Source organism: Ranitomeya variabilis, chromosome 1, assembly GCF_051348905.1.
Source record: "Ranitomeya variabilis isolate aRanVar5 chromosome 1, aRanVar5.hap1, whole genome shotgun sequence".
Lineage (NCBI taxonomy): Eukaryota > Metazoa > Chordata > Amphibia > Anura > Dendrobatidae > Ranitomeya > Ranitomeya variabilis.
In genome coordinates this window covers 390782948-390927126 of record NC_135232.1, presented here as the reverse complement: position 1 = coordinate 390927126, position 144179 = coordinate 390782948, and the positions used below count along the sequence as shown (strand labels likewise).

The 144179-nt window shown below is 44.3% G+C and overlaps 1 protein-coding gene across 1 annotated transcript; it reads left to right on the top strand.

Annotated features, from left to right (window-relative positions):
* Positions 1-71690: 71690 nt before the first annotated feature.
* On the top strand, positions 71691-143961 carry LOC143761175 (tight junction protein 2-like). Its single transcript, XM_077249085.1, has 9 exons — positions 71691-72081; positions 96604-96657; positions 111423-111547; positions 113419-113521; positions 119369-120056; positions 120144-120247; positions 136811-136964; positions 137795-137859; positions 143737-143961. Exons 1-8 carry the CDS (start codon positions 72058-72060, stop codon positions 137845-137847), a joined length of 1305 nt encoding a protein of 434 aa, XP_077105200.1. The 5' UTR covers positions 71691-72057; the 3' UTR covers positions 137848-137859; positions 143737-143961.
* Positions 143962-144179: the final 218 nt, after the last annotated feature.

Below are 144179 nucleotides of genomic sequence, written 5' to 3'. Positions count from 1 at the left end.
CTGACGAGGAGAAAGACATCTAGCGGATCTAAGGAACTCCAAATTGCGATGGTCAGTTAGCACTATGATCTGTTTTGCAGCTCCTTGCAGATGATGCCTTCATTCTTTGAAAGCCGCAATAAAAGCCAGCAATTCCTTGTCTCCCACATCGTAATTCTTCTCTGCTGAGGTTAGTCTACGGGAAAAGAAAGCACAAGGATGTAGCAGACCCTTCTCTCCAGTTCTTTGGGAGAGAATAGCCCCCAAAGCATTATCAGAAGCGTCCACCTCCACACAATGAAAGAAAGTGTTGGATCTGGGTGTATCAACAGCGGTGCTGAGGTGAAACAGATCTTAAGCCGATCAAAAGCTTCTTGAGCCTGTGATGACCACTTAAAGGGCTTTTCCTTCTTTGTCAAGGAAGTAATGGGACCGACAATATCAGAAAAATTTCGAATGAAGCGTCTGTAGAAATTTGCAAAACCAATGAAACGTTGGACCTCCTTAAAGTTCTTGGGTACCGGTGTTATGATCATAGTGGCAAGGATCGCAGGTAGGACTAGCTAAGTAACTGAACAGACGACTAGCTCTGGGGAGGTGGTGACTAGATTGACCGCAACCTGATCCTATCCGCAAACAACTATAGGTAGCCGTGGAACGTTACCTGAAAATCCTAGACGTCTCTTCACGGCCTGAGAAACTGACTATTCCTGGAGGGAAAGAAAGTCCTCTCTTGCCTCAGTGGAATGACCCCAAAGATATAGAATAGCCCCCCACAAATATTAACGGTGAGTTAAGGGGAAAGCACAAACACAGAGATGAAATTAGATTTAGCAAATGAGGCCCGCTAATACTAGATAGCAGAAAATAGGAAGGGAACTGTGCGGTCAATAAAAAAACCCTATTCAAAATATCCACACAGAGATTGCTCGAGCCCCCGCACCAACTAACGGTGCGGGGGAAGCAACTCCGTACCCCAAAGCTTACCAGCAACAAGAAATCACATATTAGCAAGCTGGACTAGACTCATCATACACAGAAATCATATTGCAGGCAGATGAGCAAAAAATATTCAAACAGAACTTAGCTTATCCTGAAGAGGCAGAAAACGAGATAATCAGGAGTAATCAGAATTGCACTGAATACATTGACAGCCGGCAACAAGTGCAAGTGAAGCAGAGCTAAATAGGAACCTCCCTGGTGAATAACGAGGCAGCTGATCCAGCCAGACCCGCAGGATAATAAACCAAACCACCAGGGGGAGCCAAAAAACAAAGTCACACAATACCATCTGTGACCACAAGAGGGAGCCTGAAAACGGAGTTCACAACATACTGGCCAGTCAAGGATAGCCTGAATCTTACCAGATTCCATGTTCAGCCCCTGGGAAGAGATGATATATCCTAAGAACTGTATCTCAGAACGATGGAACTCGCATTTCTCCGGCTTAATATACAGATGGTTCTCTTTCAGACGTCTTAAAACAGTTTTGACATGTTCTTCATGTTCCTGTAGAGAGTCAGAAACGATTAGTATATCGTCCAAATAGATCACCACAAACTGGTCCAACAAATCTCTGAAAATGTCATTAGCAAGGTGTTGAAATGTTGCAGGGGCGTTACAAAGCCAGAAGGGCATAACAAGATATTCAAAGTGTCCATACCGGCATCTGAATGCTGTCCTCCACTCATCCCCTGGACGAATACGCACCAAATTATAAGCACCACGAAGATCCAGTTTAGAGAACACCTTAGCATGGCGGACTCTTTTCAGTAATTCGGGAATCAGAGGCAAAGGGTAACGGTTTCGTATGGTTACCTTATTAAGTTCCCGATAGTCAACACAGGGTCTCAGGGTCCCATCCTTCTTTTTTACAAAAAATATAGGTGCCCCTGCTGGTGAGGTAGAAGGACGTATGAAGCCTTTGGCCAGATTTTCATCAATATACTCCTTTAAGGCTTGAAGCTCAGGTGCCGCCAAAGGGTATACGTTACCAAAAGGAATAGCTGCCCCAGGAAGCAGCTCAATGGGACAGTCATAATGCTTGTGTGGAGGAAGCTGATCTGCATTCTTCTTGTCACAGATGTCAGAGAACTCTTTATATGCTGAAGGTAAAGTAAATACCTGTACATGTGGTTCTGTAGCCGTGGACTCAGGGACAGCTTCTGTTAAAGCTGAGTTGCTCCTTGTTGGAAAGATAATCTCCTTGGTCTCATAGTTGATAATTGGGTTCTGAGAAGGCAACCCAACCAAGGAATGCCTAAAATCACAGGAAAATGAGAAGAAATTAGCAAGAAAGAAAGTTGCTCCTGATGATTAGGCTCCAACAAAATTTCAAGGGGTACGGCCTCCTGATCCACAGGCCCAGAGATTAAAGGTGACCCATCCACTGTTTCCATGGTAATTGGAGAGGCTCTTTGCTGAATTTCAATACCATGTTCCTTGGCAAATGCGATATCCATGAAATTGCCACCTGCACCAGAGTCAATCATAGCTGCACTGGAAATCCACTGTCCTGAACACAGGATCTTAATAGGGAGAGAACAGTGAGAGTTCTTTTCCTTCAGCTCCTTGGGGGTGAAGTCATAGAAAGTGAATGGAATACAGCGTTTAAAGGCAGGCTACATTCAGAGATGTCAGATTCATCATCACAGTTGTCATACTCCCCTACTGCTGCTAGCACCTTGTTAGGCCGTGTGGGACACTTAGGACAATTGATCAGAAAGTGGTCAGACTGGCCATATTAGAAACATAGACTTTCACGAAGGTGATGCTCCCGGCGCTCATTAATCTCGCACCTCTGAACGGAATCAATTTGCATGGGCACCTCCTCCACCTCCTGAGAGGTTTTACCTGCAGGCTCTTTGGAAGGAAGGGAAAAGTTAGAAATACGGTTATATGCAGCAAACTTCTCCTGCCTACGCTCAGTAAGGCGAATGTCTATGCGCACACAATGCTGTATAAATGTCTCTAGCTCTTGTGGTGACTCAGAGCGAGCTAGTTCATCTTTTACAATACTAGACAGACCCCTTTTAAAAGTAGGCAATTGTGCATAACTGTCCCAATTGGTATCTACCGCTAATCTCCTGAATTCAGTGGCATACTCAATAACAGAACGTTTAGCCTGGCGTAAAGACAATAAAGCAGATTCAGCGGTTGCATGGCGATTAGGATCATCAAACATTAATGCCATAGCGGCCAAGAAATCATCCAAGTTATTTAACTGTGGGTCACGAGACTCAATCATCAGATTCGCCCAGGCGAGCGCTCGTGAGGTCAGCAGCATTATTACACACAATACTTTGGATCTATCAGTAGGAAAACGGTCAGCATGTACATCAAAATATAGCATACATTGATTCACAAAGCCACGAAATTTGTCGCGATCACCATTAAATCTGAATGGGGGCAACTTAGGTGGGCTAGCTGGTGGCGGTTGCCTAGAAGGTAAAGTCGCTTGTGCAGCTATTTGCGTGCTTATGTCCTGAAAAGCCCATCCATGCTAGGACTCTATGCCAGCAAGTTTGATTTCCTGGGCTGCCATGCGGGTGCTTAAGTCCTGCAAAGTCTGTCCAAACACTTGTTGATTGTGTTCAAAGCTTCCAAACTTCTTTTGCAAACCTTCCACATCTTTCTGCAGTGATCTAATTATGGAAAACACCTGCTCTAATCTGCTCTCTGCAGTCATTGTTCCAGCAGTCTCCTCTTTTGTGGCTAGAGTATCCTGTAATAATTATAGGGGATAACTCAGGAGACTCTTTGCATGGAACAAGACAACTACAGGACACAGTTTTATAAGTGGTAAAGTCTATATTATCACATGGTGATTCAAACAGGTGCAGAGAGAAACTCAAGTCCACAACACTTGGTGTAAATATTAAACGCAGCTTAAACAGTCTATAGGGAACTTCAGAGGAAAATGCAATCACACAGAATGTCTATGAAGCACAGTTATTCTTGAGGATACTTGACACGAATAAGTCCTTGTTTTAGTCCAAACATAGATAGATATGCTTATAAGGCAGTTCAAGCAATGTCTTATCTCAACCAGGAAGGCCTGGGTGATTGTTGTGATTTTGCTTTTTGCTCCCTCTAGTGGTCATTAGTGATTTGACTCTGGAGCGTCTGTCTTTTCCTATATCCTCACCTGGGCCGTTAGTTCAGGGGCGTTGCTATATTAGCTCCCTGGACCTTCAGTTCAATGCCTGGCATCGTTGAAATCAGAGCTAATCTGTTGTGCTCTTGTCCTCTGATCCTGGTTCCTGTTTTTCAAGCTAAGTCTGCTTCTTTGCTTTTTGCTTTTGTTTTGTTTGGTATTTTTGTCCAGCTTGTTCCTATCTGTATCCTGACCTTTGCTGGAAGCTCTAGGGGGCTGGTGTTCTCCCCCCGGACCGTTAGACGGTTCGGGGGTTCTTGAATCTCCAGCGTGGATTTTTATAGGGTTTTTGTTGACCAGATAAGTTATCTTGCTATATTCTGCTATTAGTAAGCTGGCCTCTCTTTGCTGAACCTGGTTCATTTCTGTGTTTGTCATTTCCTCTTACCTCACCGTTATTATTTGTGGGGGGCTTGTATCTTGCTTTGGGGTCCCTTTCTCTGGAGGCAAGAGAGGTCTTTGTTTTCTTCTCCTAGGGGTAGTTAGATTCTCCGGCTGGCGCGAGTCATCTAGCGATCACCGTAGGCATGATCCCCGGCTACTTCTAGTGTTGGCGTTAGGAGTAGCTATTTGGTCAACCCAGTTACCACAGCCCTATGAGCTGGATTTTTGTATCTTGCAGACTTACACGTTCCTCTGAGACCCTGTCCACTGGGGTCATAACAGTATGCCAGGCCAGTATTAAATGTTTAATGCATTGCAGAAGTGGGATTATAAGAAAGAAAATTTTGAGTTTTTTTTTTTTCCCTCTCTCATTTTTTTTTTTTCTTTTCCCCTTTACCTCAGAGTGGCTTAAGCTTGCTGCAGACATGAATGTCCAGACCTTGATTACAAGTGTGGACCAGCTTGCCGCTCGTGTGCAGGGTATACAAGATTATGTTACCAGAAATCCTAGGTCTGAACCCAAGATTCCGATTCCTGAACTGTTTTCAGGAGACCGATTTAAGTTTAGGAATTTCAGGAATAATTGTAAATTATTTTTGTCCCTGAAACCTTGTTCGTCTGGAGACTCTGCTCAACAAGTAAAAATTGTTATTTCATTCTTACGGGGTGACCCTCAGGATTGGGCTTTTTCGTTGGCGCCAGGAGATCCGGCATTGGCTGATATTGATGCGTTTTTTCTGGCGCTCGGTTTACTTTATGAGGAACCCAATCTTGAGATTCAGGCAGAGAAAGCCTTGCTGGCTATGTCTCAGGGCCAGGACGAGGCTGAGGTGTATTGCCAAAAATTTCGGAAATGGTCCGTGCTGACACATTGGAACGAGTGTGCACTGGCCGCTAATTTTAGAAATGGCCTTTCTGAGGCCATTAAGAATGTTATGGTGGGTTTTCCCATTCCCACAGGTCTGAATGATACCATGTCCCTGGCTATTCAAATTGACCGGCGGTTGCGGGAGCGCAAAACCGCAAATTCCCTCATGTTGTTGTCTGAACAGACACCTGATGTGATGCAATGTGATAGAAAAACCGCAAATTCCCTCATGGTGTTGTCTGAACGGACACCTGATTTGATGCAATGTGATAGAATCCTGACTAGAAATGAGAGGAAAATTCATAGACGCCGGAATGGCTTGTGCTACTACTGTGGTGATTCTACACATGTTATCTCAGCATGCTCTAAACGTATATCTAAGGTTGTTAGTCCTGTCACCGTTGGTAATTTGCATCCTAAGTTTATTCTGTCTGTAACTTTGATTTGCTCACTGTCATCTTATCCTGTCATGGCGTTTGTAGATTCGGGTGCTGCCCTGAGTCTTATGGATCTCTCATTTGCTAAGCGCTGTGGTTTTATTCTTGAACCATTAGAAAATCCTATCCCTCTTAGGGGTATTGATGCTACGCCATTGGCAGAAAATAAGCCGCAGTATTGGACACAGGTTACCATGTGCATGACTCCTGAACACCGCGAGGTGATACGTTTTCTCGTTCTACATAAAATGCATGATTTGGTTGTTTTGGGGCTGCCATGGTTACAGACCCATAATCCAGTCCTTGACTGGAAGGCTATGTCAGTGTCTAGTTGGGGCTGTCGTGGTATTCATGAGGATTCCCTGCCTGTGTCTATTGCTTCTTCTACGCCTTCGGAAGTTCCGGAGTACTTGTCTGATTATCAGGATGTCTTTAGCGAGTCCAGGTCCAGTGCATTGCCTCCTCATAGGGAATGTGACTGTGCAATAGATTTGATTCCAGGCAGTAAATTTCCTAAGGGAAGACTGTTTAATCTGTCGATACCTGAACATACCGCTATGCGTTCATATATCAAGGAGTCTCTGGAGAAAGGACACATCCATCCGTCTTCTTCCCCTCTTGGTGCGGGATTCTTTTTTGTGGCTAAAAAGGACGGATCTTTGAGGCCTTGTATTGACTATCGGCCTTTAAATAAGATCACTGTCAAATTTCAGTATCCTTTGCCGCTGTTGTCTGACTTGTTTGCCCGGATTAAAGGTGCCAAGTGGTTTACCAAGATAGACCTTCGTGGTGCGTACAACCTTGTGCGCATTAAGCAAGGGGATGAATGGAAAACCGCATTCAATACGCCCGAAGGTCATTTTGAGTACTTGGTGATGCCTTTTGGGCTCTCTAATGCCCCTTCAGTTTTTCAGTCCTTTATGCATGACATTTTCCGGAACTATCTGGATAAATTTCTGATCGTTTATCTGGATGATATTCTGGTTTTTTCTGATAATTGGGACTCGCATGTGGAGCAGGTCAGGATGGTCTTTAAAATTTTGCGTGAAAATTCTTTGTTTGTCAAGGGCTCAAAGTGTCTTTTTGGTGTACAGAAGGTTCCCTTTTTGGGGTTCATTTTTTCCCCTTCTGCTGTGGAGATGGACCCAGTCAAGGTCCGAGCTATTCTTGATTGGACTCAGCCCTCGTCAGTTAAGAGTCTTCAGAAGTTCTTGGGTTTCGCTAACTTCTACCGTCGTTTTATCGCTAACTTTTCTAGCATTGTGAAACCTTTGACGGATATGACCAAGAAGGGCTCCGATGTGGTTAATTGGGCTCCTGCTGCCGTGGAGGCTTTCCAGGAGTTGAAACGTCGGTTTACTTCGGCGCCTGTTTTGTGCCAGCCTGATGTCTCGCTTCCCTTTCAAGTTGAGGTGGATGCTTCAGAGATTGGAGCAGGGGCCGTTTTGTCGCAGAGAGGCCCTGGTTGCTCTGTTATGAGACCTTGCGCCTTTTTCTCTAGGAAGTTTTCGCCTGCGGAGCGAAATTATGATGTGGGCAATCGGGAGTTGTTGGCCATGAAATGGGCATTTGAGGAGTGGCGTCATTGGCTCGAGGGTGCTAAGCATCGTGTGGTGGTCTTGACTGATCACAAAAATCTGATGTATCTCGAGTCTGCTAAACGCCTGAATCCTAGACAGGCCCGCTGGTCATTGTTTTTCTCCCGATTTGACTTTGTTGTCTCGTATTTACCAGGTTCAAAGAATGTGAAGGCCGATGCTCTTTCCAGGAGCTTTGTGCCTGATGCTCCTGGAGTCGCTGAACCTGTTGGTATTCTTAAGGATGGTATTATCTTGTCAGCTATTTCTCCTGATCTGCGACGTGTGTTGCAGAGATTTCAGGCTGATAGGCCTGATTCTTGTCCACCTGACAGACTGTTTGTGCCTGATAAGTGGACCAGCAGAGTCATTTCCGAGGTGCATTCCTCGGTGTTGGCAGGTCACCCAGGAATTTTTGGCACCAGAGATCTGGTGGCCAGATCCTTTTGGTGGCCTTCCTTGTCTAGGGATGTGCGGTCATTTGTACAGTCCTGTGGGACTTGTGCTCGAGCTAAGCCTTGCTGTTCTCGTGCCAGCGGGTTGCTCTTGCCCTTGCCTGTCCCTAAGAGACCTTGGACACATATCTCCATGGATTTCATTTCTGATCTTCCGGTGTCTCAGGGCATGTCTGTTATCTGGGTGATATGTGATCGCTTCTCCAAGATGGTCCATTTGGTTCCTTTGCCTAAACTGCCTTCCTCTTCCGATCTGGTTCCTGTGTTTTTCCAGAACGTGGTTCGTTTGCACGGCATCCCTGAGAATATTGTGTCAGACAGAGGATCCCAGTTCGTTTCCAGATTCTGGCGATCCTTTTGTAGTAGGATGGGCATTGACTTGTCGTTTTCGTCTGCTTTCCATCCTCAGACTAATGGACAGACGGAGCGAACTAATCAGACTTTGGAGGCTTATTTGAGGTGTTTTGTCTCTGCTGATCAGGACGATTGGGTGACCTTCTTGCCGTTAGCTGAGTTTGCCCTTAATAATCGGGCTAGTTCCGCCACCTTGGTTTCGCCGTTTTTCTGCAACTCTGGTTTCCACCCTCGTTTTTCTTCGGGTCATGTGGAACCTTCTGACTGCCCTGGGGTGGATTCTGTGGTGGATAGGTTGCAGCGGATCTGGAATCTTGTGGTGGACAACTTGAAGTTGTCACAGGAGAGGGCTCAGCGCTTTGCCAACCGCCGCCGCGGTGTGGGTCCCCGACTACGTGTTGGGGATTTGGTGTGGCTTTCTTCCCGCTTTGTTCCTATGAAGGTTTCCTCTCCCAAATTTAAACCTCATTTTATTGGTCCTTACAAGATATTGGAAATTCTTAATCCTGTATCCTTTCGCCTGGATCTACCTGTGTCGTTTGCTATCCACAACGTGTTTCATAGGTCCTTGTTGCGGCGGTACGTTGTGCCTGTGGTTCCTTCTGCTGAGCCTCCTGCTCCGGTGTTGGTTGAGGGCGAGTTGGAGTACGTGGTGGAGAAGATCTTGGATTCTCGTCTCTCCAGGCGGAGGCTTCAGTACCTGGTCAAGTGGAAGGGCTATGGTCAGGAAGATAATTCCTGGGTGGTCGCCTCTGATGTTCATGCGGCCGATTTAGTTCGTGCCTTTCACGCCGCTCATCCTGATCGCCCTGGTGGTCGTGGTGAGGGTTCGGTGACCCCTCACTAAGGGGGGGGTACTGTTGTGATTTTGCTTTTTGCTCCCTCTAGTGGTCATTAGTGATTTGACTCTGGAGCGTCTGTCTTTTCCTATATCCTCACCTGGGCCGTTAGTTCAGGGGCGTTGCTATATTAGCTCCCTGGACCTTCAGTTCAATGCCTGGCATCGTTGAAATCAGAGCTAATCTGTTGTGCTCTTGTCCTCTGATCCTGGTTCCTGTTTTTCAAGCTAAGTCTGCTTCTTTGCTTTTTGCTTTTGTTTTGTTTGGTATTTTTGTCCAGCTTGTTCCTATCTGTATCCTGACCTTTGCTGGAAGCTCTAGGGGGCTGGTGTTCTCCCCCCGGACCGTTAGACGGTTCGGGGGTTCTTGAATCTCCAGCGTGGATTTTTATAGGGTTTTTGTTGACCAGATAAGTTATCTTGCTATATTCTGCTATTAGTAAGCTGGCCTCTCTTTGCTGAACCTGGTTCATTTCTGTGTTTGTCATTTCCTCTTACCTCACCGTTATTATTTGTGGGGGGCTTGTATCTTGCTTTGGTGTCCCTTTCTCTGGAGGCAAGAGAGGTCTTTGTTTTCTTCTCCTAGGGGTAGTTAGATTCTCCGGCTGGCGCGAGTCATCTAGCGATCACCGTAGGCATGATCCCCGGCTACTTCTAGTGTTGGCGTTAGGAGTAGCTATTTGGTCAACCCAGTTACCACAGCCCTATGAGCTGGATTTTTGTATCTTGCAGACTTACACGTTCCTCTGAGACCCTGTCCACTGGGGTCATAACAGTGATAATCTCAGGTTTAAGCAGAGCAGCAACAGCTTACATGTCCAGCAAATGCAGATGGAGTAAACACGAGCAGCAGATGAAGGAGGATTACTGGAAACTGGTGTATGCAGCAGGAACTCAGAGCAGAGTAGCATGATCTCCACACAGGTTCACAGGAGCAGGTATATAGCCAGGGAGTCATCAGAGTCAGGAGCTGGATGCAAGGCAGAATATTCTAGCACAGACTGAAGGCTGGGGTGGAGTTTTATAGCAGGAAGACACAGTGCACATGCGTTCAAAGACGCCATCTTGGAAAAGGGCAGTAATGCACAAAAGGTAATAAAAATATTCAGAGTCCTGACAGAAATTATATTCGATTTGACATTTTTTCTTTGTTCTTTTGTGTTGTTCTAATACACAAAAAGGAAATAAACATGTGTATAACAACATATATACAATACAGACCAAAAGTTTGGACACACCTTCTCATTTAAAGATTTTTCTGTATTTTCATGACTATGAAAATTGTAAATTCACACTGAAGGCATTAAAACTATGAACTAACACATGTGGAATTATATACTTAGCAAAAAAAAGTGTGAAACAACTGAAATTATGTCTTATATTCTAGGTTCTTCAAAGCAGCCACCTTTTGCTTTGATGACTGCTATGCACACTCTTGGCATTGTCTTGATGAGCTTCAAGAGGTAGTCACGGGGAATGGTTTTCAATTCACAGGTGTGCCCTGTCAGGTTTAATAAGTGGGATTTCTTGCCTTATAAATGGGGTTGGGTCCATCAGTTTTGTTGTGCAGAAGTCTGGTGGATACACAGCTGATAGTCCTACTGAATAGACTGTTAGAATTTGTATTATGGCAAGAAAAAAGCAGCTTATTAAAGAAAAACGAGTGGCCATCATTACTTTAATTAAGAAATGTAGGTCAGTCAGTCTGAAAAACTGGGCAAACTTTGAAAGTGTCCCCAAGTGCAGTGGCAAAAACCATCAAGTGCTACAAAGAAACTGGCTCACACGAGGACCGCCCCAGGAAAGAAAGACCGAGAATCACCTCTGCTTCTAAGGTCGGGGTCACACATGCGTGTTTTACGGACGTAAGAGCGCAGAAACTACGTCCGTAAAACTCGCATTACATACGGCACAATTATTCTCAATGGGGCTGCTCCTATCAGCGGTATATTACGGATCCGTAATATACGGCTTTCTACGGCCGTACAAAATCGCAGCATGCTGCGTTTGTCAGCGTATTGCGCAAAAAAATCGCCAATGAAAGTCTATGGGGGCGAGAAAAATACGGATTCCACACGGGCCAGCAGTGTGACTTGCGAGAAATACGCAGCGGTGTTAGTGAAAAGTCGGTAATTCAATTGCCGGCTTTTCATTTCTCCTGCACAAACCCGACAGGATATGAGACATGGTTTACATACAGTAAACCATCTCATATCCCATTTTTTTTTTGCATATTCCACACTACTAATGTTAGTAGTGTGTATGTGCAAAATTTCAGCGCTGTAGCTGCTAAAATAAAGGGTTAAATGGCGGAAAAAATTGGCGTGGGCTCCCGCACAATTTTCTCCGCCAGAATGGTAAAGCCAGTGACTGAGGGCAGATATTAATAGCCAGAAGAGGGTCCATGGTTATTGGCCCCCCCGTGGCTACAAACATCTGCCCCCAGCCACCCCAGAAAAGGCACATCTGGAAGATGCGCCTATTCCGGCACTTGGCCACTCTTTTCCCACTCCCTGTAGCGGTGGGATATGGGGTAATGAAGGGTTAATGTCACCTTGCTATTGTAAGGTGACATTAAGCCAGGTTAATAATGGAGAGGCGTCAATTATGGCACCTATCCATTATTAATCCAATTGTATGAAAGGGTTAAAAAACACACACACACATGATTTAAAAGTATTTTAATGAAATAAACACAGCGGTTGTTGTAATAATTTATTGCTCTCTCAATCCATTTGCAGGCCCTCGCTTGGCAAAATAATAAACGCACAAGATACATACCCTCAGCTGAACCGTCACGTCCCACGAGGAAATCCATCTTAAGGGGTTAAAATATTTTACAGGCAGGAGCCCTGCAAATGCAGCTGTGCTCCGTGCCTGTAATCCCCGGCGAATGAAGGAAATGTAGGTCATTGACCTACATTTCCTTCAGTCGCGGTGATGCGCCCCCTGGTGGATGTCCTCATATGACCTGGAGCGTGGGAAAAAGTTCCCAGGCTGCAGTTCCTGAGAACATCCAGCAGGGGCGCATCACCGCGACTGAATGTAAGTATAGATCACTCTGCTTTCCTTTCAGCACCCGGGGATTACAGGCACGAGCGAGTGGTTTATCGCAGCTTGTGCCTGTAATATTAGTTAACCCCTTCAGATGGATTACCTCGTTGGACGTGATAGGACATCAGAAGGAATGTATCTTGTGCGTTTATTATTTTGCCAAGCGAGGGTGTTGCTGATGGATTGAGAGAGCAATAAATTATTAAAACAACCGCTGTGTTTATTTCATTAAAATACTTTTAAATCATGTGTGTGTGTGTTTTTTAACCCTTTCATACAATTGGATTAATAATGGATAGGTGTCATAATTGACCATGGACCCTCTCCTGGCTATTAATATCTGCCCTCAGTCACTGGCTTTACTACTCTGGCGGAGAAAATTGCGTGGGAGCCGATGCCAATTTTTTCCGCCATTTAACCCTTTATTTTAGTAGCTACAGCGCTGAAATTTTGCACATACACACTACTAACATTAGTAGTGTGGAATATGCAAAAAAAATGGGGATATGAGATGGTTTACTATATGTAAACCATGTCTCATATCCTGTCGGGTTTGTGCAGGAGAAATGAAAAGCCGGCAATTGAATTACCGGCTGTTCACAGATATCGCGCTGAATGAAATCTAAATACAGAATATATATATATGTGTCTCAATGACATATATATATATATACTGTATATATGTTTTAATGAACATTTGAGCACATAAATCCATTAGATGTCGGTTTTGCAAGCCTGCGCGAAAATCTCGCAGTACGGATGCCATACGGATTACATACGGAGGATGCCATGCGCAAAATACGCTGACACACTGTTACATCCTCCGCTACGCTCCAGCGTCCTCGTTCCATCGCTCCAGCGTCCCGGTCTGCACGCTCCTCTGCAGGTGTTCTTTCTCTGCGCAGGCGCTCTAGCTTCCCTGTAGCTCGCAGGCCCAGCGTCTCTGTTACCTCCTCCTAAAGTCACATGTTCTTTCCACCCAATCCTGTTCCTGCTCCTCCTATAAAAGGTAGTTCTTCCTGCTTCCTGGTGCCTGATTGTTTTAGCACGTTTGCTATTACGTTTGGCCCTTCGTATTCCCTGCTCAAGTACCTGCACTCTGTGCCTTACCGTGCTACCTCCCGGTTCTCTCTGGTTCACTCCGTTTCCTCCTTGTTGTTACCTGCAGTCCCCGTTCTTCTTTTCCTGTAGTTTACCTATGGTCTTTGTTTTGTTTTCCTTCCCTCAGCTCAGCTCCATTCCTGCCTCCCAGCCCTCCGGGCTCTCTAGCTGCTTCCCGTATTCTTCCTCAGTATCCTGCCTTCGTTTATCTCTCTTCCTGGAGCCGTCCCTACTGGTATCTCACCGTGGGTAAGTGACCTCTGGGCTTGCTCCTTGCGGTCCCTGTATAGGGGTCGTTATCTCCTAGGTCGCTCGCCCAGGGGTAGGGCTCCCCACGGTCCAGAGGGTCCACTCTTGTCTCTCCTAGTTCGCTATAGTACAATCAGGCCATGGACCCCGCGGGTACCCCTTTCTCGGCCCAGAAAGAGCTAGCCCATTTGCGTGAAAACCAACGGTGCATAATGGCTTTTATGAAGTCTATGGAGTCCCGCCTTACCTCGATACAGACTTCAGACCCAGTTAACGCTGCCCAGTTAGCTAGTCTCCAACAAGAGCTTGCCCAGCAACGCGATACCCAATCCCGCATGCTGAGTTATATGGCCTCTATTGATGACCGTTTGTTTAATCTCCAGTCTGCCCCAGCTGTGGTCACACAAGCCTCTTCCCTTGACTCCAGTTCTCCGTCTACCGCTCACCCTCCCCCTCATTTGGGTAAACCTCCCAGGTACTCTGGCGATCCAAAACTTTGCAGGGGTTTTTTAAATCAATGCCGCCTCCACTTTGAGCTTCTCCCACTTCAGTATCCATCAGATCGGGCGAGAGTGGCGTTCATAGTGTCTCATCTTGAGGGGGAGGCATTAGCTTGGGTGAACCCCTTATGGGAGCGTGACGATCCCGTTGTCAGCCACCTGGAGGACTTTCTTGAGACGTTTCGGAAAGTTTTCGATGAGCCCGGACGTTTAGCCTCTACGACCGAGTCTCTCTTTAATCTGCGTCAGGGTTCTTCTTCCGTTGGACAATATGCCATCCGCTTTCGTACTTTGGCCTCGGAGTTAGGGTGGAACAATGAGGCTCTTGTGGGTGCTTTCTGGCGAGGCCTGTCCAGCCGTATTAAAGACGAGCTCGCCGGTCGTGACACTCCAACTACCCTGGAGGACCTTATCTCTCTCGCCACTCGGATCGACCTCCGCTTCCAGGAGCGTTCGCGGGAGTCTGCTAGAGAGAGGAGATCTATGCCTGTCTCCGCTACCTTCCGTCAGTCTAGTATTTCTCGTGATCCCGTTTCTGTTCCCTCTACTGTTCCAACCTCTGAACCTATGCAAGTGGATCGAGTTAAAATGGCGGAACAACGCCGCAAAGAGAGACGCACCCAGGGCCTCTGCTTCTATTGTGGTAGTGCAACCCATTTACTCCGCAGTTGCCCTGACAGACCGGAAAACTCTTCCGCCTAGGACAGGTAAGAGAGGCCTCCCTAGGTGCCCGCGTTTCCTCTCAACCTTTGACTCTTTCCATTCTTTTTTTCTCTAACCAGCATCAATCTTCCGAGGTGGCGTATGTGGATTCTGGAGCGGCAGGCAATTTTATCAGTCTTGAGGCGGTTCGGAGGCTTCGCGTACCAGTAATCTCTTTGGACACCCCCCGTCTAATCGCCTCTGTGGATGGAAGACCTTTACAGGATGCAATTTCCCTCGTCACTGAAGAGGTGGAGATACAAATTGGGGCCCTTCATCGCGAGAAGATCGCTTTTTATGTTCTGCCTAACCTTTCCTACGCCTTCCTGCTGGGTCTCCCTTGGCTTCGACTACATGAGCCCACACTGAATTGGCGCACTGGAGATGTACTTCGGTGGGGTCCTTCGTGCCATGATCGTTGCCTTCGGTCTGTATGTCCGGTTTCTCGTACCCAGCCTGCTGAAGTTCCTGACGGGTTACCTTCTCCTTACTGGTCCTACGCTGACGTCTTCAACAAGCGAGAGGCTGAGAATCTTCCTCCCCATCGTTCTTACGATTGTCCTGTGGAGCTTCTTCCCGGCCGTTCTCCACGTCCTAGGGGAAGGATTTACCCGCTTTCTGCAGCTGAGACCAAATCTATGTCTGAGTACATACAAGAGAACCTAGCTAAAGGATTCATCCGGAAATCCTCCTCCCCTGCTGGAGCAGGGTTCTTCTTTGTGAAGAAGAAGGACGGTTCCTTAAGACCTTGTATAGACTATCGGGGTTTGAACAGCATCTCGATTAAGAATCGGTATCCTCTGCCCCTTATACCGGAGCTCTTCGATCGCCTCCGTGGCGCTCGTATTTTTACTAAGTTGGATTTACGAGGCGCTTACAATTTGGTCCGGATCCGCTCTGGTGATGAGTGGAAAACAGCTTTTAACACCCGGGATGGACACTACGAGTATTTAGTCATGCCTTTCGGTCTCTGCAACGCTCCTGCGGTTTTCCAAGAGTTCGTTAACGATGTGTTCCGGGATCTTCTGTACTCTTGTGTTTTGGTTTATTTGGATGATATCCTTATTTTTTCTTCTGATCTTCCGTCACATCGCAGGAGTGTCCGCGAGGTCTTACAACGCCTAAGAGAAAACCACTTGTATGCCAAGATAGAGAAGTGCTTGTTTGAGCAAACCTCACTACCTTTCCTTGGTTACATTGTCTCTGACTCCGGCCTTAAGATGGACCCTGAAAAGGTGAATGCCATTATTAACTGGCCACGGCCCTGCGGAGTGAAAGCCATTCAACGCTTCATCGGATTCGCTAATTACTACAGGCAATTCATCCCACATTTCTCCTCCATGATTCGTCCTCTCTCTTCTCTCACTCGCAAAGGTTCCTGCTCCAAGGATTGGTCTCCTGAGGCCGAGAAGTCCTTTGTCCTTCTCAAGAGATCTTTTTCTTCTGCCCCAGTCTTGCATCACCCGGAGGTGAACAAGCCTTTTATTCTGGAAGTTGACGCCTCCTCTACCGGAGCTGGAGCTGTGCTCTCACAAAAGACTCCTGAGGGTCTAACGGCACCGTGCGGCTTCTTCTCAAAAGCCTTTTCACCCTCTGAACGAAATTACACAATTGGAGATCGAGAATTGCTGGCCATCAAATTGGCTCTAGGCGAGTGGAGATATCTACTGGAGGGCTCGGTGCACCCGTTTGTAATCTTCTCCGATCACAAGAATCTTACTTACCTACAGACTGCGCAAAGATTGAATCCACGTCAAGCTAGATGGTCCTTGTTCTTTGCTCGCTTTGAGTTCGAACTTCGTTTTCGGCCCGGCAACAAAAACATAAGAGCTGACGCCCTGTCCAGGTCCTTCCAATCGTCAGATACCGTAGAGGAGCCAGCTTACATCATTGACCCTACTAAGATGGTCACCGTAGCCCCTTTACGGATGTTCCAACCTCCTCCGGGCAAAACTCTTGTCTTGGATGAAGACACTAAGAGGGTCTTATCTTGGGGCCATTCTTCCAAATTGGCTGGTCATGCCGGTATTAGAAAGACTTTTCTTCTCATTTCGCGTTACTATTGGTGGCCTACTTTACGTCAAGACGTAAAGGACTTCGTAGCCTCTTGTCCTTCTTGTGCCAGAAACAAGGTACCCAGGCGACTACCGCATGGAAATCTCCTTCCTCTTCCTGTTCCATCCGCACCTTGGCAACACATCGCAATGGACTTCATCACCGATCTACCTTGCTCTTCCGCCTGCACGGTCATCCTCGTCGTTGTGGACAGATTCTCTAAGATGGCTCACTTCATTCCATTAACCGGTTTACCTTCAGCTCCTGAGTTGGCTAACATTTTTATTCTTAACATCTTCAAATTCCATGGTCTTCCTCAGCACATCGTGTCAGACAGAGGGGTTCAATTTACTTCCCGCTTTTGGAGAGCTTTGTGCAAACTTTTAAAGGTGAATCTGGACTTCTCTTCCTCGTATCACCCTCAAACTAACGGTCAAGCAGAACGTACCAACCAAACCTTGGCTGCTTATCTTCGGCATTTTTCTAATGCTCACCATAATGACTGGGTCGAACTACTTCCTTGGGCGGAGTTTGCCTATAACAACCATTCCAGCGAATCCTCCGCAAAGTCTCCATTTTTTGTTGTTTTTGGACGGCATCCAAGTGTTCCCCTACCGGTTTCTCCTGCCTCTGGTGTTCCAGCTGCTGACTCTACGGCTCTCAACTTTTCTTCCATCTGGAGCAAGGTCAAAGGGACCTTAAATCTAGCTTCTTCTAGAATGAAGAGACAAGCAGACAAGAGGCGTTTAGATTCTCCTCCTTTTTCTCCTGGTGACAAAGTTTGGCTTTCTTCAAAATTCATCAGACTCAAGATTCCTTCCTACAAGCTTGGTCCACGGTTCATCGGTCCTTTTGAGATTCTACGTCGAGTCAACGATGTCGCCTACAAGCTGAAATTGCCTGCTTCGCTCCGTATACCCAATACGTTTCATGTCTCTCTTCTCAAACCAGCCGTCTTTAACCGTTTTCATTCTCCCTCTTGTTCCTCTTCTCAACCTGCCAGCACGGACAACATTTTTGAGGTTAAGGACATTTTGGCTGTTAAAAAGGTTCGGGGAAAAGAGTTTTTTCTGGTGGACTGGAAGGGTTTTGGTCCGGAGGAGAGGTCCTGGGAGCCCTTGGAGAACATTGATGCTCCTCGTATTCTCAATAGGTTTTTTGCTACTCTTCGTAAAGGGGGGTATAAGAAGGGGGGTACTGTTACATCCTCCGCTACGCTCCAGCGTCCTCGTTCCATCGCTCCAGCGTCCCGGTCTGCACGCTCCTCTGCAGGTGTTCTTTCTCTGCGCAGGCGCTCTAGCTTCCCTGTAGCTCGCAGGCCCAGCGTCTCTGTTACCTCCTCCTAAAGTCACATGTTCTTTCCACCCAATCCTGTTCCTGCTCCTCCTATAAAAGGTAGTTCTTCCTGCTTCCTGGTGCCTGATTGTTTTAGCACGTTTGCTATTACGTTTGGCCCTTCGTATTCCCTGCTCAAGTACCTGCACTCTGTGCCTTACCGTGCTACCTCCCGGTTCTCTCTGGTTCACTCCGTTTCCTCCTTGTTGTTACCTGCAGTCCCCGTTCTTCTTTTCCTGTAGTTTACCTATGGTCTTTGTTTTGTTTTCCTTCCCTCAGCTCAGCTCCATTCCTGCCTCCCAGCCCTCCGGGCTCTCTAGCTGCTTCCCGTATTCTTCCTCAGTATCCTGCCTTCGTTTATCTCTCTTCCTGGAGCCGTCCCTACTGGTATCTCACCGTGGGTAAGTGACCTCTGGGCTTGCTCCTTGCGGTCCCTGTATAGGGGTCGTTATCTCCTAGGTCGCTCGCCCAGGGGTAGGGCTCCCCACGGTCCAGAGGGTCCACTCTTGTCTCTCCTAGTTCGCTATACACACCCTGACTGCGGATCACTATTTTGGGAACATTTCTCCGTATTACGGCCGTAGTACGGACGTATAATACGTGGCGTATTGTCTTACGCCAAGTGTGACCCCAGCCTTAGGATAAGTTTATCTGAGTCACCAGCCTCAGAAATCGTAGGTTAACAGCAGCTCATATTAGAGACCAGGTCAATGCCACACAGAGTTCTAGCAGCAGACACATCTCTACAACAACTGTTAAGAGGAGACTTTGTGCAGCAGGCCTTCATGGTAAAATAGCTGCTAGGAAACCACTGCTAAGGACAGGCAACAAGCAGAAGAGACTTGTTTGGGCTAAAGAACACAAGGAATGGACATTAGACCAGTGGAAATCTGTGCTTTGGCCTGATTACTCCAAATTTGAGATCTTTGGTTCCAACTACCGTGTCTTTGTGCGACACAGAAAAGGTGAAAGGATGGACTCTACATGCCTGGTTCCCACCGTGAAGCATGGAGGAGGAGGTGTGATGGTGTGGGGGTGCTTTGCTGTGACACTGTTGGGGATTTATTCAAAATTGAAGGCATACTGAACCAGCATGGCTACCACAGCATCTTGCAGTGGCATGCTATTCCATCTGGTTTTGCAATGACCCGCCTGTAGTCCATCCGGTATTGCAATGACCCGCCTGTAGTCTGCAGCGTGACCAAGCAAATACATGTAGAAAAAAGGGGGCTATGGATTGCTTTCTAATAAAATGAGCAGGTATAAGCTGAAAAAGAAAGAAAAAAAAAGTGCCACGGAGACCTGCAGCTATGTACAGGTCCTTCTCAAAAAATTAGCATATAGTGTAAAATTTCATTATTTACCATAATGTAATGATTACAATTAAACTTTCATATATTATAGATTCATTATCCACCAACTGAAATTTGTCAGGTCTTTTATTGTTTTAATACTGATGATTTTGGCCTACAACTCCTGAAAACCCAAAAAACCTGTCTCAATAAATTAGCATATTTCACCCGTCCAATCAAATAAAAGTGTTTTTTAATAACAAACAAAAAAACCATCAAATAATAATGTTCAGTTATGCACTCAATACTTGGTCGGGAATCCTTTGGCAGAAATGACTGCTTCAATGCGGCGTGGCATGGAGGCAATCAGCCTGTGACACTGCTGAGATGTTATGGAGGCCCAGGATGCTTCAATAGCGGCCTTAAGCTCATCCAGAGTGTTGGGTCTTGCGTCTCTCAACTTTCTCTTCACAATATCCCACAGATTCTCTATGGGGTTCAGGTCAGGAGAGTTGGCAGGCCAATTGAGCACAGTAATACCATGGTCAGTAAACCATTTACCAGTGGTTTTGGCACTGTGAGCAGGTGCCAGGTCGTGCTGAAAAATGAAATCTTCATCTCCATAAAGCATTTCAGCCGATGGAAGCATGAAGTGCTCCAAAATCTCCTGATAGCTAGCTGCATTGACCCTGCCCTTGATGAAACACAGTGGACCAACACCAGCAGCTGACATGGCACCCCACACCATCACTGACTGTGGGTACTTGACACTGGACTTCAGGCATTTTGGCATTTCCTTCTCCCCAGTCTTCCTCCAGACTCTGGCACCTTGATTTCCGAATGACATGCAAAATTTGCTTTCATCAGAAAAAAGTACTTGGGACCACTTAGCAACAGTCCAGTGCTGCTTCTCTGTAGCCCAGGTCAGGCGCTTCTGCCGCTGTTTACCTGGGGAATGCGGCACCTGTAGCCCATTTCCTGCACACGCCTGTGCACGGTGGCTCTGGATGTTTCCACACCAGACTCAGTCCACTGCTTCCTCAGGTTCCCCAAGGTCTGGAATCGGTCCTTCTCCACAATCTTCCTCAGGGTCCGGTCACCTCTTCTCGTTGTACAGCGTTTTCTGCCACATTGTTTCCTTCCAACAGACTTACCATTGAGGTGCCTTGATACAGCACTCTGGGAACAGCCTATTTGTTGAGAAATTTCTTTCTGGGTCTTACCCTCTTGCTTGAGGGTGTCAATGATGGCCTTCTTGACATCTGTCAGGTCGCTAGTCTTACCCATGATGGGGGTTTTGAGTATTGAACCAGGCAGGGAGTTTTTAAAAGCCTCAGGTATCTTTTGCATGTGTTTAGAGTTAATTAGTTGATTCAGAAGATTAGGGTAATAGGTCGTTTAGAGAACCTTTTCTTGATATGCTAATTTATTGAGACAGGTTTTTTGGGTTATCAGGAGTTGTAGGCCAAAATCATCAGTATTAAAACAATAAAAGACCTGACAAATTTCAGTTGGTGGATAATGAATCTATAATATATGAAAGTTTAATTGTAATCATTACATTATGGTAAATAATGAAATTTAACACTATATGCTAATTTTTTGAGAAGGACCTGTATATATAAAATACAAAGCAGCAGACAGGAATGGAGCTTTTTGAGGTATGCAGTGAGATCTATATACTCACATACAATGCCAGCAGGCCTTGCACTGATGTGTATGTGTGCACATAGACTCCCCAGCCTACCTAGCGCTGCAAACTATGTACCCTCAAATTAACTCTAAAAAGGACTGTTAGTTTATCAGGATTTGTGGATTCTGCGATGATAGACCCACACTAATAAATGTCAGAATCTGACCCTATCTCAGCAGAAGCTCTCCCTACACTAGTTGAGTCCGGAGCAGAATGCGGCGAGCAGGGCGGCGCCAGGTCTCTTATAGACCTGATGAAGCTGTGCATTCAGCCAATCACTGTAATACCACAACAAAGATAGCTGCGGTATTACAGTGCATGACAGACAATCCCTGCATTCTGATTGGCACTCTAAAAAGCGCCAAAACTATAAGGAGGAGACCCGAGCTCCCGCCGAATAATCCCGGAAATACTCGGTGCTAACCGAGTACACGGGGCACAGTGATACTCGGGCGAGTACCGAGTAGTGGCGATCATTACTAGTCACCTACAATCCAAACCTGGAGGTGATAAGGGTAGAGATGAGCAAACTTGGTAGGAAAATGCTCTCCAATCTCAAATTTGGCACAAATGTTGCACATTCGGATTTGTGTTCAGATTCCTGAGCGTTATCCCTAAAAATTGGCAACAGTCAGCCAAAGTTCGGTAAATGATCAAGTACACTAAGGGCTCTTTCAGACATCAGTGTGACACATACTGACGCCTGGGAATCAGCAGAACTGCTCACACTGTTCACTGGCGCCGAGTATAGCTCACATTACTGTCCCCTACTCATGCTACAATCAGCGCTAGCAGGGGCAATGTTGACTGCAATGTTGACTGTTTAATGTCACTTGTCTTATCTATTGCATTATTCCTGTGTCCTCTTGTGCATAAATATGTGACCCTTCAGATTTTGGGTTATTCTATGCCTGATGAAGAGATCTGAGTAGTCTCATAATGCTTACAGTCTTTCCAGTTAGCCATTAAATGGTATCAACCACTGTGGACTCTCAAATTTTTATATTTTTCAACTAGAGATGTCACTGGTGAGTCAGTATGTTTCCTGTGCACTTATGCTATACACTGACACTATATAAAAAGATCATGTGTATAATCTCACTGGTGAGTCAGTGTGTTACCTGTACATTTACACTATACACTGACACTATATACAGAGATCATGTGTATAATGTCACTGGTGAGTATCAAGAGCTCTGCAGCAGACTTGCAGCAGGAGTCTGTGCACGTGTTACAGAAGGACAGAGAGAGAGAAGGAGCGCTGCAGTGAGCTTACCTGCCGCAGCACAGGACCTGAAACACGTGACCTCCAGGGAAGTGGACAGAGGTGTTGCCAGATGGCGAGTGGCGGCAGTGACTGGCGGAAAGTAGTCTGAACGTGCCAAAGTCAAGCCGGGAGGTCGATGAAGTGCCCAAAGGGTGAGACGTAAGTGTGGTCAGGATGTAGCAAAAAGGTCAGGGAGCTGAAGATAGCGGTGCAGTACAAACGGGGCAGACAAGAGGGAAGTTAGAGTACCAAGCCGAAAGTCAGAGCCAGAAACAGACAATTAACACAGGCAAAGCACAGAATGAGAAAAAAGACTGAGTCATAAACAAGAAAGCAAACGGACTAAACAGTATGCAAGCACACTAGGGGGTCAGACACACAGCCAAGACAGATGTATCACTGACAAGGATCCCCAGATGAAGATGGGTAAATATAGCCCTCCCCAAACCAGAAGGAGGACATACAAAATTAACCCCGAGAGGACAGGGATGGAACCCTGTCCACAACCAAGAAAGTCAGTGTGTTACCTGTACACTTACACTATACACTGACACTATATGCAGAGCTCCTGTGTATAATGTCACTAGTGAGTCACTGTAATACACTGTATACTATGTAGAGAGCTCCTGTTTACAATAGCATTTATGGTAATATTAGTATTATGTTTTTATATTAATGATCAGTATTGTAGTATTCAGTCTCCAATTGGTGGTAATATGTGATCTGGTCATGCTGTGTTGGTATTTGTCAATGTATGTGGTATTATTTGGTCACTATGTGGTGGTAATATGGGATCTGGTCATGGTGTGGCAGTATTTGTTCCTTCTATGTGGTATTATTCGGTCACTATGTGGTGGTAATATGTGGTCTGGTCATGGTGTGATGGTATTTGTCCCTTGTATGTAGTATTATCCATCATTTAAAATAATGTTGAGCCTACTATCAGTGTCAGGGGGTGTGGTTACAGCCACAGCTCACTAAACACAGAGCGATGACTGAACCATCCCTGGCACTGCCCCCATGACTGAAATCTGAACACTGAGAAATAAAGTTTATTACCTTCCAGCAGCAGGGGTCTAAGTGAGAGATTCAGAATGCTATTAACCTGCAGATTAACCCCATATCTGCAGGTTAATAGCGTTTTCATGTGATAGGTTCCTTTTAAACTCAACAAGTGCATAAAAAATGAATATCATGCAGACAACATCTGTATGGCGTCTGTTATTACCGTTCCATTGCAATTCTTACATGTAGTAGAGGAAACACTCAGACAGCATTTTTCGCGAGGCTAGAGATCGTAATCAGTGGCGTAACTACAAAGTTATGGGCCCCGGTGCGAACTTCCAAATGGGGCCCCCCCCCCTACCTCCGTGACGCCCCCCCACCCCCTTCCCCTAGATACGCCTCGGACTGTTGCAGGAATCTCCTGCACTGCAACATGGTGTTGGGTGCCAGCACAGCCCGCACAGTGGTATATCCAGCACAGCCCGCACAGTGGTATATCCAGCACAGCCCGCACAGTGGTATATACAGCACAGCCCGCACAGGGGTATATACAGCAGAGCCCGCACAGGGGTATATACAGCACAGCCCGCACAGGGGTATATACAGCACAGCCCGCACAGGGGTATATACAGCAGAGCCCGCACAGGGGTATATACAGCACAGCCCGCACAGGGGTATATACAGCACAGCCCGCACAGGGGTATATACAGCACAGCCCGCACAGGGGTATATACAGCACAGCCCGCACAGGGATATATACAGCACAGCCCGCACAGGGGTATATACAGCACAGCCCGCACAGGGGTATATACAGCAGAGCCCGCACAGGGATATATACAGCACAGCCCGCACAGGGGTATATAGAGCACAGCCCGCACAGGGGTATATACAGCAGAGCCCACACAGGGGTATATACAGCAGAGCCCGCACAGGGGTATATACAGCACAGCCCGCACAGGGGTATATGCAGCACAGCCAGCACAGGGGTATATAGAGCACAGCCAGCACAGGGGTATATAGAGCACAGCCAGCACAGGGGTATATAGAGCACAGCCAGCACAGGGGTATATAGAGCACAGCCCGCATCTCATCCCCCCCCCCCCCCGATAATGGCCCCACAGTCCGGTGAAAAAGAAAAAAAAAAAACTCTCCTCACCTTTCCTTTTGCCCGCGCTGCTCCTGGTGGCTGCAGTCTGCCCAGGACACTGCAGGTGCGCGATGATATGACATCATCGCGCACCCGCAGTGTACTGTCAGAGGCAGAGCGGGGAATGATGGGAGAGGGAGCGTCAGGTGACGCTCTCCTCCATCATTGCATTGAACTATACCGGTGTCATAGACGCCGGTATAGTTAAATGCGGCGGCGGCGGCGGCGGCGGGGGGGGAGGAACAGTGCAGCGGCCCACTACTGGCATCGGCTCTTCTGGCATTTGCCAGAAGTGCCCGATGTCCAGCCCGGCCCTGCCCTGACCTGCCGGCCCGGGGCCCCTGACCTGCGGGGCCCGGTCGCAATGGCGACCGCTGCGACCGCGGTCGTTACGCCCCTGATCGTAATCACTAACACACTTGCTAGATGATGTGTAAAAAATGTAGGGAAATGTTACTACACAACTTGTAGAGTCTTTTTATTAGGCATGATAAAATATCATCTTAATATATTTACCTTGTAATGTCTTCACATGCTGTTCCATCCGGATCCCAGAATTCCAGGCAGCGGTTCACTGACCGCCATATTGAGACACCCAAGTGATGGGTGTCTCAATATGGAAACTGCTGGTGGTACCAGCCTCTTGCGCAGTACCATCAGCGGAACACCTTCACACTCACACACACACATACACATATACACTGTATACACCGTATGCACCATACACATATACACAAACAAACACACTGTGTATGCCATAAGCACCACACACACACACACACACACACAATGTATAAGCCATACGCAACACACACACACACTGTATAAGCCATATGCAACACACAAACAACATATGCCGTAAGCAGCTTCTTGCGCGGTACAACCAGAGGAACACCGTTGCAAACACGCTGCCGCCGGGATCAGCCAAATGATTCACTGACCGCTGCCATCTTTGTACAGGAGGAGCCAATGCGCAGTTTTAAGGTGTTTAAAGATGGCAGCAGTCTGATTTACTGCGCATGTGCAAATTCCGCGCAGGCGCAGTGAATCCTTCGGCTGATCCCGTCGGCAGATGCACGACGTGCCTACAGGCAGAGGAAGACGGTCACATTAAAGGGGTTTTCCCACAAACGAAAGTTATTTTTAAAAATTGTCTGTGTCTGACCATGCACAAGAGCACATGGGGTACACAGGTCAAAGAAGAGATGACATGAGAGGAGAAGACAGCAGATGGGGGAGAGAGAAAGCGCACAGGGGTGAGAGAGACAGAGCACAGGGGGGAGACAGCTCAAACGGGACAGCACATGAGGGGAGAACACAGCTGTCATGTCGGACGCTGTTCAGACCAGGTCGTTAGACAGACAGCGGTAATTCCGCTTTTGACCACTATTTGCTCATTGGCGTCGGCTAGGTTTTGTCCAGCTGTTCCAGGGTTAATTTACCTGATCCTCGGATTGGAAGCTGGGCCATGCCCATGGCCTTTAAATAGTTCTCCGGATCATTGGGCGTCGCCGATTATAGCTTCTGTCTTGTGCGTTGTTATCTCGGTCCGGAGTGGAGAGCTGGTTGTTGGAGATTCGTTGCTGGTGGTGTATTTTCCTTAGTCTTATTTGCTCCTTCCTATATTTGTATTTATTTTGCCCTGCACATTTATAGTGTATTCCTAAGTGACCGCGGCGTGGTGTATATTTTCCTTTATCCTTGTCTGTGCTAACTGTGGGTATTGGTGTATTACCTCTTCACTGGGTGGTGGGCGGTTGGTGTCAGCCTAGGGTTGAAACAGGAGACAGGGCGAGGGTCGAGGCCTAGACATGCACACCATCAGTGTAAACTCTAGGTAGAGGGTCAGTCAGGATTTCCCTAGTCTGAGGGAAATTGCAGGGGCCTGGGTTATTAGCTCTTGCTCCCCTAGTCTCCCCGTGACATTATAATCAGCCCAATAACAACAAAAAAAAGGGTTTCTCTTTTTTTTTTCTCTTGTCATGGATCCCATGACTTCCATAGCCTGTTGTGAACTGTGTTTCTGGGCTCCCTCTGGTGGTCACTAACGGTATTGTGTTAGGCATGTCTTGTTGCAGGCCTGAGCTCCAGCTGTGTCGTTAAGCAGCGGGTGTTCCCTATTTAAGTCTCCTCCGGACTCAGTCGCTTGCCTGGCATCGTTGTATCCAGACCTATATGGTCTCCTCCGGATTCCTTTCAGTCTGTCTCATGCAAGAAAAGCTAAGTCCGTTTTGTATATTTTGGATCGTTTGCATTTTTCAGTGTCTTTGTCCAGCTTGCTTAATATTTGATTTTCTGGCTCGCTGGAAGCTCTAGGGGGCTGATATTCTCCCTCCGCACCGTCAGTCGGTGTGGGGGTTCTTGAATGTTCAGCGTGGATGTTTTTGTAGGGTTTTCTGCTGACCGCATAGTCCACTGTCTATTTTCTGTCTATCTAGACTAGTGGGCCTCACTTTGCTGAATCTAGTTCATCTCTATGTTTGTGTTTTCCTCTTGCCTCACCGTTATTATTTGTTGGGGGCTTTCTATATCTTTGGGGTTCAATTTCTCTGGAGGCAAGTGAGGTCTTATTTTCCTTCTAGGGGTAGTCAGTTCTCCGGCTGGCTCGAGACGTCTAGAACCAACGTAGGCACGTTCACCGGCTGCTTCTAGTTGTGTGTGTTAGGATCAGGTATGCGGTTAGCCCAGTTTCCACCTCCCTAGAGCAGTATTTATGTTTTTGCTATCTTGCCGGAATATCAGAGATCCTCTACCACTGGGATCATAACAGTATGCCAGGCCAAAAGAAAATGTTTATTGCATCGCAGAAGCGGGATTAAAAAGAAGTTCTGAGTTTTTTGGTTTTTTTTGTTGTTGCTGCAGTTTGCCTAGCTTCTTCCATCCCCTTTTTCTCTGAGTGGCTGGAACTCTGCTGCAGATATGAATGTCCAGACTCTGACTTCTAGTGTGGATCAGCTTGCTGCTAGGGTGCAAAGCATTCAGGATTTTGTTATCCATAGCCCTATGTCTGAACCAAAAATACCTATTCCTGAGCCGTTTTTTGGAGATCTAAGTTCCTGAATTTTAGGAATAATTGCAAATTGTTTCTGTCTCTGAAACCTCGTTCCTCTGGTGATTCCGCTCAGCAAGTTAAGATTGTTATTTCCTTCTTGCGCGGCGACCCTCAAGATTGGGCCTTCTCTCTGGCGCCAGGAGATCCTGCATTGGTGAATGTTGATGCGTTTTTCCTGGCACTTGGTTTGCTTTATGAGGAGCCTAATCTTGAAAATCAGGCTGAAAAGATGTTGCTGGCTATCTCTCAGGGTCAGGACGAAGCTGAGGTATATTGTCAAAAATTTCGGAAATGGTCCGTGCTTACTCAATGGAATGAGTGTGCACTGGCCGCAAATTTCAGAAATGGACTTTCTGAAGCCATTAAAGATGTGATGGTGGGGTTTCCTATCCCTACAGGTCTGAATGATTCAATGGCTCTGGCCATTCAAATTGATCAACGTTTGTGGGAGCGCAAATCTGTTAATCCTTTGGCGGTGCTGTCTGAACGGTCACCTGATTCTATGCAATGTGACAGAATTTTGACCAGAGCCGAGCGACAAAATCATAGACGTCAAAATGGGTTGTGTTTCTACTGTGGTGATTCAACACATGTTATCTCAGCATGCTCTAAACGCTTAAAAAAAATTGTTAATCCTGTCGCCATTGGTACTTTTCAGCCTAAGTTTATTTTGTCTGTGACTTTAATTTGTTCATTATCTTCTTACTCAGTTATGGCTTTTGTGGATTCTGGTGCTGCTTTAAGTCTGATGGATTTGTCGTTTGCCAAGCGCTGCGGTTTTGTCCTGGAGCCTTTGGAAAATCCTATTCCTCTTAGAGGAATTGATTCTACGCCATTGGCAGAGAATAAACCTCAGTATTGGACGCAAGTGACCATGTGCATGACTCCTGTACATCAGGAGGTGATTCGTTTTCTGGTACTGCATAAAATGCATGATGTTGTCGTTTTGGGTCTGCCATGGTTACAGGCCCATAATCCAATTTTAGATTGGAAAGCTATGACTGTGTCTAGTTGGGGGTGTCAGGGGATTCATGGCGATTCTCCATTGGTGTCTATTGCTTCTTCTACTCCTTCTGAGATCCCTGAGTTTTTGTCAGACTTTCAGGATGTATTTAATGAGGCCAGGTCCAGTGCCCTTCCTCCTCATAGGGACTGTGATTGTGCTATAGATTTGATTCCTGGTAGTAAGTTTCCTAAGGGACGACTCTTTAATTTATCTGTGCCAGAGCATGCCGCGATGCGGAGTTATATAAAGGAGTCTTTGGAGAAGGGACATATTCGCCCATCCTCTTCTCCTCTTGGTGCAGGATTCTTTTTTGTGGGCAAGAAAGACGGGTCTTTGAGACCTTGTATAGATTATCGTCTTCTGAATAAGATCACGGTTAAATTTCAGTATCCTTTGCCATTGTTGTCTGATTTGTTTGCTCGGATTAAGGGATCCAGTTGGTTCACCAAGATAGATCTTCGTGGTGCGTATAACCTGGTGCGCATAAAGCAGGGAGATGAATGGAAAACGGCATTTAATACGCCCGAGGGTCATTTTGAGTACCTGGTGATGCCTTTTGGATTATCGAATGCCCCTTCTGTGTTTCAGTCCTTCATGCATGACATCTTCCGGAAATATCTGGATAAATTTATGATTATTTATCTGGATGATATTTTGTTTTTTTCTGATGATTGGGAGTCCCATGTGAACCAGGTCAGGATGGTGTTTCAGGTTCTGCGGGAGAATGCTCTATTTGTGAAGGGCTCAAAATGTATCTTTGGGGTACAGAAGGTTTCTTTTTTGGGTTTTATTTTTTCCCCTTCTACTGTGGAGATGGACCCAGTCAAGGTCCGTGCCATTCATGACTGGACTCAGCCCACGTCTGTTAAGAGCCTGCAGAAGTTCTTGGGCTTTGCTAATTTTTACCGTCGTTTTATCGCTAATTTTTCCAGCGTGGTTAAACCTTTGACGGATATGACCAAGAAGGGTTCTGATGTTGCTAATTGGTCTCCTGCGGCCGTGGAGGCCTTTCGGGAGCTGAAGCGTCGGTTTACTTCAGCGCCAGTCTTGTGCCAGCCGGATGTTGAAGTTGATGCTTCTGAGATTGGTGCAGGGGCTGTTTTGTCGCAAAAAAGTTCTGATGGCTCCGTGATGAAGCCATGCGCCTTCTTTTCAAGAAAATTTTCGCCTGCTGAGCGGAACTATGATGTTGGTAATCGGAAGTTGTTGGCTATGAAGTGGGCATTTGAGGAGTGGCGACATTGGCTCGAGGGAGCTAAGCATCGTGTGGTGGTCTTGACTGATCATAAAAATCTGATTTACCTCGAGTCTGCCAAGCGCCTGAATCCTAGACAGGCTCGTTGGTCGTTGTTTTTCTCCCGTTTTGACTTTGTGGTCTCGTACCTGCCTGGTTCGAAGAACGTGAAGGCTGATGCACTTTCTAGGAGTTTTGTGCCTGACTCTCCGGGAATCTCGGAGCCGGCTGGTATTGTCAGAGAGGGAGTGATTTTGTCTGCCATTTCCCCAGATTTGCGACGAGTGCTGCAGAAATTTCAGGCTGAGTTATTTCTGAGGTTCATTCTTCAGTGTTGGCGGGACATCCTGGGATTTTCGGTACCAGAGATTTGGTGGCTAGGTCCTTTTGGTGGCCTTCCTTGTCGCGGGATGTGCGTTCTTTTGTGCAGTCCTGTGGGATTTGTGCTCGGGCTAAGCCTTGCTGTTCTCGTGCCAGCGGGTTGCTTTTGCCCTTGCCTATCCCGAAGAGGCCTTGGACGCACATTTCCATGGATTTCATTTCGGATCTTCCGGTATCTCGGAAGATGTCTGTCATCTGGGTGGTGTGCGATCGTTTTTCTAAAATGGTCCATTTGGTGCCCTTGCCTAAGTTGCCTTCCTCCTCTGATTTGGTCCCTTTGTTCTTCCAGAATGTGGTTCGTTTGTACGGCATCCCTGAGAATATTGTGTCTGACAGAGGATCCCAGTTTGTGTCCAGATTCTGGCGATCCTTTTGTGCTAAGATGGGTATTGATTTGTCTTTTTTGTCGGCTTTTCATCCTCAGACTAATGGCCAGACCGAGCGAACTAATCAGACGTTGGAGACTTATTTGAGATGTTTTGTTTCTGCTGATCAGGACGACTGGGTTACCTTTTTGCCACTGGCCGAGTTTGCCCTTAATAATCGGGCTAGTTCTGCCACTTTGGTTTCACCCTTTTTCTGCAACTCTGGTTTTCATCCTCGTTTCTCCTCGGGCCAGGTTGAACCTTCTGACTGTCCTGGGGTTGATTCTGTGGTGGATAGGTTGCAGCGGATTTGGAACCATGTGGTGGGCAATTTGAAATTGTCACAAGACAAGGCCCAGCGTTTTGCCAACCGCCGCGCGGTGTGGGTCCCCGACTTCGTGTTGGGGATTTGGTTTGGTTGTCTTCTCGGCATGTTCCTTTGAAAGTCTCCTCTCCTAAGTTCAAGCCTCGCTTTATCGGACCTTCCAGCGTCATTTGCTATTCATAATGTGTTCCATAGGTCCTTGTTGCAGCGGTACGTGGTGCCTATGGTTCCTGCTGTTGAGCCTCCTGCCCCGGTTTTGGTTGAGGGCGAGTTGGAGTACGTGGTGGAGAAGATTCTGGATTCTGGTATCTCTAGACGGAAACTCCAGTATTTAGTTAAGTGGAAAGGCTATGGTCAGGAGGATAATTCCTGGGTTGTCGCCTCTGATGTTCATGCGGCTGATTTGGTTCATGCATTTCACGCTGCTCATCCTGATCGCCCTGGGGGTCTTGGTGAGGGTTCGGTGACCCCTCCTCAAGGGGGGGGTACTGTTGTGAACTGTGTTTCTGGGCTCCCTCTGGTGGTCACTAACGGTATTGTGTTAGGCATGTCTTGTTGCAGGCCTGAGCTCCAGCTGTGTCGTTAAGCAGCGGGTGTTCCCTATTTAAGTCTCCTCCGGACTCAGTCTCTTGCCTGGCATCGTTGTATCCAGACCTATATGGTTTCCTCCGGATTCCTTTCAGTCTTTCTCATGCAAGAAAAGCTAAGTCCGTTTTGTATAATTTGGATCGTTTGCATTTTTCAGTGTCTTTGTCCAGCTTGCTTAATATTTGATTTTCTGGCTCGCTGGAAGCTCTAGGGGGCTGATATTCTCCCTCCGCACCGTCAGTCGGTGTGGGGGTTCTTGAATGTTCAGCGTGGATGTTTTTGTAGGGTTTTCTGCTGACCGCATAGTCCACTGTCTATTTTCTGTCTATCTAGACTAGTGGGCCTCACTTTGCTGAATCTAGTTCATCTCTACGTTTGTGTTTTCCTCTTGCCTCACCGTTATTATTTGTTGGGGGCTTGCTATATCTTTGGGGTTCAATTTCTCTGGAGGCAAGTGAGGTCTTATTTTCCCTCTAGGGGTAGTCAGTTCTCCGGCTGGCTCGAGACATCTAGAACCAACGTAGGCACGTTCACCGGCTGCTTCTAGTTGTGTGTGTTAGGATCAGGTATGCGGTTAGCCCAGTTTCCACCTCCCTAGAGCAGTATTTATGTTTTTGCTATCTTGCCGGAATATCAGAGATCCTCTACCACTGGGATCATAACAATAGCCCACCAGTTGGAGGCGCTGTCCCTACAGGTCACTGAGTTGAGGGGGGCAGTTCAGCAACAGGGACTAGCAGTATCTAATGTGCAAGCTGGAGCGACAGGAAGAGTTGCTGAGCCTAAATTCCCTTTGCCTGAAAAATGTGCTGGGGAACGCAGTAAATTTGTTTCTTTTCGTGAAGCTTGCAAACTATATTTCCGTATGCGCCCGATCTCCTCGGGTAATGAGGCTCAGCGTGTGGGCCTGGTGTTGTCATTGTTAAGCGGGGATCCCCAAGCATGGGCTTTTCTTTGCCATCTGATTCTGCTGCATTTGACTCTGTGGAGTGTTTTTTTTCTTCTCTTGGGAAGATCTACGATGAACCTGACAGAATGGCTCTAGCAGAATCTAAGATATGCACTATTCGCCAGGGGGAGCGAGTTGCAAAGGATTACTGTTCTGAGTTTCGTCGCTGGGCGATCGATACACAATGGAATGATCCAGCATTGCGGAGTCAGTTTATTCATGGGGTTCCTGGAAGGATTAAAAAAGCCCTTCTGATGTACGAGATTCCTGCTTCTCTGGATTCCGCTATGAGTCTGGTTGTCCGCATTGATCGCCGTTTGCGTCAGGGGGAGCACGAGACACCACCTATGGGACAGGGTTTGGGTTCACGTGAGGTTGCTGCAGGTGAGCCCACGGAACCTATGCAAATCGCAGGGGTATCACATGTTAAGAATCGAGCCCCTGAGCTCAGGAAGCAGGGAGCCTGTTTTTACTGTGGTAAAACTGGTCGTTTTATTAACATCTGTCCTCTGCTGTCTAAGAAAAACGCAACGGCGGAAACTTCTAAGCTCAGATGGTGTGGAGGAGACCAATCTGAGCTTATGTATATCCTCCATGGTGGTTTCTCAATGCATGCTCCCTGCAGGTTTTTATCGCTGGCAGTGAGCTGCCAATTACTGTTTTTGTGGATAGTGGTTCAGCCACAAATCTCATTGATGAGGAGTTTGCGCGCACAGCAGGTTTTAGGATTGAAAAACTGTCTCATCCTATCCGTGTGGTCACCATCAATGCTGCTCCTCTCTCTCAGGGGAAGATTACTGAATTTGTGGCTGAGGTGAAACTCCACATTGGGGTTCTACATTCTGAGCGGGTTACATGTAAGGTGCTCAGGAATCTTCCTGCTCAGGTGGTTTTGGGTTTTCCTTGGTTGTCCATGCACAACCCGGTAATTGACTGGAAAACTCAGGACATAATTCAGTGGAGCGAGTTCTGCCAGGAGAATTGCCTGGCCACACGTGTGGCTGCGGTGACTTCAAGCGTTCCGGAGTCACTTCTGGATTTTGTGGATGTGTTCTCTGAAAAGGGTTGCTCAGAGTTGCCGCCACATCGTCCCTATGACTGTTCTATCAGGTTTAAACCAGGGGCCAAGTTGCCTAAAGCAAGGATGTTTAACATCTCCGGTCCGGAGAGACAAGCGTTAAAAGATTATATTGCTGAAAGCTTGACCAAAGGGCACATCAGGCCATCATCCTCGCCGGTGGCAGCAGGGTTCTTCTTCGTGAAGAAGAAAGATGGCGGATTACGCCCGTGTTTGGATTTCAGGTAGTTGAACCAGATTACGGTTCGTGATCCATACCCGATGCCACTGATACCAGATTTGTTCAACCAGGTGGTGGGTGCTAAGTGGTTTACCAAGCTTGACCTCAGGGGGGCGTACAACCTCATAAGAGTCCGTCAAGGTGATGAGTGGAAGACGGCTTTGAATACCCCTGAGGGTCATTTTGAAAATTTGGTGATGCCTTTTGGGTTGACTAACGCACCTGCAGTGTTCCAACATTTCATCAATGATGTGTTCTCGCATGTTTTGGGGAAATTCGTTATCGTGTACCTAGATGACATCCTCATATATTCTTGCGACCGTGATGCTCATTTAGATCATGTCAGGCAGGTGTTACAGCTTCTCAGAGAGAATAAGCTGTATGCTAAACTTGAGAAATGTGTATTTTCTGTTCAAGAGTTGCCTTTCTTGGGTTATATTGTGTCTGCTTCTGGTTTTAAAATGGACGCCGCTAAGGTGCAAGCGGTGCTGCATTGGGAACGTCCTGATAACCTGAAAGCACTTCAGCGGTTCCTTGGGTTTTCTAACTACTATAGGAAATTTATCAAGGATTTTTCCATCATTGCTAAACCGCTAATTGACATGACTAAAAAGGGTACCAATTTCTCCATTTGGCCTGAGGCTGCTGTGCGCGCATTTGAATTTCTTAAGAACAGTTTTGTTTCAGCCCCCATTCTTGTGCAGCCAGACGTATCAAAACCTTTTGTTGTGGAAGTCGATGCGTGAGGTTGGTGTGGGGGCGGTACTATCTCAAGGCTCATCTTTGAGTGGTTTGCGTCCGTGCGCCTATTTCTCCAAGAAACTGTCGTCCGCCGAACGTAACTACGATATCGGCAACAGGGAGTTGTTGGCAATTAAGTTGGCCTTTGAGGAATGGCGACACTTCTTGGAGGGGTCGGTACATCAGGTTACTGTTATTACCGATCATAAGAATCTGCTGTATTTGGAGTCAGCCAAGCGTCTGTCCCCCAGGCAGGCTCGCTGGGCATTGTTTTTCACACGGTTCAATTTTGTGGTCACTTACAGACCGGGGTCTAAAAACACTAAGGCGGATGCTCTGCCCAGGTGTTTTCCGGGGGGTGAACCACGGGAGGATCCAGTACCCATCCTCCAAAAGGGTGTTGTGGTTTCGGCTCTCACTACCGAGGTTGAGGCTGAGATTGCCGAGGCTCAGGAGGAGGTACCATCTGAGCTTCCCATCAACAAATCTTTTGTACCGCTTCATCTCCGCCTAAAGGTTTTGGCGGAGCATCATGATGCTGTCCTGGCTGGCCACCCAGGGGTTAGAGGTACCTTGGAGTTGGTGTCACGTCGGTTTTGGTGGCCCAAGATCCGACAGGATGTGGTCTCATACGTGTCAGCTTGTACCACGTGCGCTAGGGCTAAGACGCCCCGCTCCCGTCCTGTTGGCACACTACTTCCTCTTGAAGTAGCTTGTAAGCCATGGACAGAAATCTCCATGGATTTCATCACTGATTTGCCCTCATCAGCCGGGAACACGGTCATCTTGGTGATTGTTGATCGGTTTTCAAAAATGTCGCACTTTGTGCCTTTGCCTTCGTTGCCTAACGCTAAGACTCTGGCTCAGGTATTTGTGCAGGAGGTGGTCAGACTTCATGGGGTTCCGTCTGACATCGTGTCTGATAGGGGGTATCAGTTTGTGGCAAAATTTTGGAGAGCATTTTGCTCACGGCTGGGGATCAAGTTGTCTCATTCTTCGGCGTTCCATCCTCAGTCAAATGGTCAGACTGAGCGTATGAACCAAAATTTGGAACAGTACTTACGCTGCTTTGTCTCTGATAACCAGGAGGAGTGGTCTACCTTTCTTCCTTTGGCTGAGTTTGCCCTCAATAATCACCGTCAGGAGTCGTCTGGGGAGTCTCCGTTTTTTTGTGTTTACGGGCTACATCCTCAATTTTGTACCTTGAGTCAGAGGGGCTCTTCCGGCGTTCCGGAGGAGGATCAGTTAGGAGCACAATTATCATCAGTGTGGAGGAAAGTTAAACAGCGCCTGTTGAGTGTGGGTGCTAGGTACAAACGTGTGGCTGACAGTAGGCGTGTGCCAGGTCCGGACCTGAGTGTGGATGACTGGGTGTGGTTATCCACAAAAAACATAAGACTCAAAATACCATCCCTTAAATTGGGTCCACGGTTTATTGGTCCATTTAGGGTCACCGCCGTCATTAACCCAGTAGCGTACCGATTGGAGCTCCCTACAGTGTATAAGATACACAACGTGTTCCACAGGTCTCTTCTAAAGAAGGTGGTGGGTTCTGTGGATGCGGCGCCTATGCCACCTCCAGTCTTGGTGGATGGTAATTTGGAGTTTGAAGTCTCCAAGGTGGTTGACTCTCGTGTAGTGCGTCGTACTTTACAGTACTTGGTACACTGGGGTGGTTATGGGCCTGAGGAGAGGTCCTGGGTACCAGCCTCGGATATTCATGCGGATCGGCTGGTCAGGTTTTTTCATCGTCGCCATCCAGACAAGCCGGGTCCTATAAGCCGTGAGGGCCCTGGGGTCCCTCGTAGAAAGCGGGGTACTGTCATGTCGGACGCTGTTCAGACCAGGTCGTTCGACAGACAGCGGTAATTCCGCTTTTGACCACTATTTGCTCATTGGCGTCGGCTAGGTTTTGTCCAGCTGTTCCAGGGTTAATTTACCTGATCCTCGGATTGGAAGCTGGGCCATGCCCATGGCCTTTAAATAGTTCTCCGGATCATTGGGCGTCGCCGATTATAGCTTCTGCCTTGTGCGTTGTTATCTCGGTCCGGAGTGGAGAGCTGGTTGTTGGAGATTCGTTGCTGGTGGTGTATTTTCCTTAGTCTTATTTACTCCTTCCTATATTTGTATTTATTTTGCCCTGCACATTTATAGTGTATTCCTGAGTGACTGCGGCGTGGTGTATATTTTCCTTTATCCTTGTCTGTGCTAACTGTGGGTATTGGTGTATTACCTCTTCACTGGGTGGTGGGCGGTTGGTGTCAGCCTAGGGTTGAAACAGGAGACAGGGCGAGGGTCGAGGCCTAGACATGCACACCATCAGTGTAAACTCTAGGTAGAGGGTCAGTCAGGATTTCCCTAGTCTGAGGGAAATTGCAGGGGCCCGGGTTATTAGCTCTTGCTCACCTAGTCTCCCCGTGACAACAGCACAGGAAGGAGAAAGACAGCAGACAATGGGGATAGCACATAAGGTAGACAGGTCAAAGAAGAGAGCAGAGACAGGAGAAGTCAGCACATGGGGAAAGAGAGAGTGGATAGGTGGGTGAGCACATGGGGGAGAGATTCTTAACGCTATAAAGCCCGCCCCCCTCCTTAACATTACCGCCCACCTCCTTCTAGTCATTAATAATTTCCAAATGACAGAAAAGGGAACACAACTTAATTTGAAACTGCCACCAAATTTACAACATGATAATATGAAAAATTCTTGTTTTTCATACAGAATAAAATTGGACGGTGTTTTTGTGTAATTGTTTTCCACTATTTTATGTCCAACTTCTAACATTTGTAGGACCTCTGACTTAGCCATGAACAAAATACAAATAATAATAGGCCAAATACTGTTTCCTATGTAATCATTGCAATGGAGCAATTAAAACAGATGACATGAGGATGGTGTACTTATGACAACTGATTTTTTTGCACCCATTGGGTTTAATGAGAAAGCCTGAAGTGAAAAAAGGGATTAAATTAGAGCATGCTGCAGTTTTTACAAAAAACGCTCATGTGATCAATAATATCACTGTAAGTCCACTTGTGATATTTATATTACAGGAGGCATGCCTTAAATGAAAGAGAAGAGGCAAACAGGAAATCACAGCTATAGATGAAGTACTCCCACAGAAGTGAGTAATATGGAAAAATTCATACAGAAAGATTACCATGTCAAAAGTCAGTTCTGTGGGAAAAAGTTCATCCTCCGAATCTGTTTATGAATGATATTAAAAGTCAGGCAGAACACAAGAATATAATTCTAATTAAGTCTGTGACTTCCGTAGAGCCGGTAGAGCAAGTCTACTAGCTGTTCTTGCTCATGTGATTTAAATCATGCCATATGAGGGATGTGTGCATATGCAATACGTCTAGTATTGCCCAGTTCTGGAGATTTATTGGATACATGTCATGTCTCTTTAGTATTGTAAAACATCATTATTAAAGTAACTGTGATGTATAAAAAGCCATACTTAAACGAAGCATATATAATGTTTGCCGGCCTACTTAGATGTTAAAATGAGCAAGTCCCTTGCTTATGAAAAATGTATTCTGCCTTCAAATTGAGAGCGTATGATGGCTGTTTCCAACACAATTAGAATTTAACTCCTTCATCTCTCAAATGAGAATAAGTGCACAGATGGGCAGATATATCAAAGATGTACATTTTATCATAAAATAATAATTACCGCTTAAATGAACACATGATCAGTAGGTTCAGTAGAGGCAGTAACATTGCGTCTGTCTCTATTCAATATATACGTAGTGATACATAGGATGAAAAAAAGAAGGAAGAAACCGTTGTAAAACACAGATATCTTCTCTTCAAGGTGTACGAGTATCACTGATGTTTAAATGGGTGAAAAATGTATGATGATCATACTGATAGAAAGCAGGTCTGAAAAAATTAAACAATAGAGGAATTAGCCAATAGTATAGAGCAACCTGAATCTTTCACAATTTACATATACACTGATGAGAAACAGGGTAACATATCTCACCATCCACTAGTGCTTCGAAAATGAGTTATTAGGTTGATTCCCAAGCGATACACCACTGGTTCGAATCGAGGAACAGCCATGAAAAAGATTTCCCAAGAAAAGAGAAACAACATCATCCAGGTCATCGATAGCGGTCTATCGGCCAAGAAAATTGACAAACTACATCATGTGAGTGCCATTATAGTTGGAAAAATATAAAATAAATTCTGTCCATCCTCTCAAAAGTCAAGAGGTGGACGTCCAGGCTAAATATCGGAGTCAACAAGTCAGCTCATGACAAGGTCTATCAGTTCTGGTGCAACAAACACGGCAGTAGAGGTGGCTCATATGTTTCGCAATAGTGAGATCACAAATGTCCATTCACATTAAAAACGTCTGGAATGGTGGCCCAAAAAAAGGTGAAGAAGCCTCGACTTCAATATCGTCATAAGAAGCGTTGGCTCAATTCTAACTTGTGGTTAGAATTGAAGAAAAAACTGTATACATATCTGAGTTGACCAGTATGCACCAACTTTGGGAACGTGTTGAAGAGACTTGGGATCAGATTTCGGTCGAGACATGCTTAAATCTGATTGAAAGAATGCCCAGAAGGATTCAGGCAGCGTTGAGTTGAAAGCCAAAGGTGGATTTACACTATACTAACAAAATACCGTATATACTCGAGTATAAGCTGAGATTTTCAGCCCATTTTTTTGGGTTGAAAGTCCCCCTCTGGGCTTATACTCGAGTCATACCCAGGGGTCGGCAGGGGAGGGGGAGCAGGGGCTGTCTAATTATACTCACCTGCTCCTTGCGTGGTCCCTGCAGGTCCCTGGTTCCCCGGCGCCTCAGCTTCTTCCAGTACTGAGCAGTCACATGGTACTTCTCATTACAGTAATAAATATGCGGCTCCACCTCGCATAGGGGTGGAGCCACATATTCATTACTGTAATGAGCGGTAACGGTGACCGCTCAATACAGGAAGAAGCTGCGGCGCTGGGGAAGCAGGGACTGCACCGCGCCAGGAGCAGGTGAGTATAACGGGGAGGGGAGCGCTGCGCGATATTCACCTGCTCTTTGTTCCGGCACCGCTCCATCTTCAGCGTCTTCTGCAGTGACGCTCAGGTCATAGAGCGCGATGACGTGGTTAGTGTGCGGCCTCTAACTGAACGTCTATGCAGAAGACACTGAAAACGGAGCGGCGCTGGAACGAAGGTGAATATTGAAAGTGCCGGGAGCCTGAGCAACGAGAGACGTTTGCGGAGCATTATATGGGGCAAGTGTCTGTATGGAGTATCTTATGGGGCCATACTCAAGGTTTGTGGAGCACTATATGGGGCAAGTGTCTGTATGGAGCATCTTATGGGGCCATAATGAAGGTTTGTGCAGCACTATATGGGGCAAGTGTCTGTATGGAGCATCTTATGGGGCCCATCATAAACTTTATGGATCATCTTATGGGGCCATAATCAACGTTTGTGCAGCACTATATGGCACAAATATCTTTATGGAGCATCTTATGGGGCCATAATCAACGTTTTTGCAGCACTATATGGCGCAAATATCTTTATGAAGCATCTTATGGGGCCATAATTAACATTTGTGGAGCATTATATGGGGCAAGTGTCTGTATGGAGAATCTTATGGGGCCATATTCAAGGTTTGTGTAGTACTATATAGGGCAAATATCTTTATGGAGCATCTTATGGGGACATAATCAACATTTGTGCAGCATTATATTGGGCAAATGTGTCTATGGAGCATCTTATGGGGCCATTATTAAACTTTATGCAGGATTATATGGGGCATATTTTAATATGGAGCATCTTATGGGGCCATCATAAACTTTATGGAGCATTATATGGGGCTCCTGATTCAATATGGATATTCAAAAACACTTAACCTACTGATGTATCAATTAATTTTACTTTTATTGGTATCTATTTTTACTTTTGACATTTACCAATAGCTGCTGCATTTTCCACTCTAGGCTTATACTCGAGTCATTAAGTTTTCCTAGTTTTTTGTGGCAAAATTAGGGGGGTCAGCTTATATTCGGGTCGGCTTATACTCGAGTATATACGGTAATAAAAAAATAAAATTTAGATGTTTAGGAGCAAAACAGTATCAATGCAGTGACGTGACAAGAATCTGCATAACTAATAATATGCAAAATAGTTGCAAGTCAAATTTATGTATTAGATAGCCAAGATGATTGTCTATAAAATGATGGAAGTCTCACATTCGAAGAAGTAGTGTCATGGGGTTACAGCGACAGTGTGGAGCCAGAAGACCGCAGCGTCGGATTGCTCCTACTCCAACACTGACAAGAAGCACTTCTCATTCATTTTAACCCCTTCATGACCGGAGGTATTTTTGTTTTTGTGCTTTCGTTTTTTGCTACCCTTCTTCCCAGAGCCATAACTTTTTTATTTATTGTCAATATGTCCATGTGAGGGCTTGTTTTTTGCAGGACAAGTTCTACTTTTGAACAGCATCATTAATTTTAACATATCGTGTACTAGAAAACAGGAAAAAAATTCCCAGTGCGGTGAAATTGCAAAAAAAGTGCAATCCCACAGTGGTTTTTTGTTTTCCTTTTTAACTATGTTCACTAAATGCTAATACTGACCTGCCATTATGATCCTCCAGGTTATTACGAGTTCATAGACACCAAACATGTCTAGGTTATTTTTTATCTAAGTAGTGAAAAAAAATTCCAAACTATTTTTTTAAAAAAGCGCCATTTTCCAATACCCATAGTGTTTCCAGTATTTGTGATTGCAGGGTGGGTGAAGGCTTAATTTTTGCGTGCCGAGCTGACGTTTTTAATGATACCATTTTGGTGCAGATACGATCTTTTGATTGCCAGTTATTGCATTTTAATTCAATGTCGTTGCGACCAAAAAAACGTAATTTTGTCATTTTTACTTTTTTTCTCACTACACCGTATAGCGATCAGGTTAATCCTTTTTTTATTGATAGATCCGGTGATTGTAAATGCAGCGATACCAAATATGCGTTTGTTTGATTTTTTATTGTTTTATTTTGAATGGGGCAAAAGAGGGGTGATTTGAACTTTTATATATATATATTTTTTTTTTATATTTTTAAAAACATTTTTTTTACTTTTGGCATGCTTTAATAGTCTCCATGGGAGACTAGGAGCTGCCATAAACCACTCGGCACTGCTACTTACAGGTGATGATCACCTGTATGTAGCAGAATTACTCATTTGCTGTGAGTGCCGACCACCAGGCGGCGAACATAGCAATCCGGCAGTGACAACCATGAAGATCTGCAGGAGACCTCTGGTTTTTCATACCAATCCATCGGTGACCCGTAATCATGTGACGGGGGTCACCGATGGGCAGATTTCAGGCACACTTGCGGGAAGCGTGTGTTAAATGCCGCTGTCAGAGTTTAACAGCGGCATTTAATAGGTTAACAGCTGTGGGAGGATCGCGATTCCTCCCACGGCTGTTAGCAGCACATGTCAGCTGTTCAAAACAGCTGACATGTGCCGGAAAAGATGTGGGCTCACTGCTGGAGCCCACATCAAAGGGAGGGTGTCTGACAACGGCGTATTATTACCCTGATGTCGGAGAGGGGTTAAATGTTTTTATTTCTTCTGGCAGAACAGGGGTTATTTGGCCATGTTGGAAATCCCTGTGTGCACAGCTGAGCTCAGTTAGCCACTCCCTTCCAGTATTTAATCTGGGCTTCAGTACTAACCCTTGTCAATGCAAGCAATTGCTGCATGGCTAACTGTGTGAAAGGAGTTCATATGAGGAGAGTTGAAGGAGTAGTTAGTGACTGCTGCTTGGTTTGTATGAGTGGTAGTTCTTTTTCCTTCTCTGTTTTGTTTATTCCTCTACCTCTACCTGTGTTGCCTTGTTTGTCAGGTTGCTGTACTATGGTGCACAGTAGCGCCCCCCTTTCCCTGGGTGGGGGAAGAGAACAGATAGAGGGCTAACTCAGGAGATAAGGCAAGGTGGGGGCCAAGGCATCTTCGCCATCTGAAGTATCTCGAGGAGCAGGGCGAGCTAGGGTGCCCCCTAGTGTTAGGGACAGGGAAGGAGACCCTGGTCCCGGGTCACCCGACAGCTGTGTCGTGACAAGTAGTGGATGGAGAAATATGGTGCCTGAAAGTGAAACCTTTAAAACATTGTTACTGCCATGACTCAGGACGGGGTGGTTCTGGCTCCATTCTGGTCAGGTCAGGGTTAAGTCTGTCCGCCTCTCTTTTTGGTTCTGGGGTGGCTATATTATGCTGGGAGTTCCTGGGTCCAGTGTCGGTAATACTTCCATTTACTCGGTTTGAGGTCGCTGACCCAGGTTACTCTCTGTAATCATTAATCCTCTGCGCGTGTGAGTTTTGCTGTGTATGATCCAGTTTGTCCCTTGACTATTCTCTCTATTTTTCTACTCGGTACTGATTCATCTATTCTGGTATTCTGACCCCTTGGCTTGTCTCTGTTTACTCGTCTGTCTCTTCCCTGGTTATTTAATTCCCGTCTGGCTTCGGACCCTCAACTTTGCTCTCTGACTACGTTATAGGTTTTGTCCTTTGTATCCCGTGCTCTCGGCCAGCTCCCGGTCCTCATGTGTGGTAGCTCCACCCCCTGTGATCACGTGACTGTCTAGCTCCACCCCAGTGATCACGTGACTAGCTAATCTCAGGTCCTGTACGCTCTCCGCTCCTCGGTCTCCGCACACCCTGTTTACTTGCACACGTCCCCTGTTAGCGCCCCCAGGCTTAACCCCGGTGACACTGTCCCCGTGTCACTACATTATCACAGACCAGACATTTTTTCAGGGGCTGTGGGATTCACTGTTTGCCATGGACCCGCTCTGTGCTTTGTCAGATCGGGTGGATAACCTGACTAAAATGATGCAGAACCTGTCTGTTGAGCAAAGAGCTTTGATTACTTCCCACCTGCAGGTGCAAAGGGAGTTAGCTGATACTGTTAGCTCTATTCAGGGTGCCCCTTCCCTGTCGGGCAATGTGGGGGCAGTGGTGTCAGATGTCTCTCTGTCTTCTCCTGAACCCTCTGTGAAACTTCCGGATACTTTCATTGGGGATAAAAAAAATTCCGAGTATTTAGAAAAAGTTGTAAATTATTGTTTTCCCTGCGCCCTCGGGTGATGCGAGTCAAAGGGTGGGAATAGTGATATCTCTGTTACTAGAGGGGCTGCAGGCTTGGGCTTTCTCCCTATCTCCCACCTCCCCTGACAGACTGTCTGTGGATTGGTTCTTTGAGGCCTTGGGTCTGATTTACGATGAACCCGATCAAGTGAGTTTGACGGAGGACATGATTTTGGGTCTCTCCCAGGGAAAGCGCTCTGCTGAGTGGTATTGTTTGGACTTTAGGCGGTGGACATCAGAAGTGTATTGGAACGACTCTGCGCTCAGAGGACTTTTCTGAAGGGGTCTGTCCGAGCATTTAAAGGATGCATTGGCTCTGCATCCTCCGCCAGACTCTCTGGAGGACTCTATGACACAGGCCGTCCGTATGAACCGTAGACTGCGTGAAATGTGAGGCTCCGTTATTGCTGGTTAAACCTGAATGTCAGGACTCTGAACATTTTTTACCTTTTGTGCATTACTGCCCTTTTCCAACATGGCGTCTTTGGTCTCATGTGCACTTGTCTTCCTGCTATAAAACTCCACCCCAGCCTTCAGTCTGTGCTAGATTATTCTGCTTTGCATCCAGCTCCTGATTACTCCCTGGCCTTGCACCTGCACCTGCTCCTGTGAACCTGTGTTGGAGATCCTGCCACTCTGCTCTGAGTTCCTGCTGCATACACCAGTGTTCAGTAATCCTCCTTCATCTGCTGCTCGTGTTTCTTCCATCTGCATTTGCTGGACATGTAAGCTGTTTTCTGCTCTGCAAAACCTGAGACTATTAACCAGGCCTCCCTGGTTGAGCTAAGATATGATTTGAACTGCCTTATAGCATATCTATCTGTGTCTGGACTAAGTCAAGGATCTATTCGTGTCAAGTTTCCTCAAGAATAACTGTGCTTCGTAGACTTTCTGTTTGTTTGCATCTACCTCTGAAGTTTCCTATTGACTGCTAAGCTGCGTTTATTATTTGCACCAAGTGTTGTGGACTTGAGTTTCTCTCTGCACCTGTTTGAATCACCGTGTGATAATATAAACTTTACCACTTATAAAACTGTGTCCTGTTGTCTTGTTCCACGCAAAGAGTCTCCTGAATTATCCTGTAATAATTATACGGGATAATTCAGGAGACTTTTCGTCCAAAATCCAAAAATGTAAAGGCCGATGCCTTGTCCCTAAGTCTGGATCCGGTTTCTCCTCCTGAACCTCCATTCTTCAACCTGGGGTGGTTGTGGCTGATGTCTCATCGGGGTTGGAACGGGAGATTCGAGAAGCTCAATCCCAAGCTCCCTCATCCAAACCGGCAGATAAACTGTTTGTTCCTATTCAGTTTCACCTCAGGATGCTTCGGGAGTTCCATGATCCATCGCAAGGGTTTTTTGGTGGTCCTCGCTTTTGTCTGATGTTAAGAAGTTTGTGTCTGCTTGTATATTTGTGCCCACGCTAAGAGCTCACATAAAAGGCAGGCCGGGGAATTAGTGCCTTTGCCAGTTCGTGATAGACCATGGACACATTTGTTCATGGATTTTATCACCAATCTTCCCTCTTCCAAGGGTTACACTGTCATATGGGTTGTGTTGGACAGATTTTCTAAACAAGCGCACTTCATACCCTTGGTGGCTTTGCCTTCTGCGGAAACTTTGTCCAGGTTGTTTGTACAGCATGTGGTTCGTTTGCATGGTGTGCCCTTGAATGTGGTGTCTGATCGTGGAGTGCAGTTTGTGTCCAGGTTTTGGAGGGTGGTTTGCAAAAGGCTGGGTGTTGAGTTGTCTTTTTCATCTGCATACCATCCGGAGACCAACGGTCAGACTGAGCAGACCAATCAGTCATTGGAGCAAATGTCTGTCTGCGCTGTCTTTTCACTTCCACAGCTCTGCCTAGTCCTGGCCGTTGGCCCTGATCCTCTTTGGAATGGTTACTTCTTTAGATGTGACTGCATGCACGCTGCTTAGCCTGGCATCCCACATTGCCTCAGCAAGCTCAAGCCTCAGGGCTATATGCTTTCCCTCTCTTGTCACTACACCACTAGTCCTCTGCTCACAAAACCAGGAAGTCTCACCCTATACCTCACTGCTCTGTGCTACACCCATCTCTAACTCCTCCCAACTTGAAAACCACTTTTACTAACTAGGCTTATTCTGGCACTCTCACTTCTTATCTCTTTTGTGCCCCAATAACCTATTCCCACATTGTCCTATCCTAACTTCTATGTCTTTCCCTAATCTTATACAAAGTAGATGTAAAACACATACATATTATAATAACATTAAGCGGATACAATAATGTTCGTAAAACTCTATGAAACAACACATATTTAATACTAACACTGTTTAAGAAGGGAGATGCACATGGCGACCTCTGTCACCACCTTACATTCTCATGCCCCGTAGGGACAGGAAAAATACTGGAGAGAAGAAGTGGGGTGGGCTATTTGACCTCTTTGTGCTTCCTGTCCCTATTAGGGCGGGGAGTTAACCTACTGTGGTGCTGTCGTGGAGGGTGACTTGAGAAAATAAGTCATCACCTACCCATAGAACTAGTCGATGGGAGTCCAACCACTGGGACCCACAGTGATCGAAATGACAGATAACTTTTATCCTCATTAGAAAATAGAGTGGCAAGTTAAAAATCAATCCATTCATTCTCTATGGGGATGCTGTTAAAAAACTGAGGGCAGTGCTTGGCAACACCATTGGAAATGAAGTGGTGATCTAGCATGCGCTCTGCCAGACCATTCTAAAGCTTGTTAATGTGTTACGCCTGCAGGTGGCATACAAGGTTTATGGACCCACTGTGCCACATGGCCTGACCAGCCTAGGAAGGGGAGTAGCTAAGTGGCTACTTGATGTTTGCTGGAGCTCCTGATGGTGGAGTCAGACTTGGCTGCAGGTAGCCACCAGGTACCACTCCTAGGTACTGGTACTGCAACTGCCGGTCCCAGGGGTCGAGTCTGCTGAAAAGGGTGAAATATGACCGGGGTCACTGATATGCAGGTAATGGAGATTGACAGACTGTACGGAAAACTTGGATGTTACAGAAACTGGGGAAACTGCCTTTACGGGGTTCACCAACTTGCCTGGCCGGCACACATCAGTCAGTCCAGAGCCACCGAAGGACGATAGCTTCCCCAACACAGACCTTCCAGAACCATAGTCTTACTGTGTGCTATTCAGGACGTCCATCCCACATGGGACCGTCCAACACACTGGCATACGCTCCTCAGGACTCCTACTCCCAGGAAATCCAATGCAGGTTGCCCAGTGTGCTTTTCAGGATTCCTACTCCCAGGAAATCCAACACACTGACATCTGCTCCTCAGGACTCCTACTCCCAGGAAATCCAACACAGGAACCACACAAGAATCCCTGTGACCCACACCCTGGTCACATTATATAGCCTTAACCACTCCCCTGGGTGGGAGTGTGGATGTGTGGCTAGTTTGTCCCACCCATCTCACATAACTAGCCTAGTAAGTCTCCCTTACTAACTATACACACTCTTGAGGGACTACAGGTCCCAGAACAACAACATTGCATCAGACTTACCACGTAGACTCCCTCTGCGACACATATGGGCCATTCACAACACTGCCAGTCACTGTTTCACCACCATTATAACAACAAATATGCCTGCATGCATATCCCAAGGAGCACACACAGCGCCCCTTTGCCGCCACAGGGGTCACTGTATCACACAAACTATACTAGGCTTTCGGTAACACAATATATTCACATTAACTAAATGCCTCCCAGCTGTCAGCTGGGGGCATTTTACCATGTGCATGTGCTGCCCTTAAGTGCAGGGGAGAGCATGCACATGCACACTAGGCACGCTGCTGGAGCACAGTGCAGCATGCACAGGAAAGGAGGAGACAGCTCAGTAGAATGCTGCTGCAGCCGGGGCGGTGAGTAAGCTTGCATCCCCGCATGGTGGGAGTAGGGAAACCATGTGGATGTGCCATCTGTCACGGACGAGGTTTGTGGAACCACTGTGCCACGAGCCGCATAGAGTCTGGAGGGGCATGACTAAATGAGCACCGAACTGTTCACTAGAGCCTCTGATGGTGAGATTAGACTTGTCTTCCGATGAACGCCAGGTGCCACTCCGGGACAGACCAACGGGGGCGCAGCAGCTGGACGCAGTAGGACAGATGGGATGCTGCAGCAGACAGAGTTGGTATCAGAGTGCAGCAGGCAGAGCTTGAATCAGAGTGCAGCAGGCAGAGTTCGTATCAGAGTGCAGCAGGCAGGATCTGCACCGAACTGCAGCTGGCAGCATCTGCATCAAAGCAGCAGACAGGATCTGCAAAAGAGTGCAGCAGGCAGGATCTGTACCAGAGTGCAGCGGGCAGGATCTGCACCAGAGTGCAGCGGGCAGGATCTGCACCAGAGTGCAGTGGGCAGGATCTGCACCAGAGTGCAGCGAGCACAATTTGCAGCAGGAAGTGGTACGCAACCTTATGCAACTTAGACTGCAGAACAGGAAGGTTGCTCAGGCACCTCCCCAGTGAGGAGGAAGCAGTATACACATAATTCCCCACAGCCATTGGCTGGGGAGGAAATAGACAGTGCACGTGCTGGCCCTTTAAGAGCATGGGGAAGGAAGTAACCGACCTCAGTGCGGGTGAGTGATGTGACATGCCAGAGACCCTGCCTGTCAGAGCAGGAATTCGGCGTGGTGCTAACAGTACCCCCCTTTACGCCCCCTCCTCTTGAAGCCATCAAGGAAGTTCCAGAGGAGAATCGGAGAGTGAATATTCTCCTTAGGCTCCCAGGATCTCTCTTCGAGACCGAATCCCTTCCAGTTGACAAGGAAGAAGGTCTTACCTCTCACTTTCTTCATGGCTAAGATGTTCTCCACCTCAAACACATCATTCAATGCAGTTGGTAAGGGCGTGGTACTGGGATCCTTGAAGAAGGAGCTTAATATGACCGACTTCAGCAGAGATACGTGGAAAGAATTCAGAATCCGTTATGAAGGAGGCAACGTCAGTTTATAGGAGACCTCGTTGATCCACTTCAGCATTTCGAAAGGCTCAATAAAACAAGGACCCAACTTGTAAGAGGGAACTTTCAGCAAGACGTACCTTGACAAGAGCGATACCTTGTCGCCGGGGTGGAAGCACGGAGGGTCCAGGCACCTTTTGTCTACATGTTTCTTCATACAGGCGGAGGATGCTTCTAAAGTGGCTTTGGTGTCTTCGCACAATTTCACCAAGTCCTTGGAGAGGACATCTGCTGCAGGGACATCGGAAGGAACTGTAACTGGGAGGGGAACCTCGGGTTGCCGACTGAACACAATTTAGAAAGGAGACTCTCCCGAGGCTTCACCAATGTGATTGTTGTACGAGAACTCAGCCCAGGAAAGTAATTTCACCCAATCATTGTGGTAAGCATTGAGGAAGTGTCAGGTAGTTGCCCAGGACCTGGCTGACACGCTCCACTTGCCCATTTGACGAAATCCATGACGATATCCAGATGTTTACAGAGAGCTCTCCAGAATCTCAAAGTAAACTGTGAACCTTGATCGGACACATTGTGACAAGGAAATCCTCAGATACTGGCAAATCTGTAATGAAGTCCATTGCTATGTGCTGCCATGGACTAGATGGCATGGGTAATGGCAGGAGAGAAGCAGTAGGAAGTCGTCTGGGGATTTTATTGCGGGCACAAATCAGACAGGCAGCCGCATAAGCATAGATCACCATCCTCATGAATGGCCACCAGTAGTGGAAAGAAATCAATTGTAGTGTCTTCCTTTGTCCCGCGTGACCAGCCACCCTGGACGAGTGGCCTCATGACAAAACTCGCTCCCTCTCGGATTCAGCCACAAGGGTTTTTCCTGGGAGGATTCACGACAGGCTGACTGGAGCGACAGTAGCCATCTTGGATGGTTCGATAATAATTTGAGAGTCCTCCTCTGGGTCCGAAATGAGTGAGAGAGGGCATCATCTCTGACAATCTTGTCACCGGACCTGATATGTAATAGAAAGTTAAAGAGGGCAAAAAACAAAGACCACATAGTCTGGCATGGATTAAGTCTCTGGGCGGACTGGAGATACGCCAGGTTCTTATGGTCCGTGTAGATGACCAATGGATAGACTGCACCCAACAGCAGGTATTGCCACTCCTCCAAAGCCATCTTAATAGCGAGTAACTCCTGTTCCCCGTTGGAGTAGTTACACTCTGGAGCTTAGAAGGCCTTAGAGAAGAAACCGCGGGACACGTGGCGACCCAAGAATGATTTCTGAGTGAGCACAGCTCCAGCCCCTAACGAGGGTGCGTCCACCTCTAGGAAGAACTGTTTGTTAAAATATGGACGATGCAGAATGGGAGCGGTGGAGAAGGACCATTTAAGAGAGTGTAAGGCCTTTTCAGCCTCAGAGAACCAGTTCTTTGGAACGGCTCCCTTTCGGGTCATAGCAGAGATGGGAGTGGTCAGAGTGGAGAAGTGAAGAATGAATTGTCGATAATAGTTAGCAAAGCCAAGGAATCACTGTATTGCTTTGACTCCCACGGGCAGTGGCCACTTAAGGATTACATAGACTTTCTCAGGATCCATCCTGAGTCCGGTGTCTGAGATGATGTGATCCAAAAAGGGAACGGCAGACCATTGAAAAATGCATTTTGCATAGAGTCGATTCTCCGAAAGACACTAAAGAACTTGCCGAACTGCTCATCTGTGGGAGGCAAGATCCGGGGAAAATAACAAAATATCATCCAGATATACAATAAAGCAGGAATAAAGCAGGTCCCAGAGATATCATTGATAAACTCTTGAAAAGCTGCTGGTGCATTACTGCACCAAAGGGCATCACTCGGTATTCATAATGTCCGTCCCTAGTGTTGAAAGCCATCTTCCATTTGACTCCCCGGGGAATGCGGATTAGATTGTAGGCGCCTCTTAAATCTAATTTGGTGAAGATTCTGGCACCTCTTAATCGGTCAAACAACTCAGGGATCAGTGAGATAGGGCATTTATTTTTCACCATGATCTGGTTGAGACCCCAATAGTCTATACAGGGTCGGAGTGATCTATCTTTCTTTTTAATGAAGAAAAATTCAGCCCCAGCAGGAGAGGAGGACTTCTGAATGAACCCCCTGGCCAAATTCTCCTGAATGTAGTCCGACATAGCTTGAGTCTCAGCTGGGGACAGGGGGTAAATTCGGCCTCTAGGACGTGTAGATCCAGGCAGTCATATGGCTTGTGGGGCAACAAAGTGTCTGCTTCCTTTTTGTCAAATACATCGGCAAAGGACCAATAGGCAGATGGCAACCCGGGCAGCTATACCGGAGAAGACAGGGCTCTAGCCAGACGTATTGGAGCCAGACACTTCTCATGACAGGAATGTCCCCAGCAGAGCACCTCTCCAGTTCTCCAGTCCAACACAGGTTTGTGCTGCCGTAGCCATGGAAGGCCTAAAAGAAAGGCATGAGACATGTGGGAAAGAACATAGAAGACTATCCTCAGTATGAAGCATTCCAATACGGACCTCAAGTGGCCAGACAAACCGTCACCCGAAGAATTCTCCCCTCGACAGATGTTATTGCCATGGGGTTCTGGAGTGGATGAACTGGGATTTGGAACCGATCCACTACGGCCTGGAGGATAAAATTTCCGGCTGCCCTGGAATCCAAATATGCTGACTCAATAAACTGGGATTCACCGGTTGTCATGGCCACAGTAAGGGTCAAGGGTAGAGAGATGTCTTTTCCATCTAGGGAGTCCTCTCCAACCAAGCCTAGATGCTGGAGCTGCTTCGGTTTCACTCGAATGGAGTGACCCATGTCTCCACAATACAGGCACTGAGCTTTAGCATGGTGATCCGTCTGTCGCTGTCAAGCAAGGAGGTCGATCTGCATGGGTTCAGGTGAGTCCTCCACAGGCAAGGGCAAAGGACAAGTGGCCTTTGAAAAGATGGAGTCAGGTGCCATGGTCCTCTTTCTTGTGCCACCTCACAGGCACGCTCATGGAAACGAAGGTCACACAGACAGCTCTCCAGCGACCAACTATGCCGAAGTCCCCGGGTAACCAGGGTAAACATCGGGTTGCTAAGCGCAGGGCCGCGCTTAGTAACCCGATGTTTACCCTGGTTACCAGTGTAAATGTAAAAAAACAAACACTACATACTTACATTCGCGTCCCCCGGCGTCCGCTTCCCTGCACTGTGTAAGCGTCGGCAGTAGCAGGGCACAGCGGTGACGTCACCGCTGTGCTTTGCTTTCCGGCCGGCACTGACACATTCAGTGCAGGAAGCTCTGAGCAGCAGCGCGGACGCCGGGGGACGTGACAGACATCAGAGGGTGAGTATGTAGTGTTTTTTTTTTTACTTTTACAATGGTAACCAGGGTAAATATCGGGTTACTAAGCACGGCCCTGCGCTTAGTAACCTGATATTTACCTTGGTTAACATTGTAAAACATTGCTGGAATCGTTGCTTTTGCTGTCAAACACAACGATACACGCCGATCTGACGACCAAATAAAGTTCTGAACTTTCAGCAACGACCAGCGATATCACAGCAGGATCCTGATCGCTGCTGCGTGTCAAACTCAACGATATCACTATCCAGGACGCTGCAACGTCACGGATCGCTGTCGTTATCGCTGCAAAGTCGTTTAGTGTGAAGGTACCTTTATGAGAGAAGGCTCCTGGACTTTATCCTGACAAACACACACACTTAATCTACTCGTTTAATGTGGTGTGAACATAACCAAAATTTGTTCATGATGTAAACATTATCTGCTAATGAAGAATAAACACTATAACAAAATGTTACTTTTCTCACTTCTAAAAGCTGTCATTTATTCATGTGTTTTCTAGTGCCGAACACTGAAGTAGGTTAAATCAAACACATTCACGCATAATAAATATGTATGTTCCATCATATAAAATATATATGTGGCACTATAAATAGTTTAGACGTTTACTGCTTTGCTACATTTCAAACGTGGTATAACATCAGTAAAAGCCAGAAATACTGTCGAGAATTGATACAGGAAAGATATATATCTTGGTCCACAATTGGACACTTATGCCTGGAATAATTCACTTAGATATATACTATTGTTTGAATTGGCAAAAAAATATAGCTAGGAAGAAATGTTAGCTGAAGAATTCAGTTTTACTGATAGATATCAATAGTCCTTAATTTCCAGATTCATATCTAGTAAATATTTTCCAAAAATTACTGTCTGTAATTTCAGTGTTGCCCAAATGAAAATGTAATCCGTATTTAGTTGTGTTTCTACAAGGCTTTTCTTGTTTCCATTTTTTCACCAAGCTTAAATTCACAGGTCACAACATAGGTCTGCAGGGTGTGTGGAATCTATTACAAATATCAGCAGTGAGCTCTGTTGCAAATCTGCAGCACAATCTACATGCAAAACAAGTGAATTTTGCTATTGTAGATTTATGACATGTAATAAAGGACCAATAAGAAATGCTGGGTAGGTAGCACACAGAAAGCAAAATGTGGTAGCAGGCCACAACATAGGTGTAGCATATATGGTTGTCACTTTGGACTAGTAAAATAGGTGTGCAAAAACAAACATACATAGTTAATAATCATATACTGTACTGTAACTCGAACATAATATGCGAGCACTCCCAGATGCTCGGATAACACGATAGTACTCGGCTAAGATGCTATCCGAGCACGTTGGTTTATCATTAATACCAAGTTAAACCCAAGCTCAATTCTTTTTTGTTTTTTCTTTATATTTTTGCATTTCGTGCAAGCCATGGCATGGCCTCCCTTCCTTGAGCTGGATATTACATTTAAATAGCTTTCCATGGCTTGATGTCCACAGTTTGGGACTCTGTGCATTGTCTGCCCTTATACACATTGAGGTAAATTATGACACATGGTAAGGTTTTTAATATTAGACAGGATAGGACCATCCCGATCAGGGTCAACATGCCAACGGTGGGATGGTTTTTATGCTTTTTTTTTTCAGAAACAGTATTACTAAGAACCCTGTGCTGTTTAAATGCACTTTTGCTTTTTTACTTAGTTACAGCAGGGTTTATGATCATTTTGCTTCTTTTAGGTTTGATCTATTTAATAGCCAGTGTGAACATGCATGTATGTGCTGCATGTACACCAACTTAAACCCAAGCTCAATTTTTTTGTGCTTTTTCTTTGTATTTTTGCATTTTGAGCAAGCCAGGGCATGGCCTCCCTTCCTTGAGCTGGATATTACATTTAAATAGCTTCTCATGGCTGGTGTCCACAGTTTGGGACCCAGTCCTATGACTGCCCTTATACATATTGAGGTCAACTCTGACACGTGAGCAAAACGTAAAACACCTTAAAACTCACAATTTTATTAGATACATTAAGAAAATGACAAACAACACACAAATTTAATAAAAATTATCCACCTTGTAATATTGTTATCATTTTATTCACCTCTAAGTCTTTGCTTCGGTCTGATCATCCGATATTTGTAGCTGTTCTTGTGGCATGGCAGAAATTTCTCAAGATTAAAAGTGGTTCCACTAGGATGGAACTTATGCTGAGACTTCCCCTCTCTTTTTTGGCTACTGTTTTCTCGTTTGATCTGCATTCAAGTTGGGCTGACTGGGGAATCTTTAAACTACATGACATCTTTGATGGTAACAAGTTTGTTTCATTTACCCACCTTAAAGATAGGTTTGGTGTTCCCTCATCGGCTTTTATGCAGTTTACTATTTTAAAGGATTTTTTTAGGCCACTGGTGACTGGTCACCCTCCTTTATCGGAGCCGGCGATTAATATTTTATGCAACTCCGGTCATAGCATATTTTGATCTACTCAACCAGTGGTTTAATAACGATTTCAAAATTATAAAATCCCCATACATGAGCAAACGGGAATCTACTTTGAATCTTTCTGTAGCTCTAGATGATTGGCAACTGGCCATGTCCTTGACTTATTCTGCCACCATGTCCATAGCTCTTCATGAGTCTTATTTTAAGCTTATCTCTAGGTTGTATTATTCACCATCTCGCTTAGCATTTATTAATCCTTCCAATTCCCCTCTCTGCTGGAGGGATTGTGGACATTATGGTAGCCTTTCCCATTTGTTTTGGATTTGTCCACGTATTAGACCTTTTTGGGATGAAATCTCTTCTCTTATTTCTATTATATTAAAACGTTCGGATTTTTCTCTGTCTCCTCAGTTGGCCCTGCTTTCGTTGAATGCAGATCAATTGACTCCACCTTTTAGGAAACTTGTTATACATCTGCTTTTAGTTTCTAAGAATGCTATTGCTTTTTTTGGAAATCTTCTAAAATACGGTACCCTGTTCACAAGAAATTATTGACACACTGGCTTTGCATAAATCCTATGAACAAAAATTGGTGTTACTGATGGCGTTACTGAATGGCTGCTTTCCTTCCTTTTTGAAAAAATGGTCTCGCTGGCTGGAAATATTTCCATAAGAATTTACTGTATTTATTGTTTTGTTATTTTATTCTATTTTTACTTTTATGCTTCATGAATGTTTCATGCCATTGCATTTATGTTAACCTTGCTCTCTCTATGTCTTGTTTTGATTGAAAATGTTAATAAAATTGTTTGGAAAAACAAACAACACACACATACAAATCTAAACCCTATTTAGGTCCTAGTCTCCCCTATCCTTAAATCTGCCTAACAGCGGAGATTGGCACCGTAATTATAAACGTGAAGTGGTGCCCCTGCTTCATGGAAGCTGTCCCTACGTAGTCCTAAAAAATCTTTGTGATAAACCTAAGGATAAATAGGGAAAAACACTCATTCAATTCATAACCTGCTTATCAGATAAACTAGACAGCGGAAGGCAAAAGAAAAAAGGGGGGAGGCAGACATAAATAAGAGTCGGGTCCTGACACAGTGATCACCTTTGCTGCTGAAAATAAAAAGGAGAAATTCCTATGATGGTACTCTTCATATACTGTTAGAAAGATGAAAAACCTAATAAAAGTATATCTCATGCTTCTTTGAAAAAAGTTTTTGATGTTTAACAATCAAAAAAGTACAGATTAAATCAAGGGACTACTTTTGTTCCTAGTAGATAAGAGCCTCTAGAAATGCTATCATGGCATGTTAGACAAAACATCATAGGCATATAATCATACAAATGAGTGGCACTTTAGTCAATTGCAGAAAAAAGTGCTAGTGCTTAATGCAAAGGTGCAGTAGTTATGATGTTCATATAAACAGTGGTAACTGATAGCTTGGAACACTCCCTGTTCATATATATGAACAATAACAGTTTAAACGTGGTTCGTCAGGAGGCTAGATAGATGTTATATACGGTCATGAAACAGATCTACGATATATAAAAAGCCTATGTTATTTAAATACACTTTTGCTTTTTTACTTATTTAGTTACAGAAGGGTATAGAATCATTTTGTTTCTTGTAAGTTTTGTCTGTTTAATGGCCAATGTGAACATGCATGTTATGTGCTGCATGTATACCAACTTAAACCCAAGCTCAATTTTTTGGTGTTTTTTTTTTATATGTAGTTAAATATCTAGAATTTATTTTTCAACAAAATTGGACTCTTTTACCAAAAATGACAAAATAAGAAGTGATAGGTACGTACAAGGTCAAATATTCATCACTCGCAATAGCGTGCTGTTTTACTATGGCATGAAATAAACAGCACTATAATAATAATGTACAAATGTAAAATTTGACTAATAAAACAGATATCCAAAAAAATTGTTTGCGACAAGTACACTTTGTGGGGTAGATGGTTGCAGTTAAATGTATATCTTTAACGAAGTTTCTTTTGTATTTCAAAAAACTATTATTTCCCTACTAACAAACACGATTGCACAAGAAATGTAAAAACTCAGAACAGTCACTTGTGACAAGAAAGCACACCGACTGACATTGATTTCAGATTTTTGACTGTAGCCTTATTTGCAAACTACAATTCCCGTCTACTTTATTACTGCTGTTATTTAACATACTGTATTAGTGACTAGTGTATTTGTCCAATGTTTAAGGGCTTTGTCTAACTATCTCAATTGCTGAGCTGGGAGCTCTGACATACTGTCAATATCCTAAGATCACTCAATAATGGCTGTTGCATTCCATGCCTCGGCTTTTATACAGGTTATTACAGTCCCTCCTGATTCTGTCATGCATACTGTGGGAAGACTAAGTGCAATACGAGGGGAAGAGGGGAAGGAAGCCCAAACGCTAGGGAAAGGGGGAGTGGAGACCCTTATGCAGATCTATTAGCATTCTGCCTCACCTACCATCCCTATATAGGTTCCACACCAATCGTGGAGCAGGAACGTAAACCCTGTATATCCCTAGATTTAGGCCCTGAATAGGGAATGGGGGATGAGCACTGGCCACTTCCCACTGTACACTAAAGAAAAGAAAGGAGACACACTATGGGGAAGCAACTTAGCTTGAGCAGACTCAGAGAGGTAACACCAAACATCCTCCAACAGCACCAGAGAGGAAGTAAGCCAACTGCCATAGCTCCAAGCCTTCACAGGGGAAAATGTGAATATCACCGTCAACTCCCTGAATCAGACTGGGAGTCTATAAAAACTCAGGTCCAGGTGTATCAATTAGAGCCACAGGTAAGTTGCCACTGGGTCCAAAAGTCAGAAGGATTAAGAATACTTCTGCAATGCAAAACGCAGAGACCTTCTGCAGCCAGTTGCAGAGTGACTGTCTGTAGCATCTGACACACCCATGACAGATTGACTGCACTTTATCATGTGACGTGAGTAGTGTTGAGCATTCCGATACCGCAAGTATCGGGTATCGGCCGATACTTGCGGGTATCGGAATTCCGATACCGAGATCCAATACTTTTGTGATATCGGGAATCGGTATCGGGATTAATAGCAATGTGTAAAATAAAGAATTAAAATAAAAAATATTGCTATACTCACCTCTCCGACGCAGCCTGCACCTCACCGAGGGAACCGGCAGCCTTCTTTGCTTAAAATGCGCGCGTTTACTGCCTTCCGTGACGTCACGGCTTGTGATTGGTCGCGTGCCGCCCATGTGACCGCGACGCGACCAATCACAACAAGCTGTGACGTAATTTCAGGTCCTGAATGCCTAATTCTAGGCATTCAGGATTTGAAAATTACGTCACGGCTTGTGATTGGTCGCGTGCCGCCCATGTGACCGCGACGCGACCAATCACAAGCCGTGACGTAATTTTCAAATCCTGAATGCCTAGAATTAGGCATTCAGGACCTGAAATTACGTCACGGCTTGTTGTGATTGGTCGCGTCGCGGTCACATGGGCGGCACGCGACCAATCAGAAGCCGTGACGTCACGGAGAGCAGTAAACGCGTGCATTTTAAGCAAAGAAGGCTGCCGGTTCCCTCGGTAAGGTGCAGGCTGCGTCGGAGAGGTGAGTATAGCAATATTTTTTATTTTAATTCTTTATTTTACACAGTAATATGGATCCCAGGGCCTGAAGGAGAGTTTCCTCTCCTTCAGACCCTGGGAACCATCAGGGATATCGTCCGATACTTGAGTCCCATTGACTTGTATTGGTATCGGGTATCGGATTAGATCTGATACTTTGCCGGTATCGGCCGATACTTTCCGATACCGATACTTTCAAGTATTGGATGGTATCGCTCAACACTAGACGTGAGGCATTATTAGGAAGCTCATGCAATTGCGCCTGAGGTCAAATCAGCTTTGGTGACTGATGCAATCTTCTGCAATGTGTAAAATGGTGGAAGGCAAATCAAATCAAATTGTTTGAATACACTGGAAGATGTTAATTTCATAATATTGGACTCAGATTTAACTTGCATAGAATTGATTTGATCATTTGTAATTATTCAGTGAACATATATACAAAATAGTCTGCCATGAAGTATTCTATATATACCAAGTAAAGAAACTGACAAGCTTTCTATATGTATATAAATAACTAGATGGTGGCCCGATTCTAACGTATCGGGTATTCTAGAATATGTAGGTAGTATATAGCACAGGCTACGTACTATATTGCACAGTGACATAGTATATAACACAACCGACGTAGTATATAACATAGCTACGTAGTATGTAACACAGTGTACGTAGTATATAGCAGAGCAACGTAGTATATAACACAGCCACGTAGTATATAACATAGCCACGTAGTGTATTGCACAGGTATGTAGTATATTGGTCAGCCACGTAGTATATAGCAGAGCCATGTAGTATATAACATAGCCACGTAGTATATTGTAGAGCCACGTAGTATATAACACAGTCACGTAGTATGTAACACAGCCACGTAGTGTATTGCACAGCTACATAGTGTATTGCACAGCTATGTAGTATATTGGTCAGCGACGTAGTATATTGGTCAGCGACGTAGTATATAGCAGAGCCACGTAGTATATAACATAGCCACGTAGTATATTGTAGAGGCACGTAGTATATAACAGAGCCACGTAGTATATTGCACAGTCGACGTAGTATATAACAGAACCTGACACAGCCACATAGTATATTGCACAGCTACGTAGTATATTGGACAGTCAAGTTGTATATTGCCCAGCTACATAGTATATAGCACAGAGATGTAGAATATAACAGAGCCCACGCAGTATGTAACACAGCCCACGTAGTATATAGCAATGTGGGCACTATATGCGTGGTTAAAAAAGACTTAAAATAAAAAATAAACATATACTCACCTTCCGAAGGCCCCTTGAAGTCCTGGCGCCTGTGTGCGGTGCACGCGGCAGCTTCCGGTCCCAGGTTTGGTATGAACGCAGGACCTGTGATGACGTCGCGGTCACATGACCGTGACGTCATGGCAGGTCCTTCTCGCATAGCATCCTTGGCACCAGAACCTGCCACTTGCACTGCCGAGGACAGCGCGCGACGTCGGAAGGTGAGAATAACCTTTTTTATTATTATTATTTGTAACATTAGATCTTTTTACTATTGATGCTGCATACGCATTATACCTTGTGAGGGGGGTTGCATTATATTCCATGAGGGAGGCTACATTATATTCTATGAGGGGGGCTACTTTATATTCTATGAGGGGCTGCATTATACCATATGAGAGCTGGATTATATTCTATGAGGAAGGCTACATTATATTCTATGATGGGGCTACATTATATTCTATGAGGGGGGCTACTTTATATTCTATGAGGGGGCTGCATTATACCATATGAGGGCTGGATTATATTCTATGAGGGAGGCTACATTATATTCTATGAGGGGGCTACATTATATTCTATGAGGGGGGCTACTTTATATCCTATGAGGGGGCTACATTATGTTCTATGAGGGGGCTACATTATATTATATGAGGGGGGCTGTGAAGAAACCAGATTGTATCTTAATTTCCCAGACAACCATGTTTTTGCAAATCCAAAAGAACTGGCTTTTTATCTGTATATTGGCTTGGGAATTTAAGTGTTTATGTCTGGTGGGTCAAGAAGACAGACTTGCCAACTGAAATACTATCTAACATACTGTGTAAAGGTACCGTCTCACAGTGGCACTTTGGTCGCTACGACGGCACGATCCGTGACACTCCAGTGTCGCACCATTATCGCTCCAGCGTCGTAGACTGCGGTCACACTTCACAATGCACGGCGCTGGAGCGATAATTTCATGCGATGTAGAAGTCGTACGGGACAGTCGTACGGGCATGTCATATCGTGCACACCTTTGTTACACGATGCGATCATGCCGCCACAGCGGGACACTTGACGACGAAAGAAAGTTTCAAACGATCTGCTATGACGTACGATTCTCAGCGGGGTCCCTGATCGCAGTAGCGTGTCAGACACAGCGAGATCGTAAGTATATCGCTGGAACGTCACGGATCGTGCCGTCGTAGCGACCAAAGTGCCACTGTGAGACGGTACCGAGTCTGTAATAGTGACTGTACATTGAGTGTGTTAAGCTTTGTTTATTGATGTGTGCTTATATGCTAATAGTGCTACTTAATCCCATCACCATTGTTTACCTTATCTTGATGTTGGACTGAAAGACCCTGGGTAATTCTAAAAATAGCTTACATGTCTTGGGTATAAAGAGACTCAGAGTTCATATCCTGGGAGTCTGAAGTAATACAGAGCTACCAGCTGGACATTCTGCAAACCACACTACAGACAGGAGAAAGGACTGCAGCCAATTCATCATGGCACCATCACGAGGGACACTGATCTATGATTCTATAGGAAACAACCCAGGGGCTTTCGGCTCCGGTTGGAAGGACACAGATCTGATCCAGTGACCATCTCTGAACCATGGATATGTTTGGAGAAAGCCAGGTATGGGACCCGCTGGTCGTCTGGTTCCATGGAGATGGTCAGATAAGCCAGGTGGTGACTCTTGTGTCAAATGGCTTTGGACCTTGTATGGACTCTATGGACAGTTCTTGGTCATCTCCCTATGCTTGTCATTACCCCTTCTCTGTGCGTTCATCCACAGATGGAGTAGCGACCCTGGGAGCTCTGACATCGTGTCACACTGGAAATACATGGGGAAGCAGTGATATTTTATATGCGCCCATGTAACACAGGCCAACAAAAAACAACTTTTTTTATGTTTCTTTGATGAAAATAGGCAAATATTACTAATTTTGGGTCGAGAAACTCAAATATACCCACAGAATTGTTTAATTAGCTCTCGTTTTTTAGATACACGCCATGGAAGTATGTGCTGTAGGTAGCGATAAGAATTCATTACAAGAGTATAAATTGCACAGTACAGTACACATATTTAGTATCGCCGCGTCCGTAACGACCCAACCTATAAAACTGTCCCACTAGTTAACCCCTTCAGTAAACACCGTAAGAAAAAAAACAAAAAAACGAGGCAAAAAACAACGCTTTATTACCATACCGCCGAACAAAAAGTGGAATAACACGCGATCAAAAAGATGGATATAAATAACCATGGTACCGCTGAAAACGTCATCTTGTCCCGCAAAAAACGAGCCGCCATACAGCATCATCAGCAAAAAAATAAAAAAGTTATAGTCCTCAGAATAAAGCGATGCCAAAATAATTATTTTTTCTATAAAATAGTTTTTATCGTATAAAAGCGCCAAAACATTAAAAAATGATATAAATGAGGTATCGCTGTAATCGTACTGACCCGACGAATAAAACTGCTTTATCAATTTTACCAAACGCAGAACGGTATAAAGAAATTCATGAATAGCTGGTTTTTGGTTATTCTGCCTCACAAAAATCGGAATAAAAAGTGATAAAAAATGGTCACGTGTCCGAAAATGTTACCAATAAAAACGTCAACTCGTCCCGCAAAAAACAAGACCTCACATGACTCTGTGGACCAAAATGTGGAAAAATTATAGGTCTCAAAATGCAACGTATATAAGTGCCACGTATTTAAGTGCCACGTATAAGTGCCACGTATTTAAGTGCCACGTATAAGCAAAGTAATGATGGTAAGCAGTCTTCACAAGTGGAGTAATTGGTCTTCTTTGGTTGGCAAATGTCACATAACCACACACGTAACAAAAATTGTTAACAATATTTGCACATTTACGAGGCATTTTCAAAGTGTAAATTCTCTCCACAAAATTACTGCAACAAGAGAAAGAGACTTCAATTAGTACAAACTATGCAGACACAATTTATAAAATGGCTGACATTGGTTCAACAGGTCTGTAATCAGGTTTACCAATACACATTTGTTGAAAATTCAAAATTTCCCTATTTTCCTGCATAATAATCTTAAATGACCTGTATCTCAGCAACAAGAGCTAATAATGATTTTTAAGTAACATATTCGTTTTTAGGATGCTAAAATTATTACAAACCAGCTATTTTCATTTCAGAAACATTTTCACTGTTGGCCAGTGAATCAAGGAATTCCAGCCAGCGTCCTTCATTCAGACTCCAGCTAAAGAAGAGTGGACCTCCTGAAACACGGGGTGGTACTAAAGAGGTACTCCAGCACGGTAGACCCCGTTACAGGGGCTACTTTATATTCTATGAGGGAGGCTACTTTATATCCTATGAGGGGCCTGCATTATTCCATATGAGGGCTGGATTATATTCTATGAGAGGTCTACATTATATTCTATGAGGGGGCTACTTTATATCCTATGAGGGGGCTACATTATGTTCTATGAGGGGGCTACTTTATATTCTATGAGGGGGCTACCCCAACCCCTGCTACATAATTAAGATGTGTACTACATTACATTATATTATACCCTGATATTAGCATGTTTTACCACACAATTGGTGGTCTTGTATTTATTTCTATGTAGCTACATAATGGGCCCCAAGAATGATTTTCTCTGGTGGGCCCAAGGTGCTCCTGTCCGACGCTGGTGAGAAGTGACTTGTATATTAATAGGATATAGTGCTTTCCAGTGTGGACAGTGCACGTGACGGCATGTACGAAGTGTGCACAAGTCACTTGTGCACACCACACACAGCATACACCTGTTTCCATGACGACTTATATACAAATAAGAAGTATGCATAGTGAAACAACCATCTAGAGACAAATATATAAGGACATTATAGATAAGTGTAAGCCAAAGAAAAGTGCTATTGGTTATTTGCAATTAATATAGAAATGCATAAATTCTACAATAAATACATACCTAAAGTCAGTGACCTCACCAATGCTGAAGATCTGGGGCACGGGTCCCTGGCTTCTTGCTTGGTGCTCCAAATCACCGGTGAATGACCCTTTGAACTCTATCAGCATCAGCATGACACCGATATAGTTTGATCCTGTGGTACAGGAGGGAGGGCTCCCTACCCTACCACTATGTCTTGTAGACAGCTGGCTGCTGTAGGCCTGCGGCCTAAAAAATGTCAGGGTCTCGGTGCAATGATGTGATTGCATTGCACCATCTGCACCAGCCTGCTCTTGAGTGTAGGGCAGACGAAGACTTGGATCAGGTGAGTATAAACTTTACATTTTTTTTAAGAAAGTGTCACATACAGGGGGAATTAATACTGAAGGCAGCATTATGTGGGGAGTTAATATTGAAAGGAGATTTTTGGGGGCTCATTTCTGAAGGAGACGTTATTACTTTAAGTGCAATGTCAGGATACATTATTAGTAGAATGGGGCATTATTGCCGGAGGGAGACTCAAGAGGAATTACTACTTGAGCTATATAACTAGGGGTAGCAGAACGATGGGGGACTTTGTGTAAGTTGGGAATGGGCAGGAATGCTTTATATGATAAAATAAAAATTATACACTACCAGTCAAAAGTTTCGACACACATCTTCAAAAAACAGTTTTTCTTGTTCTTATTGGAATGTGCACACTGTAGCTTTAAATTAAAAGCAACAAAATCACAAAGGAACACATATGAAAACAAGGAGTAAACAATTATGTGTAACAAACCAGAATGTGTGCATTTATGTGATATTTTGTCTTCACTCTGCAGAACAACTCATATAACCATCTCAATTTGGGTGAAGTCAAGCAATTGTGAAGGCCATATCATCTGATACAGCTCTCCATCCCTCTCCTTCTTGGTCACATAGCCCTTACATAGTCTTGAGGTGTGTTTTGGGTCATTGTCCTGTTGCAACACAAATGAAAGTCTCACTAAACGCAAACTAAGGCTACTTTCACACTAGCGTCGGGCCGAGGTTACCGACGCTAGCGTTGTATACGCCGCACAACGGGGGCAGCGGATGCATTTTTCCAGCGCATCCGCTGCCCCATTGTGAGGTGTGGGGAAGTGCGGGGAGGTGGGGGCGAAGTTCCGGCCGCGCATGCGCGGTCGGAAAAAGCGGACCGTCGGCGGCAAAAAACGTTACATGTAGCGTTTTTTTGTGCCGACGGTCCGCCACAACACGGCGCAACCGTCGCACGACGGTTGTGACGTGTGTCAATCCGTCGCAATACGTCGCTTAATGTTAGTCTATGGGGAAAAAACGCATCCTGCAAGCACTTTTGCAGGATGCGTTTTTTCGGCCAAACGACGCATTGCGACGGATTGCAAAAAACGCTAGTGTGAAAGTAGCCTAAGTGTGTTGAAATGTTGCAGAATGCTATGATGGCCATGTTGGGTAGGTGTGGCTTGAATTTTTAATAAACCACCAACAGTGTCACCGGACTACAGAACCCCACACCTTCAAACTTTCCCCTTCATGCTTCATGGTCGGTACAACATATGCAGAAACTGTATGCTCACTTTTTCTCCATCTCACAAAGAACATCAGACCATAGTATAGATTTCCATTGACCCAATGTCCAGTTCTTGTGTGGCTTGGCCAAAACAAGTCTCTTGTTGTTTGCAGTCCTTATTATTAGTGATTTATTTACAGCAATTTGACAATAAAGGCCTGCTTCTTATTCTTCTGTGAACAGCTGATGTTGAGAATTCTGTTACTTAAAGCGAACCTGTCAACACGTTTGGCCGATTTAAGATACAGCCACCGCCTTTCAGGGCTTATCTACAACATTCTATAATGCTGTAGATAAGCCCCCGATCCGACCTGAAAGATAAGAAAAATAAGTTTTATTATACTCACCCGGGGGCAGTCTGGTCCGATGGGTGTCACAGGTCTGGGTCCGGCGCCTCCCATATTCTTATGATCGTCACCCTCCTGCTTGCTTCATGGCTCCCCAGCACCGCGCTTTGTGCAGGCGTACTTATCTGCCCTGTTGAGGGCAGAGCAAAGTACTGCAGTGCGCCAGCGCTGGGCCTCTCTGACCTTTCCCGGTGCCTGCGCACTGCAGTACTTTCCTCTGCCCTCAACAGGGCAGATAAGTACGCCTGCGCAGAAACATGATGCTGGGGAGCCATGCAGCAAGCAGGAGGGTGGCGATCATAAGAAGATGGGAGGCACCGGACCTGCGACATCCATCGGACTGGACCGACCTCCAGGTGAGTATAATAAAACTTATTTTTCTTATCTTTCAGGTCGGATCGGGGGGGGGGGGGGGCTTATCTACAGCATTATAGAATGTTTCCCCCTTTGCTCTGTGTGGGATGTGGAAACTTGTGGGCTGTTTCCCCCTTTGCTCTGTGAGGTGTGGACACTTGTGGGCTGATTCCCCCTTTGCTCTGTGTAAGCTGTGGACACTTGTGGGCTGTTTCCCCCTTTGCTCTGTGTGAGATGCGGACACTTGTGGGCTGATTCCCCCTTTGCTCTGTGTAAGCTGTGGACACTTGTGGGCTGTTTCCCCCTTTGCTCTGTGTGAGCTGTGGAGACTTGTGGGCTGTTTCGCCTTTGCTCTGTGTGAGGTGTGGACACTTGTGGGCTGTTTCCCCCTTTGCTTTGTGTGAGGTGTGGAGACATGTGGGCTGTTTCCCCCTTGCTTTGTGTGAGGTGTGGAGACTTCTGGGCTGTTTCCCCTTTGCTCCGTGTGAGGTGTGGAGACTTGTGGGCTGTTTCTCCTTTGCTCTGTGTGAGGTGTGGAAACTTGTGGGCTGTTTCCCCCTTTGCTCTGTGAGGTGTGGACACTTGTGAGCTGTTTCCCCCTTTGCTCTGTGTGAGCTGTGGGCTGTTTCCCCCTTTGCTCTGTGTGAGGTAAGGACACTTGTAGGCTGTTTCCCCCTTTTCTCTGTGTGAGATGCGGACACTTGTGGGCTGATTCCCCCTTTGCTCTGTGTAAGCTGTGGACACTTGTGGACCGTTTCCCCCTTTGCTCTGTGTGAGCTGTGGAGACTTGTGGGCTGTTTCCCCTTTGCTCTGTGTGAGGTGTGGACACTTGTGGGCTGTTTCCCCCTTTGCTTTGTGTGAGGTGTGGAGACATGTGGGCTGTTTTCCCCTTGCTTTGTGTGAGGTGTGGAGACTTCTGGGCTGTTTCCCCTTTGCTCCGTGTGAGGTGTGGAGACTTGTGGGCTGTTTCTCCTTTGCTCTGTGTGAGGTGTGGAAACTTGTGGGCTGTTTCCCCCTTTGCTCTGTGAGGTGTGGACACTTGTGAGCTGTTTCCCCCTTTGCTCTGTGTGAGCTGTGGGCTGTTTCCCCCTTTGCTCTGTGTGAGGTAAGGACACTTGTAGGCTGTTTCCCCCTTTTCTCTGTGTGAGATGTGGACACTTGTGGGCTGATTCCCCCTTTGCTCTGTGTAAGCTGTGGACACTTGTGGGCTGTTTCCCCCTTTGCTCTGTGTGAGCTGTGGAGACTTGTGGGCTGTTTCCCCTTTGCTCTGTGTGAGGTGTGGACACTTGTGGGCTGTTTCCCCCTTTGCTTTGTGTGAGGTGTGGAGACATGTGGGCTGTTCCCCCTTGCTTTGTGTGAGGTGTGGAGACTTCTGGGCTGTTTCCCCTTTGCTCTGTGTGAGGTGTGGAGACTTGTGGGCTGTTTCTCCTTTGCTCTGTGTGAGGTGTGGAAGCTTGTGGGCTGTTTCCCCCTTTGCTCTGTGTGTGAGGTGTGGAAACTTGTGGGCTGTTTCCCCCTTTGCTCTGTGAAAGCTGTGGACACTTGGGGGCTGTTTCCACCTTTGCTCTGTGTGAGGTGTGGAGACTTGTGTGCTGTTTCCCCTTTGCTCTGTGTGGACACTTGTGGGCTGTTTCCCCCTTTGCTCTGTGTGATGTGTGGAGTCTTGTGGGCTGTTTCCCCTTGGCTCTGTGTGGAGACTTGTGTGCTGTTTCCCCCTTTGCTCTGTGTGAGGTGTGGAGACTTCTGGGCTGTATCCCCTTTGCTCTGTGTGAGGTGAGGAGACTTGTGGGCTGTTTCCCCTTTTCTCTGTGTGAGGTGTGGAGACTTGTGGGCTGTTTCCCCCTTTGCTCTGTGAAAGCTGTGGACACTTGTGGGCTGTTTCCACCTTTGCTCTGTGTGAGGTGTGGAGACTTGTGGGCTGTTTCCCCCTTTGCTCTGTGTGAGGTGTGGAGACTTGTGGGCTGCTTCCCCTTTGCTCTGTGTGGAGACTTGTATGCTGTTTCACCCTTTGCTCCGTGTGAGGTGTGGAGACTTGTGGGCTGTTTCCCCTTTTCTCTGTGTGAGGTGTGGAGACTTGTGGGCTGTTTCCCCCTTTGCTCTGTGAAAGCTGTGGACACTTGTGGGCTGTTTCCACCTTTGCTCTGTGTGAGGTGTGGAGACTTGTGGGCTGCTTCCCCTTTGCTCTGTGTGGAGACTTGTATGCTGTTTCACCCTTTGCTCCGTGTGAGGTGTGGAGACTTGTGGGCTGTTTCCCCTTTGCCCTGTGTGGAGACTTGTGGGCTGTTTCCCCTTTGCTCTGTGTGAGGTGTGGACACTTGTGGGTTGTTTCCCCCTTTGCTTTGTGTGAGGTGTGGAGACTTCTAGGCTGTTTCCCCTTTGCTCTGTGTGAGGTGTGGAGACTTGTGGGCTGTTTCCCCTTTGCTCTGTGTGGAGACTTGTGTGCTGTTTCCCCCTTTTCTCTGTGTGAGGTGTGGAGACTTGTGGGCTGTTTCCCCTTTGCTATGTGTGGAGACTTGTGTGCTGTTTCCCCCTTTGCTCTGTGTGAGGTGTGGAGACTTCTGTGCTGTTTCCTCTTTGCTCTGTGTGAGGTGTGGAGACGTGTGGGCTGTTTCCCCTTTTCTCTGTGTGAGGTGTGGAAGCTTGTGGGCTGTTTCCCCCTTTGCTCTGTGTGTGAGATGTGGAGACTTGTGGGCTGTTTTCCCCTTTGCTCTGTGAAAGCTGTGGACACTTGTGGGCTGTTTCCACCTTTGCTCTGTGTGAGGTGTGGAGACTTATGGGCTGTTTCCCCTTTGCTCTGTGTGAGTTGCGGAGACTTGTAGGCTGTTTCCCATTTGCTCTGTGTGGAGACTTGTGTGCTGTTTCACCCTTTGCTCTGTGTGGACACTTGTGGGCTGTTTCCCCTTTGCTCTGTGTGGACACTTGTGGGCTGTTTCCCCTTTGCTCGGTGTGGACACTTGTGGGCTGTTTCCCCTTTGCTCTGTGTGGACACTTGTGGGCTGTTTCCCCTTTGCTCTGTGTGGACACTTGTGGGCTGTTTCCCCTTTGCTCTGTGTGGACACTTGTGGGCTGTTTCCCCTTTGCTCTGTGTGGACACTTGTGGGCTGTTTCCCCTTTGTTCTGTGTGGACACTTGTGGGCTGTTTCCCCCTTGCTCTGTGTGGACACTTGTGGGCTGTTTCCCCTTTGCTCTGTGTGGACACTTGTGGGCTGTTTCCCCTTTGCTCTGTGTGGAGCCTTGTGGGCTGTTTCCCCTTTGCTCTGTGTGGACACTTGTGGGCTGTTTCCCCTTTGCTCTGTGTGGACACTTGTGGGCTGTTTCCCCCTTGCTCTGTGTGGACACTTGTGGGCTGTTTTCCCCCTTGCTCTGTGTGGACACTTGTGGGCTGTTTCCCCCTTGCTCTGTGTGGACACTTGTGGGCTGTTTCCCCTTTGCTCTGTGTGGACACTTGTGGGCTGTTTCCCCTTTGCTCTGTGTGGACACTTGTGGGCTGTTTCCCCTTTGCTCTGTGTGGACACTTGTGGGCTGTTTCCTCCTTTGCTCTGTGTGGAGCCTTGTGGGCTGTTTCCCCTTTGCTCTGTGTGGACACTTGTGGGCTGTTTCCCCTTTGCTCTGTGTGGACACTTGTGGGCTGTTTCCCCTTTGCTCGGTGTGGACACTTGTGGGCTGTTTCCCCTTTGCTCTGTGTGGACACTTGTGGGCTGTTTCCCCTTTGCTCTGTGTGGACACTTGTGGGCTGTTTCCCCTTTGCTCTGTGTGGACACTTGTGGGCTGTTTCCCCTTTGCTCTGTGTGGACACTTGTGGGCTGTTTCCCCTTTGCTCTGTGTGGACACTTGTGGGCTGTTTCCCCTTTGCTCGGTGTGGACACTTGTGGGCTGTTTCCCCCTTGCTCTGTGTGGACACTTGTGGGCTGTTTCCCCCTTGCTCTGTGTGGACACTTGTGGGCTGTTTCCCCTTTGCTCTGTGTGGACACTTGTGGGCTGTTTTCTCCCTTGCTCTGTGTGGACACTTGTGGGCTGTTTCCCCCTTGCTCTGTGTGGACACTTGTGGGCTGTTTCCCCCTTGCTCTGTGTGGACACTTGTGGGCTGTTTCCCCTTTGCTCTGTGTGGACACTTGTGGGCTGTTTCCCCCTTGCTCTGTGTGGACACTTGTGGGCTGTTTCCCCCTTGCTCTGTGTGGACACTTGTGAGCTGTTTCCCCCTTGCTCTGTGTGGACACTTGTGGGCTGTTTCCCTCTTTGCTCGGTGTGGACACTTGTGGGCTGTTTCCCCCTTGCTCTGTGTGGACACTTGTGGGCTGTTTCCCCTTTGCTCTGTGTGGAGCCTTGTGGGCTGTTTCCCCTTTGCTCTGTGTGGACACTTGTGTGCTGTTTCCCCTTTGCTCGGTGTGGACACTTGTGGGCTGTTTCCCCTTTGCTCTGTGTGGACACTTGTGGGCTGTTTCCCCTTTGCTCTGTGTGGACACTTGTGGGCTGTTTCCCCTTTGCTCTGTGTGGACACTTGTGGGCTGTTTCCCCTTTGCTCTGTGTGGACACTTGTGGGCTGTTTCCCCTTTGCTCTGTGTGGACACTTGTGGGCTGTTTCCCCCTTGCTCTGTGTGGACACTTGTGGGCTGTTTCCTCCTTTGCTCTGTGTGGAGCCTTGTGGGCTGTTTCCCCTTTGCTCTGTGTGGACACTTGTGGGCTGTTTCCCCTTTGCTCTGTGTGGACACTTGTGGGCTGTTTCCCCTTTGCTCGGTGTGGACACTTTTGGGCTGTTTCCCCTTTGCTCTGTGTGGACACTTGTGGGCTGTTTCCCCTTTGCTCTGTGTGGACACTTGTGGGCTGTTTCCCCTTTGCTCTGTGTGGACACTTGTGGGCTCTTTCCCCTTTGCTCTGTGTGGACACTTGTGGGCTGTTTCCCCTTTGCTCTGTGTGGACACTTGTGGGCTGTTTCCCCTTTGCTCGGTGTGGACACTTGTGGGCTGTTTCCCCCTTGCTCTGTGTGGACACTTGTGGGCTGTTTCCCCCTTGCTCTGTGTGGACACTTGTGGGCTGTTTCCCCTTTGCTCTGTGTGGACACTTGTGGGCTGTTTCCCCTTTGCTCGGTGTGGACACTTGTGGGCTGTTTCCCCTTTGCTCTGTGTGGACACTTGTGGGCTGTTTCCCCTTTGCTCTGTGTGGACACTTGTGGGCTGTTTCCCCTTTGCTCTGTGTGGACACTTGTGGGCTGTTTCCCCTTTGCTCTGTGTGGACACTTGTGGGCTGTTTCCCTTTTGCTCTGTGTGGACACTTGTGGGCTGTTTCCCCTTTGCTCGGTGTGGACACTTGTGGGATGTTTCCCCCTTGCTCTGTGTGGACACTTGTGGGCTGTTTCCCCCTTGCTCTGTGTGGACACTTGTGGGCTGTTTCCCCTTTGCTCTGTGTGGACACTTGTGGGCTGTTTTCCCCCTTGCTCTGTGTGGACACTTGTGGGCTGTTTCCCCCTTGCTCTGTGTGGACACTTGTGGGCTGTTTCCCCCTTGCTCTGTGTGGACACTTGTGGGCTGTTTCCCCTTTGCTCTGTGTGGAGCCTTGTGGGCTGTTTCCCCTTTGCTCTGTGTGGACACTTGTGGGCTGTTTCCCCCTTTGCTCTGTGTGAGGCGTGGAGACTTGTGGGCTGTTTTCCCCCTTGCTCTGTGTGGACACTTGTGGGCTGTTTCCCCCTTGCTCTGTGTGGACACTTGTGGGCTGTTTCCCCTTTGCTTTGTGTGGAGCCTTGTGGGCTGTTTCCCCTTTGCTCTGTGTGGACACTTGTGGGCTGTTTCCCCCTTGCTCTGTGTGGACACTTGTGGGCTGTTTCCCCTTTGCTCTGTGTGGAGCCTTGTGGGCTGTTTCCCCTTTGCTCTGTGTGGACACTTGTGGGCTGTTTCCCCCTTGCTCTGTGTGGACACTTGTGGGCTGTTTCCCCCTTGCTCTGTGTGGACACTTGTGGGCTGTTTCCCCTTTGCTCTGTGTGGAGCCTTGTGGGCTGTTTCCCCCTTGCTCTGTGTGGACACTTGTGGGCTGTTTCCCCCTTGCTCTGTGTGGACACTTGTGGGCTGTTTCCCCCTTGCTCTGTGTGGACACTTGTGGGCTGTTTCCCCCTTGCTCTGTGTGGACACTTGTGGGCTGTTTCCCCTTTGCTCTGTGTGGACACTTGTGGGCTGTTTCCCCCTTGCTCTGTGTGGACACTTGTGGGCTGTTTCCCCCTTGCTCTGTGTGGACACTTGTGGGCTGTTTCCCCCTTGCTCTGTGTGGACACTTGTGGGGTGTTTCCCCTTTGCTCTGTGTGGACACTTGTGGGCTGTTTCCCCTTTGCTCTGTGTGGACACTTGTGGGCTGTTTCCCCTTTGCTCGGTGTGGACACTTGTGGGCTGTTTACCCCTTGCTCTGTGTGGACACTTGTGGGCTGTTCCCCCCTTGCTCTGTGGAGCAGCACACGTCCCTCCTCCTCCTCGCACTTTGCTGGCTTCCCTCAGTTGCTGTCTGGGAGTGAGTGAGGCTGTGACTCCGATCATATTGCAGCTGAGGTGAGCACGTCAGACCTGCGGGGAGCTGGGCAGGGCAGGTGGGCGGAAGCGCCTCTCAGGAGCACGGGCTGCCTGCCTTCCATAGGATCAGCGCGGCGCTTCCTCTCCACACCCTTGTGCCGCGGTCTCAGTCCTCTTCCCTGTACACAGGTGCTGGACACGGAGGGAGGACCTGGAATTTCCCGAGCCCCCGCCTGATTCCCTGCTTCTAAAATGGCTGTCAGACCTCAGTACCAGGTAAGGGGAATGTGGGTCCCCAGTGTTCGCTCTCTGCTTGTCCTCTCCCGCTGTGCGACCACCTGGCCGGCTGGGAAGTTCTCTCCGCTCCACAGCTGGAGGTCACAGGCTGCTCTGGTGCACGAAGGGCTTGTCAGCCTGTCCATGAGGGGAGAAGTTCTGCCCAGGACTCCTGGCGCTGCCCAGATGTGGCCGCCCGGAGCCACCAGAAGAGCTTGGCGAATAGTCGAGTCTGTTTGTTTGTAAATATTTCTTTCCTGAAAGTTTGAGGTGTTATATAAATGAGTCTGTGACCTGCTGCTGCCCGCATCTGTGGTGAAGCCCAGCGCCTCTGCCATGGGTGGGCATATGCCTGCTGTGCGGCCGGGGCATACATGGGACCTGCTGGCTTATGGGCACACAGTCATTTTCACGTTGATCCTCTAAAAAAAAACTTTCAACATTTTTTTTAATAGCACCTAGGGAGGGGGAGGGGTGCCTGTCACTCGCTTGAGGTGCAAATTTGATACATCAAGTAACAAGACAAGACTGCAACTATGCTTCATGGAAAATGATAAAGTATCATAAAAGGAATGTTTTGTCGAGCGGTTTCCTCTAGAAATGCGTATCTTCTTGGACCTCTTTGATTAGGGGTAAATGGAGAACCCCAAAAAACATCTGTGCGTGCGACTTGCACCAAGTGACAGGAAATCCAACAAAGTAACCTGAAAGGTAAGAATAGCAGGTTATATTATCCTCGCCCGGTATATTCTAACCTCTTTCTCCTCTTTCAGGTTACATCGGGGGCTATCTACAGCATTCCAGAACGCTGTAGATAAGCCCCTGATGCCGGTGGGCTTAGCTCATATACGATTTTTGGGGTGATAGATTCCCTTTAAGGGAATCTGTCACCCCCAAAATCACCCAAGCTGTCTATATGTAGGTCATAGGAAGCTGAAAACAATGATACCTTGATATCTCAATCTAGTGTCTTATTCTAGAGAAATCCAGGTTGTTTTTCATATGCAAATGAACCGTTAAGATCTAAGAGCAGGGCAAGGATCTCCCCGAGAACTGCCTCCAGAACTTTTTGTAAATAAGAGTGTTACTGGTGTGAGACATGTAATGACTGACACACTGCTCTCTTGATCTCACTGCAGAGCTGTGTGTGATTACAGCTAACAGTACAGCAGAAATTAACTTTCTTCTCATTACAAACACATCTGCAGTTGTTCTCTCCTACTACTTAAGCTATGTGCACACGTTGTGGATTTTGCTGCGGAGCTGCAGGTCCGCAGCAGCTTTCCATGCGTTTACAGTACCATTTTCAACGATTGTCCTCACTATATAATTGGCACTTCCAGAACACATGCTAACACAACTTCGATCCGCCACTAGGCAGCCGAAAAGTACGAAGAGATCCAAACTCATGATAAAACAAGGCTTTATTAGTGGAAAAACATATCCATTGCCATAGTGCACAAGCACCTTAATAAGAGGTGGGAAGCCACCACATACATTATGCTAAAAAGCACATCCTGCAGTATAGAACAGAGTAGCGCTGTATATATCTAAGGTATATAGCACTGACTATTGCCTAAGCATATATAGTGCAACCAATATAGCATAAACACCAATCATATGTCAGCAGTCACCATATCTACCTGTAGCAGGTTCGGCGTCCCACCTCACCCCAACGCGCGTTTCGCAGATAGCTTCTTCCGGGGGCGTGTCTGGGGAAGGGGAGTGCAGGGGTTTTATCGTGCATTGGCTCCAATAAGCTCCGGAATACAAGAACACGTGATCGGGAGAGTTGCTAGGTAACTGCAGGCATTTACCGGCGCATGCGTCTCTTCTTCCCTAGTCCCAGATAGCAAGTCACTTCCGGACTTGCGCTCAGTGGAACGCTTGCTGGACCGCAAGCTATCCAGTATGGAGCGCATTCTGAAGTGAATGGGACGGTGAGGGGCGCATGCGCACTGCCCGGCACAATAATGCTGTCAAAAGGGATGGTACTATTCAGGGAGATATAGAGTGGAAGGTGGGACGCTGAACCTGCTACAGGTAGATATGGTGACTGCTGACATATGATTGGTGTTTATGCTATATTGGTTGCACTATATATGCTTAGGCAATAGTCAGTGCTATATACCTTAGATATATACAGCGCTACTCTGTTCTATACTGCAGGATGTGCTTTTTAGCATAATGTATGTGGTGGCTTCCCACCTCTTATTAAGGTGCTTGTGCACTATGGCAATGGATATGTTTTTCCACTAATAAAGCCTTGTTTTATCATGAGTTTGGATCTCTTCGTACTTTTCGGCTGCCTAGTGGCGGATCGAAGTTGTGTTAGCATGTTTACAGTACCATGTAAACCTATGGGAAACGCAATCCGCAGTGCACATGCTGTGGAAAAATATGTACGGAAACGCTGCGGGCTACATTACGCAGCATGTCAATTCTTTGTGCAGATTCCGCAGCGGTTTACACCTGCTCCATAATAGGACTCTGCAGGTGAAAAACCGCAGGTGGAATCGCACAAATTCCTCATAAAAACCACGGTAAATCCGCAGGTAAAACGCAGTACCTTTTACATGCGGATTTCTAACATCCGCTGCGGAAAAATCCGCAGAGCTCCTTTCTTCCTGTGCACATGCCCTTAAGCTTACATACCTCTCCCCACACAGAGGCACTCAGTAAGGTCAGTATAGCAGACCTGACAGCACCGCGAGAGGACAACTGTAATGCTATGTGCACGTCAGGATTCTTTGCCGAAATTTCCTGAACAAAACCGGACTTTTTCTGAAGGAAATCTGCATGCGTTTTTTGCAAGTTGTTTTGCGGATTTTTCATGTTTTTTTCCGGAGCTTCCTAAATTCAATAATATAGCGGCAAAAATGCGAAAAATCCGCAAAATTAATGAACATGCTGCGTTTTTTTGCATAAAAAAAGCAACATGTGCACAAAAATTGCGGATTGCATTCTAATAATAGGATGCTTAAAGGGCCACTGTCACCCCCTCCAGCCGTTATAAACTAAAAGAGCCACCCTGTGCAGCAGTAATGCTGCAATCTAACAAGGTGGCTCTTTTAGTTTTTGATTCAGTTATTCCCTCAATAAAGCGTTTTAAAATTTGCCCTAAATACCTCTGTGAATCTCCCAACGGCCGTCACTCATCTCTTCTGGGGATGTGGTCGCCGCCCCCTGCACGCTGTTTTTCTTAAATCCGGCGCCTGCGCTGTGCGTGCCTGCCTGGGACAGGCGCAGTCTTCATTGTCCGTCATAGCTCAGATGCAGGGTGCCTGACTGCGCCTGTGCCGGCAGTGCGGCCACCCTGTTGCTGAATCCCCGCCCCGCACTGTGTTATTCATTATGGGGTTCCTGGGCATGCGCACTGCGCTGTTCAGACGCTCCCCAGCTCCCCCGCCTTCCAGCGTTGTTATTTGCGGCTGCTTCATTCCAAACGCTGGCAAGGAAACCTGTATATTCCGGCAACGCTGGAAGGCGGGGGACCGGGGGAGCGTCTGAACAGCGCAGTGCCCAGGAATACCAGCCCCGCACTGTGCATAATGAATAACACAGTGCGGGGCGGGATTCAGCAACAGGGTGGTCGCACCACATCCCCAGAAGAGAAGAGTGACGGCCGTTGGGAGATTCACAGAGGAGGCTTCGGACCGCCTCCAGGTCTAAGGACAGGTATTTAGGGCAAATTTTAAAACGCTTTATTGAGGGAATAACTGAATCAAAAACTAAAAGAGCCACCTTGTTAGAATGCAGCATTACTGCTGCACAAGGTGGCTCTTTTAGTTTATAACGGCTGGAGGGGGTGACAGTGGCCCTTTAATGTAAGCGTTTTGTTATCGGGTTTTATAGCGGAAAAGCGCGAAAAATCCTGAACGTGTGCACACAGCCTAAATGTTTGCAATGCAACAAATTTCAGTTCTGCTGTTCTTTGTTCTGATGTCACTTCAGAGCTGTGTATGATTATGAGAGCAACCTGTCAGCCATTACATATCACAATGGTACTGCTTCCTATTGTTTAAAATAAGTTCTGGGAGCAGATCTTTTGGGAGATTTATGTGCTGCCCATTGATCTTAACAGCTCATTTACGTATAAGAAAAACATGGATTTCTCTGGATTAAGGCATCATTTTATTCAACTTGCTATAAACTACATCTATATATATAATTGTCTAAGGGGTACTTCCATCTTTCTGTCGGCAACGTCCGTCACGGAAATCCCGCGTCTCTGATTGGTCTCGCCAGCTGCCTGTCATGGCTGCCGCGACCAATCAGCCATAGTCCGATTAGTCCCTCCCTACTCCCCTGCAGTCAGTACCCGGCGCCCTCTCCATACTCCCCTCATCACAAACACGGGGTTAATGCCAGTGGTAACGGACCGCGTTGGAAACGGAAGATGGCGGCAGCCACGCGCGCATCGCCAGAGCTTCCCTGGATCCCGGCGGGTGAGTATATAACTATTTTTTATTTTAATTATTTTTTTAAACAGGGATATGGTGCCCACACTGCTGTATACTACGTGAGCTGTGTTATATACCGCGTGGCTGCTATATACTACGTGGCCAGTGTTAGATACTATGTGAGCTTTGTTTTGTACTGCGTGGGCTGTGCTATAAATTGCGTGGCCAGTGTTATATACTGCGTGGCCAGTGTTATATACTGCGTGGCCAGTGTTATATACTGCGTGGCCAGTGTTATATACTGCGTGGCCAGTGTTATATACTGCGTGGCCAGTGTTATATACTGCGTGGCTGCTATATACTGTTTGGGCTGTGTTATATACTGCGTGGCCTGTATTAACGCATCGGGTCTTCTACAATATGTATGTATGTATGTATGTATATATATAGCAGCCACATAGTATACAGCACAGGCCACGTACTATTTGTCTGCTATATACTACATGGCTCCTATATACTACGTGGCCTGTGATATATACTATGTGGCTGCTATATACATACATATTCTAGAATACCCGATGCGTTAGAATCGGGCCACCATCTAGTGCCAATATAACTGGCTTAGGATGGTTGATCCTACTGACAGTCCTAAAAAAAAAAAAAAAAAAAAAAGTCTTCTAGTGCTTTGTGCCATGTATGATCGTAAGGGTATGTGCACATAACCTCTTGGCAAGCAGGAGACTCTTCAGGAAAACTCAGATGTTTTTTCGCTTTCCTTTTTTTTGTAGCCGTTAAATAGCAAACCACCTGAAGACTGGTTGTCACTTCTTGTAACTGCTTTGCATCTTTACAAACATGAAACAGTAATGGATTAAAAGACTGATCATGTGAACAGCAAGTCGCTTTTACCTTGCAGTGCTTGTTAATTTTTTTTTTTTTTTTTTTTTAGCATTTTTTTTTTCTAGGTGTTATTGAGCGTACTTGCCAGAAACCCATCCTGTGCGCCTAACATAGTCATTGGGGTTCCTCTGACACTACTGATGTCCATCATGAAGGGTGTCTCGCACTTCCAGTATTGTAGGCGTAGAGAGCTGAAATTGTATATGAACTCGCCCTCATTATCTTATTGTCCCTTGGGAGAGAAATCTGATTCTACGCTTGGTAGCAACCGTCAGCAGGACTAACATTTTGTTGTAATATGACATATTGTGGAACATGCAATAGTTATTTTTACAAGAGACCCCATGAGAGAAACTTCTGTATAGTCCAATGTAAATAATAAGCGCCATATTCAGGGTCATTTTTGACACGTGCATTTGACAGTAATCCGTTCTGGCTACACAGTGTTTTTAATTGACAGCCAACTCCTGTGTTTGGCCCCCTGAGAGCAGTAGCTGGGTTTCTATGGGAAATGTTGGTTTCTTCACAATTTTACCCTGACTCCGTGTCACCATGTAACTCTTGGATGAACTTGCTAATGTTATCGCTCCTTATCACCTTATAAATTATGCCTTTTCAGGGCTTCTGCTGCAGCATCACTAGATAATGAGGTTATTGACTAGGATCAGACGGCACCAGCTGTTCATACGTCTCTTCCCCATGAGACCCTAAGGGTATATTCACATGTGATGTCACACCATGTTGGAACCGTTAAAAAAGACGTGTGGGTACATCAAATTTGGTAATAGATAACTAAAATAAGATATGCTAACTAAAGAAACATAAAACATGCAAAGATTACAAGACTGCACTGATATTATGCTTAGTGATTCCTTTAAGACCACATGGACATGGCATGAAGGTGACTGACAAGTGGAATTTCATGTATGCAATGCGTTTTAGCAGAGAAAAGCTCTTTACTTGTGATCCCGGATGGAGCAAGCCATAATAGTTGCTTATGAAATTGAAGGCTTACAGGGACGAATAAATTTGTCACATTAAAGGGAACCCGTCACCATGAAAATGCTGTACGCAGACATCGTGTTCTAGAGCCAGGGGGACATGAGTGGATTGATAGTTTTGTGAGAAAAGATTCAAAATAATGTGTTTTAATCATTAAAATATCTGTTCTTCCTGGGACTTTTAGGACTGCCCACTGGACGAATCAGTAACTAACAGCCTTTTATGCATAGACAACTGTCAGTCGCTGAGAGGACCACCCAGAAACAGCAAAAGTTTAAAGCGTAACTGTCGACTTAGTTTCTGATTAATAATGTAGAGAAATCAATTTTAATAAACTTTCAAATATACCTTTATAAATGAAAGAAAACCTTCCAAAAGACATTCCCCTGTAATGTTTCTTAACCAGTTTTCTCGTTTTCAGGGTAAGGCTACAGTCACACTATCAGTATTTGGTCAGTATTTTACAACAGTATCTGTAAGCCAAAACCAGGCGAGGAACAATCAGAGGGAAAGTATAATAATAACACGTGCACAACTTTTGGGTTTTCCACCCCACTCCTGGTTTTGGCTTACAACTACTGATGTGAAATACTGACAGTGTGACTGTAGCCTAAATCCGTATTTGGCTCCACAGATGCTGAATACGGCTTTCTATGGGTGGGGCAGAACCTACACAGCTGAATCCCATGCACTGTATGTCAGTGCATCAGCACAGTGCTTGACTTCTGGGGGCTGAGAACCGTAATCCTCTGCTGCGGCCTTTCCAGTGTTGCCCTGCACAATTGCTTAATCTGTCAAGGAAATGGAAGTTTCCCCGGCAAGACTTTTGCATCTGAATTAGTTTTTCAGGTGAATTGTTGTTTCCTTTCAAGATAAAGAGATTGTGCAGAGAAACAGTGTGTTTTCAACCACAGCGTGATCACAGCCATCTGCCGAGTTCTTACCCCCATCATCATGGTCTGAGCATAGATTGTGATACACAGACCGGAAATGGGTGTCTTGACCTAAACTTGACCACCTCCCATGTCTACGAAGCTGTCAAGTTGGGATCAAGAGACTCTCATACAGTCCATGCATTGACACCTGTGATCAGCCCATGACATAAAGGAGATCTGAAAGCTGCCTTAGAGGTATAGTGGACACTGGTCATGACCGCACTGCGCCATTGTTTAAAATGCCAGTTAGTTTCCAATATGAATTTTCCCATCTGCATTTGTATGAGATTTGCCCGCCAACCAACCAATGTGAAGGTTCCAATTTTTATTTTTTATTATGCGTTTTCTAGGTTTTGGTACAAAAAGACTGCATGAAGATGCAATCTGTGGACTGGGTTTTAGTGCTCGTGCGTATGGAATCCGTTCCATAGGCTGCTCTTAACCCTGCTAGAGTAAGATTTGTCATATTTTTAATGCCTCTGCTCGTCACGAATTTGACAAGTGGGGGCCGCCACACCCCAACCTGCCCAACTCTGTGAACTTTGTCGGAGTTGAGCCGAGAATGGCATGAAGATGCCAGAAGTCACATTTTCTGCACAACCTTGCATCGGCATAAAAGTTTGAATTGTCCCCGTAGTTCGGTAACAATGTTGTATCATCTCACTGTACTTTCTTTAGTATGACATATAGTGGTCAACTATGCTATTAAAAATGGACGATTTTACAGCTTCTTTCAGGTAAATGGAGCACTGTTTATATGTTTGGTGTACAGAGGAGAGATATTTGGACTGGTGGTCTACTTGGCTTGCACTCTGCATCTTTAATATTAGCTGGATATGACCTCTGCTGTGGATTGGAGCCAATTGGAGTGGACCCATAGTAATTCATGCTAAGTACCGTACACACTGTGTTGATGGCTTTGGTCTGAAATCCTGGGTTCATAAAACTCCATTTGTGCTACTTTGCTGTGGTGTCCATTTTTTCAGAGGCTCACGAGAAACTGGGTTGCCGACAGTCCACAAAATAGGTCCCTTTTTTGCCCTGTTCTTAAAAAAAAAAAAAATTAAGGCGTCCTTCATTTTTTGGGGAAGTTGGAAGAAACTTACCGTATACAGATTTTTGACTGTAATTGTCATTTTTGCAGTTCTCAGTGAATACAGCTAATGTCTTCAGATCAGAATTATGGGCTGTGGACATGTATCACTTATAATGATTTATTATAGTTTTCCAATGTAACCTTAAAAAAGTCTGTCCATAATTTTTTGACAAGCTGTCCAGAAAAGAGAAGTCAAGTTGGCAAACCTTGTCTGGCTGGTACAGAAAACTGAGTTGGATTTGGAACCAGGCAGCGCAAATATTTTTTTTTCCTAACGCTTATATGTATGCCTCATAAGTACTATCTTCACTATTATGTCTGCCATCTTTTGTCCACATAATTGGGCCTTGTAAGGGCAAGAGGTGCCCTCTACAGTTCCATCCTGCAATATATCACTCCTCTCAGCCTCCTCTATACTCTGTCAGCATCTGTAGTACAACACGAATCTAAGCCTCTTTTGAATACAGCCCTATCCTACAGGATATCATTCTTCTCTATAGCCTCTTGTAGTACTTTGCTCCTCTTAGGCAGTGTGCACACTTTGGGCATTTAGTCAGTATTTTATCTGTTTTTCTGACAGTGCTAGTGTGGATCTCACAGAGGTCACAGCAGTTCAGCCCTCGATGACGTCACCCCCGGTCACTGACGCTGCACATGCAGCAGTTCAGTCACCAGTGGTTCTCAGCCTGGACGGTCGCATCTTAGCACCGACCAGGTTGAAAACCGTTTATCCCCCAGACATGGATTACGGCGTGGGACAGAACAACAGAGAGGTGAGGGATTTTTTATTTTATTTTTTTTATTACAGGGGAACCAGGGCTTCGGTGGAATTAGGCATTAGGGGAGTATAACTGTGTTTGTTATTTTTAAATAAAAAAGTAAAGGTGTGGTTTTGTTTTATTTCTAATAAGAGACTTTATTTTGACTCCATTACTAAGCCGAGGGCTTGATGTCACCTTACAATACAAAGGTGATATCAACCCCACAAATATGAACAGAGCAAGTGGGAAGAGCCGGGCAAAGCACCAGAATTGGCGCATCTAATAGATGTGCCTTTTCTGGGCGGCTGCTGGCTGCTATTTTTAGGCTGTGGGCCAATATCTATGGCCCCTTACCAGCCTGAGAATACTAGCCCCCAGCTGTCTGCTTTAGCAAGGCTGGTTGTCAAAAATAGGGGTGGGCCTCACGCTGTTTTTTTAAATTATATATTTACAGCGCAGGAGTCGGCTAATGAATACTTCCTTCAGTCGCTCCTGCTCTTACTGTTATTAGCGGCAGCAGGCATCAAATGATGGGAACAGTGACTGGAGGTAAACTTTATACCTTCAATCACAGCTGAGCGCTCATGCTGTCTTTTGGAACTGCGGCTCTCTGACCAGCGGGGATGATTTCACCGCTGATCAGAAGTGGTGTTTGCCACACTGTCATGCACGTGACAGCGTGACAAACACCCCGTGTTCGGGCAGCTGAACCCGAACAGTATCATGGACTTTCTGTTGAAGTCTGTGTTCAGTGTCCGTGCCCGAACAGTAGGTGTTCGGTACAGATGCTGAAGTTTACTGTTTGGGTTCGCCCATCTCTAGTGCTAAACTGATGTCGGGCATGAGAACTCTACCTGCACCATTGGTTACAAATGCCAGCTGCCACTGTTTTATTGGCTGGGATCAGAGGACTCTGGTTCTACCTGTTTAATTTACTGGATGCCACTATCAGTGCTGAATGCATCATCTAAGTAAAGTAAACCTGTCATCTGACTCATGCAATCCAAACCACAGGCTGCATGTATCAAACATTGGATAAGATAAAAAGTGCCAGTTGTAAAGCTGACAATGTACCCCTCAAGTTATTGACTCTTGCGCTAGATTATTTAAAAATAAGGATCTGAGTCATTTTACATAACAATTTAAAGAATTTATTGGTACAAAAAGAAAACACACACTCACACTATAAAATTTTATGTGGGTACACAAGGTTTTGATCAAAAGGTGAAGGAAACGCAGTGGCCGGAGGCTATGGTCAGGATTATATAGTTATAATGCGAATCTCCAGTTTGTTGTATCAAAACAAAGAGTTCCTCAGCAGATAACAGCACAAAAGGGTTCCTATATTTGATTGTAGTACTCTATACCTAAACATGGCAAGTGAACAATCTAAATAGAAATGCTGTTATGCAAAATCTACTGTGGGTTGACATAGGATTTCTGGTGTGCATTGTACATACAGACTTAATTGGTGAAAATAAAAGGTTAATTACCCATTTAGTGAGGGATCCTGCCAAGACTGTGACCACATTCCCCGATGCACGTTTCGCATGAATGTCTCTTCTTCAGGGGGCGTGGCCTCAGTGTGTCATCTGTCCGATATAAATGAGGGGCTGTTCTGGTCACATGACCAGACCGCAGCCAATGGGATGTTTTGTTCATGCGCACATGCACGTCCCAGGTCCTTGTATCTCATTCTCCCCTTCATCACAGTCAAGTGGGGCAGCCGGCACCAGGCCACACTCCACTCAAACGCCGACTGAACGCCAAGGAAAGTGTAAGAAAACCAGAGAGACCACGCATGTGCATGTGAAGAAGATACGAATATGTAGACAATTGTCTTGTAAGAGTACCTATATAAATTATGTGGTCAATAGTGACATAATACGTGTGTATGTGATTTATTAAAGTGCCACAAGTGCCTTATGATATAAAATTAGCATTTTTAACAAATTATAGAGTTGCAAATACTACAAATTCATTGACATATTGTATGCAAAACTGTAAAGCGCTGCGGAATATGTTAGCGCTATATAAAAATAAAGATGATTATTATTTCAGAATTTGATCTGGGAAGATATAAATGAGAAAGCGACAGTGCATATTGACTAATAGTGATATGAAAATAAGATAAAAGGATAAAAATAAGAATAAAGGGGAAAAGACCATTATGAACCTGGATGCATAACTCCAATTAAGGATTGAAAATTACATAAAAAGGTGTGACATAACAAACATATTTTACATATTCGCATTGTGAGGAGGAAGACCGGGCTTGCGGGTACCTGCGCTGAGCTGGGTTCGTAACTGTCGAGGCTGCGTCCCATGTTGCCCGGGGGGAAAAAAGGAACCAGAACAGGTCACATGACCCGGGAAGAGGGATCGTGTTTAAGCCAGAAACAGAGAAAAGGCGCTCGAATCAAGAGATCAGTTTCCCGCCGTCAGGGAGCGCGCAGTGGGGTGAGAAGCACACTCCGCATCCCAAGCCCCGGCGCTGCGACGTACGGCAGCCGACGCCTCCGGGTAACGCCAGTGGGACAGGAAGTGTGGGAAATGCTGAGCGCCCGGCTAAACATAAGATCGGGTGCGTGCAGAGAAGCGTGGGCCAGTTACAGGACATTGAAGTGCTGTTTCCTTTGCTGGCCAGGATGCATCATCCCACAGTCGGTACAGAGACTTCCTAAGCTTTTCCCATTTTGATTGCGCGGTCTTATGGACTAGGGGCTCAGCAGGTAAAACCGGAGACCGCCAGAAGTCGGATTGTTAATTTGGACCCCATCTGAGGACCCTACACCGGCCATTGCCGGTACTACTACTCCCATCGGACTATGGACTAAGGAGCTACGATAAGTGTTGTTTGAAACTTAGACTGTCGCACTCGTTTTGCTCATTTCATTTAACCCTTTTTGTTCCAATAGCTCTTTGCTACTGCCTATCAACTCGCTGAGAGGAGATTACTTTAACTTTTACTGTTAAAAGAATAAATAGTATTGTTATACCGTACTGCTCTGCAATCCCTGCATACTGCATCTCAGCACCTGCTTGCAGCATCATACCACAAATGTGGAGGAAAGGATATCCAGTCACTGTTGTAAATTGTCCTTATCGTTTGTATAAATAGAGGTTGATAGAGATATCCTCATTATCATCTTTTCTTGTGAACAATTCCAAAAAGTAGTAGAAGGGGGTGTTCCACCGATTAGCCCTCATTCCTTAGATATACTATAACCACGTATAGCCAGAGAAATAAAACTAAATGAAGAATGAACAAAACAAATAATTAAAATCAAATGAAACTTAGAAGGACATATAATTACAATGGCCGAAACAGGAGATGGATAGGACTTGGAAAGAGAATGGTATATCACAATCTAAAAGATCTTGTTTAGTATATTTGGGATCTTATACGAAGGAGGAGAAGGCCATTGGGTACTATTATGCCCAGTATGGTAATCCATTTGCATTCTGTCTGGGCATTTGATATCACCTCCCCTGATGCCACACTGGACATGTTCAATGCCTTTAACCGAGAGGAACTTGGAGTTATATTTGTGGAATAGTCTAAAATGGCGGGGTAATGTTTTGAGCTGCGTGAAGTCTGTCTCTGCAGCCATGATGTCATGAATATGTTCGCGTGTGCGAGTTCCCAGGCGCCTTGATTTTAAACCGATAGACAGTGGGGGAAAAAAAGTATTTAGTCAGCGACCAATTGTGGAAGTTCTTCTCTCACGCCTGTAATTGACATCATAGGTAGATCACAACTATGAGAGTCAAAATGAGAAAACATCCAGAAAATCACCTTGCCTGATTTGGCAAGATTTATTCTGCAAATTATGGTGGAAGATGAGTATTTGGTCACCTAAAAACATGCAAGATTTCTGGCTCTCACAGACCTGTAACTTCTTCTTGAAGAGGTTCCTCTGTACTCTACTCATTACTTGTAGTAATGCACCTGTTTGAACTTGTTTTCAGTATAAAAGACACCTGTCCACAACCTCAAACAGTCACACTCCAAACTCCACTATGATGAAGACCAAAGAGCTGTCGAAGAACACCAGAAACAAAATTGTAGCCCTGCACCAGGCTGGGAAGGCTGAATCTGCAATAGGCAAGCAGCTTGGTGTGATGACATCAAATGTGGGAGCAATAATAAGAAAATGGAAGACATACAAGACCATATAATCTCCCTCGATCTCCACGCAAAATCTCACTCCTTGGAGTCAAAATGATCACAAGAACGGTGAGCAAAAATTCGAGCAACACGAGGGGACCTAGTGAATGACCTGCATAGACCTGGGACCACTGTAACAAAGGCTACCATCAGTAATACACTACGCCGCCAGGGACTCAGATCCTGCCGTGCCAGACGTGTCCCCCTGCGTAAGCCAGTACATGTCTGGGCCTGTCTGATGTTTGCTAGAGAGCATTTGGATTATCCAGAAGAGTATTGGGAGAATGTCATGTGGTCTGATGAAACCAAAGTAGAACTGTTTGGTAGAAACGAAACTTGTCGTGTTTGGAGGAGACAGGATGAAACGTGGATGGGTCTTTCAGCATGATAATGACCCCAAGCACACTGCCAGGGCAACGAAGGAGTGGCTTCGTAAGACGCATATGAAGGTCCTGGAGTGGTCTAGCCTGTCTCCAGATCTCAACCTCATAGAAAACCTTTGGGGGTATTTATAAGTCCTTGTTGCTCAGCGACAAGCCCAAAACATCACTGCTCTAGAGGAGATCTGCATGGAGGAATGGGTCAACATACCACCAACAGTGTGTACCTACCTTGTGAAAACTTACAGAAAACGTTTGACCTGTGTCATTGCCAACAAAGGATATATAACAAAATATTGAGATGAACTTTTGTTAATGACCAAATACTTATTTTCCACCATAATTTTCAAAATAAATCTTGCCAAATCAGACAAGGTGATTTTCTGGATTTGTTTTCTCATTTTGACTCTCATAGTTGTGGTCTACCTATGATGTCAATTACTGGCCTCTCTCATCTTTTTAAGTGGGAGAACTTGCACAATTGGTGGATGACTACCTTTTTCCCCATTGTATATTTTAGAACAACTACATGTTGTGTAGTAAATGACCTGAGTCGTATTGCATGTATTGTTCTGTGTGATGGAAACTTCTTCTTTTCATCAACTGACTCAACGTTGAACTGCGGTAGATGTTTTTGCACGGTCTTGCTCGGGAATACACCGCCTTAATGCACCTATTGCTTTATCCCCTTGCCTTGAATCTATTTTTAAGATCCAATGCTCTGGATTCAAATTTGAGCTCAGAGGAACAGATCCACCTCATCCTGAGGAACTAGCCAACTGGGATGGCCTTTAAGGTATGTGCATATGTTGCGGATTTGCCTGCTGATCCGCAGCAGATTGGACGCTGCGGATTCGCAGCAGTTTTCCATCCGGTTTACAGTACCATGTAAACCTATGGAAAACAAAATCGCAGTGCCTATGGTGCGGAAAATACAGTACAGCGTGGAAACGCTGTGTTGTATTTTATGCAGCATGTCAATTCTTTGTGCGGATTCCGCAGCGTTTTACACCCGTTCCTTTATAGGAATCCGCAGATGGTAAAACGCAGGTGAAATCCGCACAAAAACCGCTGGAAATGTTTCAAAAACTGAGTGGAAAAATCCGCACAGAAATCTGCAACGTATGCACATAGCCTTATGGTACTGAAGGGATGGCTGGATCCCTCACTAAATGGGTAATTAACCTTTTATTTTCCCTAATTAAGTCTGTGTACAGCGCACACCAGAAATCCTGTATGTCACTCCACAGTAGATTTTGCATAACAGCATTTCTATTTAGATTGTTCACTTGCCCTGTTTAGGTATAGCTTCATTATATTAAACAATCAGATCTAGTAACCCTTCTGTGCTGTTATCTGTTTAGGAACTTTTTTTGTTTTGATACAACAAACTGGAGATTCGCATTATAACTATATAATCCTGTCCATAGTCTCCGGCCACTGCTTTTCCTTCACCTGTGGATCAAAACCTTGTGTACCCTCATAAAATTTTATAGTGTTAAGGTATATTTTTGTACCAAAAAATTCTTTAAATTATGTAAAATGACTCAGATCCTCCTAAATAATGTATCAAACATTGGCTGTTAATGCAGTCTTTCATATATTACTCTGAAAAGCCAGCTGGGGACAATGCGACTTGGATGATTAGTCCAAGGCAGTTCCTTTGCTTCTTCATGACCCAATCCCCTTGCGTATTTTTGCTGCATCCAAAACGGTTCATTCTATTCATGCAGTTACTTCCGCATGTGTTCATTGAACCTTGCAGATTTACCGCATCTAGTGACTAGCTCTGGGGGGCAACTATGCAGTGGAGACTAGTGTCTCCTCTGCAGATAATTGACATGCTGCGGCTCGTAAACACACACAGCAGGGGGGGATTACACAGCGTTAAATAGATATTAAATAAAAATCCCATCCACTGTGCTTGTATCATAGAATTGAGCATTTTGGAAGCAGTGCAGGTTAGATGCGTCCAAAACGCTGCTATTCCTGATTGTGGGCACGTACCCTTAGTGATTCCAAAATGCAATCTCAGGATGCCCATGGGTTGCCATTGCATCCAGAATCCACCATGTCTTCAATCTGTAATTATCAGAAATCTGTGCCTATGAGGATTACAATGTTGTGGGTCTTGGAATGTGGGGAAATGAAAACAAAGCCCTCATTGCTGCATTGGTGAAAAAAAAAAGTTAGATATTTTGTAATCTGTGGCTGAAAGAACAAAAATAAATAAAACTGTTGCATTAGGAAAACCATTGTAGGTAGTGTACTTGTTGGGTTATGGAATAAAGTCACCTGTCATTAAATTATCCTGTGACTGTTGGGGCAGCATGAATATGCTGACAGGCTTCCTTTCAAAGACGGTCAGCTTTGTTCCCCAGAAGTGAGGAGTATTATTAATTAAGTTGTCTGTAGAAATCTTCCACAAATACATCTGACTGCTTCATCTCTGTCACCACAGCTGCTTTCTTTGAAAACATAAGGCATGGGAGTTTTACTGCGTAAGAGGGCACACATTCCAGGAATTTGGAAATGAATTAGCATTTTACATTACCCTAGAGATTTGAGGGTTTTTTCTTTTTTTTTTTTTTTCCATCTCAGCAATGAAGATTTAGCTTCTTCTTTTTTTTAATTTATTATTTTATTTATTTATTTTTTGTTACTAAATTCTTTCCAGGACCTTTCTAATATCCACAAAAAGAGTTGATATAAAAATGAAGTGTCTTGGGGTGTGTGTGAGTGCGTCTGTGTGTATATCTCTATATCATCACTTATTGCATGTATGAGATTTGCCTAGTTGTCACGTGCTGACTAGATGCTTTCAACTTTCCTCAAAAGTAAATTGAGAGAAATCTCTAGCTAACACATGGCCACAAGCATGCAGATCAATTACATGCTGTTACGTGCCAACCTCTTGCACCAGCAATACCAGGTAATCTTAGCATGAAATGTCTGCAGTTTGTAAAGCAAAGTTACCAAACACATGAGATAAGAATATATTATGTCAATTGTGAAATCAGATCCATCAAAGTCAAGGTTAAAAACTCCCTTTAAAAGTTTTAATTCACCCTATGGAATTTCAGAGGGATGAGGATGTAGGAGTACAGTCAAGCTGACGCCCTAGGGTCAGAGGATTTTGTTGACATCTCTGAGAGTGAATGTCTCGCTCTTTGTAGTTTTCGGACGATGAGGGAGCAGGCTGTCCTTGCTTTCCAGTTGAAGAAACAGAAAAGCTAATCAAAGCCATTAGAACCTCTATGAATATTGAGGAACAAACCGCTCCTGCGCCCATTCCCGATATTGTGTTTGGGTGATTTTAGCATCTCAAACATAGAACCTTTTCAAGTTAATGAAATTATTTGTATATCTCATAAGATGGGAATGGAAGGAACCCGAGAGAAAGGAATTTCGCCTGTTAGCAGTAAATGGAAATACATCTTTTGAGGAAGACACTTTGGCTAAATGGGACAGACTTCCAAAAATTGTCACTATTTCCAAAGCCTCTTAAGTCATTGGTACCATTCAATGGCACAGGTTCTTAAAGCATTTGATTTGGGCTTCTAAAGAGAACCAGGGAACCCACAGCAGGTACCTTCAAGTTCAAACCATAGCAGCCTGACCTTAACCCCATAGAGAATCTACGGGGTATTTTCAAGACGAAGATAGACACCAGACCCAACAATGCAGAAGAGCTGCTATCAAAGCAACCTGGGCTTCCATAACACCTCAGCTGTGCCACAGGCTGATCGCCTCCATGCACGCCGCATTGATGCAAAAGGAGCCTTGACCAAGTATTGAGTGCATTTACTGAAGATACATTTCAGGCCAACATTTTGGATTTTAAAATAATTTTTCAATCTGGTGTTATCTCAGTAAATTAGAATACTTTATAACTTTTGGGTTTTCATTGGCTGTAAGCCATAATCATCAACATTAACAGAGATAAACACTTGAAATAGATCACTCTGTTTGTAATGACTCTCTATTATTTGAGTTTCACTTTTTGTATTGAAGAACTGAAATAAATTACGGAAACTTTTTGATATTCTAATTTAGTGAGAAGAACTTGTATCTTAAAACAAATGGCTCTCTTTACTATTGGAACAGGCCTAAAACTAGAATTCACATTGGTTCCACTTCACAATTTTGAGCTTAAAAAAAAGTTAATTTCCCCCAGACAGCAATCTGCATTAATTTGAGTTCCAAAGCAGGAAAAAGGTTTTGGATTCTATTCTTCTCTTTCTAATGTTAAAAAGCCAGAGTCTTTTCTACCAGACCACCATAAACCTAAAAATCTGAAAAGGTTCAGAATGGAATCCCATAAAATCTGCATTGCATCTTCTTTATGCAGATTCTTTTATGATGCCTACTATCCCGTCCCTAACCTGAAAGCTAGTGAAAGATTCGGAAGAATGGTGCTCAGAATGCAGGAAAAATTATGCATTTTTAATTCCAGGCGCTCCTTTTTGGAATCTCTGGCACATCGGATATTTAAAAAAATAGTTTCCAAAATGTCAGCTCATGTGCAAGAAGTCAGCAGGTCCAGTCTACCTTGCAAGAGCCAGGTCAAGGCAGGCTTGGCTATCTTGACAAAGCTAGTGTGGATGGTAAGTCTAGAAAAATCAAAACTTGTGCTGGAGAAGGTACAAATTGTTTTAGGCATTCTCCTAGATTCCAAGAATAAAAAAAAAGGTTTCTAAGTGCAAAAAATAAAGTAGTCTCCCATGTCTGAGCTGTTGGCCATGATACGTGCAACTTTGCGGAAAGCGATGTCAATGTTGGGTTCCCTGACCTCTTGTACCACTTCAGTGGTTTGGACTAGTGATGAGTGAGTATAATCGTTGCTCGGGTTTTCCCGAGCACGCTCGTGTGACCTCCGAGTATTTGTTAGTGTTCGGAGATTTAGTTTTCATCGCCGCTGCTGAATGATTTACAGCTACTAGCCAGGCTGAGAACATGTGGGGGTTGCCTGGTTGCTAGGGAATCCCCACATGTAATCAAGTTGGCTAGTAGCTGTAAATCATTCAGCTGTGGCGATGAAAACTAAATCTCCGAACACTAACAAGTACTCGGAGACCACCCGAGCGTGCTCGGGAAAACCCGAGCAACAAGTACACTCGCTCATCACTAGTCTGGACCCAAATTTACCATTCAGTTCCGCAATGGAAGACTTCCAAAAAGAGGAAAGTCTTAAATGGGCACCTGGACCAAAAAGATCCTGTTTCTTCGCTAGCATTTCGTTTCCTGAATATGGAGGAAAAATAGTTCAGAGGCATTTCCTTGGTAAATTCAACACGTCTAATCATAACCACAGATGCAATCCTCGAGGCTAAGGCTGGGTTCACAATGCGTCTTTGGCGTCCGTTAGACGGACTACGCTACACCGCAGCATAACGCGGTGTAATGCAGTCCGTTAACGCCGCCATTAAGTCCTATGGCGGACGCATCGCTAGCGCATGCCTACAGTGGGCGTGCGCTAGCGATGTGCCGTCATTGAGTGACGGACCCTGGGACGCGGGCTGCTGAGTTTCCGGGTCCGTCACTGCTAGCGCAGAGAGAGCATCTGCTAGCTCTATCTGCGCTAGCGCACTGACATATCGACACTTGCATTAACAGCAGCCCGTTAACGCATCTGTTGAACGGGCTGCTGTTAACGCAATGTGAACCCGGCCTAAGGAGCTCACATGGGAAACTTTTTGGTCCAATAAGTTTGGACAGACCAGGTCTTTTCTGCCTTTTCCAGTCTAAGGCAGTGTGCACACGTTCAGGATTTTTCTCGGTTTTCGCTATAAAAACCACGAAAAAACGCATACATTAAGCATTCTATTATTAGAATGCAATCTGCAATTTTTTTTGCACATGATGCTTTTTTTCCCACGGCGGAATCGCATTCCGGAAAAAAACTCTACCATGTTCATTCTTTGTGCGGAATCGCGGTGATTCCGCACACATAGGAATGCATTGATCCGCTTACTTTCTGCATGGGGCTATGCCCACCATGCGGGAAGTAAGCGGATCATGTGCGGTTGGTACCCAGGGTGGAGGAGAGGAGATGCTCCTCCAGGCCCTGGGAACCATATAATTGTTAAAAAAAAAAAAAAAATTAAAAAATCGTGATATTCTCACCGCAAGGCATTATTGGGAACGGGAGCATTGTGAGTAGCGGAAAGACTGCGGGGGACGCCGGAAGGTGAGAATATCACCATTTTTTTATTTTTTATTATTTTTAACATTATATCTTTTTACTATTGATTCTGCATAGGCAGTGCAGTATCAATAGTAAAAAGTTGGTCACACTTGTCAAACACTCTGTTTGACAAGTGTAAACAACCTGTCAATCAGTTTTCCAAACGATGCTACAGTTCGCTTGGAAAACGCTAGCATTCTGCAAGCTAATTATGCTTGCAATTAGCGGGAATACGCATGCCTATTCCGCATGCGATATACCCGCGGCAGGAGTTGCGGAATTGCCGCACGTGTGCACTTAGTCTTAAAGGGCTTTCGGCAGTAAAATTTGCACTACAGGAAATGCTTATAGTTATCTGAAGCTGTCACATGAGTCTTATCAAGCAACAGAAACACAGTTGACTACATAAATCACCAGAGTGGAACAGGCCCAAATCAATTATGGCAACGAAGAGGGAAATTCTCCATATGGCAGAAATACATTTTCTGTCTCAATCGGCTCTCCATAAAAGTGGAAAAGAGAAGAACAAACTGGATTCAAATTGAGACAGAAAAAGTGAACACTTAATCAGGAGGTTTTCAACCAGATCATAAATTATTGGAGGGGAGGAGGGGTCTCGGAACCAAATGTATTTGCAGACAAGGAAAACAGGAAGGTGAGGAATTATTGCTCCTTGAATCTTAGGGGATCCTTTCAATTAGTAGATTCTTTTTTATGAAATTAAATTTTCAGCTTCCTTAAACATTCTTTTCAATTGCTCTAATCCCCTCTGCCGTTTTGAGAAGTATCAGAGAGGAACAGGCATGAGTGACATTGGTGGTTCCCTTATGACCAAAGAGACCATGGTTCTCCTGGGCAAGAATCATGTCGATCTCTGATCCTCGAGTTTTTCCTGGACATGCCAGACCTGTTATCCCAAGGGCAAATTTAAGACCTGGAAAAAAATCCTAAATGGGTCAGTTCTAAGGGAGGAGAATGGTATCATACCAATTAAATTTCCCAAAAATGGGTAATAAATGATTGAGTCTCCCAGATTTGTAAGAGTAAGCTTCAGATCCAGACCAATGCTATGTCTGAAACCTCTCTGAGACTTAAACCTGGTACTTGCATTCCTCACTAGTGCCCCCATTCAAGCTTTTATATTCGGCACCTGTCAGGAACATTACTCTTAAGGCTATGTCTCCACGTTCAGGATGGCCGGCGGTATCGCCGCAGCGGCAAAGCCGCTCGGCGCTAAGCCCCGCCCCCTTTCTGGGACGCGATCATGCCGGATGTGTTAACTCTTCACATCCGGGATGATCGCTCGCTCCCATAGCGCCCTGTGATATGCCTTGCGGGGACGCTGCGTCCCCGCAAGGTGTACGGACATGCTGCGATCTGAAAAGACGCGCAGCATGTCCGGAGTCGCAGGGCCGCCGCGTGCGGGTTTCCACGCATAGTGGAGACGGGATTTCATAAAATCCCCTCCACTATGCTGGAACATCTGGACGCTGCTTGTTTGACGCTGCAGCTCTGCGCAGCGTCAAAAAAGCAGCGTTTCCTGACCGTGGAAACATACCCTAAGACTGTATTACTGGTAGCCTTAACTTTGGCTCACAGGATTAGCAATCTTTAGTCTCGATCAGCAGTCCAACCATTCATTTGGTTTCTGAATGGTAGAGTAGGATTAAATCCTTTTAGGTTCCATGAGAAATGGGTTGTACTTCACTGTTCTTGAACAAATTTTAAATTCCCTTGAGATTTTTGTCCCAAGCATGAGCATCCCCTTGAATTTTTATTTTTTACCCCTTTGACTTTTACTCGCCTTCCCCCTGCTGTGGTGCTAACATTCCTCTGCAGCTCCCAGTCTGTTTGGCAACAAAGATGGCATCACATAAGCTCATGTGACCGATTATAGCCAATCACTAAGCTCAACAGTGAGGCCAAGGTAATCTGCACCACTGTTGATCCCATTGACTTGCTGCTGCTGTACCCATATGTGCTGTAGTGATGTATATGTTGACTGACTGCAGTGGTGACATGGAGAACAGTGGCTCAGAACCATCACAGGAACGGGTTGGCAAACTAAGCTTTTTTTTTTTTTTTTATTGAAAGGAAATAATTTTTGGAAAAACCATTAAGAGTAAAGCCTGCTATATGTGAGATTTTTCAGCAGATTATAGGCTAATTAGACTTACCGTATTTTATTAATATCTGCCATTTAAATGGATCTGGCAGACTTTCATCTCATCTTATATATGGTGAGGCCTTAAAGGTGGCCATAAACATAATAGAACAGTTGGATGAAACTGCTGGTTTCATAGAGATTGGACAGCTTACTAATGTGTAATGGGGTGATGCCAACTCTCCGTAGACAGATGATGTTGACAGGTAGGCTCTGGGGAGAACCCCCACCAAAGTTGTCTGGCATTAATTTCCCTCTACCCACTAAAAACCTGTGCATGCTTGGCCAAATGAGATGAGCCTGTGATAATGGAATCCAACCTTACCTGATTGAGAACACTCGAGCATATTGAGCAATCTTTCAGCATAGACCAGAATAGTCACTTTATATTTTTGCAAGAAATATACAGTGCTCAAATGTTTTGTTTCTACAGAAATATGAATATAGACTGACTTGCCTTAAAAAAAAAAAAAAAAAAAAGTTTTGCTCAGGTCGTCCTTCTTTACACCATGCTGTCCACAGATCAGACTGCGTGAACAACATAATGGGTTCCTTTTTAATTAGAGTATAGCACAAATTCTAATGAATGAAGTCACACATTGGCAGTTAATATACGCAAATAATCCTATAATTATGTGCCTGTGGAGCTCTGATCTTGATTATATAGGTGAATGAGTTGCATAGCATTGACTCTCCTACCAAGTGTGAGACACTGATTCTAGTGACTCCAGTGCTGCTGTATTTACAGAATGAGGTGAGGACCCATGATCTCCGCAATCATCCCGTATGCCAAGCTGTGTCCAATTTTTATTTTTTTTATATACCGGAGAAATGTCAGTGCACTTGAATGTTTCTCTTTTGCGTAACCTAGACCATGTGCTGTAGGTTTAATTGGTAATAGTATATGATGGTGGCATTAAATAAGGTTACCAAAGAACATTATTTTGTCAAAATAGTTGGGCACTGCATGTTGTGAATGATTCCTAAATTGTTAATTTCTAAACAGAACTCGTGTTAACGATGCTTAACGAAGATATTCAAGGGAAAATTAGTTCTCGAAAAAACAGTGAAGAGACTAGGGAGCAATAGCGCAAATGGGGTGATACCTGTGATACAAAGGGTGAACAAATGGAGGGGGTGTATGTTCACCTTTATTATTTGCAATTACAACAATGAAAACCACTAGTACAGCTGCTGCAGAATTTGGGTAATAGACCATATGGAAAGTGGATGGAGGTGGGAGGCTTTCTTCTGCTGCTGTCAATATCCCCTCCTTTTTCTTTCATGTCACCCATTTTACATTCTTTTTTTTTTCTTTTCTCTCAATTTTTTAAAATCGCCTGAACTTTTATTTATCCAGGAGACACAGATCCATGTTTACAACTGATGTGTATGGATCAGTGCAAGCCTATTGGGTCCATGTGCTGTCAAAGGGGGTGGGGGGATTACTGCACAATTTGTGACTGTAACCTTAGATCTTTATACTGTCCACAATATCCAGAGACTGAGTTTCCTGACACAAACTCATCTCCTCATAGGCCTATGAGAGTATGTGAGCTTAGACTATTAGAACCACTGTCAGTCCGGGCATTGTGGTCCGTGTAAAGACCATGAATACAGCTGTTTGAACCCAGCCTTATGACTCATTCAGACATTCATTCAAATGTTACCCCTTGGATCCCGGTCAGACGCATCTCACACAGCCAAACCAGATCTCACACTTTGCACTGACGAGGGGCAGTACCTCAAAACAGTGTCTGCAAATTGAGATTCTGGTTTTGGCTTTTAGCCTAAGTCATGTGACAAGGCTGGATAAGGGGTCGACATTGACTTTTAGGATTGCTACTTCTTATATGTGGCATTTAAAACAAAAGTCACATGAGCAATTTATATCACTGAAGCCGAGAGAGAAGAACCCCTCACTCCCCGTGAAAATTCACTAGATTATATAGTAACTACATGGAATACTCCCAAAAGTATCTACACCAAGAAAACTGAGTACAAGAACACCACCAAGAATATAAAAAACTAAATAATTTTATTAAAGTATCTCATAAAGGTATCAAATACATCATAAATTATGACAGAGAGGGAAACAAAGATGGACACATGCTGTTACAGCAAGGAGAAAGTGGACAACCAAGTCACTAAGGGTGATTTGGATCATATATCAAAAATGCATGCAACCAATGGCAATAGTGTATGAAAATAAGAGAGACTGGTGACCAATCAGTAAAAATGAAATGCATATACCACCAAACTCATAAACCATAAAGGGTTAACCCAGCTTACCCATCATAGATGATGTCCACACGTCTCCCTGCTGACCCCTTTTGTTGCTCCTTTCGCGTGACAGCTTATTCAAAAAGGGGTACTAGAGTTCTAGTCCTCTTCCTCTCTGAAGAGACAATTTGCATATGCATATAGGTTAAATGAACACCACAATGTTTCTTTGACATTAAATACTGTCAATATAGTTCCATTTTTACTTTTTTTTTTCACACTGATATGTTTTTGTTTTAGGGATTCGGAATGGAAGACGCAATTTGGGAACAATATAACGTGACGTTACAAAAGGTGAGATTTACATATATATTTTTTTTCTAGGACAATCCAAACTATATTAACCAAGGTTAATGAGTTGATGGAAGGAGTAGAGCAAAATAAGGAAAAACAGTAAATTGAGGGGAGAAACTGGGGATACTGGTATTTAAAAGATCGACTGTGGTACTTAAATGGTTATTCCCCAAGAAATTCAATTCTAAATGCCCTGGTCTATTGACCGTGGTATGTAAGAGGATAAACCGCCAGGATCTGAGCTGGTAACAGCTCTAGCTGTTGCTGCAGGAGCTAATTTGTAGGTTTAGCCAAGCTCCTGGCAGTTAACCGTATGATCACCATAACCTACCTGTACTACTATTGTGGGAACACCTTTCCCATTATGACATGCATGTAAGTCAAATATCGTAAACGGTTTAAAAAGGTATTTAACCCCTTCGTGCTGCAGTCAATTTTTTTTTTTCTTTTTTACACCCCTTCTGCGAAGAACCATAACTTTTTTCCACTTACTCATATGAGGCTTTGTTTTTTAGTGGACTAGTTTTTACTTTTGAATTACCTCATTCATTTTATCATGTGATATACTAGATGGCTGGAAAAAAAATTCTAAGTTCTTTGAAGTTGCAAAAATTGTGCAATTCCATAAATTGTCAGTTTTTTATTTCCCATGCTCACTGTATGTTAAAACTGAGCAATATGATTATCCAGGTCAGTACGGTTACGCAGATACCAAACGTATAGTTTTTTTTTTTCTTTTTAATTTAAGTGGTCGGAAAAAAAAAATCCAAAATGTGTAGTGAAAAAAGCATGCTATCATTGAAAACATCATCTTGTGTTACTCCATCAGCAGAAAAATAAAGGTACAACGATCAGAAAATAGCGTTCTATAAAATAGTTTGTGTAAAAGCGCCAAAACATAAAAAAAAATATAAATGTGGTATCTCTGTAATCGTACTGACACGAAGAATAAAGCTGCCTCAATTTTACTACACGCAGGACAACATACAAAAAACAAAATTAAAAAAACAATTTCTAAATTGCTGGTTTTTGTTCAGTTTGCCTCCCAAAAACTGGAATAGAAAGCAATTAAAAAATGTCATGTGCCCTCAAATAGTACCAGTGAAAAAAAAAAAAAAAAAATCAGCTCGTCCCGCAAAAAACAAGCCCTCACATGACTGTCGGCAGAAATATGGAAAAATTATATTGCTCAAAATATGGCGATGCAAAAACTAGTTTTCCATTACGTCCCTCAGGACAGCACCATGGAGGACGTCCTTCCTTGACCTATAGCGGGACAGGATCATAGAGAGATTAAAAGGACCCTCCCACCTCCACCCTCCAGTGTTTTTCCTGTCCCTACAGGAACGGTTGTATGAGAAGTTGCTCCTAGAGCGAAGATAGCCTGTGGATTCTCTTCCCCCTGTCAAGTGGTTCGTGGCCGACACCTCACTGGGTAGAGGTCCCTCAGCTATCAGTGCTGTACCAGATGGACTCAGAGTTCGGGGGTCTCAGCTTTCCCTTTTCCCGGTCAGACGGACCGTGGCCGACTCCTCTTTGAGAGGTTCCTCAGCCAACAGTCAGCCTGTGCAATGGGCTTAGGGGGATCATGCGGCAGGTCCAATCCTTCCCCCTGTCAAGTAGCCCAGGGTGGAAACTCCCTGGTGGGGAGTTCCTCAGCCCCAGAGACCAGTCGAGCGGACGGGCTCCTGAGTAGAGCCACTTCCTCCTGGTGGGGGGCTCTCGGCTCAGACGCCGACCGGCAAAACACCACTACGTCCGAAAGTCGTGTGGTGGAGAAGGCCATTGCGCTTCCGGTGACGTCAGAGAGGAGCACCGGCACATAGGATTGGCGTGCTTTCCACGATGCAACACTGAAGGGGGCACAGGAGAAGAAATCATTGACAGTAATGCGGCATTCCTGACGGGACGCCGCTTCCTTCCACGGTAGGCTCTCGGGGTTACCAGCTCCCCCTGTCTTCTAGCAGGTGTGAAGCCAGCACAGGTGAGTGCATGGTTTAAATGTTGCATTGATGGCCTGGGCCTCTGGGCTGACTCTAGTCTCAGGCCTTTTGTGCCAAAGCTGTACCTGGAACCCATTTGCAGCTAGTCCTTGGACCTCTAGGCTATGGTAGGGCCATATGTCCAGGCTACATCTCATGACTGGACTTCAGTTTGTTGCAGGTCTTGTCTGCACAGAGCCTTATGATTGGGCTTCAGAGTGACTTTTTTGGAAGCATGCTTTCCATTTTCTGGTTCAACAAACAAGTGTTTCACTTTTCTTTGCAACTTAACTACTCCGTCCATAGGAGGACACCAGGTGTTAATTCAGCACATTGTCTCCATGAAGACTGCCCTCCAGCTGTGGCTCATTAATTAGCTCCTTCGGGTGGAGTCAGTCTGACAAATGAGATGTACTGTTCAGAGTGGAGATTTATCTGTAACTCTGATAGATTGCTCTTTTGCTTAAAAGTGTAAGTTTGGTCTCTTGTTTGGCACCTTCAAGCATGGCCTAGTCTCTCTGTGCATCTCTTTGCATCATACTGCTTCTATGCATCATATCGAGTGCCTCCGTGCATAATACTGCATCATACTGCTTTTATGCATCATATGGAGTGCCTCTGTGGCATCATACTGCATCATAGCGCCTCTATGCATCATATTGAGTGCCTCTGTGCATCATACTGCATCATAGTACATCTATGCAACATATTGAGTGCCTCTGTGGCATCATACTGTTTCATAGGGACTTTGTGCATCATATTGCTACATAGTTCCTATATGCATCATAGCGCTTCATAGTTACTTCATGTATCATATTGCATCATATTGCTTCATGGTCCCTATATGCATCATAGTGCTTCATTGTTCCTATAAGCATCATAGTGCTTCATATTGCCTTTGTGCATCATATTGCTTCATGGTTCCTTTATGCATCAGAGTGCTTCATATTGCCTTTCTGCATCATATTACAGCATATTGTCTCATGGTTCCTATATGCATCATAGAGCTTCATATGGCCTTTGTGCATTATATTACAGCATATTGCTTCATGGTTCCTATACGCATCATAGCGCTTCATATTGCCTCTGTACATTATATTACAGCATATTGCTTCATGGTTCCTATATGCATCATAGCGCTTCATATTGCCTTTGTGCATTATATTACAGCATATTGCCTCATGGTTCCTATATGCATCATAGCGCTTCATATGGCCTTTGTGCATTATATTACAGCATATTGCTTCATGGTTCCTATACGCATCATAGCGCTTCATATTGCCTCTGTACATTATATTACAGCATATTGCTTCATGGTTCCTATACTCATCATAGCGCTTCATATTGCCTCTGTGCATTATATTACAGCATATTGCTTCATGGTTCCTATATGCATCATAGCGCTTCATAGTGACTTTGTGCATTATATTACAGCATATTGCTTCATAGTTCCTATATGCATCATAGTGCTTCATTGTTCCTGTATGCACTATAGTGCTTCATAGTTACTTCATGCATCATACTGCTTCATTATTCCTATATGCATCATAGTGCTTCAGATTGCCTTTGTGCATCATATTTCTTCATAGTTGCTATATGCATCATAGCGCTTCATAGTGACTTTGCATCATATTGCATCGTATTGAATCAGATTACTTAATAGTGCCTTTGGACATCATATTGCATTATATTGCTTCATAGTTCCTATATTCATCATACGGTTTCGGTGCCCTGTGCCTCAGGGGGTATCATTAGTGTGTTGGGCTTGGTGTTTTTTTTTTTCGCCTCTGGCTGTGAACCACTGGGTTAGACCTTCTGTCTGGTGCCTTGTGTGGCCGCACATTGTATCATCGGTCTACCACTTCACATTTTTGTCTTGGGCCTCAACTCTGGATATAGAGTCCTTGTGTTTTTGGACCCAGATCCATCTTCTGTTACTTCATTCTTTATAAAAGGACTTAGTCAAGCAAACAGATATGCTTGAATTGGCTTAGTAAAATTTGCATTTCTTCTATTTGGAACAGATCTCTCAGGTAGGTTCTACCTTGAGTGCTAAAGGCAAGTCTATTACATAAATAGCTTTAAAAGATGACATACGTCATTTTGGTACATCCTATAATCCTATAAAAGTACATACTACTGTCCTGGGAGCGGAAAATCCCACGAGTTGAAAGGAAGGATTCCTTCCTCCTTGGAATGCTTTGCCCTAAAATATTAGGACCATCTACAATTTGCATAGTTTTAGGCGCTCCCTCAAAACACATTTGTTCAGAGCGGCCTATCACGTTCCCTAATCAGTCATTTTATGTTTGTGTGTGTAGCCCATTCACTATCTCCATCTATCCCCCACCCCCTGAAGATGGCTGTGCCATCATTGTAAATACAACATTGTTAATACACACTTGTACATTGTATCTTCCCCTCCTCATTGTAGATTGTAAGCTCTCACGAGCAGGGTCGTTTTATTTTGCTTTAATTATTATATGGTTGTTACTTATGACTGTTGTGTTTGAAACTGTTCAACTGTAAAGCGCTGTGGAATATGTTGACACTATATAAATAAAGTTTACTATTACTATAATTATTAATCCTTCCCAAACTCCACATTCGGCAATCAGACAGATTCTTGTCCCATAAGTCTGTTGCGTTTTGTTTACCAGGGACATTAGCACTGCCTTTTGTACCTTGTGGTGAAGCAGCAGCACTGTCATGTGGCAGAGGATCCCATACTCGTGGCTCTTATAGCAGTCACGGCTCCTAAGATAAATGAAAGTGTATCCAGGGCTCTTACTGTTAAGACCCCATAGTCTCACTGCCTCACAGTAGATAATCTCCCTCTGTGATGAGGAAGAAACCTACCTTTTCTCTAGCCATGGAATATGGTTACTCCCACAATGGCAGTCTGAGTGTATAAAGATCCCTGAGAAGATTGCCGCTGGGGATATGTATGTGCGTATATGTGTATCGTATATGTGTATATATGCATATATGGACAAATAAGTTGACATACTTATAATGTCTGGACTAATGACTCGTATAAATGCAGTTTCGAATAATTTCAAGTGTCGGAAGATTTTTACTAGCACCACCACCTTCATCGATTCAGAGTCCAGACTCCCTGTGTCTAACATCAAGTAAAACAGGAGTGATGATCCACGTTTCTCTTTCAGCGCTTCTGATAGAAGCCCAGTATTGGTAATGGCAGGAGATATTACCTGCCGGATGGTGTATTCCTTAGTTTCAATAATATCCAACCCTTACTTGGGGTTAGACATCTAAGGATTTGGAATAGACGTGATCTCCTGAATGAGTAATGTGCGTACATCCCAATGCTCTGCCAGTATCCATGTACTAACTGTTATTGGTTTGATCTTTCCCAGTCCAGGGCCTCTGTCCTGCAGGTCTCCTTGTAGTACGGTAAGCTGGTCTGTAACCAAGGCTTAACCTGAGCCCAGAAGGACCGATGAAGGAACAGTCCTGTTATAAGCTCATGCGGCTCATTATTGGTCGGTACAGTCCTCATTGTGTGGTGGCTGTGACTTTCACCATATTTTGCTGGGCAATAAGGTTCTCTAACCCTATTCTGGGGCTGTGATGTCTATAATTATCTATCACAATAAATAACTTGCTGTGGTTCGTTATTGGTATTGGAGTACAATGGGTGTATCTCACACTCTGCTTCTGATACTTATTTCGTTTACTACATTCATACTGAAATTGGCCATTATAGATGTATATTAGACACTCACTACAGTGAATTTTCTTTGCGGATCCCTTTAGATATCTATGGTTTTTCTGATCTTTCAGATCATTTATATATCTAGTCTGGTTTTTGCCTGGGACTTTGATTCCCGGGCTTCTGTACCCGCCCTGGAAGAGTTTCTTTGGTATTCTCCATGGTGCTGTCCTGAGGGACGTAATGGAAAAAGGGAATTAGACCTACTGGTAATTCGGTTTCCAGGTAGTCCCTCAGGACAGCACCCTTAGTTCCCTCCCTTATGTTTCTCTTTTTAGGCTTGTACAGGATTAATCTACCGGCAGATCGTTCGTCCTTTGGGTCACCATGGCTCGAAATTAAGATGAAGCCGTTAAATGGTTTATTACACACGTGTTTGTAAGGGCATGTTTAGACTATTTATTTCCATCCTTCTGTGGTACTTTGAAAAAAACACTGGAGGGTGGAGGTGGGAGGGTCCTTTTAACCTCTCTATGATCCTGTCCCGCTATAGGTCAAGGAAGGATGTCCTCCATGGTGCTGTCCTGAGGGACTACCTGGAAACCGAATTACCAGTAGGTCTAAGGCTACGTTCACATTTGCGTTGCGTCGGGCGCAGCTGCGGCAACGCATGCGTCATGCGCCCCTATATTTAACATGGGGGGCGCATGGTCATGCGTTGTTTGTGACGCATGTGTTTTTTTTGGCGCAAGCGTCAGGGCGCAGAGGACGCAGCAAGTTGCATTTTTGTGCGTCAAAAAACATGCCAAAAAAGGACGCATGCGTCACAAAACAATGCGTTTTGCATGCGTTGTGCGTTGCGTCTCCGACGCAACCCCCAACAACGCAAATGTGAACGTAGCCTAATTCCCTTTTTTCCCTTCACCCATTACAGCACTCCTTGTAGAGGCATCTGCCCACTAAGGCCAGGAAACCTACTGAAATGAAAGGGTGGTACCTCTACTCCCGAATCAGTTTGTTTCTTGTCCTGAAAAAAGGCGATTGAAGAAGCATTTGAGGCAATCTGGAAGAGTGGCTGCCAGCCTGCAATTCCGGCCTTCAGGTTCTGAAAGTGCCATCCGCTGGTCTAGTGGTGGCTCGTGTGTGCAGGCACGGGTGGTGGTGACAGACGTCTCCAGCCACCGCGCTGCCCTGTTCTGCGATAGGCACGCTGGGAGATGGCGCTCAGGAAGATGACGTTGGTGCGTTCCACTGACATCACAAGTCCAAGGCACTCTGGTAATAGGCATGTCAAGTGATGTCAGATGGGGTCATGCCCAAGACAATGGCGGCACACTCTGCTCTACTTCCCAACAAACAGGCTCACACCCACGACACATGCAGCTGTGGTGCCGAACAGCTGATTATTGGGAGCGCTCCAGGTATCCAGGTTCCCGAGGCAGCTATTTGGTAAGCGATATAGCTATTCAGATAAGTGCTTATCCGAAGCTATTCGATCAACACTATTAGTTGCCTCTGTTAGCAACCGCATGGCCTTTTTTCTAAAGTCCCAGATATACTCTTTAAAGGCTGCCAAAGGGACTTCCAGTCAAAAAAATATATTATGCTCTCTCCTTTGCGACAGGTAATATTTATTTGGCAAGTAATTGGATGACATATTAGAAAATGCTGGAGATAAAAAGAAGGGCTTTCCCAGTTTTTTCGCATCAGATCCAAAGAGGGGGTCCTTTTGGAGTAGAAATTATAATAGAGGATGTCCTCCATGAGAAAGAAGGAAATGAGAGGGTAGAAACAGAAAAAATCCTGGATTTATGTTCTGTGGTCTCTCTTCAGAAAGCAAAAAACCTTGCCAATAAGGCCAATCTACGGGTAGGGCTTTTCCTATTCATCTGGGCCTGGGAAGACCTCTGTACCAGCAACTAGATTTTGGAAATAATAACAGGCTTGAAGATAGGATTTTGTCCGATTCCTCGACAGCCCTTCATACAAACACCCCCAGAAGGTCATCAGAGGAACAAATGGCCTTAGAGACTGAGTTCCTGGGTCTAGTATAAAAGCAGGTTTTCTGTGAAGTACAGATAGAAGAGAAAGGTAGAAAAATTTATGCCCCCTCCTTTTTTTTTTTAAATTAAAAAAAAAAAAAAAAAAACCTGTACGTTCAGGACCATCATCAGTTTGAAGAACCTAATAAACAGATTCATAAAATACCATACTTTCAAGATGGAATTAATAAATACTGACACAAAGCTTCTGTTCCAGAATTGTTTCATGGTGGTCATAGACTTAAAGGATGCATATTATCATTAGACATGAGCAAATATCGTTGGCTCCCTTCTTATTCGGCAAGCTATAGCGCTTACCGAAAAAGCTGCAGCGGGAACCTGGATACCTGGAGCGCTCCCGATAATCAGGTGTCCGGCGCTGCAGCTGCATGTGTCACAGCTGTGTGACAATCACAACAAGCAGAGTCTCCATGCATGTGTTGTGACGGTCACACAGCCGCGACACATTCAGCTGTGGCGTCTGACACCTGATTATCGGGAGAATGCCAGGTATCCGGGTTCCCGCTGCAGCTTCTTCGGTAAGCGCTATAACTTGCCAACTAAGGAGGGAGCCGACTATGTTCGCTCATCTCTAATTATCATATCCCAATACATCTAAACCATCAAAAGTTTCTAAAAGTCACTTTTTTATACGGAGAAATAAGGCATTATCAATTCAAATCCCTGCCATTTGGCTTTTTCGGTGGCAACAAGTCTTCCCCAAAGTGGTAGCCGATATGACAGCCTATCTTACAGTCCAGAATACTCTTTGTTCCATACCTAGATGACTTCCTGATTGTGGGAAAATCGGAAGAGCATTGCCAGCTCATCTGAGAAGTCGGGGGTCCTCTTAAAAGAGCTCAGTTGGATTATAGATACACACAAGTCAAAGCTAAGTCCAGTAAAAAATACTGCCCTTTTTGGGTCTCATTCTAGACTCCGAGTCACAGACTTGCCTTTTACCCGAAGGGAAGAATGACAAGATGGTAGCCCTACCTTCAACCGCAAAGGACCTTCCGAAAATTACATTGAGGAAGGCAATGTCCTAGTTGGGTTCTCTGACATCCTGCATCCCAACTGTGATGTGTGCCCAGTTGCATATGAGACAGCTTCAGTGGGAAATATCAGCACAGAAACTGTTAAAGGACTTTTAGAGGAAGATTGAAACTTTCTTCTGTAACCAGAAATGACCTCTTATGGTGGATAGACAGGTCCAACCTGTCATCAGGTGTCCCTTGGTTGGCCCCAGTAAGCGACATTATTGCCACGGGTGGAAGCAAGTTAGGTTGGGGGGCACATCAGAGAGATCAAATAATTTGGGGTTCTTGGTCGCTTCATAAAAGGAGTCAGACTTCGAACCTAAAGGAGTTGTGGGCAGTTTCTTACGTCCCTTCTCGGTCGCCACGTTCGAATCATGTCCGATAATATCGCTATAGTTGCGTATATCACTCACCAGGAGGAAGCAAGGTCCCACTCCCTAATGGAAGCAGTAAACCATCTTTTTCAACCAGAACACCTTCTGTCCCTAACAGCGTTACATATAATGTGGAAAGAAAACACCAAAGCAGACTTACTAAGTCGCAACAGACTGAGACAAGGGGGATGGACCCTAAATCCCACAGTGTGCCTAAACCGCATTTAGTGTCTACATGTTTGGCATTTCTATAGCGATGAGAGCCCAACTAATTTACGGATGCATGACTCCAGAAGCACGAGCAGGACAGAACGTACTGGTCCGTACATTGTAGTGCCACTACAATAGCAAATTTGCAATTTTCACTTGGCAACATCCACTGCTTATTGTTTCTGGAAAATGCCCATGGAGTCAAGTCATCACTACACCTGTAGATACATTACCAAAGGGGTATAATTTCCAAATTTAGGTCACTTGAAGGGGAATATTCTGGTCTTCTAGCACTTAGGAGCTCTGTATATTGAGTTTGCCAACTATTCTAGGAAAATCTACACTCCAGGAAACAACTAGCGCTCCATCCCTCCAGAGTCTTGCCGTGTGGCTATGCCGTACTGTACAGCCATATATGGGGTATTTCCACATTCAGCAGAAATTGTGACAAGTTTTTGTGCCATGTTTACCCATTTCACCTTGTGAAAATGTAAAATTTGGGGCTAACACACAATCTTGGTGTTGAAAATGTAATTATTTTTTTTCTTCACTGCCCAATGGCATAGAATTCTGTGACACACCCGTGGTGTCAATATGATCACTGTACCCTAAATGAATTCATTGAGAGGTGTAGTGTGTAAAATGGGGTCACATATGGGGGGTTCTGTTGTTCTGGTACCTCAAAGGCTCTTCCAAATGAGTCATGGCACCTGCAAACCTTAACAGTAAAATCTGCACTAAATTATGGAACTCCTTCCCTTCTGAGTTTTGCACTGTGCCTCAAAAGTAGTTTTACATGTAGGGTATTGGAGTACTCAGTAGAAATTGCACAACAAACTGAGAGGTCCATTTTCTTCCTTTTGGTCCTTAAAAAAATTAAAAATTTGAGTCTCAAATATTTTAGCGATTAAAAATGTAATTCTTCTTTCTTCTCTTCTTTCTGTAAAGCACATGTATCAAAATGCTCACTGCACCCCTAGATGAATTCATTGAGAGGTGTAGTTTGTAAAATGATGTCAATTATGGAGGGGCTTTGCCAATGTGACATGGCACCCTCAAACCATTCCAGTAAAATCTGAACTCCAATATGGCACTTCTCTTCTGAACTTTGCACTGTACCTCAAAAGTTGTTTTCAACTACGTATGGAGTGTCTGTGTACACAAAAGAAATTGCACAACAAATTATATGGTCCATTTTGCTCCGGTTAGCCTTGTGACAGTGAAAAATTGGGGTCAAAACCAACATTTTTGCGGGAATTTTATTTGTCATTTTCACAGTTTAACGTTAAACTCCTGGGGGTTCAAGGTGCTCACCATACATCTACATACAGTCCTTGAGTCTGTCTAGTTTCCAAAATGGTGTCACTTGTGTGGGGGTGGGGCGTTTCCACTGTTTAGGCACATCAGGCGCTCTCCAAACGCCATATGGTGTCTGCTAATGATTCTAATGATGCTAATAAACATATTTTGTGTTAAAGTCAAAAGTCGCTCCTTTCCAAGCCCTGCTGTGCACCCAAATAGTAGTTTTCCCCCACATATGGTATATTGGGGTACTGTCACGAAATAGAAAGAAGTTCTGATTACTTCAGTTACACATACAGAGCTCTCAGCTACAGTTTCCTCTACCTGCCAGCACAAGGCTGGAATTCTAAGCCACTCTTTCTCCCTCCCCCTGGCTATATTGTTGAAATGTGATGCCAGTGTGCTAGCACATTCACTGAAGAATTTTTATGGCTCTGAGCTGCGAAAGTCATCTCTCCCTAAATCCCCCATTCCCCCTCCCACCTAATACCAGCCAAAACTGGTACAGCCTGTTCCAGAAGGCATGGGACTCTATTGTTCTTTGAAAGTTATGTATATTGGCACCGATCCGGGCTAGAGAGATAAGGAATATATATTCTGGATGTCCATCGAGCGATCTATAGCTCACGGAAATCGCTAGGAGCTAAACCCAATGAGTGCAAGGAGAGGGTTTCTCCGTAAGCGGGTCATGTAACTATGCCATGTTAACACTTAAAAGAATCCCCTGGCGTGGTGCACATCCTGATCATTGTGTCATTCATATACGAGGTTCATACAGCGAGCTATGTATAAAAATGGTTTGTCCCAGCTCTAAAAAAAAAAGGGAGGATTCAGCCTCTGAGTGAGGTCACCACAGGGGGAGTGTCTTGGTTTTGGGCACGGAGATAACAACTGAGTGAGCCCTCAGTCTTCACGGGTCTTTTGTCCAAGGAATGAGCTGAGGGTCACATCTGAGATTCACTGGGATATATGCTCATCCCCCACAGCACATGGTCTGCCATGAGATTAAATGATATGAATGAAATGTAAGTGTTTTTCAACTTTAATCCCATTTTATTTGTAATTGTACTGTACATACGACTTGTCTACTTTTATAATACCTTTTATACTTCTGTAAACACTGCCTACCTTTTTTTGGAGTAAAATATATAAAATTACTAGCTTTGTCTCTCCTTGCTCTATAACGTATCACGTCCTCTGAAGTGAATTATGCTACTAATCTGGGTTGGATCCGGACCAGTTACTAAGTAAGAAATCGGAGCTGGTGGCAGCGGATTTGTCCTGTGCGTTTGGGAGGCTTTGTAGCGACTGGCAGTGTTGATAATTATTGTTCCCGCATGAGTGGGAGTAGTTATATTGTGCTTGCTGCAGTGTGCCCATTAGCCAGTACAAATTAAGGCAGTCTGTCTGGCGACTAATTATCCTAGGTGCAGTACCCTGATTGACCTGTGGGTAAGGAGGGCACCAAAGAGCTGCAAGTTCCAAACTGGAACTGGGATCTAGATAAATACCCAAACAACCCCGGTTCATGACAAATTGGTGTGAGCGGCGGGGATGATAAAGGTATCCTCCCCGTGAACCGTGACAGGTACTCAGGAGAAATTGCACAGTACATTTTGGGGTCCGCTTCCTCCTGTTACCGTTCTGAAAATAAAAGAAATTGAGGCTAAAGTAAAAAATTGTTGTAGAGAAAAAAGGAAAATATTTTTTTCCTTCCACATTGCACTAATTCCTATGAAGCACTTGAAGGGTTAATACATTTCTTGAATGTGGTTGTGATGGGTGCAGTTTTTAAAATGGTGTCACTTTTGGGGTTTTTTCAGTCATTTGGGCCCCTCAGTCACTTCAAATGTGATATGGTCCCTGAAAAAAATGTTTTTGTAAATTTTGGCAAAATGAGAAATGGGTGATCAACTTTTCACCCTTCTAACTTCCTAAAAAAGAAAAACATTGTTTTCAAAATGATGCAGATGTAAAGTAGACATGTGGTAAATGTTAACTATGTTGTGTGATATAACTCTCTGGATTAAGGACATAAGAGTTTGAAAATTGCGGAAAATGTTTAAATTTTCACAAAAAACACATCACATCGAATAAATTTCACCACTATTATTACATACAATGTCACAGAAAAACTGTCTCGGAAGGGATTTGTTGAAGCGTTCCAGAGATTTTACCCCATAAAGTGACACTGGTCAGAACTGTAAAATTTGGCCTGGTCATGAAGCTGAAAACTGGTTTTGGGAGTGAAGGGGTTAAGTGGAGTCTGTCACCCCAAATTTCCACCACAAATAACCACATAGCCTTGTAGGAAATATAGAATACAAATCTTTCTGGTTTTAAATCTGTTCTTCACTTATGCACAAGTCATTCTCTTCGCTTCTGACATTACATAGGGAGAGAGTGATTAGTGGTCTTTTTCCTCCACAGGGACAGTGCTCACATAATGCTAATTCTTCAGTCAGCAAGACTGTTCCTAGGCAAGACAGCACTGTCAATCAACATAGGAGTGGTAGTAATCTAAATTAGTGCCAAGGGTGCATTAAGCACTTTAGTTTACATATTACAATAAAGTGGTTTTCTGGGGCAATGACAGATTTTATTATTAGTGTTATTCTGTATTGATCCTTAATTTTATACAAGGCAATGTGTTTTAACGTTTAAAATTGGGGTGAAAAAGTTTTTTTTCTTCTTTTAACCAAAAGTCCCTTTCAACTTGTTGAACTGTTTAAAGGGACTCTGTCACCTGAATTTGGAGGGAACAATTTTCAGCCATAGGGGCGGAGTTTTCGGGTGTTTGATTCACCCTTTCCTTACCCGCTGGCTGCATGCTGGCTGCAATATTGGATTGAAGTTCATTCATAGTACACATAGTACATAGTCCTCCATAGTACACGCTTGCGTAAGGCAAGATTGCCTTGTGCAGGCATGTACTACGGAGGACAGAGAATGAACTTCAATCCAATATTGCAGCCAGCGGGTAAGGAAAGGGTGAATCAAACACCCGAAAACCCCGCCCCTATGGCTGAAAATTGTTCCCTCCAAATTCAGGTGACAGAGTCCCTTTAACTGAAAGTGCGGTTACAGGGAAAAAAAAAATGAAGTGATCTACCTTGGTCAGTCAATTAGCAGGGGCAGTGATTACAGTGTACTGACTATTCACTGCCTCCAGCACCACCCTGATGACTAGAAACAAGTGGCTGCAGAGGAAATCCTTAATTTTCTCTGATCAGCCACACTTCTAGCTAATCTGCCGGTAAATACAGATTTAAACTTATCGGACAGTCTACAACTATGTCTACAGGGAAATACGATTATTTATTTTCTTCTTAAGTTTTTTTATTAAAGGAGCATTTTTGAGCCTCATTCAGACATTCATGATTTTTCACGAAGGCAAAAAAAAAATCAATCTGAAGTGTCACTCATCTGTGTTTTTTTTCTTTCAAGTTTCGGCAGTTTTTGGTCAGGGTTTACATCAGTGATTTTCTCGTGTGGAAAAAAAAATATCTTTTTTTACCTGATTTGTACCTGTGTCTGACAGCTAGCCCCCCTCTCATATGCACAATATCATCAGAGATTGGGATATTTTTTGTAACCCAACCCTGACTTGTACTTTTCAACAACTTTGTTCCTGACTTGTTTGGAGATCTCCTTGGTCTCCATTGTGTTTGGTTAGTGGTGCCTCTTAATGGTGTTTCAGCCTCTGTGGCCTTTCAGAAAAGGTGTGCATATACTGATGGACCATGTTACACTTAAGATTGTACACAGGTGGACTTCCTTTCTCTAAGCATGTGACTTATGAAGGTAATTGCTTGCACCAGAAAACTTTAGGTGCTTCAAAGCAAAAGTTTTTAGTTTTGATCCCAAAAAATGTTAATTTTTGCTTATTTTTCTCACTTCAGCAACTTAGACTATTTAGTGCTGATGCGCTCACACACAAATCTGTTAACAACAAAAATATTTAAACACAGATTGTAATTTAACAAAATGGGTAAAAAACCAAGGGGGCGAATACTATCACAATCCACGGTATATGGGATGTCTAAAAGCAGTGAGGTGGGGGAAGGGGGAACTGGATGAAGTAAACATAAATTTTCTTACTATGCTTTCTTGCTCTGCTTCTTTTGTATGTGCTTTAGGATCCAAAGAAAGGCTTTGGCATTGCAGTTTCAGGCGGACGAGACAACCCGCATTTTAATAATGGTGATAATTCCATTGTAATTTCTGATGTCCTTCAAGGAGGACCTGCAGATGGTCGCTTGCAGTAAGCATTTACGTTTTTTTTTATTCCTGAAGAATAGTTAAAATTTTCTATATTCCTTTTTGTTGTATGCTGTTTTCATCATGAAATTTAAAGGGAACCTGCCATGTAAAATGACACCATTGGCCTGCATATATAGAGTTATTTGGCCTGTTAATGCTTTTGTCACTGTGTGGTGCTCGCACGGAGAGTCCTGTTGCCAGGAGGAAATTCCCCTTATTCCCACCCAGTAACCTTGCTCTTCCAGTCACATAGGTGGTGCTGTCACGGTTTGTTACCGCTCGGTGCAGAGAAAGCAGCTGCTATAATCATGCCAGTGGTACTGACTGACAGCTGGAGTCGGCTGTCACTTGGTGCTAGGGTATGGTTAAAGCTACCACGCTCTATGCACAGACCCTTGTAACCTGAAAGCGCCCCATATCTGCAGGTTAATGGCGTTATTTTTCACGACGAGTTTCCTTTAATGTTATTACATTATAAGCGGTTTTACATTTTTGAATTGATCTCTTGTGCTGAATTGTGTTAGTTAGACTGAGATTTCAGCAGCAGAAGGGAGAATGACAGCACCTCTGTGTCCAGTCAGGTGTGGTGGGTTAAAGAGAAACGGAGCAAGTTGGGATCTAAAATGTAACTCTTACTGAATTATTCTAAAAAATCAGGTGACAAACAAAAAAACATATAACACAAAGCGCAGTGTGCAATTGTGCCAAAGAATAGATGCAACATCCAAAATTGAACTGAAGTAAAAAGTCCTCCCCGGACCACTTACTACAGAGATGGTAGCACAGGTATCAATATGGTGGGACTTATCAAACAATATAGCCACCCTGATCATCAGTACCATTCATGGGCCACTGTAAAACTGGCTAGCCAAATTAATCAGTAATTGATCCTGGGTACTTACACGATAGATCAGTGTTAAAGTCAGTAATTGCTATCCTCAGTAAATATATAGAGATCAGTTTAAAAGACTGTTATGGAAAGGTTATCTTGGGTCATCAATAGTAGAGATATAGGATAAGGATAAATATAAAAGCTGACTTTAATTGGCAACTACACCAATCTGTGAAGCGTTTTTTTTTTCCCTCCCCCACCCTCAATGAGGACCTATATGACTATGGTGAGAGTGTGACATAGGTAACTGGGATCTTCATACTGAGAACATGGTTATAAGAACAGTACGTTATGAGCCAGTGTTGGTATTTATTGCAGGATCTGCTCATAAAGTACTGTTCTTATAACTATGTTCTCATTACACGGTTATAAGAACAGCATGTAACGAGTGTACTCGCTCATCACTAATGCTGACCGATCCACATGCAGCATGTATCGGCTCTCAGGTCTCCTTTAAAACTTTCATAAAGGATTATACAGCCTTTTTGGCGTGGATTATGTTGTGTTGGTTTTTTTTTTTATGTATAACTTTCATTGTGAAATCTGTGATCTGATGACTGATCCACTTTAATCTAGTTTCAGACTGTAGCTATTAATTACTGTGCTTCCTGTTTAACAAGTTTGGAAGTGATACTTTCTAAAATCCTTTTGGGCACCAACAGGAAAGTCCTAAGAGCAGCTACTTTGTCACTAAAGTCCTTGGGTTGTTCATTTGTTAAGTTATAAAACTGGGGTTCAACCAATAAAGATTCCCAGACACCTAAATGGTGAATCTTTTCTTGCCTTGCTTGTGTGGTTTGGATCATTATGCTTCCTTACTTAGGTTTGCTTTAACTACATGTTGTAAGAAGACTTATGTAATAGAACATTCTTTAGAACAGTACATTCATTCTTGTGGATTATCATTGTGTATTAGCGACTGAAAACCATTCACAACAGACATAATCATAAAGTAATTCTTCTTCCCTTTTTCTTTAAAGAGAGAATGATCGAGTTGTTATGGTTAATGGAACCCTCCTGGAAAATGTGCCACATTCTTTTGCAGTTCAGCAGCTAAGAAAATGTGGGAAAACTGCAGTTCTGGTAAAGAGAGCAGCCGTTTTGTAATTTTCAGCTGATGCACATGTTTGGATATGCACATACACTATATCAGCAAAAGTATTGGGACACTCCACTTAATAATTGAGTTTAGATTTTTCATTCTGTCCCATTGCCTGTAGCCATACAGTCTGCCTTACAAACATTTGTGAAAGAAAGGGTTGTTCTAAAGAACTCGCTAAATTTGAGTGTACTTTTATAATAGGATGCCATTGTTGTAGCAAGTCAGTTCACAAAGTATCTTCCTCCTAAATATTCAATCATCAATTGTGAGTGGTATTGTTATAAAGTGGAAGTGTTTTATCAACCAAAGAATGTCTGCAACGTAAGTAGTTTCATTGGGTACTGACTCTCTTCTGACTCCATATCTTCAGACTTCCAAACCTCTTGTGCCATTAACATCAGCACACAAACTGCATCGGGAGCTTCATAGCATAGGTTTTTATGGGTGAGCAGCTGCATGCAAGCCTTACATCACCACTCAGTGGATGGATTGGTGTAAAGCTGAGCTGGGGAACCTCATGCCAGCTCTCCATTTACAGCACACGATGACCTCTGTTCCCCCGGGCAGATTCAAAGGGACCACAGAGCTTGGACTGGCAGCTGTGTTTTGGTGGCCACCACCCCTTGACTTTCTTTTTGTTCTGTGAGTATGTGCCCACAGTGTTCACTACTGAATGCCGATGTGCATGCAATAAAAGATTACCGTATGTCCCGTCGCCAGTACCAGCATCGGGATGTACTTTTTGGGCAGTAAGCGCAATTTGTACCGTTCCAGAAGGATGGTATGAATGACCCTTGGCTATGAACGGTTCCCCACCTGTGGTGTACAGCATGCTGCCAATGAACTAGATTATTATAAATGTGTTCTATAGAATAACTATTCAAGTTTCTCTAGGCAGTCTGAAGGATGAATGTGAGATTGGAAAGTACCAGAAAATTATCTGACTCCATTGAGATCCCTGCAAAGTTTGGTGGCAGCATAATACTATGGGTTTTTTTTTTTTTTTTTTTTTTTTTTTAGTGGTTGGCTTAGGCCCCTCAGTACTAGTTAGCGAGAATCTTTAAAATGTTTTCTACTACTGGAGAACCTCCACTTACTTAAGTACCTCGTAGAAAAAAAACCTATATATTCTCTTCCCACAGCAGCACCATTCCAACTACATTTGTGCTCAAAAGTTTACATACCCAGGCATAATTTTTGCTTTCTTGGCCTTTTTTCAGTGTATATGAATGATAACACCAAAACATTTTCTCCATTCATGGTTAGTGGTTGGATGAAGCCAGTTATTGTCAAACTGTGTTTTCTCTTTTTAAATCGTAATGACAACCCAAAACATCCAAATTACCCTGATCAAAAGTTCACATACCCCATTTCTCAATACCATGTATTGCCCCCCTAACATTAATGACAGCTTGAAGTCTTTTGTTGTAGTTGTGGATTAAGTTCTTTATTTTCTCAGATGGTAAAGCTGCCCACTCTTCTTGGCAAAAACCGTATGGTTCCTGTAAATTCCTGGGCTGTCTTGCATGAACTGCACGCTTGAGATCTCCCCAGAGTGGCTCAATGATATTGAGGGCAGGAGACGGAGATGGCAACTCCAGAATCTTCAATTTGTTCTGCTGTAGCCACTGACAGGTCGACTTGGCCGCGTGTTTTGGATCATTGTCATGTCGAAACGTCCAAGTACGTCCCATGCGTAGCTTCCAGGCTGATGATTGCAAATTTGCCTTCAGTATTTGCTGATAACGTGCTGCATTCATCTTTCGTTCAACTTTGACCAAGTTTCCTGTGCCTTTATAGCTCACACATCCCCAAAACATCAGCAATCCACCTTCATGCTTTACAGTAGGAATGGTGTTCCTTTCACCATAGACCTTGCTGACCTCTTTCCAAATGTAATGTTTATGGTTGTGGCCAAAAAGTTCAATTTTGGTCTCATCACTTCAAATTACCTTGTTCCAGACGTTTTGAGGCTTGTCTCTGTGCTGTTTTGCGTGTTGTAGGTGAGATATTTTATGGCATTTGCACAGTAATGGCTTTCTTCTGGCGACTTGACCACACAGCCCATTTTTCTTCAAATAAGGATGCTGTGCATCTTGAAACAGCCACACCGATAGTTTTCAGAGTCCTGTATTTCAGCTGATGTTATTTGTGGGTTTTTCTTTGCATCCTGAACATATTTCCTGGCAGTTGTGGATGACATTTTTTGTTGTTCTACCTGATGTGGTTTTGTTCTTACAGAGCCCCTGATTTTCCATTTGTTAATCACAGTTTGAACACTGCTGACTGGCATTATCAATTCCTTAAATATCTTTTTGTATCCCTTTCCTGATTTATACAGTTCAACTACCTTTTCCCGTAGATCCGTTGACAATTCTTTTGCTTTCCTCATGACTCACAATCCAGAAACGTCAGTGGCTGATGAAAGATGCAAGTGTCTGTCTGGATCACAGAAACTCACTCTGCAGATTGCCTCTGCTGAGAAAAAGAGGACTTAACTCTATAGTGCCACCTGTTGGAAGTAGCGATACTACAAGTCACAATCAACCCTCTAACGAGTCGTGCAATATGACTTAGGATAAAAGCCAAATCAGTATCACTCAGCTTTTATGCGCACACACTGATTACAAGCAAACAGGTCACAGGTGAGGATGTTACCTTTAGTAGCCATTCAAACCCATTTGTGTCAACTTCTGTGCATGTTATCAGGCCAAAATCACCACGGTATGTGAACTTTTGATCAGGGTCATTTGGATGTTTTGGGTTGTCATTATGATTTAAAAAGAGAAAACACAGTAGTTTGACAAAAAATGGCTTCACCGAACCACTAATCATGAGTTGAGAAAAAGTTTTGGTGTTATCATTCATATTCTCTGAAAAAAGGCCAAGAAAGCAAAAATTCTGCCTGGGTATGTAAACTTTTGAGCACAACTGTATAAATGCATTACTGTTCCCAGTGAGTTATGTGACATTTGTCACACAACCCATGCATTTAGCTGCCACTGACCAGCTGCAACCTCAATTATTTTGTTAAAGCAGACGTCTGATCTCAATATGGAATATTGAAGAGCTGCAGCGGTTAAGTGACAACGATGTCCTGTAACCTTTCGGGGACTACAGCACAGAAAACACTGCAATAGCTCCATTGCAGGAGGAGTATACCTTGTGAATATGTACATTGTTTTGATTTTCTATGGGGCCCTGAAGTGATTTAAGCTGGGGTTGTCCAGTAATGAAAAAACACTTTAAAGCTTCAGCATACCAACACATTTGTACAACTGTGTGCTTCCAACTTTGTGGGAACAGTTTGCGGAAGACCATTTTCTGTTCCAGCATGATTGTGCCAAGGTGAACAAAGCAAGGTCCATGAAAACGGTGAGTTTGATGTGGAAGAATGTCGCAGGTCTCACAGAGCTCTGACTTCAGCCTGCTCAAACACTTTCTGTGATACACTAGTATGGAGCTTGCAGGCCATGTCCTCTTGTCCAACATGTGTCTGTCAAGAAAAATCCCCAAATCCTGTAAAAATCTTCCCAGAAGGGTGGTAGCTATTATAGTGCCAACTCTACATAAATGCCTATGGATTTAAGAATTGGGATGTCATTGAAAACTCATGGGATCCTGATAATTTGTCCATATAGTGTATGTATTGATTGAAACCTTAAAAGGAACCTGTCCGCACATATGACCTTTGTAAACTAATAATATCGGCATACAGGCTAACAGAATTCTAAGGGTACCGTTACACTAAACGATTTACCAACGATCACGACCAGCGATACGACCTGGCCGTGATCGTTGGTAAGTCGTTGTGTTGTCGCTGGAGAGCTGTCACACATACAGCTCTCCAGCGACCAACGATGCCGAAGTCCCCGGGTAACCAGGGTAAACATCTGGTTACTAAGCGCAGGGCCGCGCTTAGTAACCCGATGTTTACCCTGGTTACCATTGTAAATGTAAAAAAAACAAAAACACTACATACTCACATTCCGGTGACTGTCACGTCCCTCGCCGTCAGCTTCCCGCACTGACTGTGTCAGTGCCGGCAGTAAAGCACAGCACAGCGGTGACGTCACCGCTGTGCTCTGCTTTTACTTTACGGCCGGCGCTCACAGTCAGTGCGGGAAGCTGACGGCGAGAGACGTGACAGACATCAGAAGGTGAGTATGTAGTGTTTTTTTTTTTACATTTACAATGGTAACCAGGGTAAACATCGGGTTACTAAGCGCGGCCCTGCGCTTAGTAACCCGATGTTTACCCTGGTTACAAGCGAACACATCGCTGGATCGGTGTCACACACACCGATCCAGCGGTGACAGCGGGTGATCCAGCGACGAAATAAAGTTTCAAACGATCTGCTACGACGTACGATTCTCAGCGGGGTCCCTGATCGCAGTAGCGTGTCAGACACAGCGAGATCGTATGTATATCGCTGGAACATCACGGATCATGCCGTCGTAGCGACCAAAGTGCCACTGTGAGACGGTACCCTAAGGGTATGGCTCCACGGTACGGCTTGCCGGCGGGATCGCCGCAGCGGCGAAGCCGCTCGGCGCTAAGCCCCGCCCCCTTTCTGGGACGCGATGGTGCCGGATGTGTACAGTACACATCCGGGATCATCGCACCCCTCGCCATAGGGCCCTGTGATATGCCTTGCGGGGACGCTGCGTCCCCGCAAGGTGTACGGACATGCTGCGTTCTGAAAAGACTCGCAGCATGTCCGGAGTCGCAGGGCCGCCGCGTGCGGGTTTCCACGCATAGTGGAGACGGGATTTCATAAAATCCCCTCCACTATGCAGGAACATCTGGACGCTGCTTGTTTGACGCTGCAGCGTCAAACAAGCAGCGTTTACGTACCGTGGAAACATACCCTTACAGTCATAGGACTGTCTCATATCAGCTGTGTTGTTGCTGAGAAATCATCTTTTATCACTTTATATAATTGACCTCTTCCAGGCTTCGGGGCAGATGGTGCCTGAAGATAACTCTGCCTCCAGAGCTTACTTTACATGAAGAAGGCGTTCCAAATGTCAGACAAGTAATCAACACAGAACTGCTACCCAAAAAACAAGTCCAGCCCTTCCGTTTGTTACATTCATGACCTTCTGCCACTTACCCAAATTTGACTTAATTGGCAAAATGTATCTTTGGGATACTGGATGACCAGTTATTGTCAGGCCAGCTCCATTCTAAAATAGATTGTCATAATGAGAGAGAAAACCCCTTTTAGTTCTTTCACTGCCAAGGATGTGTGTAGTATGGCATAACCATTGCTTTAAGTGATCATCAAAACTGATATAAGTAGGTCCTATTTCTTTTTTTTTTTTTAATCTTTTAGTTTCAAACTTTTGCAAAAGCAAAATCTCTAGCTACAATATTTGGGGGAACACATGAAAAATATCTCAAAACAACAAGCATGCCATAATTGTTAGCATATTTTGTCAAGGCTATGATCAAGAGTAAACTCTTAAGTTAGTCTTTTTCCCAACTCACGCTTTACCTGTTAATGTTTTTAAATTATAATGTAATGTTATTTAAGTTTTATCCTGTTCCTGGAATGAGGCAATTTTGTCAATGCTATAGAGCACTATTCTGATCTTGACATATGTTTTACTTATTCACAAGAATAGACTTGGGTAGGATAGATATGGGTCTCGTCTCTAAACGGGTGGATTTTGAAAGCTGAGCAATTGCTGTCCATGCATGGCTTTCTCCATTCAATTTTTGAGGAGTGAAAAAAATGGCCAAGCGCATGCAGAATAAATAAGATATTTTTGGATATGTTAATAGCGCTGCTCTTAAAGATTAAGCTATTTTTAATGTTACAGGTAGTGAGAAGGCCACGAAGGGTACAAATGGGTGCCCCAAGCAAATCTGAACCTGCCCTTGATATAATGGATGACTACACAGACATGGAGAGCCGAACTGCCTACAGTGCATATAGTGATAGGAGCGGATATGGAGGATCTAGAAGCAAAGACCTTAGTCCAGATAGAGGCTTCCGAAGGGACCAAGAAAGGGGACCATATTATGAACGAGATCAAAAAGGTTATGGAAACCGAGCAAGAAGCGTTGACCAAGATCTTAATGTGGGTTATGGACTTAAGCAAGATTACAGCCGTGGCAGAAGTATAGACCGTGGACTTGATGATGAGCAGATGTATAAAAGAGATCGTAGTCGTGGCAGAAGCATAGACCGTGGTCTTGATGAGGAACGTGGGTACAGAAGGGAGCGAAGTCGCGGCAGGAGCCTTGATCGTGACTTAGATGACCCTCATAGTTATGGAAGAGATAGCAGTCGTGGAAGGACCTTGGAGAGAGAGGACATCTATGATAGAAATGCACAGTATAGTCCGGATCGTCAGTATGGAAGATCTCCAGCAGAACGTAAATATGACCGCAATATACAGAAAAGCCGTAGTAGAGATAAACTTCAATCTCGCAGTCCATCCCCTCAAGGCTTTGGAGATTCAGATACTGCTAGTGTCCTGCTAACTAAAAAAAAGTCAAATGAGGGTAAGAATTAACGAAGTAAGAATTTTTTTTTTTAACTAAACAAACTTGCATTGACTTTACATTTATTTCCCGTCATTTCTCTTTCAGAATATGGTCTTCGTCTTGGCAGCCAGATCTACATTAAAGGATTGACTGACACTGGTTTAGCAGCAAAAGATGGAAATTTGCATGAAGGGGATATAGTTCTCAAGGTAGAGTGTCCTTCTCGTTTTTATGTATTTAATTTCTCACTCTGGTCTCATGTCTAAAGTGATCAAAAAGCACTAAAAATATAGAACTCGTGTTCATTTAAAGGAGTTGTCCTTGGTTACAAAAACATTGTTGCTTTCTTGATAACATTTTTTATTTCTATTGTGCCAATATATTACGCGGCACTTTACAAATCAGCAGGGTATATGTGCAGACCATATCGGACATTTCAGATCTGTAAGTTAACCCCTTCCCGACATTTGACGTACTATCCCGTCGAGGTGGGGTGGGCCCGTATGACCGCCGACGGGATAGTACGTCATAGCCGATCGGCCGCGCTCACGGGGGGAGCGCGGCCGATCGCGGCCGGGTGTCGGCTGCATATCGCAGCTGACATCCGGCACTATGTGCCAGGAGCGGTCACGGACCGCCCCCGGCACATTAACCCCCGGCACACCGCGATCAAACATGATCGCGATGTGCCGGCGATGCAGGGAAGCATCGCGCAGGGAGGGGGCTCCCTGCGGGCTTCCCTGAGCCCCCCGCAGCAACGCGATGTGATCGCGTTGCTGCGAGGGTCTTACCTCCCTCCCTGCCTGCTCCAGACCCGGATCCAAGATGGCCGCGGATCCGGGTCCTGCAGGGAGGGAGGTGGCTTCACAGACGCCTGCTCAGAGCAGGCACTGTGAAGCAGCCTGTACTTCTCGCAGATCGGTGATCTGTCAGAGTGCTATGCAAACTGACAGATCACCGATCTGTATTGTCCCCCCCTGGGGCAAAGTAAAAAAGTAAAAAAAAAAATTTCCAAATGTGTAAAAAAAAATAAAAAAAAATATTCCAAAATAATGAAAAAAAAAAAAAAATATTATTCCCATAAATACATTTCTTTATCTAAATTAAAAAAAAAAAACAATAAAAGTACACATATTTAGTATCGCCACGTCCGTAATGACCCAACCTATAAAACTGCCACACTAGTTAACCCCTTCACTAAACACCGTAAGAAAAAAAAAAAAAAACGAGGCAAAAAACAACGCTTTATTACCATACCGCCGAACAAAAAGTGGAATAACACGCGATCAAAAAGACTGATATAAATATCCATGGTACCGCTGAAAACGTCATCTTGTCCCGCAAAAAACAAGCCGCCATACAGCATCATCAGCAAAAAAATAAAAAAGTTATAGTCCTGAGAATAAAGCGATACCAAAATAATTATTTTTTCTATAAAATAGTTTTTATCGTATAAAAGCGCCAAAACATAAAAAAAATGATATAAATGAGATATCGCTGTAATCATACTGACCCGACGAATAAAACTGCTTTATCAATTTTACCAAACCCGGAACGGTATAAACGCCTCTCCCAAAAGAAATTCATGAATAGCAGGTTTTTGGTCATTCTGCCTCACAAAAATCGGAATAAAAAGCGATCAAAAACGGTCACGTGTCCGAAAATGTTACCAATAAAAACGTCAACTCGTCCCGCAAAAAACAAGACCTCACATGACTCTGTGGAGCAAATGTGGAAAAATTATAGGTCTCAAAATGTGGAGACGCAAAAACTTTTTTGCTATAAAAAGCATCGCTGGTTTCACACTTGCGTTTTTGTCTGCAGCGTTTTTTGCACAAAAAAACGCATGCGTTTTTTCCCTATATTTAACATTGAAAACGCATGCGGTTTTTTTGTACGCGTTTGGTCGCGTTTTCAAACGCATGCGGTTTTTTTCTGCATGCGTTCATTTTCAGAAATACAACCTGCAGTATTTTCTTGCGTTTTTAAGCACATGCGTTTGTTTGCGTTAAAAACGCATGCATTTTTATCGAAAAAAACAGAAAACACACTGAAAAGCCACCCACCACCATCAAGGTGATAAAGGGATCCAAACCCTAACCCTAACTCTACCCCTAACCTCACCCCTAACCGTTTAATGAACATTTTCTGACAGTCATAGTGCCACGTATTTCAGTGCCACGTATTTCAGTGCCACGTATTTCAGTGCCACGTATTTCAGTGCCATGTATTTCAGTGCCACGTATCACGTATTTCAGTGCCACGTGTTTCAGTGCCACGTATTTCAGTGCCACGTATCACGTATTTCAGTGCCACATATTTTAGTACCACGTATTTCAGTTGCACGTATTTCAGTGCCACGTATTTCAGTGCCACGTATTTCAGTGCCACGTATCACGTATTTCAGTGCCACGTGTTTCAGTGCCACGTATTTAAGTGCCACGTATCACATATTTCAGTGCCACGTATTTCAGTGCCACGTATTTCAGTGCCACGTATTTCAGTGCCACATATCACATATTTCAGTGCCACTTATTTAAGTGCCACGTATTTCAGTGCCACGTATTTCAGTGCCACGTATTTCAGTGCCACGTATTTCAGTGCCACGTATTTCAGTGCCACGTGTTTCAGTGCCACGTGTTTCAGTGCCACGTATTTCAGTGCCACGTATTTCAGTGCCACGTATTTCAGTGCCACGTATTTATGTGAATATCACTTATTTCAGTGCCACTTATTTAAGTGCCACGTATTTAAGTGCCACGTATTTAAGTGCCACGTATTTCAGTGCCACGTATTTCAGTGCCACGTATTTCAGTGCCACGTATTTCAGTGCCACGTATTTCAGTGCCACGTATTTCAGTGCCACGTATTTCAGTGCCACGTATCACGTATTTCAGTGCCACGTATTTCAGTGCCACGTATTTCAGTGCCACGTGTTTCAGTGCCACGTATTTCAGTGCCACGTATTTCAGTGCCACGTATTTCAGTGCCACGTATTTCAGTCACGTTTAGGGTTAGGGTTAGGGGTAGGGTTAGGGTTAGGGCTAGGGTTGGAGGTAAAGTTAGGGTTGGGGCTAAAGTTAGGGTTGGGGCTAAAGTTAGGGTTAGGGTTTGGATTACATTTACGTTTGGATTAGGGTTGGGATTAGAATTATGGGTGTGTCAGGGCTAGGGGTGTGGTTAGGGTTACCATTGGGATTAGGGTTAGGGGTGTGTTTGGGTTAGGGTTTCAGGTAGAATTGGGGGGGTTTCCACTGTCCAGGCACATCAGGGGCTCTCCAAGCGCGACATGGCGTCCAATCTCAATTCCAGCCAATTCTGCGTTGAAAAAGTAAAACAGTGCTCCTTCCCTTCCGAGCTCTCCCGTGCGCCCAAAAAGGGGTTTACCCCAACATATGTGTTATCAGCGTACTCGGGACAAATTGAACAACAACTTCTGGGGTCCAAGTTCTCTTGTTATCCTTAGGAAAATAAAAATTTGGGGGGCTAAAAATCATTTTTGTGGGAAAAAAAAGATGTTTTATTTTCACGGCTCTGCATTATAAACTGTAGTGAAACACTTGGGGGTTCAAAGTTCTCACAACACATCTAGATAAGTTCCTTGGGAGGTCTAGTTTCCAATATGGGGTCACTTGTGGGGGGTTTGTACTGTTTGGGTACATCAGGGGCTCTGCAAATGCAACGTGACGCCTGCAGACCAATCCATTTAAGGCTGCATTCCAAATGGCGCTCCTTCCCTTCCGAGCTCTGTCATGCGCCCAAACAGTGGTTCCCCCCGACATATGGGGTATCAGCGTACTCAGGACAAATTGGACAACAACTTTTGGGGTCTAATTTATCCTGTTACCCTTGTGAAAATACAAAACTGGGGGCTAAAAAATCATTTTTGTGAAAAAAAAAAAAAGAATTTTTATTTTCACGGCTTTGCGCTATAAACTTTGGTGAAACACTTGGGGGTTCAAAGTTCTCAAAACACATCTAGATAAGTTCCTTGGGAGGTCTAGTTTCCAATATGGGGTCACTTGTGGGGGGTTTGTACTGTTTGGGTACATCAGGGGCTCTGCAAATGCAACGTGACGGCTGCTGACCAATCCATTTAAGTCTGCATTCCAAATGGCGCTCCTTCCCTTCCGAGCTCTGTCATGCGCCCAAACAGTGGTTCCCCCCCACATATGGGGTATCAGCGTACTCAGGACAAATTGGAAAACAAATTTTGGGGTCCAATTTATTCTGTTACCCTTGTAAAAATACAAAGCTGGGGGCTAAAAAATCATTTTTGAGAAAAAAAAAAAAAATTATTTTCACGGCTCTGCGTTATAATCTGTAGTGAAACACTTGGGGGTTCAAAGCTCTCAAAACACATCTAGATAAGTTCCTTAGGGGGTCTACTTTCCAAAATGGTGTCACTTGTAGGGAGTTTCAATGTTTAGGCACATCAGGGGCTCTCCAAACGCAACATGGCGTCCCATCTCAATTCCAGTCAATTTTGCATTGAAAAGTCAAATGGCGCTCCTTCCCTTCCAAGCTCTGCCATGCGCCCAAACAATGGTTTACACCCACATATGGGGTATCAGCGTACTCAGGACAAATTGCACAATATTTTTTGGGGTCCAATTTCTTCTCTTACCCTTGGGAAAATAAAAAATTGGGGGCGAAAAGATCATTTTTGTGAAAAAATATGATTTTTTATTTTTACGGCTCTGCATTATAAACTTCTGTGAAGCACTTGGTGGGTCAAAGTGCTCACCACACATCTAGATAAGTTCCTTAGGGGGTCTACTTTCCAAAATGGTGTCACTTGTAGGGAGTTTCAATGTTTAGGCACATCAGGAGCTCTCCAAACGCAACATGGCGTCCCATCTCAATTCCAGTCAATTTTGCATTGAAAAGTCAAATGGCGCTCCTTCCCTTCCAAGCTCTGCCATGCGCCCAAACAATGGTTTACACCCACATATGGGGTATCAGCGTACTCAGGACAAATTGCACAACATTTTTTGGGGTCCAATTTCTTCTCTTACCCTTGGGAAAATAAAAAATTGGGGGCGAAAAGATCATTTTTGTGAAAAAATATGATTTTTTATTTTTACGGCTCTGCATTATAAACTTCTGTGAAGCACTTGGTGGGTCAAAGTGCTCACCACACATCTAGATAAGTTCCTTAGGGGGTCTACTTTCCAAAATGGTGTCACTTGTAGGGAGTTTCAATGTTTAGGCACATCAGGGGCTCTCCAAACGCAACATGGCGTCCCATCTCAATTCCAGTCAATTTTGCATTGAAAAGTCAAATGGCGCTCCTTCCCTTCCAAGCTCTGCCATGCGCCCAAACAATGGTTTACACCCACATATGGGGTATCAGCGTACTCAGGACAAATTGCACAACATTTTTTGGGGTCCAATTTCTTCTCTTACCCTTGGGAAAATAAAAAATTGGGGGCGAAAAGATCATTTTTGTGAAAAAATATGATTTTTTATTTTTACGGCTCTGCATTATAAACTTCTGTGAAGCACTTGGTGGGTCAAAGTGCTCACCACACATCTAGATAAGTTCCTTAGGGGGTCTACTTTCCAAAATGGTGTCACTTGTAGGGAGTTTCAATGTTTAGGCACATCAGGGGCTCTCCAAACGCAACATGGCGTCCCATCTCAATTCCAGTCAATTTTGCATTGAAAAGTCAAATGGCGCTCCTTCCCTTCCAAGCTCTGCCATGCGCCCAAACAATGGTTTACACCCACATATGGGGTATCAGCGTACTCAGGACAAATTGCACAACATTTTTTGGGGTCCAATTTCTTCTCTTACCCTTGGGAAAATAAAAAATTGGGGGCGAAAAGATCATTTTTGTGAAAAAATATGATTTTTTATTTTTACGGCTCTGCATTATAAACTTCTGTGAAGCACTTGGTGGGTCAAAGTGCTCACCACACATCTAGATAAGTTCCTTAGGGGGTCTACTTTCCAAAATGGTGTCACTTGTAGGGAGTTTCAATGTTTAGGCACATCAGGGGCTCTCCAAACGCAACATGGCGTCCCATCTCAATTCCAGTCAATTTTGCATTGAAAAGTCAAATGGCGCTCCTTCCCTTCCAAGCTCTGCCATGCGCCCAAACAATGGTTTACACCCACATATGGGGTATCAGCGTACTCAGGACAAATTGCACAACATTTTTTGGGGTCCAATTTCTTCTCTTACCCTTGGGAAAATAAAAAAATTGGGGGCGAAAAGATCATTTTTGTGAAAAAATATGATTTTTTATTTTTACGGCTCTGCATTATAAACTTCTGTGAAGCACTTGGTGGGTCAAAGTGCTCACCACACATCTAGATAAGTTCCTTAGGGGGTCTACTTTCCAAAATGGTGTCACTTGTAGGGAGTTTCAATGTTTAGGCACATCAGGGGCTCTCCAAACGCAACATGGCGTCCCATCTCAATTCCAGTCAATTTTGCATTGAAAAGTCAAATGGCGCTCCTTCCCTTCCAAGCTCTGCCATGCGCCTAAACAATGGTTTACACCCACATATGGGGTATCATCGTACTCAGGACAAATTGTACAACAACTTTGGGGGTCCATTTTCTCCTGTTACCCTTGGTAAAATAAAACAAATTGGAGCTGAAATAAATTTTGTGTGAAAAAAAGTTAAATGTTCATTTTTATTTAAACATTCCAAAAATTCCTGTGAAACACCTGAAGGGTTAATAAACTTCTTGAATGTGGTTTTGAGCACCTTGAGGGGTGCAGTTTTTAGAATGGTGTCACACTTGAGTATTTTCTATCATATAGACCCCTCAAAATGACTTCAAATGAGATGTGGTCCCTAAAAAAAAATGGTGTTGTAAAAATGAGAAATTGCTGGTCAACTTTTAACCCTTATAACTCCGTCACAAAAAAAAATTTTGGTTCCAAAATTGTACTGATGTAAAGTAGACATGTGGGAAATGTTACTTATTAAGTATTTTGCGTGACATATGTCTGTGATTTAAGGGCACAAAAATTCAAAGTTGGAAAATTGCAAAATTTTCAAAATTTTCGCCAAATTTCCATTTTTTTCACAAATAAACGCAAGTTATATCGAATAAATTTTACATTTAACATGAAGTACAATATGTCACGAGAAAACAATGTCAGAATCGCCAAGATCCGTCAAAGCGTTCCAGAGTTATAGCCTCATAAAGGGACAGTGGTCAGAATTGTAAAAATTGGCCCGGTCATTAACGTGCAAACCACCCTTGGGGGTGAAGGGGTTAATCACCAATTCAAGGAAGCTGAATGAAGGCCCTGCTGCAAGCTTACAATCTAAGGAAATAAGGGTGGGGGCACACAAGGTAAATGCATGTGTGTATGGTCCACCCATCAGTATAACAAGTAGTAATATTCAAATAAAACTGCATGAACCAGTCCATCAACCGGTATCTGTAGGTTAGGTACAGTATAGGTGCAGGTACAGTGCTCTTGATTGGCGCCTCTAGACATAGGTTTTTTGTGCCATTGCTTCTTGTAGTAAATTGGGATGAGCTTCTATGCCACACACAACCTGTGTGTGGCACCGTTGTTGGAAGAGAGCTGCCATATAACTTCTCGACAACCCTTTCATATCTCCGGAACCAATGATCAAACTGAGATTATTTTTTTTTTGAGCTCGCAATATTCAGATAAATGCAATTCGAGACCAACAAGATCACATGGTATAATTAGAAATAAAATCCACAATTAGTTGCCCATTCCCCTATTTGTTTTTTCCTTCATTTCTCTGGTTTTCCTCAGAAGGGCTTTCCAATGTCCTCCATTGTTAATCATTTACAAAGTCTGCTTGCAGAAAGCAGAACTAATTTGCTCAATCATGTGAGAACTGTCAGGTCAACCTGCACACTGCTCTGTGTGTCACACAAACTGCTGCTTTTTCTGAACCAGTATTGGGGGAGGTGCGGGTTAGAGTAAAAGAAAATAAATTCAAATATGTCAGAATGATTGTTAGGCATCTTAGGATTAATTAGCTCCTTCCCGACACAAGATGTGATATCTTATTCAGGAAGGTGCTTCTGCAAATGGACGTACTTTTATGTCATGCGGGTAAATGGTTGGTGTCAAAGGACACTGATTAGTTAAAGATGGCTACTGGCCCTGATAACCAGCCACTCTTCCTCATCACCTGTGGAGGCATCTGTCTGCAAACAATTCTGATCAGCAAATCACACCACTTTCAATATTGAAATGCCTTATTCGTCTGCCAGACAGCACTTCTTCATGTTGGTAGAGCAAGCCCCTGGTGATTATCATGATTTGCTTTTGTGTGGCCACCCAAATATCAGAGCAATGACAGAAGCATAATTCCACTCCGCTTCATTGTAGTCAGGAATGGCATGCAGAGCGGTTACATGTCCTGTTTACACGATCTTGGCTTGCTGTGACTTCTGGTGGTACTAGTGTTCTGTGGTATACAGCTGAACACTGACTGCTTATTCTGGCCATTTCCCCACTCCTCCCATATGTGTGTCCTGCTGCTTCTTAACACTGATGAACATTTGTGTGCAGTTTCTTTGCACAGGCCTTTCTATTGAATTTACACTACACCAGTGTGTGTACTGTGAGCGCTGATCAGTGGTGTAAATCACTAAGGGTCATCCATATTCATTTTTTGTAAATGACTTTTATATGCACCACCTCTGTGGCCGCTGTGCTCTGCTCAGTATTGCACTACAGTGATTAGTCCCACTATTCAAGCCCCTCTGCCAGTTACCACCGCATGCAGTGCTGTCTTCAGAAAAACAAGAAGCCTTGCTAGGTTGCTAACTTGGCAACTAGTGAGGGAAACTAGAGCCAATGTGGCAACAACATTCTGGTGGTCAAGTATAAGGATGATGGGAACTGGAGTACCTCCTCGCCTGTACGGAGTACCTCTGCACAGACCCCCAGACCAAATCGCATTTTGGGGTACAATAAGGACATAGTAGGAGTTACTCCGATCAAATTCTTAAGGCTTAGAGTGTCATGCGGAAAACAAAGGGTGGTATTAAAAGCTGCCATTATATGTGCTAAACATGGCACTGTTTAATGCTTACGTGCCATCACAATCTGCAGGCTAGACTGATTCATTCCTTCAGTTTCAGGAGGTAGTAATCAAGGACTTAATACTTTGAAATCTGGAAGGGCAGAGCCCCAGTACGTGTAGAACTGAAGATGGCCGTATTGTAACAGGCCATCATTGCCACGTCTGCTCCATTCCCTGCAAGTCAATCATGTATGTCTATTTTAATGAAAACCAAATTACGTTTTTAATATATGGCCTTTTTTCTTATATAAGAATTTCATAGTGGCATATTAGACCCTACAATATGCAGGGTCTGACAGGCCTCCTGTAAGTGTAATCCGAACAGGTCTAATGCCCTGCAGTACACAAGTATTGAAGGGTATTATACCAAACTACACTGTGTGCAGAATTATTAGGCAAGTTGTATTTTGATCACATGATACTTTTTATAGATGTTGTCCTACTCCTTGCTGTTCAGGCTTCAGAGCCAACTACCAATTAAGTAAATCAGGTGATGTGCATCTCTGTAAGGAGGAGGGGTGTTGTCTAATGACATCAAAACCCTATATAAGGTGTGCTTCATTATTAGGCAACTTCCTTTCCTTTGGCAAAATGGGTCAGAAGAGAGATTTGCCGGGCTCTGAAAAGTCCAAAATTGTGAGATGTCTTGCAGAGGGATGCAGTAGTCTTGAAATTGCCAAACTTTTGAAGCGTGATCACCGAACAATCAAGCATGGCAAATAGCCAACAGGGTCGCAAGAAGCGTGTTGGGCACAAAAGGTGCAAAATAACTGCCCATGAATTGAGGAAAATCAAGCGTGAAGCTGCCAAGATGTCATTTGCCACCAGTTTTGCCATATTTCAGAGCTGCAACGTTACTGGAGTAACAAAAAGCACAAGGTGTGCGATACTCCGAGACATGACCAAGGTGAAGAAGGCTGAAAACGACCACCTTTGAACAAGGAACATAAGATAAAACGTCAAGACTGGGCCAAGAAATATCTTACGACTGACTTTTCAAAGGTTTTATGGACTGATAAAATGAGAGTGACTCTTGATGGGCCAGATGGATGGGCCAAAGGCTGGATCAGTAAAGGGCAGAGAGCTCCGCTCCGACTCAGACGCCAGCAAGGTGGAGGTGGGGTACTGGTATGGGCTGGTATCGTCAAAGATGAACTTGTGGGACCTTTTCGGTTGAGGATGGAGTGAAGCTCAACTCCCAGACCTACTGCCAGTTTCTGGAAGACAACTTCAAGCAGTGGTACAGGAAGAAGTCGGTATCGTTCAAGAAAAACAAGATTTTCATGCAAGACAATGCTCCATTACATGCCTCCAACTACTCCACAGTGTGGCTGGCCAGTTAAGGTCTCAAAGAAGAAAAAACAATGACATGGCCCCCTTGTTCACCAGATCTGAACCCCATAGAGAACCTGTGGTCCCTTATAAAATATGATATCTACAGGGAGGGAAAACAGTACACCTCTCGGAACAGTGTCTGGGAGGCTGTGGTGGCTGCTGCATGCGATGTTGATCGTAAAAAGATCAAGCAACTGACGGAATCTATGGATGGAAGGCTGTTGAGTGTCATCATAAAGAAAGGTGGCTATATTGGTTACTAATTTTTTGGGGTTTTGTTTCTGCATGTCAGAAATGTTTATTTCTAAATTTTGTGCAGTTATATTGGTTTACCTGGTGAAAATAAACAAGTGAGATGGGAATATATTTGGTTTTTATTAAGTTGCCTAATAATTCTGCACAGTAATAGTTACCTGCACAAACAGATATCCTCCCAAGATAGCCAAATCTTAAAAAAAAAAAAAAACACTCCAACTTCCAAAAATATTAAGCTTTGATATCAGTCTCTTGGGTTGATTGAGAACATAGTTGCTGATCAATAAGAAAAATAATCCTCTAAAATACAACTTGCCTAATAATTCTGCACACAGTGTATAAAATGTTCAAGGCTTATGGAAGTATAAAGTAAAAAATCAAAAGAAAATTTTACATATCTTCCTAATTTTCTAAAAATCTGAAAATTTGCCTTAAAAACACTCTTTTTTTGTGAACAAAAGCTGTCAAACTATTTAACACCCACAATGAACACTGTAAAAAAAAAATCACTACTTTATCATCATTCACACTCATATTGTGGAGTAAAACACAATCTGACAGATGTAAAGAAAAACTGCAAAAAACAAGTCATTACTCAGCTGGCAGTAGAAAAATAAGTTATAGCTGTCAGAGTATGACAATGCATTAGTAATTTTTTTAGTGTTCACGAGTAGCAATTCTTAAAAAAAAAAAAAAAAACCCTATGCAAATCTGGTATCACTTTTGCCATACTGATCCAAAAAATAAAGCTGTCCTATAATTTTTATAGCTCATTGAACAACAAACCAATTCCTAAATTGCTAGTTTTTGTTAATTTTGCTTCACAAAAATCTAAATAGAAAGGGAATAAAAATCCAGTGATTGCTCCATTACTCTAGCGAGTGGAGCGCACTTAACAATTTACCAAGGTGTCTCTCCAAATGCCTTAAATCTATTCCAGTAAAATCTGCTCCAAAGTCAAAGTGCTTATTGCTTCTAAGGCCTGCTTTGTTCCCAAACAGTACTGTACGACCACATATGCTGTATTACTCTTTGTGAAAATGGAAAATGTGGGGCTAAAACAACATTTTAGTGGTAAAGAGGTAATTTTAATCAATGGTCCAATGGTATGAAATTGTCAGTATTATTATTGTACCTCCTTGATGTATTGAGGGATCTTGTGGTCTACTTCCCTTAGGCAGGTCCTATTTAAGTTATTTCTTGATTGAGAACAGTTGTGGCAGTAATCAGGCCTGGGTGTGGCTAGGAAATTTGAACTCCGCTTCCTAAAGATGTGATAAGCCACAGTTATTGGTTTTAAGGGAGATGGGGACAATCACGCAAAGCCCTGTAGGTTTGGATTTTTTCCTTAATAATAAAAACCTTCATTGTAAAAACTGCATTTTGTGCTAACTTGTTGTTTTTGTTTAATATTTAAATTTAGTGATCTGAAATATTAAAGTGTGACAAAAATGCAAAGGAATAGGAAATCAGGAAAGGGGCAAATACTTTTTCCCCACTGTATATAATGGCTACAGGATATTATATTTATTATTATTATTATAGCGCTATTTATTTCATGGCGCTTTACATGTGAAAAGGGGTATACATAATAAAAAAACAATAATCTTAAACAATACAAGTCACCGACTGGTATCGGAGGAGAGAGGACCCTGCCCACGAGAGCTCACAATCTACAAGTGATGGGTGAGGATACAGTAGGTGAGGGTAGAGCTAGTCATGCAGTGGTTTGGTGGATCAGTGGTTACTGCAGGTTGTAGGCTTGTTGGAAGAGGTAGGTCTTCAGGTTCCGTTTGAAGGTTTCCACGGGAGGCGAGAGTCTGATATGTTGGGGTAGAGAGTTCCATAGTAGGGGGATGCGCGGGAGTAATCTTGTATGTGATAATGGGAAGAGGAGATAAAAGGGGAGTAGAGAAAGGAGATCTTATGAGGATCGGAGGTAGCGTGCAGGTAAGTACTGGGAGATGAGGCCACGGATGTATAAAGGAAACAGGTTGTGGATGGCTTTGTATGTCATGGTTAGGGTTTAGAACTAGAGTCTCTGGGTAATGGGGAGCCAGTGTAGGGATTGACAGAGGTGAGAGGCCGGGGAATAGTAAGGGTTATTAGTGGATCAGTCCGGCAGCAGAGTTTAGAATAGATTGGAGGGTTACGAGAGTGTTAGAAGGGAGGCCACAGAGCAGGAGGTTTCATTCAGTAGTCAAGGTGGGAGATGATGAGTGCATGCACTAGAGTTTTTGCATATTCTTGGTTGAGGCATGTATAGATCCGGGAAATATTTTTGAGTTGAAGTTGGCAGGAAGTGGAAAGGGCTTGGATATGTGGTTTGAAGGAGAGATCAGAGTCAAGGATTACCCTGAGGCAGCCAGCTTGTGGGACTGGTGAGAGTGAGCAGCCATTTACTTTAATGGATAAGTCTGTTGGGGGAGTCCAGTGAGCTGAGGGAAAGATGACGAATTCTGTAATGTCCATGTTAAGTTCTAGAAATCTAGCCGAGAAGGATGAAATAGCGGACAGACATTGTGGGATTTTGGTTAGTAGAGAGGTGATATATGGTTCAGAGAGGTAGATATTTGTGTCATCAGCATAGAGTTGATACTGCAAGCCATGAGATTCTATGAGCTGTCCCAGGACGAAGGTGTAAATGGAGAAGAGAAGGGACCCTAGGATTGAACCTTGCGGGACTCTGATGGATAGGGGGTGAGGTGAGGAGGTGGCGTGCAAGTGGGAGACGCTGAATGTCCAGTCTGTTAGGTATGACGAGATCCAAGATAGGGCCAAGTTTGTGATGCCAAGAGATAAGGTCTGTAGTAATAGGGAGTGGTCCACTGTGTCAAAGGCAGAGATCAGGTCCAGGAGGAGGAGAACAGAGTATTGTCGCTTGGCTTTGGCAATTAGTAGGTCACTGGTGACTTTAGTTATGGCAGTTTCAGTGGAGTGATGTGGTCGGAAGCCAGATTGTAAGTGGTCGAAGAGGGAACAGGAAGAGAGGTGGGAGAAGAGTTCAAAATTGACATGTTGTCCCAGTAGTTTTGTGGCATAGAAGAGAAGTGGTATGGTGCGATAGCTAGATACAGAGGATGAGTCAAGAGAGGGCATTTTGAGGATGGGTGTGATTGAGGCATATTTGAAGCATGATGGGAAAACACCAGTTGTTAGTGATAGGTTGAAGAGATGGGCTAGGGTTGAGATGAAGACTGTGGTGAGGTTTGAGATGAAGTGGGATGGGATCGGGTCAAGTGCACAGGTGGTGAGATGTGATCTTGAGGAGCGTAGGGTGGAATGTTGATCTTCTGTGATGGTGGAGAAATTGGTTTTGGAGGAGGAGGGCTGAGTAGTTAGGAAGAGGGGTTGTGCGGGTTGTAGGTCGAAGCTTTCCCTGATGTTATCAGTCTTCTGCTTGAAGAATGAGGCAAAGTCTTCAGCTGATATGAGTGGAGAGGGAGCAGGTGCTGGGGGATGGAGGAGAGAATTGAAAGTGTTGAATAGCTGTTTAGGGCTGTGAGACAGGGAGGATATGAGAGATGAGAAGTAGGTTTTGTTTTGCTGCGAGTGTGGCCTTGAAAGTAGTGAGGGACTGTTTGAATGCGATGAATTGCTCATTAGAGTGTGATCTTTTCCATCTCCGTTCAGCAACTCTGGTAGCCCATCTCGATTCTTTGGTCAGGCTGGTGTGCCAAGATTGTCTGATTTTGCGAGCTTTGGTATGTGTGAAAGGGGCGACTGACTTGAGAACTGCAGCTATTGTGGTATTATATAAAGCGGCAATGGCATCCGCATTGTGTAGAGAACTTATGTCTGTAAGAGGGAAAAGGGATTAAGAGAGTGTGGGTCGAGTTGTAAGATTTCTGCGAGGGTGTGCAAGTTTGGGGTGGGAATTGTGGACCTGGAGAGAAGAGGGAGGAGAAAGTAAGTAGGTTGTGGTCAGAAAGAGGTAGAGTCGAGTTAGAGAGGTTAGATGGGGAGCAGAGGCGGGTGAAGATGAGGTCCAGTGTGTGGCCATCTTTGTGAGGATATGCCATAAATGCCTAATGTCTGTGGGCCCCCACTCTGGTGCACTCAGCTGTGTTCTTAATTCTCATTGTAAATAATGGAAGTGCACAGCCATCTATCTTCTTTATACAGTTGGCCACCAGTCAGAATGGGTAACCAGCATCTCTCCGAAATGTATGGCACATCCCAGAGGTATGTATGTCATGAGAGCCCAATACTCATCAGATAAAAATCAGCAGACAGATTTACGATAAGTTCATCAGTCATCTGCACTGAAGATCTACATGGACAGATGCATCAGGAATGTGGCTTTGCACTGCACAAATATGGGGTTTTCAAATGATTGTCAGTGTTGGCACAGTTGTACTTATCCGCGCAACAACACAATCATTTACATAGGGTACCAATTTGCTAAAAAAAAAAAATGCACAAAACCACAAGACAATTAAATTTGTTAGTGTCAATGCCAAATCGGCCACTTTGTGCAGCTTAATATTTTCTATGATGGAAAATAATTTGAAATAAAGTTAATACCCTGGAATCTCCAAAAATATTAATATATGCCACATGATGAAATTGCTTTGTGTTTTTTGCAGCATGTTTCCAAAATTATTGGAAAATTGCTGTTTTCGGTGATTTCAGAAAATTGCAGCAAAAAATTGCCACAAACGCATCATGTAAGCATAACCGTAAAAAAGAAGTTATAAGGCATGCTGAAGGCTAGTATATACTTTTCAAGTCCTTTTCATGAGCATTGGAAATGTATTGGAATGTGGGCTTTTGCTGAGAATTTCGCCCTTTTCAAAGCAAATGTACATAGATGATGAGGGTTAATCTGCAGTTTCCCCAAATCTGCATTGGATATTTCTTCTGCATGAGGATGAGGTCTTCTAAACCCAAGTCACATGCATTACCTGGTGACAGGTCCTCTTTATACTGTACTTGTTGTTGATATTCCTTGTAGAATGTGCACTAAATCTTCTCTACCTGTATGCCATATGTGAACATGACCTTACTGTCAGTGTTTCGTTATAATAGTTTCCTAACTGTCACTGCGTGGATAAATATTCTTTACATGTTGTGTTGTATGTGTGTCAGTTGCAGAGTTTGTTTCCGTAGGACAAGCGGTGAATTCTCCCTGCTAGTAGTGATGTGTATTGGTCATAGTGTAAGTTTTCTTCTGACTGATCCCACTTATCATTAATGTGTTTATTAGTAGTGATGAGCGAGTATACTAGGGAACTCGAGATTTCCTGAGCATGCTCGGGTGTCCTCCGAGTATTTGTTAGTACTCTGAGATTTAGTTTTCATCGCCACAGCTGAATGATTTACATCCGTTAGCCAGCATACATGTGGGGGTTGCCTGGTTGCTAGGGAATCCCCATGTACTTATGCTGGCTAACAGATGTAAATCATTCAGCTGCAGCACTGAAAACTAAATCTCAGAGTACTTACAAATACTCGGAGCACACCCGAGCATGCTCGGGAAATCTCGAGTACCGAGTATATTTGCTCATCACTATTTATTAGTCAAAAGACTTGACCCTTCCACTACCTCTCTGCAGAGATTACTGCTGCATTAGCTGGAGGGAATCTTTGCCTCTTCACAGCTGTTGGCCACACTACTGCAGGGGTGTACAACTCCAGTCCTCAAGGACCTCCAATAGTGCATGTATTCAGGATTTCTTTAGTATTGCACAGGTGATAAATCCAACACCTAGTGCAATGCTAAGGAAATCCTGAATACATGCACGGTTGGTGGTCCTTGAGGACTGGAGTTGTGCACCCCCTGATCTACAGTGTCTTAGAGAAAGATTTTATAATCATTAGGGGTCCTATAGAAAATCTAAACCAGTTAAGCCCCAAACGTTACTATATTGTCTATACAACACTATCTGCTGTATTACTCGGATGGCGATTTCAATTCAACACTACGTAAACTGGAATCTCACAGGACAACAGCATCAGGCTTTGCATCTGTATGTTTCATTGATCATATATTAATTAAATGTTTTGCAATATTTAGACATAAAAAAATTCCATTTTCTATTTTCCAATCTACTTTCTTCAATATGGTGGGGGGGAGTTTACTGTGTTTCTTTATAAAGGTCATTATTTCTCACGACATCCTGTTTATTTTTAGATAAATGGTATTTTAACAGAGAACATGTCTTTGAGTGAGGCCCAGGCATTGATAGAAAAATCAAGAGGGAAGCTGCAGCTTGTCGTCCTAAGGGACAAACGTCAGACTCTGATAAACTTGCCTTATGTGGAAGACAGTGATTCTGAAATGGAAGGTGATGTGATGTGATTTTTTTAATTACTTTTAAGCAATATTTTCGTTTTATCAAAATGTGTTTACATCTGTTTTTATTGTTAGGTGCTTTACGCTAGCTGATGGCAGCCATTAAGACGTGCATGACAATAGGCAGTTATTTATTAGATGATTTAGAGAGGCCAACTGCATCTCCATGTGCACAAAACTATTGTTAACATGAAAGTTCTTCTTGCATAGCATATCATTCTTCTCAGCAGTGCATACTATTTATACAGGGCAAGTGCTGCTAGTAAAAAATACATTTTTAATCATGCTTAAAAAATTTTGATCTGACGAGCAAGCAGTTGACTGCGTGTTTCACCATCCAATAATTGGGAAAGGAGTGTTCTTAGGAATACCCCTTCCCTATTATCGGGCAGTCTAAATGCGCCCTTAGTTAATACGCTAATGGCATTTGCTTTCTACATTTTGGCAGCCGCGTCATTGTTATGATATGACTGTCATGTTTTCCCAAACCTGAGACAAAAACCACACAGACCTAACTAGAATCTGCAGACATGTCACTAAACCAGTTTTGACCATGTATATAAAGATATTCCTGCTTATACTTGTTAGAAAAATGTACAATTCTACAAGCCATACTTGTATCTAACGTCTAAACTTTTACTTCTTCCTGACCAGTTTGTGCAGACTGAGCCTGGAACTTGCATGTTTTCTAGTAAACTGTGTTAACCAAACCTTATTTTCTAGACTAGTTATTTTGTTGGACAGTCACAATTACTGTGGTGAATTTTTAAACTTTTTTTTTTTTAACATTTCTCTATACTAACATTATATCTTTACTTTTAGATGATCCTCCATATACAAACAAAAGAAGAAATCCAAGATCTAAAGAGCAGTGAACAAAATTAAAGGTTAGCTTCATGACTTTTCTTGTATTTGTGTATAATAAACTAGGATTAGGAAACCTTGAAACCTCTGGTTGTCACCAGAACGGCTCCTGTACTTATTTGAGATTGGATCACTTGGATTACCGTAAGTATGACTGTTAAACTCCTTGTAGATATGGCCATTTTTCACACTTTCCTTTTTTTCCCCTTCCTTATTAGTGATGAGCAACTGTGCTCTGATATAGTGTTATCAGAGTATCTTGGGCATGCCCGAGTAGTATGTTTGAGTCCCAGCTGCTGCATGATTCGAGGCTGTCATAATAGCCACGGGGACTCAAACATACTGCCCGAGCATGCTTAGATAACCTGATATCTGATGCTTGCTCATCATTATTGCTTAATTCTGACATTCCTTTTTTTTATTTGTTGTTGTCATAGCTATATGTGGCTTGTTTTGTGTGGTACAAGCTGTAACTTTAAACAAACGGGCAATCCCTGCATGTGCTGCGGCTGTCGAGCAGCCAGGAGACATGCAGCCGCATGGACCCGAACATATTATTCGAGCATGCCGAAGACACACTGTTGGCACACGAGCATGCTCTGATAACATCTTATCTGAGCACGTTCGCTCATCGCAAATTATGTGCTTTTCATCTGATTGGATCCAGATTTATTCTGTAGCAGGACAATGGCCCCAAACATACAGACCATGTCATTAACCCTTTAAGCCCCGAGGGTGGTTTGCACGTTAATGACCAGGCCAATTTTTACAATTCTGACCACTGTCCCTTTGAGGTTATAACTCTGGAACCCTTCAATGGATCCCGGTGATTCTGACAGTTTCTCGAGACATATTGTACTTCATGATAGTGGTAAAATTTCTTTGATATTAGCTGCGTTTATTTGTGAAAAAAAATGGAGATTTGGTGAAAACTTTGAAAATTTAGCAATTTTCCAACTTTGAATTTTTATGCCCTTAAATCACAGAGATATGTCCCACAAAATACTTAATAAGTAACATTTCCCACATGTCTACTTTACATCAGCACAATTTTGGAAACAAAATTTTTTTTTTAGGGAGTTATAAGGGTTAAAAGTTGACCAGCAATTTCTCATTTTTACAACACCATTTTTTTTTAGGGACCACGTCACATTTGAAGTCATTTTGAGGTGTCTATATGATACAAAATACACAAGTGTGACACCATTCTAAAAACTGCACCCCTCAAGGTGCTTAAAGCCACATTCAAGAAGTTTATTAACCCTTCAGGTGTTTCACAGGAATTTTTGGAATGTTTAAAAAAAAAAATGAACATTTATTTTTTTTTTCACAAAAAATTTACTTCAGCTCCAATTTGTTTTATTTTACCGAGGGTGACAGGAGAAAATGGACCCCAAAAGTTGTTGTACAATTTGTCCTGAGTACCCGGATACCCCATATGTGGGGGGTAAACCACTGTTTGGGTGCATGGCAGAGCTTGGAAGGGAAGGAGCGGCGTTTGACTTTTCAATGCAAAGTTGGCTGGAATTGAGATGGGACGCCATGTTGCGTTGGGGAGCCCCTGATGTGCCTAAACAATGAAACCCCCCCACAAGTGACACCATTTTGGAAAGTAGACCCCCTAAGGAACTTATCTAGATGTGTTGTGAGCACTTTGACCCACCAAGGGCTTCACAGAAGTTTATAATGTAGAGTCATAAAAATAAAAAATATTTTCCACAAAAATGAACTTTTCGCCCGCAATATTTTATTTTCCCAAGAGTACCAGAAGGAATTGTACCCCAAAATTTGTTGTGCAATTTGTCCTGAGTACGCGGATACCCCATATGTGGGGGTAAACCACTGTTTGGGTGCATGGCAGAGCTCGGAAGGGAAGGAGCGCCGTTTGACTTTTCAATGCAAAATTGGCTGGAATTGAGATGGGATGCCATGTTGCGTTTGGAGAGCCCCTGATATGCATAAACATTGGAACCCCCCACAAGTGACACCATTTTGGAAAGTAGACCCCCTAAGGATCTTATCTAGATGTGTTGTGAGAGCTTTGAACCCCCAAGTGTTTCACTACAGTTTATAATGCAGACCCGTGAAAATAAAAAATCATTTTTTTTCCACAAAAATTATCTTTAACACCCAGTTTTGTATTTTCCCAAGGGTAACATGAGAAATTGGTCCCCAAAAGTTGTTGTGCAATTTGTCCTGAGTACGCTGATACCCCATATGTGGGGGGGAACCACCGTGTGGGCGCATGGCAGAGCTCGGAAGGGAAGGAGTGCCATTTGGAATGCAGACTGAGATGGATTGGTCTACAGGTGTCACGTTGCATTTGCAGAGCCCATGATGTACCTAAACAGTAGAAACCCCCCCACAAGTGACCCCATATTGGAACCTAGACCCCCCAAGGAACTTATCTAGATGTGTTATGGGAACTTTGAACCCCCAAGTATTTCACTACAGTTTATAACGCAGAGCTGTGAAAATAAAAAATAATTTTTGTCCCACAAAAATGTTTTTTTTTAGCCCCACAGAATTTTATTTTCCCAAGGGTAACAAGAGAAATTGGACCCCAGAAGTTGTTGTCCAATTTGTCCGGAGTACGCTGATACCCCATATGTTGGGGTAAACCCCTGTTTGGGCGTACGGGAGAGCTCGGAAGGGAAGGAGCACTGTTTTTTCCTTTTTCAATGCAGATTGAGATCGGACGCCATGTCGCATTTGGAGAGCCCTGATGTGCCTAAACAGTGGAAACCCCCAATTCTAACTGAAGGCCTATTCCCAACCACACCCCTAATCCCAACCACACCCCTAATACCAACCCTAACCACACCCCTAACTCCAACACACCCCTAATCCCAACCCTAACCACACCCCTAACCCTGACACACTCCTAACCCTAATCACAAACTGTAAATGTAATCCTAACCCTAGTCCCAACCCTAGCCCTAACCCTATCCCCAACCCTAGCCCTAACGGGAAAATGGAAATAAATACATTTTTTTAATTTTGTAAATTTTTTTATTTTTCCCTAACTAAGGGGGTGATGAAGGGGTTGTTTTTAGCGGATTTTTATGATTGGCAGCCGTCACACACTAAAAGATGCTTTTTATTGCAAAAAATATTTTTTTGCGTTACCACATTTTGAGAGCTATAATTTTTCCATATTTTGGTCCACAGTCATGTGAGGTCTTGCTTTTTGCGGGACGAGTTGACGTATTTATTGGTAACATTTTCGGGGACGTGACATTTTTTGATCGCTTTTTATTCTGAGTTTTGTGAGGCAGTATGACCAAAAACCAGCTATTCATTAATTTCTTTTGGGGGGGGCGTTAATACCGTTCCGCTTTTGGTAAAATGGATAAAGCAGTTTTAGTCTTCGGGTCAGTACGATTACAGCGATACATCATTTATATCATTTTTTTATGTTTTGACGCTTTTATACGATAAAAACTATTTGATAGAAAAAAAATATTTTTGCATTGCTTTATTCTGAGGACTATAACTTTTTTATTTTTTCACTGATGATGCTGTATGGCAGCTAGTTTTTTGCGCGACAAGATGACGTTTTCATTGGTACCATGGTTATTTATATCTGTCTTTTTTGATCGCGTGCTATTCCACTTTTTGTTCGGCGGTATGATAATAAAGGGTTGTTTGTTGGTGTTCACTGAAGGGGTTAACTAGTGGGACAGTTTTATAGGTCGGGTCGTTACGGACGCGGCGATACTAAATGTGTACTTTTATTGTTTGTTTTTTTTTATTTAGATAAAAGAATGTATTTATGGGAACAATATTTTTTTTTCTTTATGAATTTTTTTTATTTTATTTTTTTACACGTGAATATTTATTTTTATTTATTTAATTTTTTACTTTTTCTCATTGCCCCAGGGGAAGACATCACACTATAGTGTCAGATTGCTGATCTGACAGGCGGTGCTCCTAGCTTACCAGCGCCTGCTCTGAGCAGGCGCTGGTAAGCCACCTCCCTCAGGGAGAAGAAGGTAGGAGACCCTCGGAGCAACGTGATCATATCGCTTTGCTCCGAGGCTCTCGGGGAAGCACACAGGGAGCTCCCTCCCTGTGCGATGCTTCCCTATACCGCCGGAACACTGCGATAATGTTTGATCGCAGTGTGCCGGGGGTTAATGTGCCGGGGGCGGTCCGTGACCGCTCCTAGCACATAGTGCAGGATGTCAGCTGTGATAGTTAGCTGACACCCGGCCGCGATCGGCCGCGCTCCCCCCGTGAGCGTGGCCGATCGCTATGACGTACTATCCCGTCCCAGGTCACCTTGATGGGATAGTACTTCCAATGGGCTTAAGGGGTTTAGAACTATCTTCAGTGTAAAGAACAAGGTGTCCTGGAAGTGATATGGCCCCCCACAGACTCCTGATCTCCACATCGAGTCTGTCTGAGATTACCATATATACTCATGTATAAGCAGTGTTTTTCTGCACATTTTTTTGTGCTCAAAAGGCCACCCTCAGCTTATACACGAGTCATTGCCCCAGATGACAGCACGGGAAGGGGAACAGCGGATCACAGGAGCTGGCGGCTGCGGCTAAAGCCTGTGCCCGCTGCTAAATAGAAATGAATATTCACTGCACTGGCAGTGAATATTCATTTCGCTTACAGCGCTCACCGTTACAGCAGCAGCCGTCGGCTTCCAGCAGCTTCCGGGCTCATGGGTGCATGCTCATTAAGGTAATGGATATTCACCTCTCTCCATTCCCATAGGCGTAGGATGTTGTTTTTTTTTAATTTGTTTTTTTTAATGCTTTTCTCATGGGGGCCACACATGCAAGGATAGGGATGAGGAGCCATGCAGACAAGGATGTGGATGAGGGGACAATGCATACCCAGCTTATACTTGAGTCCGTAAGTTTTGCCCATTTTTTTTTTTTTTTGTGGCAAATTTAGGTGCCTCAGGCTTATGCTCGGGTCGGTATATACGGTATATGAAGAGAGAAAAAAATGAGACCTCTTTTTATAGACCATCAGTTGAACCAACTGATATTATTTTTCACTAAGTGGCAGGATTGCTTTCTAATTACTGATAGATTTCAGCTGGTGTCATGACTTTCTGTGTTTTTTTGCATCTTTTTCTTCATGTGTTAAATACTTTTGTTCCTGGTGTAATCTCTGTTTATTTAAATCTTTATTTTATGATTATCTGTGGTTTTATTTATTTGCATGTGTGTATTGGATGGGTTGTAACCGATATCTGGTGAGAATTTCAGGTCAATGGCAAATTTAGAAATATCTTTTCTTAAAAAAAAAATTGGTGACGTTTACAAATCTTATTGTACTCACTGTATATAAAAATGCAGACTCCATAGTGATGAAAAATGTTTGTTTAAAAGGACCTAATAAAACTGGTGTCTAGCAGAAAATATAGATGCCTAATAAATTAGTTCTTAAAGGAGTATTCTGGTCCAAATCGATAAGTCTGCAGTCACTCTGTGTGAGTGCAGACCTTTGAATTCCCCCAGCGCACACACTGTGTGCTGTGGGGATTAGCCAGTTTTTGACTCTGGACCAGAGAGTATGCATGCGCTACACATACTCCCGGCCAGTGGGTACGGCCTCGCTTCAGTACACTTGTATGGAGATAGGCCACTCTGTCTAGTTGGCCACACCCACTGGACAGCCACGTTACTAGATCTGGCATGGCTTCTCTCAATATAAGTTTATGGATCGAGGCCACGCCCACTAGTATGTGTAATGTATAGATACCCTCCAGTCCCGGCTAAAAACTGGCGAATCCCCGCAACGCACAGTGCATGCACTGGGGGGATTCATAAGTCTGCAGACTCATCTATTTGGACCAGACAACCCCTTGAAATCTATTGGAAGTGAAAATATTGAATATAACTAATTGTTATGTTTTTCATTTTATATTGTAGGTCCATGTGATGGGTCTTCAAATGCCAGAACAACTTTCTTCGTAACCAAAGATATAAATATACATGTAAAAGCCAATATATCTTTTGTATTCAATTAAATTCATAACAAAATATAAGCGAAATCCGCACTGAATTACTTGAATCGCTGTTTAATTTTCTTCTTTATTAAAATAAATTTTATAGTCCTTTTCCCATTAATAAACAGTATGCTGGGTACTTACATTGCTATTGCCTAAAAGTTTCATGACTGGAAGATAAAAAAATGCAATTTACAGTATAGATTTATGGGAACTTGATCAAAGATATACAGTTAAATTCAGAAATATTTGGAAAGTTGCAGAATCTTTGTGATTTGGGCTTTGCATGCCACTATGTTTTATGTAAATTAAATTGAGATACAATTGAAGTGTAGACTCGGGTTTAATTAACCCCTTTCCCACCCT

Excerpts from the sequence above, each read along its gene's own strand:
- LOC143761175 (XM_077249085.1), top strand. The coding sequence starts at position 72,058 with ATGGCTGTCAGACCTCAGTACCAG. Across the intron at positions 96,658-111,422 it reads ATAACGTGACGTTACAAAAG|GATCCAAAGAAAGGCTTTGG; the intron begins GTGAGATTTACA and ends TATGTGCTTTAG. Across the intron at positions 120,057-120,143 it reads TAAAAAAAAGTCAAATGAGG|AATATGGTCTTCGTCTTGGC; the intron begins GTAAGAATTAAC and ends TTTCTCTTTCAG.